At 39.6% G+C, this 144,179-nt stretch overlaps 1 pseudogene across 1 annotated transcript; it reads left to right on the top strand.

The window, feature by feature from the left end:
* Positions 1-24,399: 24,399 nt before the first annotated feature.
* On the top strand, positions 24,400-139,764 carry LOC149187645 (dynamin-related protein 3A-like; annotated as a pseudogene). Its single transcript, XR_016255781.1, has 20 exons — positions 24,400-24,939; positions 25,466-25,748; positions 25,904-25,932; positions 26,067-26,168; positions 26,463-26,531; positions 26,651-26,709; positions 26,846-26,959; positions 27,117-27,165; positions 35,742-35,851; positions 36,028-36,120; positions 51,397-51,489; positions 51,622-51,759; positions 51,893-52,012; positions 52,122-52,217; positions 52,344-52,374; positions 52,512-52,855; positions 52,975-53,121; positions 138,685-138,737; positions 138,832-138,931; positions 139,133-139,764. The product of XR_016255781.1 is annotated as a dynamin-related protein 3A-like (transcript).
* Positions 139,765-144,179: the final 4,415 nt, after the last annotated feature.

The following is a 144,179-nucleotide window of genomic DNA, read 5'->3' as shown; positions in this document are numbered from 1 at the left end:
TCTGCGAGAAGCAGCAATGGCTAAAACTAGTCGAATGGAGTCCATTTTTGCAACAGGTGCAAATGTCTCTGTGTAGTCTATGCCATGTACCTATGAGTATCCTTTTGCAACAAGTCGAGCTTTATACTTGATGATCTCACCATCTGAAAGAATCTTTGTTCGATATATCCATCGGCATCGAACAAGCTTTCTTCCTTTCAGAAGTGGAACCAAGTACCATGTGTTGTTTTCCATGAGAGTAGAGTACTCTTCATCCATGGCAACCTCCCAAAGAGGGTTTCCAGCAGCCTCAGAGTGTGACTGTGGATTTGAACCAAGTGTCATATAGTAATGTATGGGAATCAATGGTTCGGTGGAAGCCAGGGCTTAAGGAGCCCCAAAAAACTATGATCTAATCCTTCTCGCATCTGCAAGATCACTGACTAGTTCACCCGCATCTTGCAGGGTTTTCTCTGCCCAAGTTGGCAGTTGAGTTGGAGAAACCATGACATGCTCCTCATCCTTTGAATCAGACCCAAGAGGCTTCTTTGATGTCTACTCTGAAGTGCTCGAAGAATTTTCGGACTCCTCCTCATCAGTGGCAACAAGCGGTTCCTCGCAGGGTCTGCTGAAAAATCATGTAGTGATTCTTCTTCAAACTTCACACTTCGAGCTACAAGGAACTTTTTAGTGTGAGAGTCCAGCAATCTATATCCTTTGACACTGTCAGGATATCCAACAAAGATACATTCAACACTTTGAGGCTCCAAAGCCTTCCTCTTATCTGTCGGAATGTGAGCCCATGCTCGTGAACCAAAAATGCGAAAGTGCGACACTTTCGGTTTCTTACCGGTCCAACATTCAAATGGAGTGGTGCCTTTGAGTGCTTTGTGAGGAATGCGGTTTTGAATGTATGTTGCACAATTAATAGCTTCATCCCATAGCTTAGGAGCTAATGATTTGGACTGTAACATACAATTGGCCATCCCTTTTAATGATCGATTTTTCCTCTCCGCGACACCATTCTGCTGTAGTGTATATGGCACTGTGTGTCGTAGCTGTATACCTGCATCAATACAAATTTTTGCACATATTTTTTGACATACTCCCCCCATTATCAGTACGGAGCATCTTAATCTTGCACCAGACTCATTCTCAGCAAGTGCTTTAAATTCTATAAGGCATTCAAATACTTATGATTTTAATTTAAAAAAAATACCCAAGTAAAGCGAGAGAAATCATCTATGAAGGTGAGTACATATTGAGCCTTACTGATTGAAGGTTGTGGGAATGGGCCCATGATGTCACTGTGAATCAACCCAAGAGGTGAATAAGCTCTCTGTGCCTTCCCTTTGTCAAACTTTTGCTCTGAATGCTTGCCAAGAATGCATCCTTGACATACACCGCTTGTGAATTTAATAGCAGGCAATCCTTCTACCATGTTTTCCTTGCTGAGTTGATGCAAATACTTATAGTTTAGATGGCCAAATATTTCATGCCATAACCTTATGATATCATTATATTGTGACAAAAATACAGTGCTAATAGATTTAGGAACAAAGTGGGAGAAGAAATACAAACGAGAACCGTGATCTGCAATTCCATGTGCAAGCTGTGAGCCCGTGGAAATGTCGGTAATCATTGCGGAGTTCGGAGTGAACTCCACCTTCCTTCCAGAGATGGAATGAGTGATCTGATATATCAAGAGAAGATTTGCAGACAGTGAGGGAACATGAAGCACATTTGTGAAGCATCCCCCTTCAAGGTCTACAATTCCTTCTCAGCACCCTTTGCAGGTGTGGCATCTCCCAAGTAAATTGGGGATCTGGTGCTTTTTTCGATGGAGGAAAATTCATCTTTTGATGCAGCCATATGGTTCGATGCACCTGAATCAAGGATCCAAGATGATGGAGAGGATGTGACAGCCATTAAAGCATGACCATCTCATTCTCTCCCTCTCCCATCTCCCGTTTTGTTATCATCCTTCTTCTTTGCATTCTCGGGCACGGTGAGATTGTGCTGCTGCAATTGCTTAGCCATCTCATCGATTATTTTCCTCATGCAATTTTCTTTGGGATGAAAACCTTTGGAACAGTAGATGCAAAGTGTTATTTCCTTCCTCTTCTTACCCTTAGGCAAAGAAGAGCTCTCTGAAGATTGTACGGGTCTCTCCTTCTTTAATTCATTAAATTTACCCTTCCCTTTTTTCTTATCTCTTCCACTGCTCTTTGGAGCATCAGTAGCCGCAAGTGCTTGGTTCTTTGAATGCTTGATGGCACCCATTTGGACTAACTTAGCTTGCTCTTGAGTCAATGCTACAATGAAGTCATTCAATGGAGGCATTTTCCATTTTTCCTGAGTCAATTTAGATGCTTGAAAAGATGATACAAATACGGAATATTCAGGGCCTAATTTCGAGAGAATCGAAAGGATGAGTTGATCTTCCTCTTTCTTGACTCCACATGCATCAATTTCAATGAGGAGGGATTTAAACTTGGTGAATTATTCTTGCAGGTTGCTGAAATGAGTTGGACTGAGGGATATGAGTTCATTCTCCAATTGATGCACTCTCATTTCATCCTGCTTGCCGAATAGTCCTTCCAATGTGGTCCAGACCGCATCGAAAGTAGTGGCCTCGTTGCAAAAGTCGGTTCAGTCTCCATCCCTATTGTTATCCTGTAAAGCCCTTTGCTTCGGAGGAGTAGAGTGATCTTTGTCTTCCATTCGAAGTAATTGAAAGAATTTAGAACGAGTTTTGTGGGCTAAGAGAGATGATCCATTGTTGCTTGTTGCACCTCCTGATGATCTATACCTGCAAATAAAACTGTGTACAATCCACTAGGTTCGAACTAGCTTTGATACCATGTAGAATTCCTGCAGAAACTCCGATAGATCTAGAATTCTAGTTAAATTAAACACAAGTAATTTGTTGATATTCAAGAGAGGAGAGGAAGAATTTGATCCATAAAATCAATGTATTAAATTAATGAAAAATAGTAATACATGAGCAACCAAACCTCTAATCCCAAAGGGAGGTGGTTATATAGAAATTGCCGAATCTAGAAAACTAGGAAAAAACTAGTAAAAAACTAGAAAAGGCTAAGAAAAGCTAAAGCGAGGCCTAAAATAGCAACAATGACTCAATATAATCTATGCTGACTATCAGCCACGAGGAAAGCATGAGGAGGGGCACATTTCCCAAGGAAGGCAACTTTAAAACATGCTAAAATGGTCCGGGGGACCAAATCCCTCGATTTAAGGGGGAATCTTCATGTGGGGCGCCAATCCTCAAATAACTCAAGTGGATGAGGTGTGGTTAGGTCTGAACATGCACTTAGATGTCTAAATGGTTTAGGAAAGTGGTTGGACCAATATTTCCATAATATTAAGCCTTTAAAGGCAAAAAACAAGGGAAAGTTGGTCCACCGAGCTAGTTTACCAAAAACCAAGTGTAAACATGATTTTTAGTGCATGTGGCTAAGTGAAGGATACTTAGGCTAAAAAATAAATGTAGATGTTAGGATTATATTCCAACAGGCATCATAGTTACAAAAGTTGCAATGTCTATCAGTGTTTTTCCCTTTGTTTTTATTTGCCTTATCATTTTGTTGAGTTGATTTTTCATTTTAACACTGAAATGGCTTAGGACCATTTTTTTTAAGATGTTGCTTCTTAAGATTCTTTGAACTTGGTTGTTGTTGGGCTGCTAATGCTTTCTTAGAAGAGTTTCCAGTGTTAAGAAGACCAAGATGTAAGAGTTTTTCTTGTTTTCTTATTAAAGAATCACAAAAGACATCAAAAGAGGGGGACTTGTAGTCTTGTCCTTGAGAAATAAAGGCTTTTCTAGTAGAATGGAAGGCAAAAACAAACACAGAGTAGGTTGGTCCTAACTTACTAAGAATGGAATAGATGAGGCTACCATCTTCCTTCTTAACCTTAACACCTTCCAAGAGAAGTCTAAGGGTCTTTAACTTGGACAAAAAATCTTCAATGGAAATTTTTTTATTGGAGTCCAAAGTAAGCAACTCATTTTCGAGTTGATGGGATCTAATTTCATTTTTAATTCCAAAAACTTTATTGAGCTTTTTCATTGCTTGATCGGGGAATATCAATTTCTGTAATATGGAATCTAAAGTCTAGAGAAATAGACATCCCTATCAATCCACATGCTTGATCTTGTTTATTTTCACATTTGGATTGCTTGTCTTCATTTGAGGTTTAGACTCTCGGCTTGAGGCTATTCTATAAAGACCTTTACTTCTAAGTAAATCCACCATGTAGGATAGCCATTGGAAGTAGTTGGCGTTGTCAAGAATAACTAGGCATGAAATTTCCATTTTAAAAGAAACTAAAGCTGCATATGTTGAAACTAAGTATTCCAATGGAAAGATCTCAAAAAATTAGGTCGATTAAAAAAAACGGCCTCAGGATGAAGAAGTTAGTTTTTTGTAAAAAAGTTGTTGAAGTTGCCAACGAGCCACGTGAATGTTTGGAAGTTGATGATAATGTTATATTTAAAAGAAACTCCTCCTACACCACCCCCCCCCCCAAACCCCCTCTCCCTTGGTTCTTTCCAAACTTCATCTAATTAACTCACTTAAAATAAATAAATAATCTTTTATATGACCCACTTTTATAAATAAGTGAAAGTCACTTTTACAATGCTACTTTATGAACTATCCACTAAATTGTAACTTAAATAAAAGATAAAGTGACTTCAGAATTACAAATGACTACTTTTTATAATGGGTAAGAACATTTTTACATAAAGTAACTTTAAAACATAAGTTACATGTGCTTTTTGAAAAAGCAACTCAACAAAAAGAAAAACTTGAACCCAAGACCTTTATTCTCATAAAGTAACTTTAGATATTTAGGCCAAGTAAGCTAGTTTAAAAGGTTAGTAATTTTTAGAGAGGGGGATGGTTTTGTTGTTGTTGTTGTTGTTTTTGTTTTTGTTTTTTTTTTTTTTAAAACCCATTTTTTTCCTACAAAACAAAAAAAAAAAATCACAAAACCAAACGAACAAGTAAAAGTATCCAAGTCTTACGACTTAAAGTTAGATTTGGCCAGAAATTATATATTTTCCTCAATGCTTCTGATTTTTCGATATCGCACTAAGGCGTAACGGAAAAGATCATACGCATGAGAAAAATAATTTCTTTATGTTCTTGGTTTGCCCAGTTCACATAGAGTCGTGGAGAAACGAGCATACGCAGAAATGAAAGGTATAGATCTCGTAATAAAAAATTTATATAAGACTATAAACCGAAATAAATAGAGAGATAAATAACTATAACTACAAATAAAGATTATATACCTCTATATCTTAAAAATGACGTAGTTAGGGCTACCAAAACCTTTTCAAGTGAAACAGAAGGCGTTCCTCACTGGAACAGATGCTCCTAACACAATAGAGCGGTCCTCTCGGCCCGAAAGTAGTAAAAAATAGTAGATCTAGGAAACAACAGTTGGACGCAGTTGTACTGGCTTCGGATTTGGATCACCAATGGATGCGGCTCTCGAATAACTCTGATACCATGTAGGAGTTTACAGGGTAAGTTCCTTAAATATAACACCAAAGGACACTACTCACAAATAGATCATAGATTAGTACACCAGTATTCTTGACGTGGTTAAAACCCTTAAAGAGGGAAATAGTCCACGACCTGAGCCAGCGCGACCACTCCAGGCAATTTATTAATGTAAAAGCAAGAAAATTTACATAAGCTTCTCTCATGAATGGTCACCTAACAAATGACCCTCCATGCTCTTTAAATAGAGATCATGGACCAATCGGGTGTTAAGCCATGGATCAAGTGCTGGTAATACCGAGGAAAGAGTGAACTGTTAGATCACTTCATGTCTAAAACATATCGTGACAGTCAAATTGTAAGTTACAAAAAAATACATACTAAAGAATCACACTTTACCTAACTATACACTAGACCAAGTTATACTTAATTATTTCCCATGTGTCGGAATATCCTAACACTTCCACCCAAGATTTAGTTTTGAGAGTTGACGAAAAGAGTGAATTTGATATATGGAAGCGATCTAACCTTTTGACTATGGCATCCTTGTCGGCTTTGGAATTCCTCCAAGTGGGAGTGAGATTGACAGGTTCAATATCAATAGGGTTGGAGGAGCTAATGAGATGAGTGAAAAAAATATTCGAAGGGGTCCTTTCTTGCCCCAATGCCCCAAACTTCCCTAAGCGAGATTGTAAAATTCAAATCTCCCATTAGGATTAAAGTATGAACATAGAGGAAACCTGAATTGATCAATCTGTCCTAAAAGGGTCAACAATCTAAATGTGGTCCACAAACATTTAAAATTATAATCTTAAGATAAAGTTCACGAGTCTCCACATCAATGAGAATATATCGTGATGTTAATGTCGATGAATGAATGATGAAAAAAGGGTTTTATGCAATGACCATACCACCAAATTGACATTGTGAGTTAATAGTCGAGAAAGACCAACTGTGTAAGCATGGAGACATAACCGCTTTAGCTTTGGCTTCATTAGACATGGATTCCTAGATCATGATAACATTAGGATTATTTTGTGGATACACCTCTTGAGGGCGAGTCTTATGGGGGCACCCCCAAACACCCATAAATTTAGTGACATGACCTTCATATGGTGCCCCTAGTGGGGCCTTTCACTCTAAGAGCCCTATCAATGGTAACATATTTGCCTCTTTGAATTTCCTCACATGCCTTATTATGAGCTTTAGAAAGGTTGGATTTTTTGCCTATATATGCTTCAAGAGGTGAGTCCATGGATACACCTCCTCTAATAAGAGTTTCCTCAGAGTGACCAATACAAGAGTGGAGAGGGTAGGCCTTCCTCTTGGCTTGAAAAGATTTAGGGGAGGATCTAGTGGATCTAATGTTGAGATGAATCATATCTAAATTGTGAACTGGAGAAACTAACATTGAAGAGGACGACGTAGAATAGTTTACTGGGGGAGAAGGAATCTTCATCGAGGGAAAAATGATAGGAGTTAGATCTGAGGGGGTCCTGTTACATGCCATTTTGTCACATCAGCCCAATAGGCCTACAAACCGGATCAATCAACATCCTTTAACACTTTGCCATAATCCCTTCACAAATCCCTAAGCATCACTTCTCCAAAAAGTCTGAGTTTCTAGGACAAATAGCTCAAAAACACCTTTATGAGCCCCAAATCACCTTGCATTCTTAGCCACATGCATTCAGTGCATGTTACATACCTGATATCTAGTGTTGGTTAGCATATGTTTCTCCCTTCTGCAGTTGCGTTGATTCTAAAAATTTTGGAAAAATAAAAAATATCTCTGAAGCTTCCTCTTCCAGAAGCTTCCAAGGTAGTTTTAACTATTTACCATGGATAGAGATCTCAAATTCCTATATGGTCCCATCTTGGAGACCTATCTCTTATCCCTTGAGCTCATCCTCCCATCATATGTGGATCTCAAGCCTAGAATGGTAAATCCTAAATTACCACACTCATCTTATAAATTCACTGCCTCCCATAAGGTATGGCTTGGCTTTTGGAGGTTGGTAGTGCCCTCATGTTACTGCTTTGAACCTAAAGGATTCATCACATTCATGAATTAGGGTTGATGTTGACGTGTGTTGTTTGGTAGATAAATCCCTCTTGTTGACAAGAGTGAACTCCCTGGATCCTAAAGGAAACTAGAAACAAAAAAACAATTGAATAACTCTTTTCCTAAGCTTACTTCATTTGAATCGTAAATACAAGAGAAAGATAATAAGCCTCTCACCTATTTGTGAAATGCTTGATGGAGATCCCTCCTCTGTCCCAATGCAACTTCTCAATGCTCAAAAAGACTTGCAATCACAAACATAACAAATATTAAAGGCATATGAAACATAATAATTCAAACAAGCTTAATCTAATGATCGAGGAGATTAGAATTTGAAATCATCTTAATGAATATCAAAAGAAACATAAGTCATTCAAAATTTCAGTAAGACAATACAATGGAAAAAAGCATTCATTTGTATTAATTCAAGGATAAAGAAGAGCCTTACAACCTCTGCCTTGATGTCATGAGGTTCCTCCCAAATGACTCCAACCCTTTCCTTAGTTGATAAGGCTTCCAATCTAAATCCAACAGCATAAGTCTATGTTTTATGAACCTCTTAATCCCTCTAGAATGTAGTCAATTTCTAGGCCAAGAGGTAGAAGTTTTAGATCCAAAAGGGAAGGAAGAGATACTCCAATTTGGGGATTAGGGTTCCTTGATGATAGGGAATTAGCTCCATGATCTGAAGGGTATGGCTCGAATATATATGACCTAGAAGTTTCCGGTTGGGATATATTCACCCAACAATGCTTCTAGTTAACATTTTTAGTAAATAGGGTTTTTGATCCCTGGACCTAGTCAAAAGTAGCTGTTGTCTTTTTAGCCGTTGGAGGCTTTGCTCTGTCTATTTAACCCGCTAAGCTAGATCTGTTTCTTCAACTTGTCCTGACGATGAACCACAATGGTTGGTTCGAAACGCGTCGACAAATGATGTCTCATGTGATCTTCGCCGAAAAATCGTTTATAAACTTGATATGGATCACAGAAGCCTAAACTCTACTAAATGAACAACAGTTTCAGAAAGAGGTTCCTGAACAACTTCAGGTTCAGATGTAAATTTTTCAATGTAAACAACTAAATTACAATCTATGAACACAAATAGAGTCTACAAGGATGTCTTAGGAGGTGGATAGGCTACTAAGAAAGAGGATTCTTCCCTAGTGGAGTCACCAATTTGTTTTGGAGAATTTAGCACCTAAGGATAAACACTAATTCACTAGACAAGTAGCTATGCCTAGAACAATAGTTTTAAGTGTTTTAGACTTTCCCTATAAGCAATAGTTAGGAAGAGAGGATAGAAAGCCTACCTGTAGTTCCGCTTTCCTCTCATCTCCCTTGTATCAATTTCGTCGCTCCTTCCAATACTTAATCTGCTTGAAAAGTACCCTGTCAACACAACAGAGGATGAAAACTGATCAAAGCATACGATCCATTGAATATAAATGAAAGGAATCAGAAGAAACTCATACATATAAGAATTATGAAAGAACACATCATATGGAAAAAGGTTCAAACACTTTATTAGATAGAAGAATGAATTACAACCATCAGTGTCTGATTCAAAGTCATTCCTCCAGCTTGGATCCCATCCACATCACATCAAAAGCAAGACAAGCTTGTGGCATCACATCATTTTCTCCAAAGTCAAGTCTCGTGACAGCATTATCTCCTTACAATTCAACATAATCCAACCCCTGATCACTTAGATGAGTGGTTAATTTATAGGAAGATGAAGGAGGTTTTGTCATTAATGGTGACATTGAATGGCCTTCCATACTTAGAATTAGTTCCATGGAGGAAGGGATGAGAGGATAGGATGATCCTTAACTCATTCCTCATCCATTTTCGAGCTCATAGGAGTTGATAAGACAGGGAAACTTCTAGATGACTCCAAAAGATAAGAATATTCCCCAAACCCTATGTGAATTTCGCTCATTCTCGCCCAGCGTAGGTGAAAGGAAGCCTAAGTGCTCTGTAGAGCACCCTGGCAGTGGACTTAACTACTCTGTAGCGCACCTTCATAAGGGCTTACCTGCGCTGGTCCCTCTAGAGGCAATTTCTGGATGTCTTCAAGTCATGAAACTATCTGGGAAGGAGGCATTCAAAGGGTTGACTTGTTTAGGGCATGAAACAACTGAAATTAGGGTTTGATGAGCCCTAAAACATTTATCTGAATGTTGGGATTTGATGTGCCCAAATGGATCTGTAACAATGAGATCCTCCAATTGGGGGATTAGGGTTCCTTGATGAGAGGGAATTAGCTCCATGATCTGAGGGGTATGACTAGAATAGATATGACCTAGAAGCTTTCAGTTGGCATATATTCGCCCAAAAATTCTTGTGGAATTCACTTTTTTTTTGCTTTTATTTGAGTTGTGTGCGTGGTCTATAGTGGAAGATAGAGCATAGTTTTGCGCAGGTTTCAAGGAGAGAAACTGCAAATGCATGGAAACTGACTAGGAAAAGTGCGCAGGTCATACTAAACAAGTTATAAATCCATTTTACTCAAAATTCACATCTTCTTCAAGGGTTTTTAATTGTTTGGCCTCTAATGGAGTGTAATGGAAAATGTTTATGGATGACGAGAGATCGATCTTAACAATAAAGTGTCATGGTGTCAAAATGACGTGTAACTTGTGCTTTGTGGCAAAGAAGGACAAGTCAACTTGGGGAGACATCTACAAAGCCAACTTTTATTTATGGTTGTAACCTCTCTCTTATATTTGTCAATACAAAAAATATATTGTTTTCCTATATTTGTTGTGTTATCTTTGCACTACTTGGGGAGACATCTACAAAGTCAACTTTTATTTATGGTTGTAACCTCTCTCTTATATTTATCAATACAAAAAGTATATTGTTTTCCTATATTTGTTGTGTTATCTTTGCACTCATGTATTTCAATGCCATGTTGATTCAAGGAATAAAAATTTTAGATTATGGTACTTGGATTGTGGTTCCTTCACTTATTTTAATTGTGTGTGTAAGTTCTAATTATAACACTTGGAGCTAGAGTTGGAGCTTACAAGCAAGGAGGAAAGGAAGGCTTGCTACAAATTCTAAGTAGGCTTTTTCCCATTTTCTAATCTTTCTAAGGGAAACTCGAATCTTTTTGTCTTTTGTTGTTCTAGATCAGACGACTGGATCTAGGGAATTCGCCTTTGTCCGCAATAGTGAAAATTCTGTATAACAGGGCCCATGCAAGGGCGAGGGGATCGTTGAAATATCCAATTTATTTATAAAAAAAAAAAAAAAACAAAAACAAAAACAAAAAACAAAAAACAAAACAAAAAACAAAACAAAACAAAACAAAACAAAAAAAAAAAACTAAACAAAACAAACAAAACAAACAAACATTTTTATTCACCTCATTAATAGATGTATTAGTAATAGGAAATCTAGGGGAAATTGGGGGAAGCTTACCTAAGATTGTTGCTTGAGATGTGACTAGGGGTTCTTCAATAGTTGTTGTCCCATCGCCTTGTGGAGGAAGTGAGGCCTTATCTATCTATGAATTTTTTATCTACACTAGAGAAGACTAAGCATTAACCAAATGAGATTTTTTAATCTATTACTTCTTTTGTGGCTAAAGATTTCAAACATTAAATATACAAGTATCGACTAGGTGACCTATCTTATGGTAGGCATAACACCTGAAGGGAAGCCTCCAATAGTCAAAGATTCAATTCCACAAGTGACCTTGATAACATAATTCAATGTCCTCGAAAATCCCTTCCTTCAAATTGGCCTCCACTTGCACCCATGCTACTCTACGATCATGCTTCGAAAAACAATCATCCTTCATACTCACAAAACGTCCAATTTTGTTACCAATTTCTTCCAGGAATTGCGAATTCCAGAAAATGGAAGGTAAGTTAGGCAGCAAGGCCCAAACCTTTTAAGACTACATCAATTGGTGTGTTACGTCGAAATCCAAGTGCCATCGCTAGAGGGAGAGACCAAAAATGCCTTTGGGCCAGTCATTAGCTAATTTTTTCTCAACCTCCTCCACATAAGAAAGAATAGTGAAAAACCATCCCCAAACCATAATGTGGAATTAAGGAACGAATCATAGAAAGGGAACCCAATTTTCCTGTAACTAATGCTCAAGTGTAGGAGGGCGCACCACCTTGATTGCAAGGCGCCCCACTAATGCTTTCTCCTGGAGAATAGGAATGTCTAAGAGTTCTATGCATCACCAACAACCATTTTGGCCTTCTCTCTATGAGGGTTCAAGGTAGATTTCGAAAAATGTATGATACGAGGGTTAGTGTCTGCAGCCTTCGCTTCAAAGAAAGGCTTGAAAGGCAATACTTTAGGTGTGTCGACCAGAGGAATGAGAGAGTTACCACCTTTCAACTTGATTTCTTTCTACGAAGTAGAGACTACATGGAGATTTGATTGCAAGGTGAGATCAATGGTTCAAAGCAAATCGCATTAACTTCAAATTGGAATATAAAAATTGAGATGTGATGAGGGATATCCGAGCTATAATCCAATGGCTTCTCTTCCATATTGGAGACCCAAGGATCGTGAAAAAATTGGGGTGCTAATTACAAGCTTGTAAACCAAAACTTTTCCACCAACGAATAATAACGACTTCTTATCACAACAAAAAATTGGAATACACCTATCCTCCCAAAAACAGAAAATATGCTAAAGGAAATAGATGGCTACCTAAAAAATGATTGAAACAAGGTTTGACCACACCCCCCCCCCCCCCCCCTCCTTTGAACTATATTATTCTCCCCCTCAATGTGATATATATATATATATATACATTAAAATAATAAATCCATTACTTTTCTTTTCATATAATATGGATTTATATCATACTCTTTTATTTGTAAATTCAACAATTTCCATTAGATATCAAAAGGAGTTACAAAGATATCATGTCTGCCTTGGTCTGTTACTAGGGAAACCAAACTAGTGGTAGAAAAATAGAGCAATAGTCCAAAACTTAACACAAAAATGACACACGTTGTACTAGTATTTGCTGAGTTTTCTAGCTTAAGAAGTGCTAATGAGATAAACAAAACCATGCTTAACATAAACATCTAAGTGAAAACAATACAAACTAGTAAGAGAAGGTATATATCCCACAGATGGTAGGTCACATTGAGAAAATTTAAGGCAATGAAAATAGCTTAAGCGGAAGTGGACATGTCAATAGGCTCTCTTGGAGTCCCAAGTGAGGTTGGACCCTTGCGACGACTTAGAATGGTCTTCATCCAGGTGAGACGCAAAGCCATATGGTGATGCTCGAGTCCTAAGTCCTAATGCTCCAACTGCAATTCATCCACTTATATCAAAATCTCTCATTTTAACCATATGATATCTTTTTACCTACTGTTTCTTTTGTGGCTGAATATCTCAAACATTGAACACACAAGTATCGCCTAGGTGACCTACCTTATGGTAGGCATAACACCTGAAGGGAAGCCTCCAATAGTTGATGATATGATTCTACAAGTGACCTTGATAACATAATTCAATGTCCTCGAGAAGGCCTTCCTTCAAATTGACCTCCAACTGCACCCATGCTACTCTATAATCATGCTTCAAAAAACAATCATCCTTCACACTCATGAAAAGTCCAATTATGTTATCAATTTCTTCTAGGAGTTGTGGATTCCAGAAAATCAAAGGTAAGTTAGGCAACAATGCCCAAACCTTTTAAGACCGCATCAATTGGGGAGTTGCTTTAAAATTCAGGTGCCAACGCTAGAGGGAGAGACCAAAAAGGCCCTCAGACCAGTCATTAGCTAACATTTTCTCAACCTCCTCCACAAAAGAAACAATAGCACAAAACCATCCAAAACCATAATGTGGAATTGAGTAATGGATCCTAGAAACGACACCCAATTTCTTGTAACCAACGCTCAAGTGTGGGAGGATGCACCACCTTTCTTGCAAAATGCCCCGCTAATGCTTGCTCCTAGAGAGTAGGAATATTGAAGAGTTGTATGCATCACTGATAACCATTTTGGCCTTCTCTCTACGAAGTTTTAAGGTAGATTTCAAAGAATGCCTGATATGAGGGTTAGTGTTTGTAACCTCCACTTCAAAGACAAGCTTGGAAGGCACTACTCTAGATGCACTGAATATAGGAATGAGAAAGTTACCACCTTTCGAATTGATTTCTTTCCGGAGATGTAGAGACTACATGAAGACTTGATTGTGAGGTGAGATCAACAGTTCAAAACCAATCACATTAACTTCGATTTGGGATGGTGCATCGACTAGAGGAATGAGAGAGTTACCACCTTCTAACCTGATTTATTTCTGAGGATGTAGAGACTGCATGAAGACCCAATTGCAAGGTGAGATCAATGGTTCAAAACCAATTGCATTAACTTCGAATTGGGATATGAAAATTGAGTTGCGACAAGGGTTATCTGAGCCGTAATCCAACAAATTATCTTCCATCTTAGAGACCCAAGGATCGCAAAAAAAATGGGGTGGTAATGATGGAATCATAAACCAAAACTTTCCCACCAACGAACAATAATGACTTCTTATCTCAACATAAATTTGGAATACACTTGTCCTCCCAAAAACAAAAAATATATCAGAGAAAATAGATGCCTACCTAAAAATGACTAAAACAAGGTTTGACCTCCCCACCCCACCATCTAGCAAAAAAGTAAACCCCCCCACCCTTGAATTCTATTGTCCTCCTCATCATTGTAATACACGCACACACACACACACACATATACACATGAAAAAAATATAATCCATTACTTTCTTTTTCATATAATATGGATTTATATCATACTCTTTTATTTGTAAATTCAACAGTTTCCATTAGATATCAAAAGGCGTTACAAAGATATCATGTCTTGTCGCCCTTGTCTATCGCTAGGGAAAACAAACCAATGGCAAAAAAATAGAGTTGTAGTCCAAAACTCAACACAAAAATGACACTTGTCGTACCAATATTTTTTGAGTTTTCTAGCTTGAGAAGTGTTAATGATATAGACAAAACCATGCTTTATGTAAACATCCAAGTGCAGGCAATAAAAACTAATAAGAGAAGGTATATTATCAGATAGATGGGAGGTCACACTGAGAAAATTGAAGGCTATGAAAATGGCTTATGAGGACGTGGACATGTCAATAGGCTCTCTTGGAGTCCCAAGTGAGGTTGGACCCTTGCCCCCTGGACCCAAAACCGGGAGTACCAGCTTGATTTTTCATTATGTTCCTTTCAATGTTACAATGCATATTTATACATGCCAAAGCATCCAATACCATGGACCGAAAACCATCACGTCCAAAACCATGGATCAAAAACCATAGGTAGTTTCTCCCAACCTAATATAGCGTCCAAATTTTTTTCCCCAAGCGCTGCCCCAGACCCCGTAGAGGGGGGCTACCCGCTCCCCACTGTGTAATCGACACAACGAAGGGGGGACTCCGCCCCCCCTCTAACCCCCCGGTTCACTACGTAGGTTAGTCATGGAAAGAATATAACACAACCCAATAGTGGACACGTCAATAGGCTCTCTTGGAGTCCCAAGTGAGGTTGGACCCTTGCCCCAACTTATAATGGTATTTATCTAAGCAAGGCACATAGCCATATAGCGATGCTCAAGCCTTGAGCCTCGATGCTCCAACTGCAATTCATCTAACTATATGAAAATATCTCATTTTAACCATATGGGATTTTTTTAACCTGTTACTTCTTTTGTGGCTAAAGATTTCGAATATTGAACATGTAAGCATCGAATAGGTGACCTACCTTGTCGCAAGCATAACACCTAAAGGGAAGCCTCCAATATTCGATGATGTGATTCCACAAGTGACTTTGATAACATAATTCAACGTCGTTAAGAAGTCCTTCCTTCAAATTTACCTCCACTTGCACCCATGCTACGCTACGATTACACTTTGAAAAACAATCATCCTTCACATTCACAATACGTCCTATTCTATTACCAATTTCTTCCAGGAATTGTGAGTTCTGGAAAATCAAAGGTAAGCCAGTTAACAAGGCCCAAACCTTTTATGACTGCATCGATTTGTATGTTGCATCAAAAATTATGTGTCATCGTTGGAGGGAGAGACCAGAAAGGCCCTAAGACCAGTCATTAGCTAAAATTTTCTTAGCCACCTCCATTGAAAAAAGAACAACGCAAAGCCAAGGGAACCCAATTTTCCTATAACCAATGCTCAAGTGTAGGAGGGCACACCACCTTACTCATAAAACAACCCACCGATGCTCACTCTTGGAAAATAGGAATGTCCAAGAATTGTAAGCATCACCAAAAACCATTTTAGCCTTTTATCTATGAGGTTTCAAGGTAGATTTCGAAGAATGTTTGATATGAGGGTTAGTGTCTGTGAGATTTTCTTAAAAGATAGGCCTGGGAGGTGCAACTCTAGGTGCATCGACCAAAGGAAAGAGAGAGTTACCAACTTCTGACCTAATTTCCTTCTGATGATGCAGAAACTAGATGGAGCCCCGATTGCAAGGTGAGATCAATGGTTCAAAACCAATCGCATTAACTTCGAATTGGGATACAAAAATTGAGCTGTGACGAGGGCTATCTAGGTCATAATCCAACAACTCCTCTTCCATCTAGGAGACCCAAGGATCACAAATAATTTGGGGTGGTAATGCCAAGCTTGTAAACCGAAACTTTCCCACCAATTGACAATGATGACTTCTTATCACAACACAAAATTGGAGTACACTCGTCATCCCAAAAATAGAAAATATGTCAAAGAAAATAGGTGGCTACTTAAAAAATGACTGAAACAAGGTTTGACCCCCCCACCACCCTACAACAAAGTAAACCCCCACCATCTCGAACTCTATTGTCCTCCCCCTCAATGTAATACACACACACACATGAAAAGAATAAAAACCATTACTTTCCTTTTTCATATAATACATATTTATATCATACTATTGGTAATGACGAGCTCGTAAACCAAAACTTTCCCAAGAGCAAACAATAATGACTTCTTATCACAACACAAAATTGGAATACACCTGTCCTCCCAAAAACAAAAAAATATGTCAGAGAAAATAGATGGCTACCTAAAAATTAAACGAAACAAGGTTTGACCTCGCCTCACCGCCTTGTCTCGATGCTCCAACTGCAATTCATCCAACTATATCAAAATCTCTTGTTTTGCTTCATTACACTTCAAAACCACTTTGCTGAAGAAAAACTTGATACTTCAGTGGAGTTTTACAATGCAAAGGTATTGGTTCTGGAATCCATGGTTGCACCCCAGATTAGGGACCCATTCCGCCATAGAGGCTAGCACCTCAATATATGAAAATTCATCTCTGTTGGCATGGGCTTCAACTGTAACAGTTTCAATTTCATTTTGAATTTTAGCAGTGGTCTAAGAGTGATATTTTATGGTTGCATTTTGGGCTTGAAGGCAAGTTCTAGTGCTCACTTCTACCCCACTAGAGGAAACTCGATGACTTATAGCCCTTTGTCTCCTCATATTGTGAGGGAGAGAAATATTCATGGAGAAACAAAGGTAGTAAGAGGAGAGGAGCAGAGCACAACTATGGTAGCAGAGAGGAAGCCACATAAGGGAGCACTAGTGAGAGGGAATATATGGAAATTCAGTGAAGGTAGCAGTTTGCAAGGACCAAAGGATGTTGAAACAATCAATAACACTGCAGGGAGAGATGCATAAGGAGGGGATCAATAGCCAAGAGGAATTTCTAGGTTTAGAAGAGTGTTGGCAAAAAACTAGAGAATATACCATGCAATGAAAACAACTATGAACAAATAGTGCAAACACATTCAGACTCCAACAAGCAAAAAATAATACATAGGAAACACTTTAATATTATGAGTAAAATATTGCACTAGGAGGTAGGTGCGTAGAGTACCTACACATAGAAGTTGTAGAATGAAGCCGAGCTGGAGCATAGTCTCCACTCCCACTTATGTAGGCCACTTGCAGTATGAATTGCTCCCCAACATGGGAGTTCCAAAATTGGTGCAACCACCACCCTGCGCGAACACACTTTGCCTTCGAGTGGAGGATGATCAAAAGAGCTAGGGATAAACTCCACCAAGGAGCCCTAGTTAGGAGGGCTTGGTTTGACCCCCTACAAATGGAGGAAATAGTAATTTGTCTGTGGATATTGACGATGTGAATGGGAGGAGCATAGAGAGTAGAGGCCAGGCCAAGAATTATAATGGAGGAAATGGAATAAAAAAATCATGGACATATCCTAATTACCTTTGGGAAGGCTGCCGCCCACAGTAGTTGCGAGCAATCAATACGCCATCATAATGGAATTGATGTGAGGCATCATGAAGGTAAGTAATAGATTAAATGGAGGGTGAATGGCCACACCTCCCCCCTCGCATGGGTAGGTTGACGACGGTGGATCCAACCCCTCTCCCTTGGCTCATTGCATGTGTCAAAAATTTGGTTCGTATTTGCCTCCCCATTCGGTGGGGGTGTGGGGGGACTCCCTGGTCCTAGTAGCACTATGATGTTGATCCTTAGAGAGGAGGGGGAGACAATTTTGTAGCAGGGGGAAGGAATGGATAATGGACCAATGAAAAGAGAGGGATACATTTTCTTTCGAGCATCCTAAATTTGCTAAGAAGTCAGCTACCTTGTTCCCTGAGCGATGGATGTGAAGTGGGATGAGAACAGGGAAATGGGGAAGGAGAGAGGTATTAAGAGACAAGAAATTCTCAAGTCTCTAATTGGGGGACAACTTGTCCACCTTGGTTTCATTGAGGAGGTTTCTAAGAGCGAAAATTACTAAGTGAGAATCCCCTTTTGTGATCACTTTGTTGAATTCCAAATTCTTAGCAGTTAGGAGAACCTTCTCCAAAGCAAAGAGTTCAACAACATTGTTTGCGTTGAAGTCCATGAAGTCGTCTAGGACATAAAGAGGATTCCCTTCCTCATCTTTGAAGTGGCCCTTGTAACCAACAAAACTTGGATTCCCTTTGAAAGCCCCATCAAAATTGTATTGAGGAATCCATAAGTTGTGGGGGGCGGGGGGCAGGGGGGGGCAATGACAATAGGGGAAGGAAAGAGGGGAGATTTTGCTTAAGGTAAGGGATTCCTTAAGGGAAACATTCGATTCTTTAGGGATTAAGGGCCTCATAGGGTGGATTCTTAAATATTTTGGAGAGTTTAGTGCCATACCATGTCCTCATTCAAACTTTAACCACAAAAAACACGGTTGTTTCTTTCCTTCCAAATCGTTCAGAGCATAAAGCCATGAGTGAGGATCCATGCCTGATTAAGGACGATATTTTGGAAATTTGAGATTTTCCATGCTATTAAGGATTCCCGTGTGTTTGAATTGTGCCTATCAGATTGACCAAATATAATTGCCACACAAGTCCAATGTCTTATGCAAAAACACAAGCATTGAAGACGTGCTTTGCAATTTCCTGACTGTTTCTTCATAGATGATAGACTGATGGCCCCTCAAAGCCTCATTTTGTGATATGAGCCCAAGTAAGAAGTCTACGTCTAGCAAGAAGCTGCAAGAAGTGTGCGACTTTGGGCCAAAGGTTCATGGTCCATATATGTTGCCAAATTGTATCTTGATTGATCTGATTGAACTATGATATAAGGTGATATGTCTCTTTAATTGTAAAGGTACCAACGAGTTTGTATCTCCATCTCAACTTGTTTAAGCTGTTGATGAGGAGGATTTTCCTTTATTGTAGCTTTTGTTCAAGGAGGTACCATTCTCGAGTCATGAGAGGTATGTTCCAATCCTCAAAGAATTTCCAAACTCTTCATGTGTCACCCTCTGACTAAGGCTTCAAGTAGTGAGCAACTGAGGTGCAGCCCTCTGTCTTCATTATAATCTCTAGACGGGAGAGGTATGCTTTCCCTCCAAGCTTGGTCAGTTATTGCCATGAATCGCCCCAAAATTTAGTAGAATTCCCATCTTGAATTTCCCAAAAATTGTGTTGCTGGATCAAATATTTGTTGAGATCTATCATATTCTAGATTGTGGATGCCGAAATGTGGTGTTGACTTCTTAATTTTTGTCGAAGAAAATGTTTTGGTAAGTATTTCCCATTCCATATGATTTTCCACAAGTACGAGCCTCCTTGAATCCATTGCCACCTAATCTTAGTGCCCAAAACTTTGTAGAGGGTTTCAGGGTCATGAAGGCCCAAACCCCTTTAGCTTTGGGAGGCATACTTTTTCCCAAATGACCAAACCCCATTTACTTTCTCTAGTGCCTTTCGCCTCATGCCCCCACCATAAGGAGGAGCGGTAGAGGATCCTTATAGATTTCAATACTCCCTTTAGGGCCGCTAAAACTAAGATACAATATAAAAGAAAATTTGAAAAAATATATTTGAAAAATACAATTCTACTAGCAATGTTTAGAGATCGATATTTATATCATTTTTAAAGATCTATATTTATATCATACTTAAAATTTATAATTTGATATCTTAAAGTAAATATATAAAATTAATTTCAACATTATATCAATTTTATCAATGAAATATAACATTTCTACATCAACTTTAATCCATAACCTATTGGAATCCTCTAAAATTTTAATATCTTAATATTTTTTTCACAATATTGATAATTCTTAATATTTTATTTATATTAAAAAATAATTTCACGTTAATCAAATTATAAAAACATTAAACTATCCCTTATTGGAAACATCTAAAATTTTGATATTTTAATATTTATATAAAAACACATTTAGCATTAACCTTGAGATCAACTTACCCGGATGCGGGTGTAATAACTGCGTGTTAATCGCAATGCATGCGACAGAGGCAGCTGTCCACCCACTTGGACGGATCCGGCAGTTTACGGTAAGTGATATCAAGGCTCTGGTCATAGCATTTATGGTTCATTCGGCTCGAGATCTTCAGGCAAGGGATTTAATCATGGCGTGCTTTAATCACGGCTCATTCGATACGAGTTTTTCAGGCATTGGTAATCTGGTTTTCCTCTGTTTGTTATGCCTTCAGCACCCCTGCGCAGCTCAGGGTGTATGGAAGCCCCTCTGGCTTCTTAACCGGTCTCACTTTGCCTGTGTCTGGTATATTGATTTGGTCTTCTCCGCCTGTGTCTGGTTTATTGATTTGGTATTCTCCGCCTGTGTCTGGTTTATTGATTTGGTCTTCTCAGCCAGTGTCTGGTCCACTCATTGGGTTCATTCTGCCTGTGCCTGGTTTCTTAACCTGGTCTACTCCATCTGTGGCGAGTCTAGCAATTGGGTTTATCACGCAGGTGTCTGGTCCTTTAACTGGGTCCATTCAGCCTGTGTCTGGTCGCCTTACTCCCAGCTTCGGTCTCCCTGCTCACCCAAGCTGCCTGCGCACCCTGTAATGGCTCGTCGACGCGGCGTCCCCCGGCGTGGAAGTAATTCAGGCTCTCGTGGAGGTTCTCGGGGTCGTGGTGGCTCTGCCCCTCAACGCATCACTCCTTTAGCCTCTGCCTCTCCATCCTCTCCGCCCTCTGATCATTCTCGGCCCTCTCTGAATAGCTCCTTTCAAACTACCCGGTTCAAGTTCAGAAGTAGGCTCAATAAGCCTCTAATCTCAGCCACTATTACTGTTATCTTCTCGGAGGAGGAAGATGAGCTTACAAGCTCGGATGAAACCTCCAGGGCTCAGTCTCAGTCTCAGAATTCAAGTGACTTTCAGGGTGACATGGCTGGAGTTGTCCTCAATGACACTTCCGTGCAGCACGAGGAGGGCCTTCAGGAAGACCCTCAACCCCAGCCAGCTTCACCACAAGAGCAAATTCTTGCTTGTGAACCAGCGCGCCTCTCTGGAAGCGTTCTGAATCTTGTTCTTCCTCCAGAAGGCAGTATGATGGAAGCTGAAGACAATGTAATGGTGACCTGGATTGGCTCCCCCAACCAGGCAAACGTGGACGCGACAGGCTCTCCTCCGCAGGTTTAAAGACTTCTGGCTCTAGTGTCATGACAACAATCCCTCTTCTGATTTCTGGTACTCGTGTTAAGTTCCCATGGTTCATTATGTGCATGTCTCCGGCTTCTTTTGATATCAGCATGAAATACTACAGTCTTCAGGTCAAAAGTCTGGTTTTGAATCTTTTTGTAATAGCAGTTTTAAAGGATAGCATTTTTGTAAGTGATCAGCTACCTCTGAAGCTTCGATCACCTATAGAACAGTTTAGTTTTTGGTCTCTCAAGCTCACTACAATTCTCGCTTCTACAACTCTCATTTTTGTAAAAGGAATGCAGCTTGCTACCTGCAATAGTCTTTTTGGCGAAGGGCAGGCTACGGCCCCCTCAGAGGTTTAATCCTTGAAAGAAAAACTTCGGCGTAAATCACATGTAGACATACATTTGTCGACGCGTTTCGAACCAACTAGTGTGGTTCATCATCAGAACAAGTTGAAGAAACAGATCCAGCTTAGCATGTTAAATAGTCTGAGCAAAGTCTCCAACGGCTAAATTGACTAACAGCTAATTTTGACTTTAGGACCCAGGTCAAATTCTTATTTATTAATTTAATATTATTATAATTATAATTATTATTATTTTTCTTATGGAAATAAGTTAAATTAGGTAAAATGGTTGGTTTAAAAGGGAATATATTTATTTATTTAAATTAAAATGAATATATATCTATATATAATATTAGGTTATTAAGGTAAAAGTTAGGATTAATGGTTAGATTAAAAAGATAATTTATTTATTTATTTAATAATTATTATTAAAACTATATATATAAACTAATCATAGGTTGAGAAAGTAATTAAATAATTTATTTATTAATAATCAACACATATATAGATATATATAATTTAAAAAAATAATTTAATAATATATTTATTAAAAAAAATAAAAAAAAATAAAAATAAAAATAAAATAATAATAAATAAATAAATAAATAACTTAAGTTAAAATAAATAAAATAAAGTTAGTTTAAAAAGGTAATTTATTTAATTATTTATTGCTAATATTATATATGTTAAAATATTAGGATGCTTAAAAAATAAATAAATAAATAAATAATAATAATAATAATAAATAAAATAATAATAATAATAATAATAATAGTAAATAAATAAATAAAAAAAATAAAATTGGAGGGGCAGAAAAAACAACTAAGAAGAGAGTGCTGGAATCCAGCACCTACTGATTTTCCAACCATCATCTCTATTGAGATTGCTCGGCCTCTTCTCAATCTCAATAGCTTCCCTCAATTTACGATGGTGAAACTGAGCGACTTTGGCAACAACCTTGGCCTCCTCAACACACACCTGATGCTTGGTCTTTTCCACATGCTCTGCTAACGCTGAAGACCTGGATCTCCCATGTCTTAGGTCGGCTGCATGCTCGCAGATCCTTTGATGGATGGAGCGTCCTGTTTCCCCAATATAGGGGGTCCCACAAGAACAAGGGATCAAGTAGACACCCTTCATGTCCTTAGGGTTAACGGGATCTTTCACCGATCGGAGGGAATTGCGAATGGTGTTGAGGGGCCTAAAGGTTGAGGGAATATCATACCTTTTAAGGATCCGAGCAATCTTGTCCGTGGTTCCTTGAACATAGGGAAGATGGACACCTGGACGATGCTCTTTTGGCTCCTTCTTAATTAATGCGTTTTTTGAGGCTCTCTGGAAAGCCTTCTGACCCATGTGTCTGCTATATCCATTCTCCACAAAGACATTAAGGAGATGGGATCTCTCCTTATCAAAGCTCTCACAATCGGAGATCCTAAGGGCACGAGTAGCGAGAGTGTTAAGAACACCCATCTTTTGAGCAGGGAAATGATGGGAATCGACATGAAGATACTGCTCAGTATGCGTTTTCTTACGGAACAAAGAATGGGAGAGAAAGCCATCCTTATTCCGAGATAAAAGAATATCCAGGAAAGGGAGGCAACCATTGACCTCTTTTTCCATGGTGAACTTGATGGCCGAGGATTGGCTGTTGAGGTGATTAAAGAAACGATCCAGCTCCTCAGGGCCATGGGGCCAGATGACATTAGTGTCATCCACATACCTTTTCCAAAGCTTAGGAAGAAGATGAGCCGAGGATAAAGCTTTGGCTTCGAAATCTTCCATAAAAAGATTTGCCACAATAGGGGAAAGAGGGGAACCCATGGCAACACCACAAGTCTGCTCAAAGAATTCACCTTCGAAACAGAAGAACGTGGAAGTGAGACAGATCTCCACCAAAGAGGTTTAATCCTCTTTGTAAATATTTTTTCTTTTTATCTTTTTAATAGAATAGTCTTTATCTTGAAAAAAAAACCCTTGAGATCAACTTCATAAATGAAAGTCATCAACTTTAAACCACAACTTATTTGAAACATCCAAATTAAAATTATCTTAATGAGTTTTAAAAAAAAAAATATATAAAATTATGTAGAAAACCTTTGTGAAACATCCCAATTAAAATTATCTTAATTAATTTTAAAAAATAAATATCCCAATTAAAATTATCTTAATTAATTTTAAAAAATAAATATATAGGATTATGTAGATAAATATGATTGTGTAATGAAAATGAGTGGATAACAGTGATGTGTCAATTGACATTCGCGGATAGCAGTCAGAGATGGCTGTCCTCACTGTTGGTTTGACAAACTGAGTTTGATAGATTTTTCCACCTTTTAAAAAAAAAAAAACAAAAAAAACATGAAAATGAGTGGATGCACAATTTTCCATAATTCCAGGAGACCAACCATGAACATATAGAAAATATAAAAATCTCAAATAAATAGAGAATAAAAAATATAAATAAAATGATTTAAAATAATAAATCGAAAATTATAAAAATCTAAGATAAATAGAGAATATAAAAATTTAAAATAGTAAATTCGAAAATGGTATCAAACGAGTAACTACCGAGAAAAAATTTCCAGAGAACAGAATCCAGAAAACACCAATGAAATATTGATCGAGGGCTGCTTGTTATATCCTCATAAATCACGGCCTCTTCGATCTCCCGCATCGGCAAAACCCCGATTGAGAATCTTCTTATCTACGCGGCGAGATTCGAACTCGAGACGCATTATGGCCGAGGATAGCAACGCAAGCCCTGGTTTCGGTCAGTCGTTAATCCCTGTGATAAACAAGCTGCAGGACATATTTGCGCAATTGGGCAGCGGTTCCACGATCGATCTCCCGCAGGTCGCTGTGGTCGGAAGTCAAAGTAGCGGGAAGTCCAGCGTCCTCGAAGCTCTGGTTGGCCGGGATTTTCTTCCCCGGGGATCGAATATCTGCACTCGCCGGCCTCTTGTTCTACAGCTTGTTCAAGTCCCTCAGCCGGCCGAGGAGTGGGAATATGTCGAGTGGGGAGAGTTCTTGCATCTTCCCGGTCGGACATTCACCGACTTTTCGGCCATTGAGGGTGAAATTCAGGTAATTTTTCGTTTTAAACGATGTGAAATGGCAGATTAAGTTCCAAAAAGCGGTGGTAAACATTGTGACAGGGACAAGGGTGTTTTGGTCTTCAACTATGACAATTTCTTCCATATCTTTTTATTTGAAATGATCTGTGGAAGTCTTCAAATTGGATCACAGGATGTAAAATGCTCAAAAGCCTTCCCTTCTTTTGTGAAATGGCCTATAAAGGACATTCGTATCTTGAAAATTGATAAACGTACTCTAATGTTTTCAGAGCCAGTGGTCTCATAATTTAATTCGAAGCAGTTAGATGAAAAATTAACTGTGGGTATAGTGTAATTTAATTCTAAACTCTTGGTGGCCTGTTTCTTTCCAAAATGTTACAATTGATTCTTCAAATTGATTTTATGATGTAAGATAACCAATTCCTTTTGATCTTGTGGTTACATGTATCGTTCAATAGATGTTAATAAAGATACATGCCCTTCGACTCCTCACATTATGAACATTTGTAAGATCTTCTGGTGCTAAAGTAGTGCAGGCTGAAACAGAGAGGGAAGTTGGAGCCAACATGGGCATCTCGGATAAGCCTATTCGATTGAAAATATTTTCTCCATATGTCCTGAACATTACTCTGGTGGACTTGCCTGGTATAACAAAGGTTCCAGTTGGTGATCAACCGGCAGACATTGAGGCTCGCATTAGAACAATGGTTATGTCATACATTACGAATCCTTCTTGTATTATCCTGGCAGTCTCTCCGGCTAACTCCGATTTGGCCAATTCAGACGCCCTTCAAATTGCCAGAATAGCTGACATTGATGGTAAGCGTAATTCCAAAAGTTCGGAAAATACAGGTAATAATACGATTTTGTTTTGTAATTTCACTCTGAATGCTTTGCATTTTAGTAAAATATGTCTTATTATGTTTTTGGTTCGTTGGGATGCCTTCATACGGCGATTGGAACTCTTGCAACAGGATCTCGTACAATAGGTGTGATTACAAAGGTAATGTTCACGAGAAACACATTTTATAAGAAAATTCCATAATATTTGATGAGAAATTTCACAATGGCTTGAGTTTCTTAGTCAGACAATTGGAAAACTAATGGATAAATGTTGGGATACTATCAATATTGCAGCTGGATATTATGGACAGAGGAACTGATGCTTCTAATTTACTTCTTGGAAATGTGATCCCACTTCGGCTTGGCTACATTGGGGTTGTTAATCGAAGTCAAGAGGTAATAATGTGTTCGATTCATCTGCATGCTTGCAACATTGCATGTCTTAGTCTAGATCCCATATTAAATATTCTCATATCTAGTAGCTATAACATCTGAATATCATGAATTCATGGCTAGGAATTGCCGTGTTAAATTGTACTCAAGCCCAATCTATGGTCATGTTTTGTGCCAAATATTAAGCTATTGTTTATTCATGTTTCTAGTTTATTTTTGAGTTGAGTTTCAAAGCAACCATATGATAGTTCTCAGAACTGTGGGATATTGACATATGAATGGTCTTTTTGAAAATAGGACATTATTGCAAACAAAAGCATAAGAGATGCACTTGCGTCAGAGGAGAAATATTTTCACAGTTGTCAGGTAAGTTTCATGCCATCTCCATAACAGATACACGCATCATTGCTAGCTGTTGACCCTTAAATGCATTCATTTATGTTCTGTTTGTGCTAAGAGCTTCTGCATTTTTCTTTTTGTGTTAGGTATACCACAGTCTATCTGAACACTGTGGTATCCCCAATTAGCAAAGAAATTGAATCAGGTAATCAATGCCTCGGTGCTAAATTTGAGAATACATTACATTCAATTTATTATAGTTTGGTCTTGTGAAAGACCTTTATGGGATTCTGATTGGATCATCCTTGATAGACCTTTGTGAGAATTGGTTTTGTATTCAGGTTTTAGAAAAGCACATCAGACAGTTGCTACCATATCTGAAAGCCCAAATATATGCTCAAATGACCAGTGTCAAAAAGGAGCTTTCTTCGTATGGAGAGATTACAGAAACTGAAGTATGTGCCTCATGTATTCATCCCTGTTTATATCAGGAATGTATGGAGCTCATGCTATTAGACACTGGTTGCCTATATCTCTTATTTGGTGTTGACAATTGACAAGAAATTGTTTTTGCTATTGTATACTGACAACTTTCTACTGCTTGGTTCACAGACTCGGCGGGGAGCTTTGTTACTCAACATACTAAAAAAATTCTCAGATGGTATACTCTGCTATTCCATCTGACTGTAGGAGTAAGTTTAGTTTGTTTTATGAAGTTGTTTTCAGATTGTTTATGAAGTTTTGTCCATATTTTCTCCTCCGGCAATTATTGTTGTGAGCTAATTTCTACTTCAAGTTGAGATGATATATAAATTCTTGTTTGAATCATTAACTCTTTCTGTTAAGGAGCCTTGTTGAAAAGGTACTCGAGCAAGTATTAGTCTTATTTATAAAAGGTGTTTTCACACAGAAGTGACTCGTCAAATTTTTGGTTGCTTGTTTTTACTTGTGAAAGATTTTTTTATCCTTGCATTTGTGTTTTCGGAACTTGAATAAATGATCAGCTCACAAATATACCTATTAATTTATATGGATAGCCCAAGAGGAAGGTACTACGTGTACTAAAATTCAAAATATTAACCCATGATGCCTATGATGGTGGAGAACCATGAGCAAAAACCTCAGGGCTTATTTGTTTGTAATGCGATCCCTCACATTTATTTTAGTACACCTTTAATATTTATATATGTAAAGTTATGCAGGTGGTTGAATCCATTTTATAGAAGGCATTTTCACTTGGAAATAACTGCCCAGACCAAATTTTTGGTGGTTTCTGTTTACTCACGTGAAAGAAATTTTTACTCTTGTTTTTGTGTTTTTGGAACTTGAATGAAAGGCCAACTAATAAACATATTCATTATTTACATAGGTAGATAAGGCTACTTGGTGTATGAAAATTCAAAATACTAACCCATGACTCTTATGATGGTGGAACTTAACCATGGGGGAATACCTTGGGGCTTGTTTGTTTGTTATACGGTCCATCCCATTTGTTAACTGCACTTTTGATATTTTTACGTGCAAGTGTAAGAAGGTGGCTGATCCCTTTTTCCAAAACGAGTCAGTCTTTGGATGTAGGCATTTCACTTTTCAGCGTTGTTTTTCCAGTTCTTTCTTTACGTTAGTCCAAGCTACTGAGACAAGATTGGGTAAAGGTTATGCCACCTTGCAGTATTACAGAGATGATGCTTCCAGCTTTAGTTCTAGGATATTCTGATAAAGATTCAGCTTCCCCATACCTTGGTAACTTCATCATTACTCTATGGCTGTGAAATTTGGCAATTTAGGGAAAATATTGGAAAACTTAAAAAAATAAAATTCATTGGAGAATATCAGAAAATATCTACAGAATTTCGGAAGATTTCAATAAATATTGGAAAATATTGGCAAAATATTGTTTTAGAATATATTGTGATATGTTAAGGTAATATTATTAATTTATTACTGCCTTGATAATCTGGCAATATATCATGATATTGCTGATTTACGTGTGGAGCTTGGTAATGATGCCAAGTATGCAATGAAGGTGGTTGGAACTAGTGTTATCAAGACCAGACCGAACCGGTTTGAACCGACTGATCTGACCAGTGACTTGAACCGTTTTTGGCCGGTTTGGTACTACCCACCGAACCAACCGTTTTCATCACTTTTACTTAAAATTTTAAAATTACCATGAAATGACTCGGGATGTTTGATAGTAGTTTTAACCTCATTGGATTTCATATGGAGAAAGTAGAATTTTAGATCTCACTCAAAATCCAACAGACTTAACAGTTTTTCAGAATTTTAGGATTTGGGCGATTGCAATGTTTCCATTGGATTTTGTTATGTATGAAGGTATCGAACTGGCATTTAATCAAGAGCACCAATTCCTCTATGTACCTTGATGTTAGTGGCATTGATTGTTGAACTCCTCTATCATGATCCTACTAAAAATGTACCTATCACTCAAACAAAATCTTGAATTGACATGCTAAGCATTTTTATATTATTTTAATACTTAGAGGGTGATATTGATGATGAAGATCCTGATATAGGCAAATATTTTGATGATATGTAGGTATTTGTTGTAGCATGATTTCTTTTGGATGCTAGAGACCATCTAGGTCTTGTTTTTTTGATGTATTTTTGGTTCAAAGATGGATTGCACTTGGCGTTATTTTGGTTATGTGCACCATTACATGCTCTATAAATGAGAACTTTTGCAACTTTGCTTATTTGTGTATAAATGGTTTGGATTCCTATGGATGCATGTGAATGTATGTGGTTTTCTTTAAAATTTGAATATTTTATGTGTTTTTGTTTGACCAATTTTTTTACTGGTTTCGGTTTAGTTTTGATTGGTTCCTGATCTAGGGGGGTCTACCGGTTCGGTTTTGATAACATTGGTTGGAACCATTAAGTTCCAACTAGAGTCAGGAGGGATGTTCGAAGCCAAGGATGTACTATTTGAAGAACTTGGTCTTAGTATTAGTCATGGAGGATAGAGGATATGTAGTCATGTTTAGGAATAGATAGATGCTCATTCATGTAGAGGAATCTAGCCTAGACATAGTAGTGGCCATCGGGGTTAGAGAGAGAAACTTATACAGGTTGATTGCCAAACCTTCTCAGACAATAAGGGATGGTCAGGGGCATGTGGAGGCTCTTAGGAGCACATTCATGTGTGTTAGGATTGGAGGGACAACCAGTGCTAGGTGGCTCTTTAGGAAGTACCTTCCATTCTAAGAGGGAGTGTTGATGTTTGTAGCTCAGGTAGGTGCTTCTGCATAGGTCTAAGTGTTTAGGCACGTGGAAGTCACCTAATGGACCCTTAACCTTAGTAGTTGTTTTACTGATTAAAGTAGTTGAATTCTATAAGCTAAAGTGAGTTAATCTAATGAAATGCAAAGGTTATTTGTATTAGTGAATTGGATGAATCTCAATCGATCTCAAGTGATGTTGAAAACTAATCTTAATTGTCAATCACTTTGGAGATTAGGGTTGTAGATTCGATCATAACACATTTAGTGAGCACAATACATTGAGAGAAGAACATTAGAGTGATTAAGTGGAGAAAGACTTCCATTCAAGTGCGCCAATTTTGAGAAAGAGTGCAAGGAGCATCAAGTGAGATAGATCCAGATCGGTTGAGGAAGATCGAAGGGCAAATCTAGGCCTTGATCAGTTGGATATTTCCAGGTTTACTATTTTATTTGTAATTTCTTCACTAGGCCATTATCCCTGTGAGAGAGCATGTGTAGGTTTTGAAGATTTAATGAAGAATTGATTTGATTGGGTAGAAACTTTTGTGTGTAATGTGTGATTGAGATTGGTTGTTTATTTGCTTCCACTATATAACTTTGTTAAGATTCCAATCGTGCTTTTATTTAGTAGATCTATGATATATTTGCTAGGAAATAAATTGCCAGGTTACTGGGTTCATAAACTTAACATAGATAGCTTTTGGATGCAGTTGATCTTGAGGGGGCCATTCACCCAGATTCAACAAAGTGACTTGATGTTGAATCAAATTAGACACAATGATAAAATTACGCTAAAAATGCACTTGGAAAGTCCTCTAATACCACTTGTGATGTACCACATAGAAATATTTAGAGTCGAAGTTACAAGTATTACTTAGATTTTTTGCAAAAAGAAATAGAATAGTAAAGACAATGGACAATATGAACCAAAATATTATACTTTTATTGATATAGAAGCAATACAATTGCCTCTTTAAGTGGGTATCCTCTAAAAGAGTAGAGATTAGATTACAAATAATTTCTCAGGAACCTTTTACAATGCTTCGACATCTTTATATAGTACTTTCTATCTCCTAAGAACATTCTAGAGAAGGAAATTTCTAGTAGGCAGAACCTTCTAGTAAGCCTTCTTATATAATTATGTTCACACTACAACACGGACCATATACTAGTGATGCATAGTAATCTATCTACTTAAAGGGTTTAGTGAGCTTAGGAGCCTAAAATTGTGATGGGAAGCAATTAAAACATATGGAAGCTCCATAGGTGAGGACAAATCAACAACATGTGGAAGATCAAAATATAATGAATCGCAAGCATAATCGACTTTACTATTCCTCACTATGTGGAAAATAAGACAATTCATTAATGATGAGAAGATCATAGGATTCCCCTAGTTGGAGAGATATCTCCCATAAGTCATAATGTGGCGTATGCCATCAGTTGGGCATCTTTGAAGCCTCAAGTCCTCCAAATCCAACACACTTGACAAAGCTTGCCCTTGGTTAAATCATGACTTAATGTTTGCTTTGTCCTAGTTGAAGTATTCACTTCACCCAAAAGAATTCTCTCCACTAAATAGGAGCAGAGGTGTAGTAAGATATTTTTATTTACCCAAGTCACATGACACTAAGACACATGGACACAAGGATTCAAGTACTTGAAACGTGACATATAGTGCTTAGCATAGGAATAATGGACATGTAAAGTGTGTGTGTGGGAGAGAGAGAGGAGAGAGAGAGGAGAGAGAGAGAGAGACTAAAAGTACACAAATGAAATATTAAGATGCAATTTTTTTGAATAGTTAAAAAATAATATTATATTTATGATCAAAGTACACAAGTGAAATATTAAGATAACTTTTTGAATGTTAGAAAATAAAACTACCTTAATGATCATCAAAACCACACAAGTGTTAAGAATACATTATAGATGATTGAGTCATATCGTCAATATACATATAGATTTAGAAGTAATCATAAACTATATATTTCTCATTTAATGTTGTCAAAATGTATTACATATATAAGATGACAGATGGGAACGCCAATGGCAAATATAAAATAGTGAAGTAAAAGATTCTTATGGCTCGTGTACTAAATGAGAGTTTCATAATCAAGCTTATCATCACAATGATTGCCATTGTACTCTCCTCCCTCATCTATATCTAGTCCAAGATTTGGAATTGTTGGTAATGATGTGGAAGGTGACCCCTAAGGAGGATCACCTTTATCAAAAGTGACTGACATTAGGATAGACAGACACCCTTCACAATTGAGCCATAATTTTGATGGTGTGATTTTGGAAGAATGCCATTGTTCATAAATGACAAACAAAAAAAATTAATGACAGAATGTAGCTGCACCAAAGTCACAAAAGGATGTGCTCTCATTGGTGCATGTTGCTTCGATTTTCTAAATGAAAAATGGATGAAATGGGTCATTGTTATTAGAACCAGACCGATCATCGAAATGGTTGACCCCAAAACTGGGAACTCGGTCAAAACTAGAAAAAAATCGGGAAAAAACCAATCGAACAACAAATACATAAATATATAGATTTTAAAAAAACATATATATTAATGTGTATCCATATGCATGTGAACGTAGAGTTTCTCATATATATAGCAAGGGCACATATAACCAAAATAGCATAGAGTGCAATCCATCTTTGAACCAAAAATATATCAACAAGGAGACTCTAGATGGCCTCTAGAGTCCAAAAAAATCACGCTACAACAAATACCTACATATCATTAAAATCATTGCCTATATTGGAATCCTTGTCATCAGTATCACCCTCTAAGCATTAAAATAAGATAGCAAAAGCTTAACATGTCAAATCTAGATTTTGTTTGAGTGATGGGTACATTTTTACTACAGTCATGACAAAGGAATTCAACAATCGATGCCACCAACATTCAGGCACATATAGGGCTCTGTGCTCTAGATCAAATGCTAGTTCCAATCCCCTCATACATGATAGAATCCAATGGAAATGTTGCAATCCCCCCAATCCTAAAATCCTAAAAATTGTTAAGTCTGTTGCATTTTGAGTGGGATCTAAATTGTACATTTTGTTGATTTTCTAGTTCAATCAAGACGAGCAATTTTTCAAACTGATATCTACTTCCAATGATGCAATATTAGTTCTTTAGAGCATTTCAATCATCAAATGGTTATACACGAAAAATTCCAACCATTCACTTCTACAATAGAGCAATAGAGATCATAGTAAACAATGAGACAAGGGACACCAAAATTTAGGCCAATGGCCAGGGCAATACCCACGAGGGGAAAACCCAACAATATTTCCTTATGAGAGAGAGTTCAATTCATCAATTGTACATCAGTCAAAAAAACATATCATATGGACAAAATTTTGCCCTCTGCTTCAATCATAGAGGCACAACACTTTGCTTTACAATAGAGATAAGGAGCCACAAAGATACTCACATACCATAGAGAATAGTGCCACAGAGAAGCTCGCATACCATAGAAGAACAGTGCCATAGAAAGGTCGCATAACATAGATGAATAGTGCCACAAAGAAGCTCACATACCATAGAGAATAGTGCCATAGAGAAGCTCTCATACCATAGAAGAACAGTGCCACAGAAAGGTCGTATAACATAGATGAATAGTGCCACAAAGAAGCTCGCATACCATAGAAGAACAGTGCCACAGAAAGGTCGCATAACATAGATGAATAGTGCCACAAAAAGCTCACATAACATAGATGAACAATGCCACAGAAAGCTTGCATAACATAGATGAACAATGCCACATAAAGCTCGCATAACATAGATGAAATAGATGCCTCAGACAGCACATGGTTCCACAAAAATATCTTGCCTCAGGTCCGCATGGTTCCACAAAAGCATATTGCCTTAGGTCCACATGGTTTTGCAGAGCTATATTGAGTGATTAGAGGTTGAGTTTTGGAGGTGAGCGAAAGGCTCTATTTATAGTTAGTCGTCCATGCAAAAAAAGACATGTCTCTTGGGTAGGCTGACTTGAGCACTTGTTGAGTTATTAAATTCAAATATAATTTTTCTTTTTCTTTTTGATGAAAATACCGATCATGGATACCAAAATTTCCAACACATTCTCCATATGAAATCCGATGAGGTTGGAACCACTCTCAAACATTCTAAACAATTAGTAGTAATATTAAAAACTTAAATGAAAAGATGAAAATGAAAGACAAATGAGAATGTTTAAGAATTTAACATTACCATTATTTGCATAGCATTAGTAGGGCCCTAGGGTTGGATATTAGGCTGCCCCACTCATAAATTATTATCATTATCATTATTTTTAAAATTTTTGTTCTGATTTTCCTTAGTCACATTGTATGGAATCAATTAGTTCTGTATTGTACCGGTTGGTTCGGTTAAAAAAGGCTGGTTCGGTATCAAACTGATGCAAGGCAAGTCCACCACTCTATCATGAGCCTACATGAACTCCATATATCCTCCAAAGCAATGTACTCAACTAGGTCAACTACTCCTTGCATGGACATTGTTGAAGTCCTAGCTGTCCTCGAGCCATCCCCAATCCTTTGAATAGGAGACCGAGCTACTACATGCCAACTAGTGTGTGAAGCCCTCCTCCATGATGTATAATGCTCCAGATATCTTGTAGGATCCTCTTCAAACAAGTGGTGCCTCCATGAGGCCTCTATGAAGGGCATCCATCAAATTGCCAATCGATCTTTGACACCCAAGGGATGAACACTGAGCCTGTAGTCAATCGAGGTCAGACATCCATTGAGTAGGATATATCAACTATGCATTTTCTTCATAAAGCACTCCCAGACATGGTGCAAATACTTTCAAATCGCCCTAAAATCTAACATGGGCAATTTAGTCGTGCCATTTTCGGGAAGTGAAAGTTTGAGGAACATTTTGTTTTAGATGGTCCATCTACAAGGAGATCAAGGGAAATGCCACAACCTTTTCCACAATTCAGGGAGATCCCTATCCACCTTCATTTGATGTCTTGACAAGGGGAGTCTGGCTTTTTACATGTGGTAGGCATTGACTATAAGACAATATACTGGATACATTTGTTTTGGATGTCACCTTCTTATATTGATTGCCTCCTTTTTGATTATGAAAGAAGTCCTCTGATGGGAAGCACAACAATCACCATGCTACTGAGACAATGTATGACATCTCACTCCAGAATTGGTCAGGTTCTTCTCATAGCAGCTAGACATAGTTTTTCTTCGCATGGATTTGATCAACTGCCCAGCCTAGGATAGAGCCACAACACAGGCTTCTTTTTGTCAGCCTTGAGTGCTAGGAGAAATCTAGTCAGGGTACCTGGATGCCTCCTAAGATTGTCTAGCCAGGTCCTCTCAACCTTGGGTACTTCCCAAACAATCATTAAACATTGCATTGGATCCTTCTCATTGCTTGATTCCATGGTACAAACTTCTCCTTGCCTTGTACCTCTTCATCCTATCTCATGCATTCTCTCCTCTTTTGTTTTCTTTGATTTAATATTTAGTCCATGTTTTCTTGTTTGATCTTCTTGTATTTTGCTTTATACTTTGTGGGTAGCTTGGGGCACCCCTATAGATTGATATCATTGATTGCATTTTCTAGTTCCATTTACCTGTCATTTGGTCTACATTAATAAAGTTATCGTATTGAAGCACATGTTTAATTAATTGTATTTGCAATTTGTTAAGGCACTTTGAAAATATTTCCTATTTGTTTAGCTGAACAACCGTGGGTTTACGATTATATTGATATCGTTGATTGCATTTTCTAGTTCCATTTATCTATCATTTGGTCTGCATTAATAAAGTTAGCTTATTGAAGCATTTGTTTAATTAATTATATTTGCATTTTGTTAAGGCACTTTTGCAAATATTCCCTATTTGTTTAGCTGAACAACAGTGGGTTTACTCTTAAAATTCTGAGGATGATACAGAGCACATTGTTTACACATTTTTACTTAACTTTCTTTGCATTTGGTAGCATTTAAATCTGGAATTGAGGGGAAAAATGAAGAGATCTTAACATCTGAGTTGGCTGGAGGAGCACGTATCCACTACATTTTTCAGTCTCTTTTTGTGAAGAGATTAGATGTATGTCATCTACCTCGGACATGATTTATTTTTCAAGTTTCATAGACTTGTTTTTGTCAACTGTGGGCATTGATCTATGTTATGTTTTTTATGATTCTGTCGTAGTTTTTGTTTCCACAAGGCTTGATTAACAAATTAACAGAATAACATTTAACATATTTGTCACATTGTGACAGGATGTGGACCCCTGTGATGATCTGACTGATAAAGATATTCAAACATCTATTCAAAATGCTATTGGATTAAGAAGCGCACTCTTTGTACCTGAGGTGAGAAGCAACCTTTAGTTAGGATTTGGTAGTGTTTCTGTTTCAAAGTTCCAAGAATATACTGATTTGGAAAAATGAAACTTTGCTATGGAGATGAAGATACTAATTTAGAAAAATGAAACTTTGATATGGAGATTAAGTTTACTTTTTGCTGATTTTACGTCACTTGCATGCTTGTGGATAAGCATGTGGCTTTTTGGTTATGAAAGAAGTCATACCATTTTTTGAACAAGATGGGGTGTGGGCTACATGTTGGTGGTGATTAACAGAACTTGTTGGACTGGTAATATCAATGCATATTGTTCTGTGTCTTCATTGACATTTTTGTAACTCTGTTGTTTATCTGGCGAGGACAATGGACTTGCATTGTGTAAAATGTTTTGCACAAGCTTTAATGCTGACTTCAAGGGCAGTCTTGTGTCAGACGATATTGACTGGAACCTACATATTCAGCTCCATTTGTATAACCTGTTCTTCAGTCACAGCATATGTTGAGGAACAACCATTATCAAATGCACATATTGGAAGGGCTATATCCATTTTGCTGTTGCATCTTAAGCTCTAGATGTCTCTCATTAAATTGCTGCGAGCTCTTTAAATACTCTTTCACAGAGCTACAATAGTTGGGGTGTATAAGTTGGTGGTTAGGATAAGGTTAACCTTATTAATAAAACTTTGGTGGACCATCTATGCATAGGTCCTTGTTCAATGCTTATCCATATATATTCTAAGTTACCTGGTTCATGCTATTGTTCTCTTTGTTGAACTTATGTGGAATATTATCATATTTTCTTGTACCTGTGAGTTTTGTTATAACTTTAATATATTGAAACAGAAAATGAATTTTGTTACAACTAAATACATTGAAACAGAAACAGATACAAATACTTTTTATAACTTTGAATTTGATCCAAAAATAAGTCAACATAAATGTAAAGACTGAAAATGTGATAGAACATCATATATTGTTCAAAAACAATGTGTTTGTGTGCACATCCTTTTGTTTTTGTTTTTGTGTAGGTTAATTATTATCATTATTATTTAAAGAAAAACCAAAGCTCAATGTTTTTGTTTTGTTTTGTTTTAAATTTTATAAAAAAATTTTCATGGCCAATTTGCTTTGCAGTTAACTTTGTTTGTCCTTGAGATTTATCGACTTTCAATTTTTTTTCCCAAACAAATCACTGAACGTGGTTACTAAGTCCATGGCTATGCCTATTTTCGTGAATGAAGTAGCCTTTCTATGTATCACCACACTATTTAGAGTTCATAAAATGATAAGCCTTTCTTTTGCTTTGCTTCCTTCCTTGAGTTGTTTCGTTAATGTATGCTAGATGTATTAAAAATGTACATATACTGTAAGTATATCATCGTTGTTATTTTGGATTAAAGTTTTGAATAATTGCTCTCTTTGTATGATGGATTTTGAATATACTTTTCAAATGAGACTTTGTGATATATCCTTCCAACTGAGTGCTACCACTGTCATCCATAAAACATAAATTTCCTTGCAAACAAATTATAGCATGTGGCAAACAAAAAGGCATTTTTAGGCCTTAAGAAATATATAGAGCTAAGCATAATTATGATATCCTAGAATTATAGCACTACATAAGTGTAACCCTTGTGTTGGCATTGGGAATATTTTATGGGTTTGTAGATTTGGCTGTTCAAAGTCCACTATTTGCACTTGGTCTTGGAGATTGCCTTCTCGTAGGCCAAAAACATTGGTTTCTCTCAGAGGCTTCTTTGCAGTTTTAGTGCATTGACATCTCTAAAGTCTTTCCCCTCTTTCAAACACCCTTTGGATGCCCCTAGCTGTCTTCTCCCTTCAAAGGATATATCAGTAAGGTGATCGAAGAAGACATATATTGACAGTTTATTTAGATTACTTTGATCTCACTCAAGCCTCTTGGCTCTGAGATGGCCTTCCACCATGAGCATTTTTTACCACTGTTGTGTGGCCTTGTTGTTTGTCCTAACCATATTGTGTGCCATTGATCACAATGCCTCAAGATTCTCCTTGATCAATTAAGGGTCTGCTCTCATCCATTGCATGTTGAGTTTGATTACCATGAACCTCCAATGGAAATGGTATATCAAGTTTGTCAATTATGAGAGTTAGAGATAAATGGGCACTTTCTTTTTAGATATCCACATATCATGAGATGATGGGGGGATTTCATTGTTTATATCGAGATTTGTGGCGGGTTGGGGGCGGGTCCTGGCATTGGAAACATTTTATGGGTTTGTAGATTTGGTTGTTCAGAGTCCACTATTTGCACTTGGTCTTGGAGATTGCCTTCTCCTAGGCCAAAAATATTGCTTTCTCTCATAGGCTTCTTTACATTTTTAGTGCATTGGCATCTCTATCAAGTCTCTCCCCTCTTTCAAATACCCTTTGGATGGCCCTAGCCGTCTTCTCCCTTTAAAAGAATATATCAGTAAGGTGATCGAAGAAGACATATATTGACAATTTATTTAGATTACTTTGATCCCACTCAAGCCTCAACAACCACACCATTCAAAGCAAGCTCTAACCCTTGAGCTATGAGAAGTAATACAAAGAAAAAAGTTAAGAAGTAAAAGGCGCGCAAGAGGCGTGGAAAAACAAAGGCCGAGTTGTTAATTCATGCATCCACGAATGCTTCCTCCTCACATCTATACACTTAGGATGTAGATACCCCCATCACTAGGTCCCTTTGACCATGGCACTTGGCCATGAAGTCTTATCCCCTTTGTTACCAACAATATTATTCACTAACACATATCAATTGAAGGGTGGACTGGGGAAATGTTACTTCCCCTTAGGGGCTAGAAACACCTAATAGGGTTGTCCTTTAGCCACACCTACCTAGGGAGAAAACACCATTGTGAGTTCGAATACCTGATTTTGGAAGAGGATCCTCATTTGAAGTATGAAATAGCCCATGACATTCAAGCTTGGTTCACTTAGATGCAATAATGATCTTTGTCCCTAATGAATGGTCACCTTAAGTAAAATTTGTGTTGTGATTGTCAGGTGGTTCAACAGCCCATGGGTTGGGCACCTTCTCCATATGCATCCAAGCCATTAGAGAAGTATATTGGCACAAACATGTGAAGCGTTGAGACTCTTGGGCCTCCTAGCAGGAACAATAGATGACACATCTTCCAGGGCACCTCCTGCACCCAGGATGTTGGATCACTTTGTGAAAATTCCTTGAAATGCAGCAACTGGAATTAATTCTTCTAATTGGTTAACAATTATCAATTTTCTGATTAATACCGAATTAATCACATTGCAATTTCTTCACCAAATAAAATAACGTCGTAGAAATAAAATTGCTAGAAATTGAGAAATGCTAGCACACACATAAAATTATTGACACCAATATTTTTGGACAAAAGTCCTAGGAAAAACTCAATGATTATTATGTAGAAGCAAAATTTGAGTACAATCTTTGGAAGCCCAACTGGCTATCCAAATAGCAAAATCTAACATAAAATATTTGAAGAGAAGGTTCTCTCCCTCCATAAGCAAACCTTGACCTCTGAAAACTGGCCGTCCAACCTCTATGCAGGCCCTCGTGGCTTCTGATTGATTCACGTGACTACGCTGGGGAAACCTGTGCGATCCATGCGGTTGTACTGGGAAAACCCGCGCAACTGTATTTGTGACCCATTAGGAAATTTCGTGCGACCCCTGCGACTGATCTGGATTAGTTGCGCCGTGGAATACTTTAGTCACTTGCTTCTGCCTCTTCTGGATCTAGAAATCCTCCTCCAGATCATTGTCTCTGCCCCTCTGAAACTTTGCTACTTGATCTCTGACTTGATTAGTCCTGCTGAATCACCTGCATTGGAGAATCAATTTGTCTAGATCATTGAGTATCTGCAACTAGTGTCACACTCTCAAGTGCTTCTCACCTTCAAGTGTTCTCCAAAAGTGTATTCTCCATCTACCCATCAACTTCTTCTTATAATCTCCAGTTGAGACTTCAATGATGATGATTAAAGCTTAATCAATGGTTGAGATTATCTTCCAAGTCGATCTATGTGAGTTTCTAGATAATTCACACCCTTCTCAATTAATTTCTATTAATTTACCGCTTTTCCTAAGTTAGACTTGGGAAAAATTAAATGATGGCTAATTGTTAAAATTGGCAACAAGGGCTAAATTGCATGTGGGTCACCTTATTTATGGCAACTGATATTTTTCCTGGATTCCTCTCATCGAGAGGTGTAGTATTAATCTAATGATCATCCGATTCTGACATGTATTCATGGAGATATGAATTTATTTGTATTTCTTGACAATTTGTCAGGGTCGACCAATAAGCATAATAGTGTTTTACACCCCCAGTTTATCCTCAACGTAGCATATAAGAAGAGGAGACCTTGAGGCATTAGCACACTCATCTTACCATCTCATTCCTCTCTCTCCTAGTCTCTTAGGTATGTGTAGGAAGGAGGAAGACACTCTCGAGTGGGAGAATGGATGGATGCAAGCCAGTTTTGGGACAGCGTTGACTTAGGGCTGACTGTGGAGCAACATGGGTATTCTATGCATGCGTTTGACCAACGGAGAGGAAGTTGACTGCGTTCTTGGGTTGGACAACCTCTCCTAGGCTAGCCGCATTGCTGGACAACCTAGCGTTGACCTGTTGGAGCACATGTTTGGGACAACGTTGACAGGTTAGGGCTGGCTGCAGTATTGCTGTAGCATTGACTGCTGTTTTGACCATGTTTTGAGGACTGTTTTGGGCTGCTATCTATTGCTGTTGGAGGTCGAGTTCTCCTAGGTTTTCTTGAGGACATTTGAGAGTTGATTGATCAACCTTGTCATTGCTAGTTAGGATTTCATTACTGCTGTTGTAAATCACGGATTTGTGATATTGTATTATGTCTCTCTCTCTGCTGAATTATTGAAGAATATAAAAGAATTGATCAAAGGGTTTCCCCGCATTGGGGTTTGCCCCTCGCTGGTGCCACATCTTGTGTCTCTTGTCTTGGCTTGTCTTTTGTTGTTTTTATTTATGTTCTATCTGCATTTTACTATCATGTTGATGTGATTGCAATACTGGAAATTGATATTGGGCTAATAAGAAGATTTGAATTAAATTGCTCTTAAGCATTGAATATACCATAATTTAACATCGTATTAGAGGTGAGGTGAAGACAAAGCCCAAGCAAGAGCAAGAGCAATCACTGAAGACAGTGGGAAAAAGTCAAAAGTCTTCATGGGTTCCTCATCACACTTCCCCGCCGAAGACAAGCTCCGTGAGAAGTCTGACTATCACGGATGGAAGATGTCTCTTGATATGACATTGGAAGAGCAGGAAGTGTTGGACCATGTGAGGGGTAGAATTACAGAGCCTCCATCAAATGCACCGGCTGCTACAAGGAACAAATATACTAGGGGTGAAGTCAAAGCAAAGAAGATCATTCGAGATTCAATTGACAAGCGTTTGGTGGCCTATATTTATGAGCTGAACACCTCCAAGGAGATCTACAATAGATTGGTAAGCTTGTTTAAAGTTGGTGATGCAAATCAAGTTTTGTTCCTCAAAAAATACGCTGAAGGATATTAAGAAGGGCAAGGACGAGGATATTCAATCCTACTTCTTAAGGATCACTAAGATCAAGAATGATCTCCTATCGATTGGATAAGTCATTTCTGACAGGGAACTAACTATCACTACCCTTAGAGGGCTCCCATCCGAATGGTATGTATTTAGAACCACTCTTCTCAACAATGTGTTGGAATTTCGAAGTCTAACTGTTAGAAATCCTTCCTGTACTTTTTGATTTATTTCGTCCTACTTGTTTTGTTAATTAACAAGTTATTTACCATGTAAATACTGAAAATAAATACAAGTACTGTCTCAACCCATATAGATCATCAACTGAAGGAAAAACAAGAACACAAGTGACACCGTTATTTTTGGACTAATGTCCCCGGAAAATACCAATGCAGGAAAACCGATGTAGCTATTTGAGGGTTTTATTATTAAGCAGTGTCAGAATACAATCTGGGTGCCAAAAATGGCTCACCCAGCGGAGAATGCCCTCGGGAGTAGTACCTCTTAGTCGGAGACAGATATCAGCCCCAATCTGCCCCACGAAATTTCCTAGCGTCAACCTCTAGGGTTTGCGTCAGCCACTCTGGCCCAGCGTCTGCCTAGCGTCAGCCTCTCTAGGCTCTATGTCAGCCTCTGGAGCCTCCGTGTCTCCCATGCTGGCCCTTCTCAGGCTCTGTGCAGCTCCTGGCTGCCTCTGCGTGGCCTTTGACTGCTTCTATGTGGCCTTTAGCTGGCTCTACGTCAACCCTCTCCCGACTTCTGCGTTGATGCTCCCGATACTATCTCTGCCTCTTTGCTACTGCATTCACTGCCCCTCAGCTGCAACTCTTATCACTCCTTCGATTTCCTCAGCAAGCCCTGCCTCAAAAAATCAAATTCTTGATCAACTCGGTGTGTTCTCCAAGTGACCCTCAAGCCTTCTCTTATACTTTTCTCGTTGACAATTCAACGACCGAGATTAAGTCCCTAATCAATGGCTAAGATTAGATTTGGCTTGATCCATGACTTTTGGACCATTCTAACTCAGTTTTATATTAATTCACATTAATATTTTATTTTCCCTAAGTTTAGACTTAGGGACTTCATTAAAAATATTAATTATTTTAATATCTCCCAAACTGGTTAGATTCTGCCCAAACCATTTATGGGTATTGGAGATCTTATGTGCTTTAGCCTCTCCACCAATTTTCGTGGCTTGAGCACATCCGATGCTACCCCCAATTAACACAATGATCGAATCTCAGAATTTGAAGAATTAATGGCAAGATGCATTCAAGAAGAGACAAGGATGGTGGAGCAAGAAATACCTTCAAGAAAAGGCAACCCCACTGCTTTCTCCTCTCATGCCAAAAGGAGAAATAATTCTGGGTCCAACGGTCATTTCAAAGGGAAGCCCACATCAAAGGTTGGAAAGAAAGGAAGATGTTTTGTTTGCAATAAATTTGGCCACTATGCGAGGGAGTGCCCAAATCAAATGGACTCATCACACGATGATGATGAAAATCACTTCAGGGGAATCTCCAACCACAATCAAAGGAATGGCAGGTTCAATGGCAAAGGAAAGAGGAATGCGAGAAACCAAGGAAGTGGTCAACCCTCCAAGAAAGCAAGGAACTCCAGATATGAATCAAATGTTGTTAACAGTAAGCAAGATGAGTATTATCTGATATTGACCCTCTCCACTACCTCTCCTCTGGATTCGTTGGGCAATTGGCTTATTGATAGTGGTGCTTCAAGGCACTTCACTGGTTACAAGGAAGCTCTCTCTAATTTGATAGAGAAGGAGACAAACTTGGAGATTATTCTTGGAGACAATTCCACCTATCCCGTAAAGTGTGTAGGGAATGTTACTCTTCAATTAAATTAGGGTAACATGATCCATTCGCAAGAAGTCTTATATGCACCTGATCTCAAGAAGAACCTGGTGTCCATTTTGGCAATGGAAGACAGGCTACAAGGTGGCGTTCATCGATGGCAAGGTAAGTGTGTGGAAAAAGAATTTTAAAGATGCTTTCACTCTTGGGTTTTGAGTTGACTTTTTATATCAAGTTGGAGGAAATTCGTTGGGAGTCATGTCTTGTGACACATCTCTTCAGTCTGAACTATGGCACTAGAGATTTGCCCACCTTCATTATAAGGCTCTACTCGATGTGAGACAAATGGTGACAAGGATGCCCGAGTTCAAAATAGCGCATGAAGGTGTATGTCTGGGATGTCCCGAAGGAAAACTCAAAAGGGGACCATTCCCCTCAAGCCATAGCAAGACCTACGACATTTTGTAGTTGGTTCACTCCGACATATCTGGTATGATGCCCATGAACTTTTTGGGAGGATATCTATATTATCTCACTTTTACAGATGATTATTCTTGCAAGACTTGGATATACTTCTTGAAAAAGAAGGATGAAGTGTTCTCCTGGTTCCGTCACTTCAAAGCCTTGATTGAGAATCAAACCGAGAAGAGGATCAAAATCTTAAGGATTGATAATGGGACTGACTATGAATCTAATGGGTTCCACGAGTTTTGCAAAGAAGCTGTGATTAAGAGGGAGACCACAACACAATACACCCCTGAGCAGAATGGTGTGGCGGAAAGGAATAATTGTACGATTGTGGAAGTTTGTTCATGCCATGCTCCATGATCAAAGGCTTCCGAAGTTTCTATGGGCCGAAGCTGCAAACACCGCTGTATATGTTCAAAACTGATGCCCTCATCAAGCATTGGATTCCAAGACTCTCGAAGAAATGTTCACTGGTAAGAAACTTGATGTCTCTCATGTGCCAAAAGAGAAAATAAGCAAATTGTGTGCATCTAGAAAGAAGGGAATCTTCGTGGGCTATAGTGAAAATTCTAAGGGCTATAGAATCTATGTGGCTGGTCAAAGGTAAGTAGAGATAAGTCATGATGTCACCTTTGACGAAGCTATGGCTCTTAGCAATGTTGACAATCTTCCTATTCTAAGGAAAGATAAAGACGCTGACACCAAGAAGCTAGATGAGAAGGAAGATGAGACGATGCCCGATGTGGAAGAACGTATGGATCCTATGGATCCCCCTCCGCAAGAGTCTTCCTCTTCTAGGAAGAGGCCCTCATGGCTTAGAGGGACACTTGATGATGTCGAGGGACATATTGCACTTAGAGGGACTTTCTGTGAAAGTGAGAAGCCGACCAGGTATTAGGGATACTTGACCATTATGAGCACCATCATTCAAAATGAGTCTTCATCGTTTGAAGAAGTTGTGAAGCATCAAGTATGGAAGGATGCTATGAATGAAGAATACGAGTCCATCATGAAGAATGATGTCTTGGATGTGGTCCCCAGACCCCAAGGCAAAACAATTGTCACCTCGAAGTGGCTTTACAAAATCAAGCATGGAGCTGATGGGAGTGCTGAAAAGTGCAAGGCTTGCTTTGTTGCTCGAGGCTTCTCTCAAAAGGAAGGTGTGGATTATGATGAGATATTTGCACCTGTTGCCCGATACACTACCATCTGCTTGATCATAGCCCTTGCCGCTTCGCAAGGATGGAACCTACATCAGATGAATGTCAAGACCGCGTTTTTGCATGGTTCGATTAAAGAAGAAGTCTAAGTGGAACAACCCGAGGGGTTTGAGATTCATAATCGAGAATCTCATGTATGCAGGTTGAAGAAAGCCCTCTATGGGCTGAAGCAAGCACCTCGAGCTTGGTATGAGAGGATCGATAGTTATTTGATGAAGCCGATCCGAACCTTTACTTTAAGGTTGAAGATGATAATCCTCTCATACTGGTGCTGTATGTTGACGACCTCTTTCTAACAGTTGTGGACCCTCTCATTCACAAATGTAAGAGGGAGTTGGCTTCCGAATTTGAGATGAAGGACCTAGGATTGATGCACAATTTCCTAGGGTTGGAGGTCTAGCAAAAGCCAAGAGAAATTTTCCTATCTCAAGGAAAATACATGGTGAAGATATTGGAGAGATTTGGTATGGTAGACTGCAAGCTTGTGACTACCCTGATGGAGCTTAACTTCAAGAAGTTAAGCGGTAGTGCTACCAGACCTGTTTTGGGAAATGCTTTTGATTATCGTCATCTCATAGGAGCATTGATGTTCTTGGTGAACTCCAGTCCGGATATATGTTTTGCAGTCAACACGTTGAGCCAATATATGGTTGAGCCTCATCACTCACATTGGATTGGTGCCAAGAATCTATTGGGATATCTTCAGGGCACAATCACTCATTGGTTGAGAACACTGTCGAAGATGTGGGGCTACATGGATATTCCAATGGTGATTGGGTAGGCAGTGTGGTGGACCGAAAGAGCACTTCCGGGTGCTGTTTCTCTTTGGAATCTGCCTCGATATCTTGGATGAGCAGGAAGCAGAAGTCGGTGGCTTTGAGCACCGTTGAGGTAGAGTACATTGCTGCGAGTATGACCTCTTGTGAGGCTGTCTGGTTGAGGAAGCTCTTCAGTGAGCTATTTGGACATACACTGGATACTATCGTGATCCTTTGCGACAACCAGAGTGGGATTTGTTTATCAGAGAATCCCGTATTTCATGATCGCTCCAAGCACATCGATATTAGGTACCACTTTATCCGGGATATGGTACAACGAGGAGCAATAAGGCTCCACCATATTGGGACTGATGAGTAGGTCGCCGACATTCTGACGAAGCCCTTGGGAAAGGTCAAATTCCCAACTTTTCGAGAACGACTAGGAGTCGTTGAGAGACCCCTCTTATGAGGGTCTTGTGTGATGCATACATTGAGCTCTGGGAGCTCCACGGGGCTTGGGGTACTTCTTGGAGCGACAAGGACCATAAGGTGACTCACCCTCCCCTAATGGTGCGCTATGTATAGGGTGAATGATTCAGCCTTCCCCTATGATACCCCGTGGCGACATGTAGGCATGAAGAATGGTTCATCCTTCTCTTACTGAGACATCCTACCCATGCAGTCTGGGACGCATGGGAAGTACCTCTCCTCTGGCCAATGAGTAGGGAAATGGGGATAGGGACCATAGTAGTACTGATGGACGCATTGTGTATCTACCATACTCCCTATGCTAGGATTACATTGATTTGGGATCAATTTGGAACTAACTTCGGGTCAGTAAGAGTGATGTAGCTCACTCTCTTTTTGGAACTGACTTCGGGTCAGTAAGAGTGGTATGAGACACTCTCTTTATTTGGAACTGATTTCGGATTAGCAAGAGTGGTATGGCACACTCTCTTCATTGGGACTGACTTCGGGTCAATAAGAGTGCTATTGGACACTCTTTTTTATCTGGGACTGACTTTGGGTCAGTAGAGGATGTTATGATGCATTCTCGATCATTTCTTCTTCTTCATAGTTCAACAGAGCAGATCAAAGCTGAGCAGTGCATTTGATGGCAAAGATAGTACCGACAGGCAGATGGAGTTCTCCCTAGTTGAGAGGTAGCGTTAAAATTGGCAACTAGGGCCAAACTCCATGTGGGTCACCTTATTTATCCCAGCTAATATTTTTCTTGGATTCCTCTCATTGAGAGGTGTAGGATTGATCAAACGAGCATTCGATTCCGACATGTATTCATGGAGATGCGAATTTATTTGTATTTCTTGACAATTTGTCAAGGTCGGCCAGCAAGCATAATAGTGTTTTACAGCCTTAGTTTATCCTCAACGTAGCATATAAGAAGAGGAGACCTTGAGGCATTAGCACTCATCTCACCATCTCATACCTCTCTCTCCTAGTCTCTTGGGTATGTGTAGGAGGAGGAAGACACTCTCGAGTGGGAGAAAGGAAGGACACAGGCCAGTTTTGGGACAACGTTGACCTAGGGTTGATTGTGGAGCAACAGGGGTATTCTATGCATGCGTTTGACCAGTGAAGAGGAAGTTGACTTCGTTCTTGAGTTGGCCAGCCTCTCTTAGGCTAGGCGCATTGCTGGACAACCTAGAGTTGACTTGTTGGAGCACATGTTTGGGACAATGTTGACTCGTTAGCGCTGGCTACAGTGTTGCTGTAGCATTGACTGCTGTTTTGACCATGTTTTGAGGACTGCTTTGGGCTGCTATCTATTGCTGTTGGAGACCGGGTTCTCCTAGGTTGTCTTGAGGACATTTGGGAGCTAATTGATCAGCCTTGTCATTGCTGGTTAGGATGTCATTACTGTTGTAATCACAAATTTGTGATATTGTACTATCTCTCTCTCCGCTGAATTATTGAAGAATATAGAAGAATTGATCAAAGGGTTTCCCCGCATTGGGGTTTGTCCCTAGCTTGTGCCACATCTTGTGTCTCTTGTTTTGGCTTATCTTCTGTTGTTTTCATTTATGTTATATTTGCGTTTTACTATCATGTTGATGTGATTGCAATACCGAAAATTGATATTGGGCTAATAAGAAGATTTGAAGTAAATTGCTCTTAAGCATTGAACATAATAATTTAACACTAATTAATTCAATTGAGCCATTTCTAGGTTGAATTTCCGGAAATGATTTTTGGGTTTTGGAGAACTCATGTGTTATAGCCTCCCCACAAAGTTTCGAGACTAGAACACCTTCGATGCTACAAAAAATAACACACTTTGCATCGAATTTGATGATTTTTCAGGATGACACTCTTGGACCCAGCATGCCCCCAGGCTGGCCTTGACACCAATTGATGGATGTCAGCTGATTCAAGGCCCAGATGAGGATGGTCTCACCTTCAGAGACTAGGGAGGGCTAGTTGCACCTAAGAAGCCCTCAACGCTAGAGCAAAGAAGGCCACTTTGAGTAGTTGGAGACCCATGGAGACCACTTTGTGGTGCCCCAACTGGATCTTGGGACCACATAGGAGCCATTGAGGTGAATTTGAGGGCCAACCCTCAAATCTTGATTTTTACATGCTTCTACATCATCTTGGACACCTCATATCACTTGGACATGGCATTTGGCTCATTCTTAGCATGACGTCAGCCCTAGAGAGCTAGCGACTCACACGTGTGGGCTAATTAGGGCATTTATTGTTAAAGCTAGTGGGTTGGCTTGTAACCCAAGGTTGTGTTGTGATCAAACTTGTTTTCTAGGGGATTTTAGGCTAATTAGCTCTTGTCCTCATATAAATAGAGGAGAGGATCATTCATTTCTATTCATCATCACTTCTGACATGATTTGGCCTCCTTGAGAATTTCAGCCCTTTTGTATGTTGGAGATATATGATTCTATGGGAAATTTTGTCTATTGGATCTATTTTCTTGGCATTGGAGAAGTTATCTTGGATCAATAGTAGATTATACATGCATTTTATCTTGTAAGTGAACCTTGTTCTTGATAAATTTTGATCTTATGTCTAATGTATGGAATGCATTGATTATCTAGGGTTTTTCTGTTGCACCATTTATTGTTGAAGATCAATTGTATAGAATCTAGTTATCATCATTGTATGCATTACTCATGAATGAAATGTGAATGATAATTGCCTTGGTAAATCTTTGTAAGAGCTCTCCCAAGTGACATTGATCCCTTACAAAGACAATAGTTAGGGTTTTGTACTAGGGCAGCAAAATATCCTTGCTCTTTTGCAAGGTTTAACCAATCTATCACGCACATAGACTCCATCATCCCAAGGACAGGGCATTGGCCTTATCAATTTGGTGATCAAGCATCATTTCATCCATAAATCTGTTTTTCGCTCTCTTTCCTAATTCAGCCCTCTTAAGAATAAGTGACCAAGCTAAGGCTTGGTGCAAATTATCCTAGAAGGTGAATTTGAGGTTGTGGAAGGATTCAACATCAAGGGTAGGATAGGTTGCCTCAAAATTAACCTCCCTTGGTGGCCATTCTTTTCATTTCAAACCCTAATTCTCTTGCCCTAGGTAAACCCTAGTTTTGCTAAGCTTCAACTTGAGAACCTTTTGAAGGTTTCATATGCTATTGGCTTGCTAATACTCATTGTTTGGAAACCTTTTCTTGGCTTCTTGATCCTAGGATATCCCCTTAGGCTTACTATACCTAGAGCCCTAGGTAAATTGTGCCTTTCCCTGGTCTCACTAGAGGATGTGAATTGTCTCTCTTAGCTTGATTGAGCCTTGTCCCTAAGTAGAGTCATCCTCTATAAGCCATTTTTGTCACCTTGTACCTTAAACCTTGAATATCTCTCATGGGTGACCTACATAACGGGAAGCCTCCCATTGGTGAAAATCCATGAAGAGCACGCGGTAGTGGCTTTGGTGAGCCACACCTCATTGTTGTCACTTGGTCTAGTGCTTGCGTTGTAGGGTACCCCTCTACAAGACCTAGATTTTGAGGCAACAAATACCATCTGAAATTTGCACATACAAGTTACAACAATATTCAGAGTTGCAGAGGGGAGATGTAATTGCTAATTATTGAATATGTGAGAAGTTTTATAAAAGTAGTGTTGTTAGAGAGACAGATATAACTAAAAAGTAAATGTGAATTAATTTATTAAGTCACTTTATTTGACCGCTAACTCAAAAGTACTAGACTTTATATAATAAAGTAGACCATTTATGATCATCAGACTAATTACACTATCAGGTGAGCCCAGCTAACTTCACCCATACAAGGATCTGAGGATGGAGTGTCTTCAGAGGGGTTGAAGCCCATTTCCCGAGTTTCATAGAAAGATTTTCCTTCAAATCATCCAAGGGTTTCATGGAAAGATCAGGAATTAGCCTCTTGCTGATACTCTGGTAGCAATAACATTTTGTAACCTCTGGTTTTGCTTGTCCCCATTTTGTTTGAACTTTGGTCATACAGATAAGTTTTCTCCCCTGTTCTTCTTGAGAAGGCAGCTAGCTGTTCTATTGAACTGGACAGGGAGTTTACCACTCGTGTCCTCGTATGCATTAGAAATCTCCATTTATTTGAGTTGCAGAGCCTTTCTGCAAATCCTATCACAGCTGGAAATAATGTGCCACAGAGAATGTAAGGAAAACATAAGAGAAAAACATGAAACAGACGCAGGGAGAATCTGGCATGGCTCTGTAGGGTAGTAGTATCCTCCATCCCGGCTTAGTTTCAATCAGTGGCAGTGCTGCGAACACTTTTGATTCTGATCGCTTGCCCTCCCTAACTCTGTATTCAGTAGTCCAGATGAAGCTCCGTATTTTGTCTTGCAGCTGACACGTTGAAAGTTGAATGGCTTCTGCCAATCATCTTTTTCTTCTATCGTTTAATGTTTAAAGCGACTAGTGATTATTTATTGATATTTTTTCTTTGCCCTTACAGTTGTGGAATAAAATTTCCCTTTGTTTTTCTCCTTTGCTGTTCTGTTTTTAGGATTGTCCTCCTTGTGTGTTCACTGCTTCAACTTAATCCAAATTATTAGATAAAGCTTCAATATGGTATTAAAGAATGTTCTGATGTTCTTCTTTTTTAAATAAATTCAACACTTGATATTTGGTTTTAACATATGTTCAAATTTTTTACATAATCAGTTCTCTACGATTTGGTATCTGGAAATTTTGTAATGTATACATTTAACTCCAATATCGGCTTGACACTTGGCCCTTCCGAGGAATATTACAGAATGAATAATCCACACTACTTTCTTAATACACTCTAAAGATGTGGATGGGGCTTAATGATGTTAGCCAAGATGTGACAGCCTTGTCTCTTTTTTTAATCAAGTGTTCTGTCTCGATGATCTTAATGCTGAATAAAAAGTTTTAATGGAATATGACATTGCTCCACTCCAACTGACTATTTGATTATATGAGAGGTAACTTTGACAGGTACCCTTTCAAGTTCTGCTGAGGAGACAGATTGCTCGGCTTTTAGATCCAAGCCTCCAGTGTGTGCATTTTATTTATGAAGATCTGGTAAAGGTATGCTTGCTATCTATTTGTCTGATTTGTTCAAATATGCTTTGCTCATAGATATTTAGTAGCATTTAAAATCTACTATGCTGTATAATAGGTAGAGATTCTCTAATTGATTATATGCTACACTTGCTACAGCTAGCGCATAGATGTGAGACAAGTGATCTGCTGCGATTTCCAGTGCTACAAATGTGCCTTGAAGAAGTTGTAGGCTCTTTATTACGTGAATGCTTGGTGCCAACTGAGACAATGGTTCGGTACCTTATTGAAATGGAGGTATTAATGGGATACAAACATTTCTTAACATTGCATTGTTGAAAGATTATCATTTTATTTTAATCTTTTTTGTGCTCAACTTGATATTTCATATTTTGACAACAAAAACTTGTATTTGAGTTGTGATCTATAGATGGACTACATCAATACTTCACATCCTTCATTTATTGGTGGCAGCAAAGCAATGGCCATTGTTGCACAACAACAGCAGAAAAGATCCTTAGTGGGTTCAGTGCCTACTACTAAAACCAAGGTTTACTGTTGAATAAGCCCCTATCAAGCATAGGCTGGTTAGTCATTGATGTTTAGGGTATTTGTGTTATTTTGTGTTTTGCTGCTTAGTTGTGTATCTCTTGAATCAGGAAGCTGATTGTGATCGAGTGCCAGCAATAGATAAATTCCAAAAGTCACGGCATATACTTGCAAGGGCTGGTGCACCTGGGTTTGTCGCAAACAATGTATGTATGGAAATTGCATAGAACTGAAAGGCAGGGCTGCAGTGATATTTCTTGAACTCCCCAGTTCTTCCTGATTTTATATTCCATAATTTATTTTTCGGCATTTTTGGTTGACTATAAATGCAGGTTATACGTCAAGATAAATCAGGAGCCAATGGTATGTAGTATATCACTTGACAATCTGTTTAGGTGTCTCAATACCCTTCTATATTATTTGCAATACCTTTCTATTTCTTTTGGTTGGTTTAAAGATTATATCATGAGAATGCTTTTCTAATGTGAGAATCTAAACAGGGAATACATATTATGGAAATTGTGGTATATCATCCATTTTTGGAATTGCGGATTCAATTGCATCTGGCAATCATGGGGAGTTGATTCCCTCTGCTGAATGTGGAGAGTTGATTCCACCTTCTGAGTGTGGAGAGTCGATTCCATCTTCTGATCACGAGGAGTCGATTTCATCTGCCGATCATGAAGAGGCAATTCCATCTGTTGATCATTGGGAGTCAACTCCATCTGTTAATGGTGGGGAGTCATTTGCATTTGGCAATGGTAGTTTTGTAACCAATGAAAATAGTGGCCATGCACATAATGTGGGGCACCTTCATGATTCTTCAATGATCCAGTTGAAAGAGGTAGCTGGCTTCTGGACATGTAAATATATACTTTATAGTAGAGGATTTTGGCTATTTGAGTAGAAAAGCATTTTTTCATTTGTGTTTATTGCTTAGCTAATTTGTTTGTTCTGTTTCAGCCTCCTGCTGTATTGAGTTCTACTGAAGCACAATCTGAACTGGTGGGCATTGGAATAGGCGTTACAAAAATGCTTTTGAGGTCATATTATGATATTGTTAGAAAAAATATACAGGACAAAGTGCCTAAAGCGATCATGCACTTCCTGGTAAGTGAATTTTTTTGATAGCCAATGCTTTGCCTTCGTTTGATTATGATGGACATGTCTATTTGGTTGTTTATCAGCAAATGGTCCTGGCATAATTGACACAGTTGCTCTAACAGCCATATATCCAGGATTGCCTCTTACAGTTGGTACCATAGGACAATGTGCTACTCATCTTTTACATCCTTCTCTTGGACTGCCTCTTCATTCTTCAGAGTTGGCCATCTAGGGTTTTAGATCAGTGTGCTATATTACTTAATGATTTTTGTCTTATATAAGAGACACTTTAGTGCTCCCACTTTGTACTGACATCATTGTATGTAACGTAGTCCCATTGTCCTACTTTTGTGGGTATCAGAGACATTAATACAATTATCTTATCTTATCTTACCATAAAGCAGGTCGCACTTGTTGGCAAGGATTCATCTGCTTTTTATATAGTAATTTTTGCTGGAATCCCTTTTTAATTCATTCTAGTATGGCATTTTCCTAGATATGTCTGTAGTATATTAGTCCTAAGATATGTGAAAAAAATGGGGAACAGATTAGTTCAAATCTCTGGGGATTGGGTTGAGGGAGAGGATTAGATAGGTAGAGAGATATTTTATTAATATCTTGTAGTAGACAAAAGCGGCCTATGGTGCTGAGTGGTACAATATGTCCAACCAGCTATGAAGGGGCAGGTTGCAAGGGGGCCTGTGCCCTTTTATATTCTAATCTAGTGAGCAAAGTTAAGATAAGATAAGGTAATTGTATTGATATTCAGCAAATGACCGCAAAAGTAGGTCAATGCCAAATGGTCATAAAAAAGTGCAACCAGTGCAACACAAGAGACCTAAAGCGGAAAAACAAACAAAAATGAAAATATTTGAAATCATGGTAGAAAAGCTAGGTTTAGAAGCAAATCCTGTGGAGCCCATACAACAGAAAAGCTACATAGGACAACATCCTTCACAAGACAAAAACCACATCATTGAATTTGTTGTGGGGGATGTAGTTTTTTCTAAATATTGAGGTGAATGATCAATGCAGAGGGTTGACTGTAAGGTTACTCTCTCACCCTGTTACATGTCCAAGATGAGGTTGAAGTCGAAGATAAGTAGGACCTGCAACAACAATGTGTGTCATAGAATTGAAGGTCAAGGCAGGTAGGAAGAAGGTAGTGATGCAATACCTCAAGCGGTGCAATCAGGTTGGAGCATGTAAATCAGGGGGTTGGAGCCTCATTCAATTGGAGCTGAAAACTTGATGTAAATCTTTGAAGACAAATACTAAGAAGTACTCGGTGGTTTTTGTCCCGAAGGAGTTTCCACCTGTTGTCTGTTGTCTTTATGTTTGAACTTTGCACATTGTTGAATGGTGTTGTTTACTGTTGATTTATGTTACATCTGATGATAATGTTAATTAATGCTCTGTAAAGTTAAAAATGTACTAATTGATAAGAAATATTGATTCACCCCACTCTCAGTATTTCTAAAAATTGGTAGTAGAGCAAGTTCCTTCAGTAGCAACTAGCAACTTAACCATCGGAAGACAGATCTCAGGTGAATCAAGATGGGAAAATCAAGGAAGCAAGCCGCCAAGCGTTCAAAGAAGCCAAAGGAATTTCCTGGTATTGAAATTATTTCAGAACCTATTACAGCTGACGAAGAGAAACATGTTGGTCCAATTCCTCTGATCAATGAATCAAGTTTTGTATTTTGGAAAAGATAAAATGGAAATCTATTTGCAAGCTATTGGATATGATGTATGGGAATTTGCTGTTTCTAGAAGTACCTCTACTAATGAATCAAGAAAATGCAATCCCAAAGCCATGAGTATCATCTTAAGTGCCTTGCTACAGATTCTATGAAATCTAATGTAGGACGATGCTCATTTGCCAAACATCTTTGGGAGAAAGTTCAAAATCTTCATGTAGGTCAAGACAAAGATGATGATTATCATGCTTCAAGTCAAGCTCCTTTGGGTCAATAAAGCAAACCCTACAAGGTTTGTAAAAAGACAACAGACAACCATTCTAAAGCCCACTCTCCTCCATTTATGGATTGTAAGTACTCCTTTATTGCTCCATAAATTAAGAGGGAGCACTTAATAAAGGAAACCCTACAAGGTTTGTAAAAAGACCAACTCAAGGTATGTCTAAGACCATAAGAAATTTTTCATTAAAGGATACAATCATTTTGAAATTTATTACTAACTTTCTTATGTTTAGGTTTTTGAATCATAAGGATTCTTATTAGGGAGATTAATCATTAGATTGAATCTACCCTTATCATACTATATCTTGTTTAATTATTTTTGGTGAAACACTAACCTTTAGGGTTCACTCTAAATCCCTAGCCTTTTGATGCTTAGGGTATGTTGACTTTGAAACCCTTAGTCTACTTAGGGTTTGTATATAAAATCTAGAAATGAAATTCTACTCTTAATGTTTATCGTTTGTTAATATTATCAAACCCTAGTCTTTTAGGGTTTGTTATTAATGTTCAATATATATAATGAAACCCTAGATTCTTAGGGTTTGGTGAATTATGGTTTATGAACAAAAACCCTTGTAATAGTTAAATGTAATGTCCTAGGAATTAAACCCTAGGTGTATAAGCTTCCTCATAATTGAAACCCTTGTCTGGTCAAATTGTTGAAGTTTAATGTATGTATCTAGGGGTTACGATAAAAACCCTAGTAAAAGATTGATATAAGAATGAATACCTAGATATTAAATCCTAGTATTGTTGAAATCTAGGGTTTGTGACAAAACCCTAGTAATATTTGACATAAAATTCTAGGGCATAATATTTAAAATATAAAATGCTATGATTAATTTGCTACCTTGTTTCAGTTGCTGATTGTTAGAGAATCTAGGGCAAAGTAGTGTTGTGATGATTCTCTGTGACTTGATAACAATTTGTGAAGTCTTTTTACTTTTCTTGTTAGCTTATACTTCTTCTTCTTCTTATTAGTGCATATGTGTGTGCTTCATCAAACTGCTACCAAAACAAAATAACAAGAACACAAAATTTGGCTCTCTGCCAGGGACAAACCCTCTCCACTCTTGAGAGGAAAACCCTTTGTAAGATTTCTCTTATTGAAGCTTCTTATTTGAACAATTGCCAAACCCTAGACCCTTGACTAGGATATCCTCCAAGCATAAGTCAAATCCTTCCTCCTTTTGCACTGTCACTTCCGGCACATCTTCCAGCACTTTGTCTTCTAGCACTTCGTTCTTCCTTCTATAGTAAGTAGATATTCTAGGAGAGATATTTCTACTTAGTGAGATCCTTCACCTAAGGATACTTACTCCTTCTCTAGATCATCTGAGTTCCCTTTTGATGCATGGTAGTAGGCTGAGTGTGACAACACTGCAGCCCTAGTCTTCGCACGTGGGAGGGTCCTAGCTGTAGGTATATGGCTTCTTCTAACTTTGCTTGAGGTCCTTCTCTCTACGCTTGGATAGGAGGCTTAGTAAGCCTAGTTTGAAACCCAAACAATGATACATGTGAGAATGTTATATTACTGCTGTTGTGACTACAGAGATGGCTCTGTTCCTCGCACGTGTGACTGGTTTTCACCTTAGAAACAATCCCTTTGACTGCGGCTTTAACTTCTTTTCCTTCGCTGCACTAGAGGCTCCTCAAACCTGTCTTTTCTTCACCCTTACTCGGCTACCCTTCTTCGCTGATTTAAGAGCTTGATGTACGTTTTCTTTTGGAGTGGACAACATCTATAAATAGAGGACCGTCCCTCCAATTAAGCTGACTTGACTGTCATTTAGGCCGACTTGCAGTTTGCTTTATAATTCACTTTTTATTCATTGTTTGCTGCTTGTAGACTTCGTTGGTGCTAGGAGAGGATTTGACCATGCTTTGGAGGTGTTCCCATGACTTTGTATGATGACTTACATGATGTAACATGCCCTCAAAGGGTCTCATTATAATTACATTTTGACTTTGACTCTCTAGAAGCACTTTAAAATGTGCTTGTCCTATTTTCAATGAGAAAGAAACTCATTGATAAATAATATCAAAATAAATTCTCTTTTCTTGAATAAGTACAAATATCAAAATTACATATATGAAGACTGAACCTAGTTACATTTTCTCCAACAATCCCTCTTAACTAGGGAGGTATTCATACAATATTACAAGGTGTTTGGCAATTTTCAATCTTGAAGAATTCACATAAGAGAAACTGGATTAGCAATCCATCCGTTATAGCATCATATTCATCAGCATTGTCATAGTGCAAGGCCTTGACTAACAATTCCATTTACGAGACCATGAGCCACAATGCTGGCGAGACCAATGATTTATAGACACCTTCATCATTGTCTCTCAAGGTACATACCCACCCGGGTGTTCACCGAGTATGACCTTCTAGGACTATTTTTATCTTGGGTTCCCAGCCCTCAAAGAATATCGGTCCTCTTGCCTACTCTTGTCTTGGATGCCCTACACATTCTCAAAGAGTACTGCATGCGAGATGATTACCTAATCCTCCCATTCTTTCTTCCCAAGTGAAGACAAGAATGTTGTGTCTATCTTGTGTCTACATTTCCATTCATGGCCTTCATCTAGACTTACAGCTGTTAGTCCTGGTCTAGTGCATGACCCATGAAATGGAAAACACAATTGTCACTCCTTTGTAATCAGGGGTGATCCAAAAACTCCCTCTTGATCAGGGACCTGTTAGAGCTCCCTCTTAATTGGAGACTCTTTCCTTCATCAACAACTTCTTCTTCGTGGGTCCTTCAACTGCTTGATCTCCTTCCTTTCTTGATGTCATGAAGTCTTCGATCGAACTTCTTCTAGGTAGGGCACCATCCATCGATCACTTTCCTTCTTGGTTTGTCATGTCATTGCTTCGTGGAAAGTGACTATCAGATTTTTCTTGTCATCTTGGCTACTCCTTTGTCATCTTGTCCATGCTTCAGAATACTCTCCTCATGGATGCTTCATAGTACTTGCTAGGTTACATGCTTTGACCTAGTAGCCCATCATGACTTCATCCTGATATTGCTTCAACATTGCCTCTTTTGTTGGATGGCTTCTTCATCACGACATCTCTGTAGAGTAGAATCAATTATCTGCACCTTTTGTATCTCCAAGGCCTTCATAGGTGTCAAGGGTCCTTTCTTCCTTTATTAGAGTTGTCCTTCCTTCTTTCGGGAGATATCTTCAAGGCATTTTGTTATATAGTGATTCCCGGTGATCATGGTGTTCTTCACATGCTTGATCTCTTTCTCTATTTGCTTCTTCTTGGGTAGATAGGTCAACCATCTAATGCTTCTACTGAGAGCATTCCTTCATTGCTTGCTTTCTGGACTTGTCAACATTTCTTCTTGCTTCTTAGTCAGCAATATTACGCTCCTTATGTGAGCATATTCTTTTGTTGATCTTCATTGCATCGTGGTACATGCCTTCGAGCATGTTTTGGTGAAAGAGATTCTTTCATGCTTGATCATGTTATAGAACTATACCCACGACTCAATAACATACAAATGAAAACATGACTTAAACTTTGATGCATACATACCTCATCTTGATTCTCCTTTGATCATCCTTTGGTGTGGCCCTCCTTGCTTCATCTTAGCTTGCCTACATATCATCCTATGAATGGGATTCCCAATGAGACATCTGCCTTGGTTCATGAACCTTCTTTTGAATATTCCATCATAGGATCTTAAAGATCCTAGCCTTGCAAATGTTTCCTTTCTTTTGATGATGTAGGTCTTCTAAGATTCTTATCATGATCAATTTTTCTTTCATCATGAATGAGGTCCTATACTAGGTATGCTTCTTCTATATGAATATCTTGAGCTATATCTACCATGCTCCTATATTCTAGAAGATTTTTCTATTTATGCATTTTTGTTCTCATCATAAATGCTACATCTACATGAGTGTCTAAAACTCTATGTACATCATGTTGCTAGATTCTAGAGGGTGATTCTAGCCATGCAATTTAGTTTATTCCTACATGCTCCTATTCTACTCAAAACTTTGAAAGAAGTCTAGAAGTAAAGAGTTTGACCTAGTCATAGTAGAGATCCGTAGGATCTTCCTTCTTTTGCTTCTTTCCTTCTTCTTTCACCTCTTGAGTTATGTGAGCTTCTTCCCTCTTCCTTTTGTTGTTGTCGTCCTTCTTAAGCTTAGGGCAATTCCTTTTGTTGATCTCTCATTTCAGAGATTTTCATGAAATAGGGAGCTATTCCTTCCTTTGTTATCTTCATCTTGTATAAGTCATTCCTTAAAGATATTACTTCTCCGGTGGTGGATATCGAGAATAACTCTACTAGCTTATCATAAATTTCTTTTGATGTCTCAAACTTGGAGACATAGGGAATGAGGGAGTCTTTGATTGATTCTATCATAACCTTTTGAGCTCTTGTCTCATCCTTATTGTACTTGGCTAAGGCTTGAGTCTGCTCCTTAGCAGGGATAGTGATATTCCCTTTGACATGCTCTAGGAGTTCATTCTCCTCGAGTAGTAGATCAATCCTCTTCTTCCATGCAAGAAAGTTATTGTTACCTACCAATTTATTTCTTTCCTTGCAAAATGACATTTATGTATATTCAGAAGGGGACATGTACTTGATAGATTTTGAGATGTAATGGAATTGCTTCCTTCTTGTAGGCTTGGTGGTTTGTCTTTCCTGGATCTTGATGCTTTTCAAGTTGCCTTCTTCAAGTGGACTTGCTTGATTACTTGTAGCTTGATGTAGGTCTTGCTTCAATTTGCTCTTCTTTGTAGGTGCCTTTATGTAAGGCTCTTCTTCTAGGTTTGTAGACCTCCTTGGTGAATGATGGATTGTAGAGCCTTCTTGTCCTTAAGTGATTGAGACCTCTAGGCTTGATGCTTCAACTTTGTAAATGTTTCTCCTTTATGAGTGTTCTTGAGTTGCCCTTTCCTTGATGTGTCACCTTAGCTCTGATACCATGTTAGAGAATCTAGGGCAAAGTAGTGTTGTGATGATTCATAGGTTTCAAGGGTTCTTTCTTCCTTTATCAGAGTTGTCCTTCCTTCTTTCGGGAGATATCTTCAAGGCATTTTGCCAGATAGTGATTCCCAGTGATCATGGTGTTCTTCACATGCTTGATCTCTTTCTCTATTTGCTTCTTCTTAGATAGATAGGTCAACCATCTAATGCTTCTAGTGAGAGCATTCCTTCATTGCTTGCTTTCCGGACTTGTTAGCATTTCTTCTTGCTTCTTAGTCAACAATATTATGCTCCTTATGTGAGCATATTCTTTTGTTGACCTTCATTGCGTTGTGGTACATGCCCTCGAGCATGTTTTGCCCTCAATAATATACAAATGAAAACATGACTTAAACTTTGATGCATACATACCTCATCTTGATTCTCCTTTGATCATCCTTTGGTGTGGCCCTCCTTGCTTCATCTTAGCTTGCCATCATATCATCCTTTTCTTGAAACCCATGAATGGGATTCCCAATGAGACATCCGCTTTGGTTCATGAACCTTCTTTTGAAGATTCCATCATAGGATCTTAAAGATCCTAGCCTTGCAAATGTTTCCTTTCTTTTGTTGATGTAGGCCTTCTATGATTCTTATCATGATCAATTTTTCTTTCATCATGAATGAGGTCCTATACTAGGTATGCTTCTTCTATATGAATATCTTGAGCTATATCTGCCATGCTCCTATATTCTAGAAGATTTTTCTATTTATGCGTTTTTTGTTCTCATCATAAATGCTACGTCTACATGAGTGTCTAAGACTCTATGTACATCATGCTGCTAGATTCTAGAGGGTGATTCTAGCCATGCAATTTAATTTATTCCGACATGCTCCTATTCTACTCAAAACTTTGAAAGAAGTCTAGAAGTAAAGAATTTGACCTAGTCATAGTAGAGATTCGTAGGATCTTCCTTCTTTTGCTTCTTTCCTTCTACTTTCACCTCTTGAGTTATGTGAGCTTCTTCCCTCTTCCTTTTGTTGTTGTTGTCCTTTTTAAGCTTAGGGCAATTCCTTTTGTAGTGTCCATATTCTTGGCATCCAAAACATTGGATCTTGGACATGTCTTTGTTGTTTGTTCTTCGTGGACCAAACTTGCCAAATTTACCCTCTCTTCTGGCCATGGTAGCAAATGCTTGCTCCTTTGATCCCACATCTTCTTCTGGTTTCCTCTGTTCTGCATAGAGACCACATTTCACTGAGAGTGGTTGCTTCCTTCTTGGCATAAATGCTAGATGTGAAGTTTCCCCACTCCTCAAGTAGAGCGTTGAGTACAACAATTGTCATCTCTCTGTCAGACATGACTCCCCAAGCTCTTGGAGTTGATCTCTCATTTCAGAGATTTTCATGAAATAGGGAGCTATTCCTTTCTCTGTTATCTTCATCTTGTATAATTCATTCCTTAAAGATATTACTTCTCTGGTGGTGGATACCAAGAATAGCTCTACTAGCTTATCATAAATTTCTTTTGATGTCTCAAACTTGGAGACATAGGGAATGAGAGAGTCTTTGATTGATTCTATCAGAATCTTTTGAGCTCTTGTCTCATCCTTATTGTACTTGGCTAAGGCTTGAGTCTGCTCCTTAGCAGGGATAGTGATATTCCCTTTGATATGCTCTAGGAGTTCATTCTCCTTGAGTAGTAGATCAATCCTCTTCTTCCATGCAAGAAAGTTATTAGTACCTACCAATTTATTGCTTTCCTTGCAAAATGACATTTATGTATATTCAGAAGGGGACATGTACTTACTTGATAGATTTTGAGATGTAATGGAATTGCTTCCTTCTTGTAGGCTTGGTGGCTTGTCTTTCCTGGATCTTGATGCTTTTCAAGTTGCCTTCTTCAAGTGGACTTGCTTGATGACTTGTAGCTTGATGTAGGTCCTGCTTCAATCTGCTCTTCTTTGTAGGTGCCTTTATATAAGGCTCTTCTTCTAGGTTTGTAGACCTCCTTGGTGAATGATGGATTGTAGACCCTTCTTGTCCTTGAAGTGATTGAGACTTCTAGGTTTGATGCTTCAACTTTGTAAATGTTTCTTCTTGATGAGTGTTCTTGAGTTGCCCTTTCCTTGATGTGTCACCTTAGCTTTGATACCATGTTAGAGAATCTAGGGCAAAGTAGTGTTGTGATGATTCTTAGTGACTTGATAACAATTTGTGAAGTCTTTTTACTTTTCTTATTAGCTTATACTTCTTCTTATTAATGCATATGTGTGTGTTTCATCAAACTACCAACAAAACAAAATAACAAGAACACATAATTTGGCTTTTTGCCAGGGACAAACCCTCTCCACTCTTGAGAGGAAAACCCTTTGTAAGATTTCTCTTATCGAAGCTTCTTATTTGAACAATTGCCAAACCCTAGACCCTTGACTAGGATATCCTCCAAGCATAAGTCAAATCCTTCCTCCTTCTGCACTGTCACTTCCAACACATCTTCAAGCACTTCTTCCGACACTTTGTCTTCCAGCACTTCGTTCTTCCTTCTATAGTAAGTAGATCTTCTAGCAGAGATATTTCTACTTAGTGAGATCCTTCACCTAAGGATACTTAGTGAGTTCCCTTTTGATGTATGGTATTAGGCTGAGTGTGACAACACTGCAACCCTAGTCTTCACACGTGGGAGGGTCCTAGCTGTAGGTGTATGGCTTCTTCTAACTCTGCTTGAGGTCCTTCTCTCTACCCTCGGATAGGAGGCTGAGTAAGCGTAGTTTGAAACCCAAACAACGATACATGTGAGATTGTTATATTATTGCTGTTGTGACCACAGAGATGGCTCTGTTCCTCACATTTGTGACTGGTTTTCACCTTAGAAACAATCCCTTTGACTGCGGCTTTAACTTCTTTTCCGTCGCTGCACTAGAGCCTCCTTAAACCTGTCTTTTCTTCACCCTTACTCGGCTACCCTTCTTCGCTGATTCCAGAGCTTGATGTGCGTTTTCTTTTGGAGTGGACAACCTCTATAAATAGAGTACTGTCCCTCCAATTAAGCCGACTTGACTGTCATTTAGGCCGACTTGCAGTTTGCTTTATAATTCGCTTTTTATTCATTGTTTGCTGCTTGTAGATTTCATTGGTGCTAGGAGAGGATTTGACCATGCTTTGGAGGTGTTCCCATGACCTTGTATGATGACTTACATGATGTAACATGCTCTCAAAGGGTCTCATTGTAATTACATTTTGACTTTGACTCTCTAGAAGCACTTCAAAATGTGCTTGTCCTATTTTCAATGAGCAAGAAACTCATTGATAAATAATATCAAAATAAATTCTCTTTTCTTGAATAAGTACAAATATCAAAATTACATATATGAAGAGCGAACCTAGTTACATTTTCTCCAACACTGATATCGAGACTTTAAGTCTTAGTGATGGAACCTAGGGCTTACGACAAAAACCCTAGCAAGTTGTTGAAGACCAAAAGCGGTAACCATTGTTAACTATGAGTCTATCTAGGTCTAGATATTTTTCATAATTTTGACTTCATGCTCTTGTACATATATATTTGTGTTTGGTTGTACTTCTTGTTGAAGATATGCATGTACATAGTCTTCAAGATGATGAAAATGCTTACCTTGTATTTGATGATAATTTGATGATGATGTTGAGCATGATGGAAAGAGGGAGCTGTGAGAACCTTGATGACATCAAAGTCTACATCAAAGTTCGATAGATGACCTTGTTGCCTTATGAAGGAATAACAAAGTTTTGGAAGGTCTAAAATTCTATGATAAATTGTTGATGCAAAAGGAAGAGCTTGTGTGAAAAATTAGATAGTTGATGGACTTGTCCCCTAGTTATCTTCCTAATTGAGGGGAGCCTGAAGAGAAGTGAATGACTTGATGAAAAGGCCATAAGGATGTTTGAGATCAGAGAATAGTTGAAGCACGACTAATGATTATTCATGATTTATAAAGTTGTGAACAAGACATGGATGAAGTGTCGAGGCTGAGTTGGGTGCTGGTGAAGAAGTTAAAGATGAAAGCTTCCTAGATGTGTTTGAATAATATGACAATGACTTAAGCAACATCAAGTATATTTGAAGATCCTAGAGGTTTGTATTAACTTGTATATATTTGAAAGTTTGTTGCTAATTGGGATTGTGATTGTACATGGCCTCTCCATAAGAAGATTGAACGTTTGAAGCATGCTTGGGTTGATAGATATATCTGGTTTAGTTGATAGGGAGAGATGAAGCATCTTGGGGCGACAATATGCTTGGGGGGACATCTGGCCGACTTGCAATGATGTCTAGACCCCGAAGTAGGGAGGTTGGCATTGGTCTTGGAGCTCTGACCTTGGATACACACCTAGATCCTTTGGTCGGTGTCAGAGCTTAAAAGTCGGATGGTACCCTAGAATGGATAAAGCTTAAGTACACCTTAGTCCCACCCAAGTAGAAAACCCTGGTCAGGTATCTAGTCTGTAGCACTACGTGTGTTGTGACTCTATATAGATCATATCATTTTGGGATCTTCCATGTACCTATGTATATATGTAATTATGGATACCTCCTTAGTTAAGAGGGAGTGTTGAAGAATGTAACTAGTGTCAGTCTCCATAATTGTAATTGAGTCATGATGTAATGAATTTAGAAAAAGAAAATTATTATAAAAATAATTTATTTTTATGAGCATGTGTTTCATGCTTCTAGGTCAAGCCTCCATTGTAGTCTTTTAGGTTTGTCAAAAGTCAAAGTCATAGACCTTTCTTGGGATTTGCATGTCAAGAAACAAAATTACTTTTTATTGTAATAAAGTCATTATTTCCTCCACCATCAAGTCGACCTTCCCTCAGATCAAGTTGGCTTAAAAAAGGATAGGTTCGAACCACTATATATACCAGTAACCAAACCTTTGACCCATATTGAAGATGAAGAAGCATGTATTCGTCTTGCAATAAAAGCTGCAAAAGAAAGAAGTACGAAGTCTAAGGAAATAAGACAAAAGGACAAGCGAAGTCTAAAGAGATATGACAAAAGGACAAGCGAAGGACCATGACTAAGTTACAGGGGCTGAATGTTCAGAATATATCTCAGAAATTGCAGGGTCGAAGTTGGAAAGCTAAGCTTCAGGATTGCATAGAAGACATGAAAAATTGACTACAGTTTGCTTTGGGATGTTGACTTGATGTAGTGGAGGAGGTCGTTGTCTTGGTCTTGGTTGTCTCACTTTGATTTGAATCTACTAAGGAAGAGTTTGACTGGGTTTTCCCCTTGTTAGGGGTTTTGGCCCTGACTGTGTGCCTATCTCTCGTGTCCTACTTTGTGATATTCTTGTTTGGCATTTGTCTTGATGATGGAAAGAACTCTAATATAATAAAGAAGAACTAAATAATATCACAAGAACTTGTCAATGTAAGAGAAATCAAGCTAAAATAAAACCTAATCATTCTGCCCTAGTTTTCTCAACAATATCAACATATACATACATACATACAGACACACACACACACACACATATATCTATGTATGTGTGTGTGTTTTGGGGCCTATGTCCCTATGTTTACATGTTTTAATGGTAGAGATGCCTATGTGATTAAGGTTGGAGAGCCTATGATACGACTCCACAAGAGGGAAAGACAAGGGGTGGAACCATAACCTGGTTCCTAAGCCATTAAAATAATAAAACATCCCTAAAGTCACTTTATGGAATATAACCCAAAGTCAATAGGCATGACATAATCCTAAGTTATAATGACATGTTATATGCTATGTCCAAAAAGTGAATGGAAGGATAGTCTATTTGAGATTCCAAGTGGTGGGGGTGAGCTCGTCACGTGACTCATGGTCAAATGACCACATGTATATATAAGTAATTTTTTCCATGGTAGTGGGGGATTATTCCATCATTCTTTCCTTGATTCGACCATCACGCTCCTTGGTTCATGGCTAGATAGGTTGAGACTAATTGAGCTTTGAACTAGGATAACCATTGAACCCTGTGACTTGTGTAAATTATAGGAAATTTTTTTGGTGGGATTTTGTGGTCAATTCTCCTTGCTCGTCTTGGGTAAGGCTGGAGCTGAGAGGGGGAATTGGTTGGATAAGAATCAAGATTGCCTAATGTGAGGCCTGAGGGGTGCCTGGATGATCCTAAGGGGAGTCAGAACCCCCATAGCTATAGTTCTTTGGGACTTCTTGACTAGCTTGTGCTAGAAGCCTTGGAAGGGTAGTGGGATAACCTAAAGGACTGCAGGTGTTGGGTAGCGGAAGCCCTTTAACTGGTATGGGGTGTGAAGCTCGCAATTTTGGGTAAGAGCAGGGTAAAGACTCTGCGAGATGCGCGGAGCGTGAGTTGTAATAAGTCAGAGTCAAAAGGGTAGTCTGCCCAAAATTAATGTAAAGAAATGCAAGATTGAGTCGGCCCGCCCATGGATCGTGGGCCATAGAAAGGTATAAATGGAGTGAGGCTCTATGGGTAGAGTAGCTAAGTTTTGGTTATGATCTTGATGTAATGGGTTTTTGAGGGAAGCAAGTGGTAAGCGTCTGCAAGTCCGAGTCAGGGATCTGGTAGGAGATAGAGGCTCTGCAGCTGTGTGCGCAGAGGCCTGGAAGAGTCTGCAGCTGTGTGCGCAGAGGCCTGGAAGAGTCTGCAGCTGTGTGCGCAGACCCCTGCAGTTGAGTGCGCAGGGCAGATCTGGATGTAAGAGTGATAAGTGGAATTAAAGATAAGTTGCTTCTGAATTCTGTGTTGAATCTGAATTATCGTGAATCTGGCATTTTGTATGATTAATAAAATTGTTTGATTAATGTGCACTGCTTATGGAATGCTTGTAAATCTGGGTTTAAATCTTAATGTGCGAACTGAATAAAAGTGATAAAGGTTTGCTTAAAGACCACTGTAAAATAGATCCGTGTTGCAGTACTTCCTCTTATAAATTAGATCCATAGATTGCGCGGTAATAGACAGTAAAAGGCATTCTGGATTTGCGCGAGTACAGCGTGGCGCAAAGCCTCCAAACCACATCTAGACATCCCAAGGGTGCGGAAACCTGGTTCCGACACCCTCCCTTGCTATCTCGGGTGAGACCTCAGTTTGCGCTTCGCGGGCTGTTGCCGAAAAGGCCGGTAGCTGCGGGATTTGCTTGGCTAAATAATTCTTCCGAACCTGGGTTAGGCCCATATAAGCCAACAAATGGTTCCGTTGCCGGGACCAGGATCTGCCTAAGGCGTGTCTGATGTGGGAGCACTGGAATCCTACAAAGAAAGAGATTGACTAGTTGTGGGATCTGAAACTCCACGAGTTCGCAGTTTAGGAAAACAGAAACCTGCGAGTATCAGAGGAAGATTGGCTGGACCGGTACATCTTCATAGATATCGATGAGATCTTCTTTGCGACATTCTCGGTAGAGCTATATGAGTGGATTGCAAGGCTAGCTGACAGCGTGGGAAGGTGCAGATTGGACCAGCCTATTGCGTGGACCCCGGAACTAGTGCGCAGGCTAGAAGCCACCAAGGATAAGATCGCGCGCGCAGTAGATCATTGGCTGGATCGGGTAATAGGGGGTTTATCACTAAGTTTGCAATAGATACCACCGTGAGCTATAGCGAGGCGGAAAGGTGATTTCTTCAAGGACCGCGAGGTAGGTATATCAAATCACTGAATATGTGGATTAAGATGCTGTTATGTGAAAAACAGATTATGCGCATTGATTAATGTCTGGAGTAACGCGGAGCGGAAGAGGTTACCATGGAACGAGAGGAATAGAGAATAGTCTGTTAGCTTCCATTTCCCAGGAAAGCGAGGAAGAGCTCGCGAGGTTCTCACTAGGAAGTGCGGTCTGGTTGATCAGAGAGCGCTTCCCCCTGATACCACCTCCGTCCACGCCACCACCCGCGTCACCTACATCTAATCCATCCACTCCAACACCAACCCCACCCCCAACTCCACCATCCTCAAAGATCGGGATGGCAAGTTTAGTTAAGCTGCCGATATTTAAAGGTGTGGGGAATGAGGAACCAGGACGATTCTAGTTTGTGAAAATCTGTATGTGCTTAGGGTATTACAGATGATAATATCAAGAAGACTACCCTCGTTAGTGCGTTTCAGGACCGCGCATTGACTTGATACATGAAGTATTCAAGAGATCATCCAACTGAAGGCATTAACGCAATCCAGGAGGCATTAAGTAAGGAATTTGGGCACCCAAAGTCAGGGGCCCAGTCGGTTATTGGTTTCAAAGAGATAGTAATGATGCTCGGAGAAACTCCATGGGATTTGGATCAGATGTTGAAAAGCGCTATCCGCAAGGCCAACATGACACTAACAGATGAGCAGCACTGCGCGTGGTTTGTGGCGTCATTGACACCACACCTGAGGACGACCCTGTCACAACAAAAGATCTCAACCCAAGCCGAGGCACTAAAGACAACAATGAGGATACATGAGACCCCAATACCGGACCCAGGGTTGGGAGTTCAGCAAATCCACGTGCAACTTCAAAACTTGAGTTTAGAACTGCAGAGCTTGAAGCAAGAAAGGGTATCTTGACCAGAGGTATGTACGGAGGTGGGATGTGTTAAATGCAAAAGCCAAGCGCATGATAAGGACCATTGCCTTGTCTTCGCAAACTATCTGGCGGGGGAGGCCCGATGCTGTTAAAAGTAGAGGTACAAGCAGGACCAAGTGCCGCGCTTGCGCTCTGGTGCGCGATTTGTCAGGTGGGTGGGAAACACGCAACAGATAACTGCTACCTATTACAAAAGTATACCCAGATCCCGCAACAACTGTATTGTGACTTCTGTCAATTGGTGGGACACGATGAGCGAACGTGTCGAAGCTATGACTTAATGATAGAAAGAACCCCAGCTTACCGAATGCAGACTGAAGCGCGGGGAGGATTTCAAGGACGCGACCGAGGAAGAGGAATGGGGCCCGGGCGGGGCCACAGACCATTAATCTGTTATAATTGTGGCGGACCGGGACACTACGCTCGCGATTGCACTAACCCAACCAGAACTTCGTGCCCCTACTGTGAACAATTTGATCATGAAATGGTAGACTGTCCTACCTTAATTGCCCAACTACGCGAAAAGGGAGCACTCCAACCTCCACCAACCCAGAATATCTAGATGATGTGAGCAGAGCCTCGCGAAGAGGATCCTCGTATAAATATGGTACTAAGAAGTGGCGCAACTATAGGAGGTCATTTGCAAGAGGAACGTAAGCGATACGATACACCTACAAAGGCACACGACTTTGAGCCGGAACAGGGGAGGACGTTCTCGAGGGGAGCTCAGCGGGCGGCGCGGAAGCTTCTACCTCGGGTAGAAGGGATCAAATGGAGTCAGGGTTGGACCCCTCCATGGTTACGACCTTTCTAGAAACCTGCATGAAACTACTACGTGATAGTAAGGCCGTTCAAGGACTACACGAACTAATCACCAGGTGCACCGGATCCAGCGAACCACATGTAGTCCGAAAAATAGGGAGACATGCTCTGCGTACCGGACGAGAAATGAGACTGACAGTGCAAATCGGTGAATATGAAATGGATCAGGTCATCTTGGACTTAGGCTCGGATGCGAACGTATTACCTAAACAGACATGGGAGCGCATGGGCAAGCCTGCATTGCAATGGTCCCCGATTCAGTTATGAATGGCTAACCAGCAAAAGATCTTACCAATGGGTCGACTGCAAGGAGTGACTGTGGATATCGACGGTGTAAGTACGCAGACCAATTTTGAAGTTATAGAGATTGTTGATGACAGTAATCCTTACCGGCATTGCTTGGGATTGATTGGGCGACGACATGAAAGGGATTATTAACTTAAAAAAACAGAAAATAACATTCGAAAAGAAGTCATTGTGAGTGGTAATTTCGTTGGACCTCGCCGAGGGTGAACGCTATACCGAACCTGTGCGCGACGAGGGAAACAACAACGAACTAGATTGCATCTATCAGATAACAACACAAAAACTAGATCCATTGCATTCCGCAGGAGATCAAGGAGTTGCGTGGGAGCGCGACAACACCTATACAGTGGATTCTGATGAGGAGATTGAACGATGGCAGAACCAGTTGCAAAAAGCTACGACATTGAATTGTAATTTGATGACTCGGTCATTGCGACGCATAACCACTGAGGAACGACAAGGGCCGGAAGAAAACGCCGCAATAGAAGAAAGGCAGCTCGGCACGGTATGCGAGCAGTATAATTGATCAGAAGGAGGGCTATGTGCACCTAAAAGAGGACCGCAGAAGTTGAAGCAGAGGAGGCACTTCCGGGTGGGGACTGAAGGATGTGCGCAGCCGCCTAGTTGGTATAGAGTGGGCATACGCCAACCACCAAGAGTACGGGTACTTATCAAGCGACCATCCACCCACTCGGGTCTATGCAGATCGGAGGATCACACAGCCGGACAAGAGAACCTCGTGGCGACCAAGCTACCTAGCACAGATATAGCCCACCTTTCTAGGGACGACACCCGTGGAAGAATTCAGCAGCTCCGGGAAGCCATTTGGCACAGTAAAATGCAAATTGAAAAGTTAGCAGCATCAGAGGCTAGACTCCATGCACAGAGTGTCAAGTTGGATGAATCAATTATTAAGCTACAGTTAGAAGTCCCTTATACAGGGGAGCTAATGGAAAAAATAGACTTGGCCGACTCTCCTACCCAACTACCAGCGGTAGCGCCGCTAGCCTGGTTGCGCCCGCACCCCGAAGGACACCGATGCACACACTGTGATTCATTAATGGAATCAGAGGAACGTAATGGGTGCTCGCAGCTCGGGCTAGCTGAGAAATGGGAGACCTGTACGAGAGATTTGCCCACCAGACTATTCGTCCGTAGCACAGTCCCAGCGCCCCGGGCAGTTGGAAGAGGGCGTGGGACTATAAAACAAGCTGCTGTGACGCTGCGTAATAGAACCACAACATACGCACAAGAACCGCACTTGCGTCCTTGGGGATTCGCTGCGGCGAAAGAAAGGTGGAAAGCGACCGTTACTGGCACTATTCATGAGATGATGGCCCATTTAAGACACAGTGGAGTGGGCGGCGGGCAATTAAGACGGAGGAATAACCACCAAAGTCACATTTATGAGCTGCCGTATGAACAACCAACCGCATTCAAATTCGAAATCTTATATAAGCAGAGTAGGGGTCACACTTCCATGTTTTACCGTCCTGCAAGAAAGCCGCCGTGGATCCGACATAAGTGCAGCATGAGTGACAAGCAATTCGAAGAGAGTCCGTGGTTCAAGGCCTTGCCGAAGCACTACCAGGAAGCAATCCTCAAAGCACACAACCCTACCACCAATAACCCGCAGCAAGCTTCGCCACAAGCAGCCGAGATCCCTAAATCACCCCGGACGCCGAAGACCAGGAAGGACCCTCAAGGTCCCGAACCAGTAAGACGATTGCCGCGACACCTACCTTTTGGCAAATTTTCCATGGAGGAAAAAGGTAAAACTGTCACCATTGAGAGTGATGAGGAGGAGGAAGGTTCTCCTACGTATGTAGAAGAAGTAAACCCGGAAGAGGATCCCATCCAGCCCGTGTGACGACCCAAGTATGTGCCTCCAAGTAAGGGAAAGGCGAAAGTACCTGCAAATCTGGACGAAGTCGACACGGTACTCATTACCGCGACTCTTCCAAAACCAGTCCCGGTGGAAAGCTTAGTGGTTGGCCGTGTTGCGACAATGAAGTTCGAAGATTGGGACCTCGCAGACGTCGTAAAATTCCCCCACCTGGCGACAGATGCACTAATGGAACAGAAGGTACAAGGGACGGTGACTATGCTACAACCACAGGAGTGGTTGCGAAAGGTGGATCAAGCCGGGTTGCTCTGTCTATTGTCGATTCCTCACTTTCTACGGCCCCCGATCACCATATTGGTTATCAAGCAGTTGCTCTGTTTAGTACATGAGGAAATATTATGGGTCGGCAAACCCGTTTGTATCACCGCGGAACTTATTCATCGGGTCCCACACCTTGCCTGCGACAGAAGAGACCCTCGGGAAAGTACTGATAGAAGTAACGATGTCGTAATGATAGAACGACTGAAGAAGAAGTATCAGCTCGACAAGGGATAGCGCAGGTACATCATTGACAGTATCTCGGACAAGGCGGTTTGCGTTGCTACTCAGTTGTTGGCTGGGAAAGTAATGAGGAAGTGCCGTGGCACTGAGGTTCCCGTCGTAGTTATTGCACTCGCTGAAGAATGCGTAGTCGACATACGGTTCAATTGGGCACAGTTATTGTGTGAAGAGCTTCTGACAAATTGCCGCGAAGTACAGGAGGAGGGCAAGCCTTTCCATTATGCATGGTTGCTCTTATCCATCACGCTGGTCGTCACTGAGTTACCCGAGGATAGCTAGTTTCCGGTCTTGGACGCGGAATGGCCAGAAGTTGCGCAATATGCTTATTTCTGGGCAACAAGAGACGCAGGACGAATTCGCAATATCAAGGTCTTTTGGGTACTGATGGATACGATGGTGCGTCAATGGATTAATGAGTTACCTCGCCTGTTCGACAGGATCTACGAGAGCATGAAGCATATTGCCGAGTTTAAAGCGGACATGCATCGTATCTATATTCGGGCGCGCAAGGACCTCCCTCCATTTCATTACCATCGATGATGTTATAGATGGAGTTGTGGACACCTGGCCATCAGCATGGCGTAGACCAGGGGCAGTAGAACGCAACAAGGCCGCTATCCGACGAAGAAAGGAGGAGGCTAAGCGTGCCGCACAGCTGAAGTGGAATGAACAGCTTGCTGCGGAAGTTTAGATAGCTTGCGACACGGTGCGGGCGGCAGCCGGGTAGCCGCCAACCGGAGGAGCTATGTCGGCACCCGTCAAGACTAGCCAGAAGCCACCGGCCAAAACAACCCCGGAAGTGCCACCAGCAACTGGCACGACTTCGCCTTTGAAACGACCAGTGCAACAGGAAAGGTCCAAGCCACGGAAGAAGGCAAAGGCATCTAAAACGGACAACGGAGTGACCACGCTAAACGAAGGAGACTTAACAGACATCGAGAACACCATTCGAGATGCCACTCGAGAAGCAGTCGATGAGGCCATGTCGAAGCAACAGATTGTGTTGGGGGAACTTCGCACACAGCTACACGAGTTGGGATCAAGAATCGCGTGGGAAGGCACCAACGCTACTCCAGGGGTTTCCAGTATGGCAGCCACGGAACCGTTGTTAAAAGCCCAAATGGCTCATTCCATCCTGATTCTAGCAAGTGCGTTGCTTACCACCCAAACGGAGGATCGAGCTGTGCTAGAACGACTTACAGGACTGGGACTAAACGTGGCTGCTCTACCACATGAAAGTTTGCAACAACTACATGATAGCGCCACAATTGAACTCCGTGCCAGGGCCGGCCGCGCCGACCAAGTACTCCAAGAGCAGAAGATTAATATCGAACAGCTGCGGCTCCAATGCGACGAAGCAGTCACACAAAAGCAACAAATGGAGAAGGTAGTAGCGGAAGCCTGTTCGAGTGCCCAGGAGTTACAAATTGCGGAGGACTTGCCCATTGAGACACAGATCTGTACACTGGCTACGGAGTTCCGAAAGACAAAGGAGGAGGCCACGCAGATCCAGTTAGAACTCAACGTGTAGATTGCGGACTTAAGACTGCAGGTTCCACAATCGGCGCCACCAACGATCCTAGAGCAACGCAGGAACATTATTACTATGGGGCGCGCGATGCTCACACGGTCAATGGAGGAATGTACCGAGCTGTTGACTCAGTCGATTGTTACGATCACCGCCCTTCAGGAGGATCCAACACTTCATCGATTAGAATCCGAGGCCCGGGAACTCCAGCAAGCTTGCGATCAGCTCTGAGGGACCGTGCAGACTGTTGTTATCACGCAATGCTTGGCTAAGATGCGGGAGGTGTAGGACATGAAAATCCAAGCCGATGCCGCTAGACAAAAGGAAGCAGTAGTTAAAGCCCGTCTTCAGCCGTGGCTGGATGAGGCATTTGCGGTTTCAACCACTATAGAGCACAAGGTAGTCCACATGCGGGCTGAGTATGCCGCTATGGAGACAACAGAGACAGGGACCGAGGTGTCGGCAACACATGTGGAACGGATGCAACGCATGATGGAAGAATTTGCTGCTAGCATAAGCGACACACAAAAGCTGCTGACCGATCTCCGCGCAAAGATAGATGCACCAGCTGAGTGACTCGGGACGAGTCACGATGATTGTGTTGGGGGACTGTTGGGTAGCGGAAGCCCCGTGCAATGGGTATGGGGTGCGAAGCCCGCAATTTTGGGTAAGAGCAGGGTAAAGACTCCGCGAGATGCGTGGAGCGCGAGTTGTAATAAGTCAGAGTCAAAAGGCTAGTCCGCCCAAAATTAATGTAAAGAAATGTAAGATTGAGTCGGCCCGCCCATGGATTGCGGGCCATAGAAAGGTATAAATAGAGCGAGGCTCTATGGGTAGAGTAGCTAAGTTTTGGTTATGATCTTGATGTAATGGGTTTTTGAGGGAAGCAAGCGGTAAGCGTCTATAAGTCCGAGTAAGGGATCTGGTAGGAGATAGAGGCTTGCAGCTGTGTGCGCAGAGGCTTGGAAGAGTCTGCAGCTATGTGCGCGGACCCTTGCAGCTGAGTGCGCAGGGCAGATCTGGATGCAAGAGTGATAAGTGGAATTAAAGGTAAGTTGCTTCTGAATTCTGTGTTGAATCTGAATTATCGTGATTCTGACATTTTTAATGATAAATAAAACTGTTTGATTAATGTGCACTGCTTATGGAATGCTTGTAAATCTGGGTTTAAATCTTAATCTGTGAACTAAATAAAAGTGATAAAGGTTTGCTTAAAGACCACTGTAAAATAGATCTGGGTTGCAGTACTTCCTCTTATAAATTAGATCCATAGACTACGCGGTAATAGACAGTAAAAGGCATTCTAGATTTGCGCGAGTACAGCGCGGCGCAAAGCTGCAGAATGGAGCGCGAAGCCTCCAAACCACATCTAGACATCCCAAGGGTGCGGAAACCTGGTTCCAACACCCTCCACTGCTACCTTGGGTGAGACCTCAGTTTGCGCTTCGCGGGCTGTTGCCGAAAGTGCTGGTAGCTGCGGGATTTTCTTGGCTAAATAATTCTTCCGAACCTCGGTCAGGCCCATATAAGCCAATAGCCGGAGGCGGAGAAAGGGGTGCACTACCTTGGGTTGTGTAGGCTGGGGGATGCGGGACTATAGTTAAGGAGTTTGCTAGATTTGGAACCTGGCCTAGTACTTGTTTAATACTGACTATGTGACCATTGCTGGCTCTGGGTCCGTTTGTTCCCCATTGGAGTCATAGCCCTAGCTCACAGGTGACTCACTCTTGAGAGATTATGACCACTATGGTCCATGCCTAGGAGGAATGTTTGAGGTCCGCATCCATGTAGTAGATATTTATAGAGGATAAGTGTTCTAATTATGTGTTTGAATGTTTACTGTTGTGTATATTATTGTGTGTTCATGCTATGTATATCTTTTGTGTGTTTACGCGTATTTGTATTTGTTGTGTTGCATATGTTAATTAATGCATAATATGGTAGTATGCATGAGACATTCATGACATACTTGAATTATGGTACACGGGAAATGTAATGGAGGAACTATGTCTGGTAATGTGACTAGAGAATGTACAGAGAAGTTGAAGGATGTTGACTGATATTAAAGCCTGGTGAGAATGATTAATAATCAATGAAATCATTATACAATCATTGAATAGTTGACAGATAGTTAGACCATTTACGTAGTTGTTTAGCAGCTGAACAACAATGCATTCATTTATACAGTCGACTGAAAGCTGACAAACTATGGATTCGTGGCTAGGGTCGATAGATAGTCAATGATAGGTTGAATTTGTTGACTCATGAGTGAAGTCTACTTGTGGATGAATGTGATATTAGAAACAAGTTAAGTCAGAAAGGATAGAAAAATGGACATCAAAAAAGTTATCCAAAGTGTCTTGCACTCTCGATAGTGGACAAAGGGTGTCGTGTACGTTACAATACTACTGCAATTAAGATTTCATGTTATTGAAATTGGTGTCAACTATGTATGCCAACCATACCAAGGCTTCAACAATTTTAATCAAAACTGTAGCTAAATTAATCACATAGAGCCATCGCCCAAAACTATGAAATGGATATTCTATCCTGCAAAGAGTAATTATCAAATTAAGTGATGAAACTGTTGTGTGTGCCTAATTGGACGTCATGGGTGTCTATCTTGATCTTGCAAATACTACCAGTCATCAACTATGTACGCCAACCATACCAAGGCTTCAACAATTTTAATCAAAACGGTAGCTAAATTAATCACATAGAGTCATCACCCAAAACTATGAAATGGATATCCTATCCTGCAAAGAGTAATCTTCGAATTAAGTGATGAAACTGTTGTGTGTGCCTAATTGGAGGGCATGGTTGTCTATCTTGATCTTGCAGATACTACCAGTCATTGATTCCATGGTCAACGACATGCAACAAGGAAATTGACTTCTTAAAGAAGAAGATATTCACCACACAAGAATTGTTGCATCTCATAGCCACAATCACTCATAAAGATATACTTGTAGCTGCTGTCATTGTGGGTGCAAAATCATGTGAAAAAGTCATGTTCTGTTTTCTAGAAATTTTTAGTGCTGTTGTCATTGCATTAATGACTTTCGAACAAGAAGTTACATGGATCTCATACTATTCAGACACAACAAAAACCCATTTGAAAAATACCATAAAAGTCATGTTTTAATTATAAGGTCATGCTTGCTCAATTGCTGATTTATGAAAGGATAATAAATTATATGGTAATATATTAAAGTTATATAGAAGGATATTAAAAGAAAAAAGAGAGATTGACAAGGAGATCAACACATATTCTCTCCATACATTCAAAAAGAGTCTTACTAATAAGCGGGGAGAAATTTGATTCGAATATTATACAAACTTGGATTATTAGTTAGTGAGCAAGGATGTATCAGTCATTGAGAAAAGGGAGATATTAATCAAAAGCATTTAAGAATTATAATATAATAAGTATATTTTGGAAAAATAAAGAGTTATTGCAAATCAAATAAAAGGTTTATACCTCCTTGAGTGGTTAGAACATCTTTGAATATATATATATATATATATTTGATTCAAATATTATACATACTTGGATTATTAGTTAGTGAGCATGGATGTATCGGTCATTGAGAAAGGAGATATTAATCAAAAGCATTTAAGAATTATAATATAATAAGTATATTTTGGAAAAAATAAAGAGTTATTGCAAATCAAATAAAAGTTTTATACCTTCTTGAGTGGTTAGAACATCTTTGAATATATCTCACTTTAATAAAGAAAAAGGGTAATATAGTGACAACGATTCTTTCTATTAGCATTCCAACTATTTTTTAAAGAACGGGTATATATATATATATTTTTTTCCGAAGAAAAAGCGAACTTTTTATTAAGAGAATAAAAAGTTACATTGCATATGCCGAGCATTTCTGATAGAGCTGCTTGCCAAACCAAGCAATCAAAAAACTATAAACTCCTTTCTGCCCATTTGAACGCAGAAAACTGAGCAAGTTTTAACTGAAGAAAACAGCTGAGGCCAAACAGCCATGTCCAAAAACCATGCCTCGACTGAGAGAGGCAGATCATAAGCAATAAACAGCATACTAAACAGGCCTTTGGGTCTCCTCAACAGAGAGGAAAACAACCCACAAAAAAATATATAATAATATGTATCAGAGTTTTAGAGAAAGAGATGACTGAGAGAGAAAGTCTAAACAGGTATATATGAGTTAAAAACAGAAACACAAAAACAGTAACTGAAGAGTTATATATATGGCGGCACATCTGATGAAATGGACTGTCCTTGACAGTCTTCAACTATTTTCCACCCTCCCAAAGCTTGCTGCAGACCTTCCTTAGAAAGCTTGTCCGCGGCATCGTTGCTGTCCCCATTATTCCTTCGGATGGTTGAGACGGCCTTCCAGGTTGATGTTCCTTTGCTGAGATTTCCTCCAGGGCTGGTTCCTTGTCCGCTGAGGTGACCTGGTTTTCCTTATGGGCATAGACCGGCGACTGCACTTCCATTTGAATCTCTGTCTCCATATCAGCAGCATTCAGATCAGATGGGAGATTCTGGGCCAATGTCTCCTTGTCGGCATTATTCAGTTCAGATGTGGGATTCTGACCTTGGAAATGATGAATAGGACTATATACATTCTCCCACTGAACCGGCGCCTTTTGAAATCTCCGCCTTCTCCTTCCAAGAGGGCATTCCTTCGCGAGATGCCCGTACTCGTGACACCTATGACACCTGAAGGGCAGGTATTCGTAGTCCAGTATCTGCTCGAAAACCATATCCTTGTATTGCAGATTTATCTTTTTTGCTAGACCTTTACCAGGATTCAAACTGACAAGAATGCGAGCCATGGCTTGGTTTCGAGTTTGTTTAAAGGTCATGTCAGCTTCCAAAAAGGTTCCCAGTCTATCCCCGATAGCCTTAAACACTGCTTCCGTCCATAAGAAATGGGGCAAGCCAGGAGCCCTGACCCATACAGGATACACATCTGTTTTCTCACGGCCTGCATCAAACATCGGTGTCCATTTCTTCAAAAGGATTGGAATGTTCCCAATCACCCAATTCCTTGCAATTACCCAATCTGCCGCTTCTTTGCTTTCGAATCTGAACAAGAACCAACCTTTTGCCAGGGTAGAGGCTACAAAGGCCCTCTCTTCTCCTACCATCCAGTTCTTTTCTCCCCATTCTTGCAAGAAACTAGAAGAAAATTTCTTCCCTCTCGCCCTGCCCACCACTGTGCAGTCGGCCACCTCCAGGGATTCTTCTATGCTCACCTCCATCCCCAAGACCAAATTCCCTTCCAGCTCCTGCTCGCCGATGGGTCTTTGTTTCTTCCTCTTCTCACCTCTTTTCCTCCCTCCAATATCCTCCTCCCGCTCCTCTCTGTTTACATCGACTCTTTCTGAATCCGGGTTTGAAGGAGTAAACCCTAACTCTGGTCTGCGAGGAAAAGGGAATTCCTCAGTCTCCCGAAAAGAAAAATCAGTTGGGGTATGGTTTACCTGAAAACCCGGACCCTCCGCTTGAGTTTCCGCTTGTGGATCTGGGGAAGCTGCTATCTCTTTGCCCGGCCTGCCTCCATCGCCTTTTGAGACGCCCTGTTCCTTCCCGATGGAAGCCCTAGTTATGGCGGATGCCCTTCCGGCCTTTTTCTCACCCGGCCGCTCTGCACTTGAAATGAAGTTTACAATATCTTCCAAGCCCCCGGAAAGGACTGGCTCTTCAATGGGCAAACTTCCTTTGCTGCCATGGCTCGAGGGACGGAAGCTTGCATGCAGGGTTCCTTCTCCTGGGGTTGCTGAAAGCTGTGCGCCGAAGAAATCTGGGTGAGTAAACTCATTCTCTTCATAACCTTGGGTCAGTTGTATGAAGGATTGTTGGATTCTGAGCGTTTCTGGCGAAAGTGCTCCAGATCTGCAAGAACTGATGTCTCCAAAGTACCTTTCTATGTTTTTAACTGACGGGTCTTTGCCCCAAACTGACAATATATCTTCCATGACCGGGTCCAGATCCACGAGCTCGGTGGATTTTACCATGGTTACAAACACGGATAACAGGGTAGAAAACAAAAACAGGTTTACCACCAGCGCTGAGGTCAATGAGTATTTTACTCTTTTTTCCAGCTGTCGCCCAAAACAAAAAAAGCTTACCTCCAGATGCCCGTTCCTCCTTCACTGGTTGCTCAGCACCCCTGTTCAACTTACTCCCTTCCTCCGGTCTACGCGCCCTATGGTAACCCTAGCTTGATCAGTCGGGTCCAGGTTCCATGCAGACCCGCGTTCGAAACCTCCGCCTTCCCATCATTGCTTCGGGTCCTCCAAGAACGGGTATATATTGCCATTGAAACTTTTTGGAATACAAGCCAAAACTTGGTACATATTGAACCCATGATTCTTTTTTAGTCTTCAAAAAACTCCATTGATGTCTGTTACGTATTACACCCGCTCTAGATTCATCTATTCTAAACAAATTCTCCTTATACAATTTCCAAAAAACACCTAAGATTGCTACAGACTTGCAAAACATGTAAAACTACTTTAGACTTTGGGCCTTGCTACATGTTCCTATTTGCAAAATTCACCCGGGGTTTGTTGTCATCCTTCTTAGGCTGAGGTGGTGAGGCTTGACCCATGCTGGTGCTCATGCTGGCATTGTCACGATTGTGCACTTCTAAATTATTTTACCTCTGGATCATGTCTTCTGGAGCATTGACACATTCCTCAGCCATTGGGCCCTTTGTTGCCAAAGCCATCTTGTCCATTCAAAATGTCAACCTGTTGACCGCTAGTTGGATCTGTCCACTTTGGTTTCTAGAAGTCCCAGTTTTTGGGTTGTTAACTCATTATGCACACATCTCTGCAAGAATCATTCTTGTCAGTCGAATTGACAAATTTTCCATGTGGCTCAGTGCATCTTCCCGCTGCTATCCTTACCAGTGTTATCATTGCTAGCCATGGTGATCGCCTTGCACAATTCCTTCCATTTGCTCTGAGAGTATATGCCACAAGTCACTGATATTGGCCTTCTAGGGTTATTGTTCGGCTCTATATATATTTTAAAGCCCACTCTCCTTCGTTTATGGATTGTAAGTACTGCTTTATTGCTGCAATGGTCCCCATATAGTGATCGTACATTGAATTCCATTGCCATCATGTGCAGGGCATTTTCTATTACAGACTGAGATGACAGAAAAGGGCACATGCTGTTGCCAGCTTCTTGGATAGAGCAAACATTAACTCGCTCGCCTTACATTCCTCCTTGAAATTGTATTCAGGCCTCCACTTATCCAATCTCTAGCATTGCATGGCGATCAAATCCTAGTATGGTGATGTTGTTGCGCCCTTTAATGGTCAACACTCGCCTCTGCTGCACGAGGTGGTTCAGTATTGATGTCACTGGGATAGTAATTGCACTGTACATTTGAATTGGTTGCTTCTACACCCAATTTCTATACTTTCCTACGCTTAACAACTTGGTGCCATGAAATTTGAATTTTCCTTTCATGGAATTGGTTTGTTTATATATTCCCCATTGTCCACTTTCAATACTCCTTGTTCTAAGAGAACTCCTTGATTGGCTAAGGAATCCGTCACTGTATTGAGATTTCACTTTATATGAAATAGCTCAATCTTGATGTTGATAACTTTTGAAACACTGTGTTGTGCTCATTGATGTGCCAAACACATCAACAAACACAACACGAGTGTTGAATTTTCTAAGTCTATCCGTTAGAAAATTAATCTGTATTCTGTTGTTTTATTTATTCTACTTGTAAATTCTTAACAAGTTATTTAAAACATTTAAATACCGAAATAAACACAATACAATCACGACATCTACAGATCATCAACTGAAAGAAAACAAGCACACAAGTGACACCGTTATTTTTGGACAAATGTCCCCGGAAAAACCCAATGTGGGAAAATCGATGCAGCTATTTAGAGGGTTATCTTATTATGCAGTCTTTTTGAGTTACAACAGGGTGCCTAACGAACTCACTCGACAGAGAAAAATACACGACGAAAATACCTCTATATTCGGAAACAGGTATTCAGAAAACCTGTCCCACGAAACCCTCTCCAACACAACTGAAGCTCAGCGCTAGCCCTTCTGGCCTTTGCGTCAGCCCTCTGAGGCACTGCGCAGCCTCTGGGATCCTTTGTGTCACTCCAGCAGCCTCTGCGTGGAAGACGCAGTCCCTCTAGCCTCTGCGCTGTCTTTGCTGGGCCTTGCATAGCCTGGACTGGCTGCTGCTGCTCGCTCTCTCTCTGATTCTGCGCTGGTCTCTCAGTACTGTCTCTGCCTCTCTGCCTCGTACTCACTGCCCCTCGCTACTGATCACTGATTCAACTTTTCTTAGCAACCCCGCTCTAGCAAAATGAATGACTGATCACTCTGGTGTATTCTCCAACTGACCCTCAAGCCTTCTCTTATACTTTTCTCGTTGATCCTTCAATGGTCGAGATTAAATCTCTAATCAACGACTAAGATTAGATTGGCTTGATCCATGACTTTTGGAACTTTCTAACCCAATTTTATATTAATACCCGTTAATATTGTATTTTTCCTAAGTTTAGACTTAGGAACTCCATTAAAATTATTAATTATTTTAATATCTCCCAAATCGGGCACAATCTGTCCAAACTATTTTTGGGTCTTGGAGATCTCATGTGCTTTAGCCTCTCCACCAATTTTCATGGCTAGAGCACATCTAATGCTACCTCATGTCAACACTCCCTCTTAGCGAGCACTGTGCTCTAGTAATACTCCACATTGAGCATCACACTGATTATCTGGCACTGGTCCCTGTGCTGATGCTAGGCCCTCCCGTCCAACATCCTCTGCACTGCTGCATCCTGTACTGCTGCCCATGGCCCTGCCACTGCCACTGCTGCATCTGTACGACATCTCCCTATGCATCTGTGCTGCTGCTGGTCCATACTCTTGGCATTGCATCTGCACTGCATCCCCCTCTCATCATGCTACATCGTGCTATTGCATACTACCACTGCACTGCAACTCAGTTACTAAGAAGTAAATAACCGATCCACCCAAGTTCTAACATCCCTGTCAGGCTAGAAACACTCCCAATGCTGATGCTCCCTCTGCCGCTAACAAGTTCTCCCTCTACTGACCTTTGCGCTATTGCAACAACTCCATGCATCTCGCACTGTTGCACACCTCTCTGTGCCATCCTGCATTGGTGCAACACTCCTGTGCCTCTCGCATTGTTGCAGCCTGCTAGCCTCGTGCTGCCCGGGGACTCCTGCACTGTAGCACTCTCCGCCGCTTCATCCGCATCTGTGTCTACCGACATTCGCCAGTCTTGCTACTCCTCTACGGGGCTATTGTAGCAAGGTATAATCCAAGAGGTTGGGTACCTCAAGGATCCTGCCCCTCATCGCTTGTAGTCCTCGTGACTACAACTCGATGTCTCCCCACTTCTTCTCAAGTGGCACATGAGCATTCATGGCACAATCGTCATCCTCCTCGACTTCTTTTTCCGCCCTCGCTGCCGCTGCCGCTGCCTTTGAGTTAGAAGCCTCTCCCTTACTCTTCTTCCTCGGACACTGGTTCGTATAGTGACCCAGTTCCTTACAATGGAAGCACTTGACTTTGGAGAGGTCTTTCTTCTTCCTCTTCTCTTGCTTTCCCGCAGATGCCAGAGCCGCATCCTCTTCCTCTTCCTTCTTGATCTTGACCCCTTTGCTGCTACTCCCCGCCTTGGTCAGCCGTTTGATCTCTTCTTGATGAAGAGCTGCCCGCAATTCTTCCCAATCCGGAAGACTTGTCCTGCCTAGTATGCTTTGGACAAATGTTTCCCAATCCTCGGAGACTGCGTTAAGTGCGGTCCTTACCATCAACTCCTGATCCAGCGTGGCCCCTATGGAAGTCAGTTGGTCACGGATCTCCTTCAACTGACCGAAGAAGACATCTATTTTGCTCTCCTTTCTGCATCTGGTATGACCTTAGCTGATTCTATAGGAGCATCTTCCTCTGCATAGAAGTATGCTGGTATAATGTCTTCAAAGTGTCCCACATTTCCTTTGCCGTTTCCTTCTCGGCAATATGTGGGACCACACGATCCTTGATGCCATCAAGGATGATACACTTTGCCTTAGCCATTGCCTCCTCGTACCTTTCATTAGCTACTGGGTCAACTGGGATAACCATCACTCTCAAGGCGAAGCCCTTGATGCGATGCCTGTCTAGAATGGACAAGATCTTGGCCTTCCAGACCACAAAGTTGGATGCTCCGTCCAGCCTGTCCTGACCTCTCAGCCCATTCACGGCGATCTCGCTACTCTTCTGTCAACTCCTTCGAGTTTCTCTACTTCTGCCTGGAAGTTCTCGGTTCGACTCCGGCTGAGTCTCTTTACTTCTAGCCTGGAAGTTCTCGGTTCGACTCCTGCTGAGTCTCTCTACTTCCTGTTTGGAAGTTCTCATTTGGACTCCCTCTGAGTCCCGATTTCCCTCCTGGAAATCCTTTTGCCAATTGTTAAGTTGCTCCTCTCCGATCGTCTCTGCAACAACAACACTGATCCGAATTCCTTGGCTAGAAATCTGCCTCGGCAACAACTCCCTCTACCTTGGTCTTGCCCTGTTAGGTATTGTTCTAACCATAGTACCCCACCAGCTTCGCTCCCGCAAACTGCTCAGAGCTTCCTTTGCCCCAACCACTGAAGGATTGAGCCTCTTGGCTCTGCGCAAACCCGACACTGGCAAAGCAACTTCCTCAGCCAACTGCGTCAACCCTCCTGGCCTCTGTGTGGCTCTGCGTGAGCCTATCTTTGCCCTCCTTAGCCTCTGCACTGGCCTCTCTCTGGCCCAGATTGTTGACGCAGTCCTTCTTCGTCAACTCTTCCTCTGTTGCTTCTGCAAGGATCAACTACTCTCACTCGGGACCACTGATTCTGCTGCAAATGCTTTACTCAGCTAATGCCTTCAGTTCTCCTGTGATTTGCAATCATGCTCTGATACCATGTTGAATTTTCTAAGTCTATTCATTAGAAAGTTAGTCTGTATTCTGCTGGTTTATTTCTTCTACTTGTAAATTTTGAACAAGTTATTTAAAACATTTAAATACTGAAATAAACACAATACAGTCACAACGTTTACAGATCATCAACTGAAAGAAAACAAGCACACAAATGACACCGTTATTTTTTGACAAATGTCCCTGGAAAAACCCAATGTGGGAAAACCGGTGCAGCGATTCAGAGGGTTATCTTGTTATGCAGTCTTTCTGAGTACAACAAGGTGCCTAACCGGCTCACTTGACAAAGAAAAATACACGTCAACAATATCTCTATATTAAGAAACAAGTATTCAGAAAACCTGTCCCACGAAACCCTCTCCAACATAACTAAAGCTCAACGCTGGCCCTTCTGGCCTCTGCGTCAGCCTCCTGCTGACTTGCGTCAGCCCCAGGACCCTCTACGTCAGCCCTCTGAGGCACTGCGCAGCCTCTGGGACCCTCTGCGTCACTCCAGCAGCCTCTGCGTGGATGATGCAGTCCCTCTGGCCTCTGCATTGTCTCTGCTGGGCTCTGCGTGCCTGGACTGGCTGTTGCTCTCGCTCTCTCTGCTTCTGCGCTGGTCTCTCAGTACTGTCTCTGCCTCTCTGCCTCGTACTCACTGCCCCTCGCTGCTGATCACTGATTCAACTTTGCTTAGCAACCCCGCTCTAGCAAAATGAATGACTGATCACTCTGGTGTATTCTCCAATTGACCCTCAAGCCTCCTCTTATACTTTTCTCATTGGTCCTTCAACGATCAAGATTAAATCTCTAATCAACGACTAAGATTAGATTTGGCTTGATCCATGATTTTGGAACCTTCTAACCCAGTTTTATATTAATACCCATTAATATTGTATTTTTCCTAAGTTTAGACTTAATAACTCCATTAAAAATATTAATTATTTTAATATCTCCCAAACCGGGTACAATTTGTCCAAACCATTTCTGGGTCTTGGAGATCTCAGGTGCTTTAGCCTCTCCACCAGTTTTCATGGCTAGAGCACATTTGATGCTACCCCAAATCAACAACAAGGTTTTCCAAAAGTTATCAACATCAAGTTATGGACTGTGAAAATATCCATGCCAAAATAGCTCAATCTTCTCGAATTTTGTCAAAAGAAGCTTAATTTTGTGCAAGATTGGGGTCAAACTTTGTGCTGCACTTCCTTCTACTTTGCTCACCTGATTTATTACAATCATTGAGTTGTCGAAGACCATCAAATGACTTATTCCTTTGGTGAATTCCAAGCCCAATCCTTGCCATAATGCTAAATATTCATCCTAGTTGTTGGTTGAATCCCCTATGCCCTAGGTGAATTTAGTCTCCCTTTCTTCATCGAGGTGAAAGATAACCCCTCCCGTTCCTGCCGCCCCTTTTCCAACTAACTATTAATAAGAATGTGACGAGGATTCTTTCCATTAACATTCCAACTAATTTTACCTTTTTAACAAAATTTCCTTTTTTTGCAAAGGAGTGCAAATGCTTGAGGTCCTTAAAAAAATCAAAAGTAGCATTTGCCCATATTGCTACAAAGTTTTTATCAAAGTGACATACAAGTGCAGTAACAAATCAAAAAATTGGAGGTCAAATTAGCAAAACAATTAGACAAATATAATTGTTCCAATTATATATTTGTTGATGAATTATTAGAAAAGGATACAGAGTTATTAAAAAAACATGAGGATTTTTTTGGCCAAAAGAGTGTTGGAAATATTACCAATACTGAGAGGGGGGTTGAATCAATATTGGACACTTTTAACAATTGTTTAAAACTTCAAATACAACATGCAAATAATGCTTATCATCAGCGCATTAATTTATGCACGAAACTTATCCTAAATAGTTTCAATGTTTACAAGTACCAACTTGAAGGACACAACAACCCCCTAGTTTACTAGATCCTACTGGAAGGACGCACATGTTTAATTGAATCACTTAAGTGAGATCAAAATAAATATGTTTTTCAAGATACAATAAATTGCAAGAATGGAAAATTTCCAAGCAAACGTTGATATAAGAGATATTGAAATGTGAGCAACAAGAGAAAAATTATAACTTGCAAGAAATGAAAGCTTGCCCTTAAAATGAAATGCTCAAATAAAATATAATAACATCAAATAACCATGAGCAAAAGCTTAGATGACAAGTGCAATAGGATTGCAATTAAGATAGAAAAAACCCACAAATCAAATTAATGCTGAATGAGATAATGCCAAGTTAGACTATGTGAGGTGCAAGTTATCTTGTTTAATTTTAAATGCCTAATCTATGGTGAGAAATTTCCTTTTCAAATTCTTACAACAAGGTAAAGATTGGGGTGAGTTGCAAGGAAGATGGATTGATGAGGCACTACTTTGTGGTTAATGATACCCTTCCCAAGATCCTTATGATCCACGTGCCTTCGTTCCTACAAGGGGACAAAGCCGCCAAGAGAACTGCAAGGTCATATGTTTTACCCTTACTTCGTACACAAGTGAAAGAAAGATATAGATAAATTTGTCCCAAAATATCTATTCAACCAAGCTTATGCTTGGAGGTAGTTTTTAGAAATGCAAGCTTAATTTAGTATGCAAAGTGAGATGCCTAAGTGTGAGTGAAATGCTTCCAATGAGATATGTTGATGACAATGTGCTTCCAATAGAGATACAACAATGATATAAACTTTGCGTAATAAAACACGTACCGACAACTCAATGTAAATAATGAAATGAAGATTAGCTCAATGCTTTAAAATGCCAACTCACAAGGCTTGAAATGTAAATGATGTATTATGACAATTATCTAAGTGAGAATTGCATGAGATCATAAACTAATGAATTGCTTGTAAATGGAGTGAGCTAATGAAACAAGTTCACAATTAGATTGCTCAAGCTAAGTTGCAAATAAATGGACTTGCAAAGAATTGCTCCAAAGATGTGCTCAAAGTGAGATTCAAAATTTGCAAATAAACCAAGTTGAGCATGGAACTTCAAAACAAGTAAATAAAATTGCAACTAGATGACTTGAGATAAAAATTAACAATTAGCATGAAACCATGAAAATATTAGCTTGCAAAATGAAATGAAGAGAGCACTAACACATCTAAACTAAACTAAAAAAGGAGAAATAAAAAGCTAATAAAACCACACAAGAAGAAAGGCCTTCTCCTAAAAAGAAGGAAATGGATGCCAAGGGGATGGCTCCCCAAGCTCCAAAAAAATTGTTACTTTTATTATTGTTATGTTACAAGATAAGAGACCCTTTTATAGTGAGGAAGTGCTCGAATTTCAAGGAGGTTTTACAAAAGATTATGTCAAATGATACATGAATGAACTCCTCAATACAAGACTAAAATTTTCAATGGGTTCATGCTCAAAGGACCAGCCTCTTTTATGATCAGATATGCCCAACAAAGAGAGATAATAGGACTGTTTCCACTGCTGTTATGACAGAGGTAGAAGCTGCTTATGTTCACTCTTTCAACAGGAGCCTTTATTGCAAGAAAATAAGAGGAGCCTCCTCCAAAATTCCACGGCCTAGCAGAGGTGAAGGAACAACCCTATTAAGCTCATGATCAGCAAAGAAATAAGGCTTCAAGATGTCATGGTGGTGAGGTTTCTCCTCCTCAAATCAATGATTGACAGCCTGCAAACAAGATGGGAAAGCTTCCATCTCTTGAGTCCTTTAAAGTCACTGTCAATGGTAGATAAAATGACCCTTTAAAAGGCTGCTAAACCTCTGCAAAACAGACCTAAAATTTAGTAGAAAGGGATGAGACAAATTTGCAAAAAAGTTTACAAGTCTACAAAAAACTAAATCAAAGATTGGAGTATAACTCTTCTCCTAGCCTTATCAACAATATGCTCTATGCTAGAAAATATAATATATGCCAGAAAAACATTTAAAAGAAATGATTTAAATGGAATAGACTTAACCACAAGCCCAAGCCAAAGAGACCCTGTAAACATAAATCGAATGATAAAACTTTGGGATGTCACAATGTGGGTTCTTCCATGTTCTTGCTCAAGAGTGGGTTGATTCCTCCAAGAATGTCCCCTCACCCCTGAGACTTGATCCAAAGCATTTTTTACAAAACTTCAAATAGAATCCTTAGATCCACATGGGTTAGAAAAATGTAATGAGAAGGGAATTCTAGAGATTTATATGAAAATCTACTAAAACATTCATTATCTAGAATAAATCTCTAAAACCAAATGCTAATGCAAGATAGTTCTACACCAACAAATCTTTAGCAAGCATATGGAAATAATAAACACAACATTACCAATAGAAAATGAAGCTCATGATCAAGAATTATACCACATCCATAGAAGAATAACACCTCATAGTTGAACCCCAAAGTCTTTTATTGCATCAAAGTGTAAGTGTACAAAGCACAATAATCTTCCCAATCACAAGAGCTCGTTTTATCATCGGAGAATAGGAGCCAATGGGTCTTTTAAATAGAAATGTGGGAGCAAATCCCAATGAGAGAGTCTCAATCCAAGTGGCACAATAGATGATCCCAATGCATCCATCAAGATCTCCTCCATGCAAATCAAACTTCAAAGATGCTCCATGTTATCCATGATTCAGGAACTCGTGGAAGTAGAAGGGATCATGTGGATAGTTGAATTTGAGTGGTGGAGACCACTCTCCACTTCAACTCAAGTGAACTCCATCAAATTTCCGCCAAACTCTCAACTCAACTTTGGAACTTGAGCTCACCTCCTCAATTTATGTGATTTTGTTGGAGAAACTTGTGGTCCCTTTCTAGAAATTCGATTTGCGCATGTGCTCCTCAATTCTTGGCTTAGGTGGAGTCCACATCATTTTAGAATTTGGTGAATTTCCACCACCTTTTTGAGCATCTTTGACTTGGAGAGAATCTTTATTTTCTCTCATTTATTTAATTTTTGGCTATTTAATTTTCTCTCATTTATTTATTATTTTGTATTATATATTTTTCTAGGTATATATGCTATTTAAGTCAAATATTTTCCACTACCACCATTGTTTCAAAAACCAGAGTCAATGACCAACTCGATCCCCACCTATACTGGTTTTTAAATAAGAACCGGAAAAATTGCACTGGTCAGATCTTAGTGAACTGATCTTTAAAAAAATACATGAAATACTTATTTTTTAATGAAAAAACATTTTTTAGATTTAAATCCATGATTCCAAACCAATAGAAGGGAAATATGCAAAGTTTGCTCATCTATATACCATTTAATGGTGAATATATCAAAATGGCACCACGTGCAATACATATCAACAACATACATAATCAATGAGGCTCTAAATGGCCTCCAAGAGTCCAAAAACAATGTTACAAGCTTTGGCATCACTAGCCTACGACAAGTCTACATATCAATGCCCATCATGATCAAACTCATTACCACTACTAGACATGGGATCATCAATAGGAGCTACATAAACATAATTTGGTTCAGAGTCTAAGGATTCCTTAGACTCCTTCGCAACTTCAGTGGTAGTAGTAGTAGTAGTAGCAACAACAAAGCTAAACTTAATGGAAGCATGAGTTGGTTGAGTTGCACGACTAGTGCCTTCCACTGGTTGTTTGCCTTTGCTTGATTCAACTACTGGTTCTGATTCCATTGGTACAATTAGATCAATATTGGGATCAACCCCCCTAACTCTATGCATCAATATCAAAATCAACATCAAACTTGGTTGAGTCTCCTCCACCCATTCTCATGTTGGATCAATATCATCCAACACAATGGGATCTAGGTCAAGTCTTCTATTCATCATTTGGTTATACCTTAGTCAAAGATTGTGTTGCCTTAGCCTCCTCTTCAAGATTCCAACTCTACTAAACAACTCCATAGTAGCTCCAAAGCATCTCCAAGATGACAAACATAACAAAAACTCTGTATTGTTACTCTACTCCAACAAATACTCAACACTCTTCAAGTTCACAAAAAATCCAAATGAGTTTTATGAGGCAAATGAGAGGGGAGGAATGCTTTTAAAGGCTTGGAGGTTGGAGGCGCTGTTTTTGGATGGAAACAATGCCTAGTTTCCCTCAAAACCACTTATAGGTTCTCAAAACAATTGTGCGTGGGGCCTGCACCCACACAAGTGTGCGTTGGCAATGACCTGACATGACGAAATCGACTGGATGAGACTAGTTCATGTCGGTTTGGTACTTTGGTACCAAATTGGGGTCTACCTAGGCCTAAATGGAGGTCAACGTCGAGGTTGACCTTCAAGCCAAATGAACTGTTCAGTTTGACTAGGTGGTGGTTTGACTCAGCCGAGTTTTAAAACACTTACTACAACTAGACACCCCTTCCCTTGCATTCCCCAATCAATCTTTTTAAAGGCTCTTTTACTGCAATGTCTTATTTTTTGTAACCTATGACTTTGATGCAATCGATGCTCTTAGATGATTTCAAGTTCTTTGATTGGTTTGCCTAAGCAACTCTATTATTGGAAGTATGCTTGAATGCTAAAGATGCTTTGTTGAATGATTAACTGAGGGTATTACCATGATCTTGGTGTCTTCTCAACAATGAATTTGACTCACCATTTGTTTGTATCAATGATTATTTTGATCTAGATGGATGGGTCATTATGGTGTTCTTTCTGTTTGTGTTGTGTTGTTTTGTTGAGCTATTTGATTGATTATTGAATGAGATGTACAAGAATGTCGCAAAGACTCAAATGTATCCACTCAATATTATGGTGTTCTTGCCCTTTGGGTTGTATTGTTTTATGGAGCTATTCAATTGTTGATTAAATGAGATGTACAAGAGTGTTGCAAAGACTCAAATGTTTCCACTCGATATTACTTTATGTGCATGGGCGTTGCTATTTATACTTGCTCTCAAAACACTATGCTAAACAATGAGTGTATCTTGTCTCAAAAGCACTCTTACTAAAGTTTAAACAATCACTGAATGCACTTGTTTGATAGTGCATGTTTGGTTTGGTCATGAATGCTTATGACTTATGGGTTGTTTGATCTTGCCTTGAGCTTAGTTGGATGACGAGTCTAGTGTTGATGATATCTAAATTCTTTGGCTTATGTATGCATTGATTGGTGTAATGCTTTCAAAGATCCCGAGGCTCGTGAAGGCCTTGTCAAAGTGGTTGTGTTTGAATTATGCTTGGTGATGTTGCTTGGGCTTGTCTATGAGAGATCTTGGGTCATTTAATTTGTTGGCTTGGCAACTGTGTATGAAGTAGAAGGAGAGCCCTTGCTTAAGAATCAATGTATCATCCATTCTTAAGAGTCATAGCATAGCAATCAAAGCACATTTGTGTTTGCATGGTAATCAAAGGGTTTTTTTGTAGCTATGTTACACAAGTGGTAATTAATTCTGCTAATGCTAAGTGCTTCATTGGAGTAGGATGATTATCATTTATGCAATGCTAGAAGTTAAGGCAAGACAACTAATTGATTGTATTGACTAATTAGCATGTTTTCCATTGTTGGCAACAATTGTTGCTTGTTAGTAGGTGCTTATCATTTTGGTTTGAATGGTTCTTCTAACTCTCTTGTTAAAAAAACTAGTTATGGCATATTTGTTATTTTGTGGCAAACAATTTTATGAACCAACATGTTGGCCACCTCAACTTGGAGTAATTTCGCCTCCTAAACACAACAATTAGATGTTCTTGTGCAATGTTTTTTGGATAAATGTATAGACGAGTGATGAGTTTTACTTGGAAATTTGTCCTCCTAAGGTGAATTGTTGTGTCTAGATCATGGATATGTTCCTTAGCATAGCGATCTACCTCCAATTCCCATGCATTGTGATTTTACGAGATATGTGAGCTCAAGATTTGGTGAGTTGTCTAGTAATTTACTCCAATGGTGCATTTTGCTTCCCATAAGTGAAATCATTGTGTTACCCAAGTGTGTTCCTCCTTTAATTCAACTAATTCACGTTTCACTTAAACTAGTTTCTCATTATAGTAACAAGTCAAAAGATGCTCTTATTCAAAGTAGTGGAATGAGTGTGATTAAGTAAGTTTGGTTGACATCTAAGTTGCAGAAAATTGCTGAAAGTCCCTAGCAAGCACTCAACTCATGGATATATAATAGAATCAACATGCTTTTTTAACATGCAACATTTGTGATGTATGTATATATTATTATTATATGTATATTTATGTTCGTTGCATTTTCTCATTCTTATTAATTCTCATGAGTTCATGAACTTTGATCATGATGAAAATGTAGCACCACAAATGGAGATGTGCCGCTTCTTTAAAGAGCCACTCAAAATACAAGATTGTCTTCATATGGAAATATATTAATCATTATTTTTGGAGCCTAACACTCATGTGGGGTTTTTTTCGTAAGTGTATAGAAGAGAAAGAGTATTTGGAGGCCAATAAGAGGAAAGGAGATACAATGGCAAGCCCAATTAGTGCATTTAGGATCTTCAAGAACCACTAAAGCAATTTTTGGAAACGAGATCAAGTTTTACACCATCTCAAAATTCAGGCAAAATTGATATGGGAGACTATTTCAATTGTTGTACAAATTGGTATTATTAAGGTGAGCAACGAACATGAGGTATTGCCAATTTTGGCCATTACCGTTGAAGAAACTAAGTAGTGAAGTCTTGAAGAACCACAATACTAGGAGGGGAAAATAGTTGCATTTGCAGAATAATTGAACATTGTGGCAACAAAGGAAGAAGGCAATATTGGAAAAGAACAAGATGTTAATATTCTAAGGGCTTGATTGTTCTTTGGCTTTGATAATTGCATTTACAAGCATATTCCTCATTTCCATATTGCATTCCTCCCATAACATCATAACATCATTAGCAATTATGTAGAAAGAACAATATCATCCACAATGCAACATAACAACAAAGATCAAAAAAGAAAAGCATGCACAATAGAGACACTAAGTTTTAGGTCAGAGACCAGGGCAAAACCCCATCCAAATTCTTCTTCTATTAGATTTTCAGCAATTGTTCAACTGAGATACAAAGTACATCCATAATGAGATACATTAGTCATATTTGGCCTCCTAGGGCCAATCCGGGTAAGTTCACAACTTCGATTGTGAACCAACTTCCGATAACCAAATGAGTTAAAGAAAGTTTCTGTCATATCACATCTAGACACTGTCATACATGCTAGGTCATCAAGGAACAAGGTCATAAATCATTGTAGTGGCACTGGCATGAATATTTGCTGCCATCATGAATCACTGTCAACATGTACCCATAACAATATTAGGAGTCTTCACTGTTAGGGAACAGTGTCGTTTCTGTCATAGAAGCACTGTCATTACTGTCATATCAACACTGTCATTACTGTCAGATCAATACTGTCATTACTGTCAGATCAATACTGTCATTACTGTCATATATATACAGATTTATTAATACTTTTTTCATTTCAAGATTACTGTGACCATCATATATTAGAATGACTGCCATTATACTTCTCACTGTTTCCATTAAAGATAAATACATTTGAATCACTGTAATATAACTGTTGAACTGTAATGTCATATTCAAACTACTGTACATAAAACAAGCCATATAGACAATCCATTGTGATGAATAGAGTGATACCAGGATAAGTGCGAACCATGCATACAAGATAGAGAGCCATCATATAGAGCGAGAGTCACAATCAAGCAATGCCATTATAGATTCTGCACAATATAGCTATGTCAATGTCATATATATATATATATATATATATAACACGTACCACAAAGTATAGGGGCCACTACTAAAAGAATTCGAACTGCAAGCAATAGGATGAGAGCCACTGTCATAGAATGATCCACAATGAGCCATAATATAGATATGAAGTCACTAAAACAATTCCATTGAGTATCGATGCCAACGAGACTGTGTGCCATTCATCAAGCCACTGTAACCATGTTATGTGAGCTACAACTTGAGCTACGGAGATAAGCATTGCCAATGCCCACAACCATATGCGCTGGGCTATAGAGAATGCTCATAGTGAATGTGAGAGCCACAATGAATGTCTTATGCGAGAGCCACAGTGACTGCTCACGAATCATAGAGATAAACATTGCGAGTGCCCACAATCATATGCGCTGGGCCAGAGAGAATGCTCACAGTGAATGCGAGAGCCATAATGAATGTCCATGAGCCATAGAGATAAACATTGAGAGTGCCCACAGTGAATGCAAGAGCCATAAATAATACCTATACATAATGCAAGAGACATAAAGAAAGACGAGCCATAAATAATACCCCTAGATAATGCGAGAGACATAAAGAAAGACGAGCCATATATCTGAGCTACTTAAAATTTGTATGAGCTGCGTCAGAGCCATTTGATGCTTTCCACAGAAGTGCGAGTTCATATCATGCCCAAAACGGAGGAAGATTAATGCCCTTTTAGAGTTGATTTAACGTATGAAAAATCATGTCTATAGGTGAGTCGACTTGAGCATATTAGTAGCTGACATGAATCTTGGAGGGAAGCTCAAATTTGAATTTCAAAATCTGTTTATCAAAACTATTTGAATATATTTCCCTTTTAATAATAGCTTACCCAAGGGTTCTGACTTCACATTATAATAATGTTCTTCCTGTGCCAAATTTTGAATTCTCTTTGGGTATGATGGGCTTCCCTTTGGGGCAGAAGGGTTTCCCAAGGGAAATTCATCCTGAAACTGCCCAATTTTCAACACAAGAAAGCAATATGGTCCAATGCTCTTAGGGTTAAGTGCCCTCCTCCAAGTGCTTAGCACCCTCCTTCTAGTTAGGTATCTTTCCTAATAAAGCGACTAACTACCCCATTATGTGCATGTGATGGGCTAGTCATGATGCCAATCAAGATAACAACCTCCAAGGTAAGTGTTTTATGTTAGCACTGTAGTTGTTGGAGAAATGATCAATTTGTTAATGTGATTGATAAATTAGTTTTATCTCTAATGTTACCCACCAAAATGGGTAACCCCATGGGAGAAAACTTTTCTCCTACATTTGATAGCCAACCAGCGAGCAACCCCTGACATTCACTTCTTGATGATGATATGCCATATGCCTCCGCCATCTGCATCAACCATGCACCTCTCACCATCCAACATTCCTCTCAAATGAAGGTGGGATGGTACTCAATGGGTACTTTGATCATTTTGTAATTGAGTGCTTATACTTGATGTTTTGGGCATTTTGTACCAATAAAGGGGTGATCTAGAAAATTGACTGATCTTGACTGTAAATCTATTCTCTCACCTTACTAGGGGTGTTGATCCTAATCCCTAGTCTAGTGGAACGTCCATTAAGGCCTTAGGGTTATAGGAGGGGCACTACTTGGAAAAGCTGGATTGAAGTACCGTGTTCATTCCCCGTTTTACCGTACTTAACACTTTCCATATCATATTATGAGCCCTTTATACCATATTCATTCTTCAGGTCTAACTTGTCATTGGTTCATTGGGATTTGGCACCCTCTTATCCACGTCTTGGGTAGGGCTAAGAAATATTGCCTTGGAGATTGGTGCAACTAAAAGAATGGAAGAGCATAATATGGCCACAATGAAAGAAAAAGAAAACCAAAATGCAAAAGATGGTTGGGACATAAGTTAGCGAGGTGGGAAAAAATTCTAGCATGAGCTCTACCGTCCTCATTAGCCATCACTCGATTCCTGAGCACTTGATTCTCTATCTCATCAAAGGGAACCCTTGCATGTCCCAACCTTGATAAGCGATAAACCACCTCATTTTAAGAGGTAAGTTGAATGCTATATCATAAAGAGCAAGCTTTGATCCTTGAGATATGCACCATAGTACAAAGCATTGTCAAAAAGAGGTAAAAGGTGCATAAGCGGGGTGGGAAAAGCAGGTTGTGTAGGGTAACTCATGCATCCACAATTGCTCCCTCCATTACATCTATACATTTAGGATGTGGACTCCCATTCGTTGGTCCTCTAACCATGCACTCGACCATAAAGTCTTTGCCTTCCATTGCCAGACATTTACAACAACATCTATTGACTGAAGGGTTAACCTTGGAAATGCCACCTCCCTTTGGGGGCTGGAAGCACCTAATTGGGTTGACTACTAGCCATCCCTACCAAGGTAGGGAACACCTTTAAAAGGCTTGGTCTAGTTAGATATTGGAAGGTGATCTCAGTTTGAAGTTATAGTATGCCCTTAACATACCAGTTTGGTCCACTTGGATGGTTTTATGATCTTAGTCTCTAATGAATGGTTGCTTTCACTAGAGTTTAAGTTGGTATTTCCAGGTGGCCTACAATAGAACATGCCCTGAGCCCACCAACTTCGTAGGTACCTAGGCCCTACAGAGGGATTGATGGCTTAGTAGATGTAGTGTTGTCCACTTGTAGCAGAGCGTTGGGTAGTATGATGACTTGAGCAACTAATACACATCCTAGATTACCTCCAAGACCCATGACATTGATCTTCTTTAATATAGCATAGAAGATTCTTGATGATTGCACCATTTTACCTGGCATGCCCCTAGGCTAGCCTTGACACTACTTGATGGGCAAGCCATGATTCAAAGCCTATATGAGGATGGCATTTCAGAAGATGACTAAGTAGGGCTTATTGCACCTAATGGAGCCCTAACACTAGTGAGAAGCACTACATTGACCATTGGAGACCCATGGAGATTAAGTGGGTGACCCCAACTTGATTTAGGACCTTTGGAGCTGCTTTGTGGTTTGATGTAACGTTCGCTTCTCAAATGATGGATGATCATGATGCTTATAGACACTTTCAACCTTCCTTTCACCATGATTTAGCATTTGGAGCCCAAAACGAGTGTGATGTCATCATATTAGAGGCTTATGACAGACATGTGGGTCTATTTTGGCATCATTTCATGTTTGAGCTGATGGGTTGGCTTGTATCCCAATGGTTACTTGTGTGTTGAAAATTGGCAGCTCTGGGATGAATTTCCTTATCTAAAATCTCATTTCTGACAATTTTGGAGTGACTTTTTAAAAATAGAAAGTCATGTCTAGCATCTTAAGTATGACTTTTCGAAAATAGTAAATCACCTTGCATCAATTGGTAATCAATGATAGTTGATGGAAAATCACTTAACTTATCATTAATCAATCCTAATAGTTCAATTTTGACCTAATTCTTATTATTATTATTATTATCCTTTATGATACTATGTTATATTATTATTAAAAATAAATTCAAGATTCTCAATCATGGCTCTCAATCATGGCAAGTTGGATGGGCCTTTGCAACCTTGTTAATTAGATTGGCAAAAGGATGCACATGAATATATCCTCTTTTTTTTCAAAATTTGTATAATTTATTTATTTTTTGGTCGATTGGTTTTTGGTCGGGTTTTTTTTGTTTGCACAACATTAATATGAAGGAAAGAACTATCCTAGGGCCAAGCCCAACTATGTTATAAAGGCCTCATTGGTGGTGGTAGAGGGGTTCCCCAAGGTTTGACAAATATAGATGCTAAAGTGGAAATGCTCTCTATCTATCTCTTGGTGCCTCAATTAGTTAGCTTCATGGAGGAGGTGATCATGCTAGTAGTGTCCAATGGTGAGGGTGGTCTGAGGATGGACATTTGAAGCCTCAAAGCCCCCTAATGTACAGAGCCAAGATAAAATCATAAAGTTCAGGGTTCATGTCTCAAATCTGATGAGAAGGAGGTTAGGCACCAAAAAGGGATGACAGCGAAAAAATTCAAGGAGAGTCCAATTGTGGCATTTACATGGAAAAGGAAAATTATGAAAGTGTACAACAAGAAGAGCGAGGATAGAAAATAAGTAAATAGAAACTTTGAACTTTTGAAATTGTGAGATAGAGAATATTATTAGTTAATTTGAACAAACACTGCATGGGGAAAGGAAAACAAAAATTGACATTTGAAGGTTCATAGTGACAATGATGGATGAGAAGAATGTGATGATCTATGTAAGGGGAAGAAATATTGAACCAATGATATGAAATCCCATGACTAGTGCAACTGGCTGAGGAAATTGGGATATCAACATCAATGAGCATGTGTAGGGATGTTGGGTGGCTGGCTGTCCAAGATAGGAGAAATTTTTTCTCCTATGGGGTTACCCATTTTGGTAGGTAACAATCCCCAAATAGAATCAACAAAGAGATTGATGCAAGGACAAGTTGCAAATGTTCCAAAGGAAATCAAAGGCAATGACTAGATGCCTTCCTCAAAATAACTTTGTCTATTGAAGACAACATTATCAATTGTGATAGGATGGAACTTGTAGAGACATCAGTGGATGGAAGCAACAAGGGAGGTGGTACAAAGACAACCTAAACATGTAAAGTATGGCATGATTGGACAACCTATAAAGGCATAACACATATTTTTAGGACATAAAATGTTATGATAAGAAGTGATGCCATTAATGGAAAGAGCTATGAGGGCATGGGATGACTTAATAAGACTGTTGGAATTTTCTTAGGCCCTAGATCTGGTCTATGGCTGACTAGGCACACAAACACACTAGGAACCCTCGACTTACAAGCACTTTGCACAACGAAAATATACAACAGTGAAATCAATAAAGTACACATATTTATATAGCCCAAATCTTGACCTTTATTAGTCCATTAATAAGAATCAATAGGGCTCTTGGACCACAGATCATGGCCCTTCAGATATCTGATCTGAAGGGCTTGAGATCTATTCCATTAGATCTACAATCTACCCAACAAAATATAGAGACAAGTCTTGAATTTTTGGAGGCAGTCCTTCATTCTCAGTCCTTTTATTCCTTTTGTCTACTGCTCTTTTGGCTATCCTTTGCCTCCAAGATCACATAGAGATCTGCTTCTTCAAATCACATATTTGACTTTCTTCTTACAGATCTGACCTTGCAGCACTCTGATCTAACTTCTTCTTGCAAATGTGACCTTCCATCACTCGGATCTGACTTTCTTCTCGCTATTGTAGCTCCTCTAAGGCAGATTTGCGGCTAGGTCCTTTAGCCTCCCTCTCTCCACTAGTGAAAGTCCTCCACTTGTGTGTCTAGGCCTCTTCTTTGGCCTCTTATTTATTGTTTTGTGTGGGTGATGTTGGCGGTTTTCCTTGTCCATCAAGAAACCCCTATTTTTCCACTCAATAACAAATTAGATTAAACAATTAATTAACTTGGGTCTTGTTACCACTCCAACTAGTAGGGGTCTTAGGAGTGGATCCTATAGAGCAACTACTAGGTCAAGTGGCAACAATGGAGCAATAGCCCACTATCACCTCAACTTAAGCTCCCTGCTCTTTATGGACTTTCACTGATGGGAGGAGCCCTGGTATAGGAGGGATCACAAAGATGGATGGATCAATGATGGGATAAGGAGTGATTCCTAAAGCCTATTCTCAAGAGAGGCTCCGACAAATGGCTTGCTTTAGAAGCAAGGTGATTGGCTCTCTAGTAAGGGCTAAGAGGATACTTAAGCCTAGGTTTGGGGAATATCCCTTGTCAAGAAGCTTCCTAGGTCTAAGAATCCTTGTGATGTAATGCCTTCTATGCAATCCTTGTGGAATTTGAGTTATAAAGTTGTGGGACCACAGAGAACCCAAGTGGACCCAAGCTAGGTCAAGGGTATGGAGTTGATCAACCAAGGACATGGTTGACCTAGTTAGGGGAGAGAATACGGATCAAAGGGCAAATTTTCTTTTGAAATACAAATGCAATGACCCAAGTGAGGACACTAACCCAAATCGATCTAGGGAAGGATATGGTCTTGTGGCTAGGGCTTGCCATATCTCGAGATTCCATCGTCGGATTTGCTTCAATCTTGGAGGACCTCTTGAGCAAACTCCAACGCAGTAGTGGACCAAGATTCAAGGGCTTTAGATGGCTATAAGGAATCGTGTTTGATGCCCTAGGTGACCCTCTAGGGTTAGGCCTAGAATTGGGAAAAGTGAGAAAAAGGAAGGTAAGGTTGACCACCAATGGGATGCGAGGATTAGTGCCTTGCTTCTTGGGATTAATGGAGTCAAGATGCACATAAATCGAGAATTTTCGTGAGCTAAGGAGGCCTAATTGACCTTTGCTGGCCTTTCCAAGTGCAACCACTAGGTTATTAGGGATTTATACTTCAAATTTGCAAAGGAGATGAAATTTTGAGGTCTTTCAACCTAAGAGGTGCCTCTAGGAACATTCACCAAAACCCTCAAAGAGCAATGCATGCATTAAATCACTTATTTAAGTTCTTCAAAAGAATTTAACATTACTTTAACCCATACAAGAATATGATAACAAAACAATCATTAGATAAGTAAGATAGCAAGAATAACATCAAAATTTCACTTACATGAGAGAGAGAGTATATCCATTCATCAACTTTGCATTAGAAAGAAGTTGCAAAGACAATAGCGAAAATCCAAACATCATAGTGCATTAAGAAAACTCCAAAATATTCATCCCAACAAGTGCAAAAATCTCTCAAGAAATACTAATCCAATCTAAGTGATGATGGGAGGAATGCATGAGCCTCTCATCTATTTATACAATCCAATAGGGGATTCAAATGGCCTAATTTGTTTAATTTAGCCCCAAATAATAAAATAATGTACAATAATGATACAAATTGGTGACAAGCCCACCAAGATAGCTCTAAAATAGAAAGATAAGCCTCTCAAGAGGGCTAAATAGTAAACATGAGGAGTCGTTGGGCCATTGAGAAGGCCTAATGGAGTCCAAAGTGTGCCACGATGAGATAATATACTCCAAACATAGTGAATGAGGGGTTGGCCCCTTGATATCCAAGCAAGTCCCTGTGGTGTCCCCAAGTGGGTGTGTGGTTACAATGACATCCTCATGGGTCTCCAAGTGGACCGATAATGCTTGTAAACCATCTATAAGGGCTAGGATAATGACATAAGCCCTCCCTTTGTCTCCCACGGTTAGACACATCCTCATTTGGACCCTGGAACCTCTGCCAAGTGTGTGGTACAAGTGTGAAGCTGACTGGGCATGGTGATCCAGGTGCGTCATCCTCATCCAAAAAGGTGGAACATGAGCAATCACTGAATGGTGATTGCGATCCATGAAGTGCTCTTTGCACGCTCACCCTGCAAGTGCCAATGTGGCCCTCTAGAGGGCTTGGACCCTATATAGGGAGACCAAACCCAAAATGGAGACCCACCTGCAATCTTGCATAAGATCCAATGCGTCCCCTTACCCTTTAATACACCAAATCATTAGAATAATATAGTAAAAGAGCTTACAAATCACGGAATCCAATGGACACTTTATGGTGGCATGCCCCTCCATAGTGGGCTTTGGCATGTACAGGTGTCTCCAAGCTTAATAAACGGTTTAACCAAGGAACCTATTAGGTGGCTTGAACCTTTAAAGGGTAGCTATAATAGGGGAAGCTCATACTTGGCTATATGAGTGTAGGAGGGAGAAATTGTGGTACATGAGTTACCCCGACCTTTGTTTTTTCACCCTTCATATGCCTTTTGCCTTTGATAGATTTTTCTTCATAACTGCTTGGGGCTCCAAGGGATGAGAGCATGATGTGTAGGATACAACAGTAGATACCCCTTTTAAGGTGGGGTAGTTCATTGCCCACCACGGGTTGGGACAATCATGGTTTCCTTAATGTGGAGGGGGTTGATCTAGGGCCCATAAGAACTAGGGTGATGGCCATAGGTAAGGGGTTGAGTTCATGTGTGGCTTTGCCCACGTGCTAAACTTTTATGTCCCGACCATATTTTGCATTTTGTGGTACATTTCTTGTTGAAAGTGATTAAATTATGCTTTTTCTTTTCTTTTTAGCTGCATCAACCTTCGGGGCATTGTTCCAAGCCCAACCCAAAATGTGGACAAGGTGAGGGGGAGGCTAACCTTTTGTGGACCCAGTGGACAAATGTGGACCTAGATGGGAAAGGTGATAAATGGGGTTGAAATGAGCAGAGGGGAGTGATGTATTTGGTGTCGGTAATCAGGACTGATGCAGGAGCATTCAACCGAAGAGAAAATCATTGTATTTTAGTAGACATAGGGGTCCATGTGTTTTAGAGAAGTTAGTGTACTAAGTGTTGAATTAATGTAATATTTAGGCTTTTGAGTGGGTAGAATAGGAATTAATTAGATGTGTGAGGTTGTTTGTAAAAGCTCTCGAATAAAGGAGAACATGAGTGGTTAATAATGATGAGAGTGTTTGAAGTCAATTATAACTTTCTAGGTAGTTTCATGATTCGAGGAACTAGAGGATTTAGGAGTCAGTTCAGTAGATTTAGGAGTGGAACTAGAATTAGTTCAAAAGAGCCTTTCTGGTATAAATGTAAGCCTACGGGCAGAATGCTAAAGGGGGAGGCCATTGATATTGAAGATTAGGCCTGTGAGAGACAGAGAATCTCGAATGTAATCATTTGTTTATACTTATATATACAGAGGTTTATTCGTAACTGTGTTAGTGTGTGGAATGAGTATTTAATGAATGAATTACATGTAAGTTGTGAATTCGTAGGTTTTGTAACAAAAGGTTGCAGGCAAAGTTCTGTAGATACGTAGAGGAGAGAATGATTCAGAGGAATCATCATGGGTCTTAGAATCCAATTGAAGAAACAGAGTGAAGCTCTGGAGAGAAGTAGCGAAGTGAGAATTCGCAGAGGAGTTAAGCTCAGAGAAGTTGAGTAGTGGAAGCGGAAGAATGAAACCCTTTGAAGAAACCTGAACCAAAGAGGAAACACTGAAGAAACAACGAAAACCATAAAGGAAAGGACGAAGGAAGAAGCGAGTTGTCGAAGCATAAGTACTGTTGGATCTGATAGATCAATAGCGCAGGCGACAAGGAACAAGAATCATCATTCTCATAGATCGACGGTCATCGAACGCTGAAGGAGCGCGGAGGATAATCGACGAAGAGCAGTTTGCAAATGCAGGAAAGTGGATTTCGGGCGGAAGAAAGACCGTAAGTGGTATTCTTTCGTTTGGCTCCGATTGCATTCATAACGCGACACGTAGTAGAGTAGTGGAGAAGGGAAACCGCTTTATCGAGCGGTTAAACCCCATGCTTGTTATCTACCCGAAATTGGGGTGAACCGTCGGATCTATTAAGGATAGATCAACAACGGAGGTTATAATGCAAGTTGTGTTGATTGGAGAATACATCAGCCATTGATCTTATGGCAACAGATTAACGACAGAGATTAATTCGCATTGCAAATGTTAATGGAGTTGTATTGGCGGAGAAGTAATGCGATGAGCAATGGAGTGGACCCGATAAAGTATTGAGGTGCGGCTTTTAATAATTTGAGTTTCGGAGGTTAATCACATATCGGAGGAGATGGGGAACACATGTTAATGTGACCGTGGAGGATGCCAATTGCGATGGCGATATAGGATGCATCGGGAAAAGTGCAAACCCGAACTAAAAGGGAAAAAGGTATGAATCGTATGTTTTATGCTTATTTCCCTTATAAAGGGTTTATAATGAGTCAACTGTCGATAGAAGGTTTGTGGTTGAGTCCGATATAACAAAGAGAAGTGGGGTTTGGTTTATATACGGCTTAAAGGTTAATAAAAGGCTAATGAAGGGTTAGACGGGGTGGAATGGGTCCCGATATTAAAGTGAATGAAGTGTAAAGGATTAAAGTTCCGATAGGTGGATATTGCCTAAGGGTTACCTATATTAGGCATTAGTATATCATTTCGCATAGGAATTGATTAAAGGGGCCTTAACCATATTCTAAATGAAGATTTGACTCGTTTGAGAGTTAAATACCTGGGGCAAATGTGTTTATGCATGGTACATGCATACTGTGGGTGTAAGTGGGGGAAACTTTGGCGTCATTTGGTATCAGAGCAAAATTGTAATCAGAGCGAGAAAAGAATGAATGGTAGAGACTACAGCAGAAGATTGTAGGAGGGAACTTTTGAAGTTCTGGGAGATTGTAGCAGTTCCAACAAAGGCTTGGAGTATACAGGAACAGAGGATTCCTTGAAGAAAAGTGATAGCAAGATTGCTTAGTACAAGTTCTGAAGGAAAGAGGACTTGGAGACCAAACAGAGGACAATCCATTCAAAGTGCAGAAGAATGGGAGAATAAGGTCATACATAGATCTTGGAGGTAAGATAGTGTGTTTTGTTTCAAATTGAAATTGAAGATTGTGGTTGCAGATGAAGCATCTCAGTAAAGGACAGCAAGAGAAGCTGTGAGAGGAGAACCAGATGTGTTCTTGAAGGCAGAGTAAGGAAAACACTCTGAAGGAGAAGTGGCAGTGAACCTGAAGAATCCAACAAGAGGTTGGACAAAGAGAGGATAGCTGAAGTGTTCTCAAGAGAGAGTGAGAGATTGCAGCTTAGAAGGAGCAAAGGGGTTGCTTAGGAGGAGGTTCCAGACAGAGGACCCATGCTTACCAAAAGACTGAGAGAGGAGAGCTTAGTGAGGTAATATTGCAGCGAGGAGGACTAGCTATTGCAAAGGCTTGTTGCAGATAAGTGAGGAGCTCATGAAGGAAGAGGAGAAGAAGATGACTACTGATAGTCATAGTAGAGGTTCAGAGAGAAACCACAACATAAGAAAATTGAAGAAAGAGGATGCCAAGGCAAAGGGAAAGAGGACGAGTCAAGAGGAAATTGACAAAGAGATTGCAGAGTTAAAAGAACAACTCAATGCATTAAGGAGAATACTTGAGGAAAGCCAGAGACTAGGTTGGGTCTTGAGGAAGAAGCCAGTGGAGTGGCATGAGATGCAGAGAAGGCTACAACAAAAGCAAGTAAAGTGGTTGAGGGAAAAACTCAAGGAAATTGAGTTGGAAATGGAAGAGTCCATTTGTGAACCAGAACAGGGAGAAATTCTGGGAGAAAGTGAAGACTACACTGAAGCTAAAGAATGGAGATCAAGTGAAGATCTCATGGACTATTGGGATAGTTCAAAACAACATGAGGAGATGCTGACTGAAGATGAAGACTTGAAGACTGAAACTTCAAGTGAGGCCAAAGGGTCACATGGTTTTAAATCTGACAATTTGTGTATGTTTGCAGGTGAAACATGTAAAGAAGGACAATTTGCTGATATTGTCATAAAGGAGGAAGAAGACAAGCAGAATCTAAATTCTGTTTTAGAAGAAGATGAGATAGATAGGTCTCATATACAGTTGGGGAAAGATATCAAGCAACCAAGTGAAGGGCTTGAGGAGATTGAAGAGGAGACCATCGAAGAATTTTTGAATCATCAAGTGGGACCATAGGGCCTTATGTTTTTGAGACTGATAGTTTGTCTGTGGATGCAGAACAAATGAAGGAAAATATTAATGCAGATGGTGAGACAAGGATAACTCTTGGAGAAGGTAAATAACAAGGGATTAAAGACAAACTTGAAGAAGAGACTATGTTAGCAGAAAACATAGTAAAGGATCATTAGTTCACTATGATGATAGGCACAGTGGAAATAACCATGGAAATTGTTGAGACAGTCAGTAAGAAAGAAGGACATCTACTGAAAGATGTTAAGAAGGAAGAAACCCATGCAAAGGATTTAACCTTGGGAGAAGGAACACTAACAAAGGAGTGCTTTACAAAGGATGAGCAATCTTTTGAAACTGTCAGAAGTATGGAAGAGTATTTTTCAGAAGATTAAAGCTCTAAAGTAAAGGAGGATGGAGAATGTCTCTTAAATGAGAGAAGCAATGATTTATTGCGGTGGAAAGAACTTAATAATGCATTAATATTTGAAACTGTGACAACACAGGAAGAATTTCTTGTGAAAGAAGGAGATGAAATTCAGCCTGAAGAGCTGACATGTGAAGCAACAGTTGAGACGGTTGAACCTTGTGTTTTTCAAATTGATAATTTGTTTATAAATGCAGGAATTATAAGCGATGATGAAGTACTTATGAAGTATCACAGAGAAATTGCATTGCTGGAATATTCGCTGGAAAATTCAGAGTATGACAGTGTGATTGCAGAAGAAGAAGTTCACTACAGTGAACAAGGACGGAAAAACATCATTAGAGCAGATGGTGTGGAGGAGAGACTAGTTGACAGTCTCATGAATTCTTTTGAAAATTCAAAACAACATACTGATGTGCTGATAGAGGAGAAAGAAACAGAGCAGAAAACTGAATTGTTGCCAAAGGAAAATAAGGCACTGAAGCCTTATGTTTTTGATTTTAACAAATGTTTTGTGAATGCAGGTTTAGTTGCAGATTTTGGAGGAAATTTGGCACAGATGAGTAGCCAAATAAAAATGAAAAAAAAGATTATGTGGAAGAAATTAATCCATGGAACAGAGATGTTCAATTGCTGGAGAGAATGCTGGAAAGTCATGATTCAATGCAGATAGAAATAATCATGAAAGAGGGTAAGGATGAAAGGGAGGCAGCAAGAATAACAGAACAAGTAAGAATGAGAGGAAGAGTAAGAGTAAGTGATAGCATTCAACAAATTCAAGGAGAAGAACAACAGATTGAAGAGTTGATGGACAACAACAACAACCTGAAGCAGAGAGAAAGAAATAGTAGTAAGTGGCAAAGTATGGACCAGACCAAGAATATGCTGGACACAAAGATTGAAGAAATGTGGCAGTTAATGATGAAGCAGTCCATATGGAGGAAAATGATAGCAGCAGGAAGGATGATCAATCAGAACTTGAACCTGATTGACAAGGAGAGGAAGATGAAACAAAATACAGCAGACATACAACAACAACAAAGGTGCAAGGCATTTGGCCAGTTACAAAACAAAGTATGGGATCCAGGAAGACAAAGATCAGAACCACATGATCAGGAGATCATGAATATTTTCTACTTTGGGAGTCTGATGCAGGAGCATTCAACCCAAGAGAAAATCATTGTATTTAGTAGACATAGGGGGTCATGTGTTTTAGAGAAGTTAGTGTACTAAGTGTTGAATTAATGTAATATTTAGGCTTTTGAGTGGGTAGAATAGGAATTAATTAGATGTGTGAGGTTGTTTGTAAATGCTCTCGAATAAAGGAGAACATGAGTGGTTAATAATGATGAGAGTGTTTGAAGTCAATTATAACTCTCTAGGTAGTTTCATGATTTGAGGAACTAGAGAGAGTTCTTAGGAATTAAATGAAGTTAGAAGTGGACATAGAGGATTTAGGAGTCAGTTCAGTAGATTTAGGATTGGAACCAGAATTAGTTCAAAAGAGCCTTTCTGGTATAAATGTAAGCCTACGGGCATAGTGAAAGAGGGAGGCCACTGATACTGAAGATTAGGCCTGTGAGAGACAAAGAGTCTCGAATGTAATCATTTGTTTATACTTATATATACAAAGGTTTATTCCTAACTGTGTTAGTGTGTGGAATGAGTATTTAATGAATGAATTACATGTAAGTTGTGAATTCGTAGGTTCTGTAACAGAAGGTTGCAGGTAGAGTTCTGTAGATACGCAGAGGAGAGAATGATTCAAAGGAATCATCACGGGTCTTAGAATCCAATTGAAGAAACAGAGTGAAGCTCTGGAGAGAAGTAGCAAAGTGAGAATTTGCAGAGGAGTTAAGCTCAGAGAAGTTGAGTAGTGGAAGCAGAAGAATGAAACCCTTTGAAGAAACCTGAACCACAGAGGAAACACTGAAGAAACAATGAAAACCATAAAGGAAAGGACGAAGGAAGAAGCGAGTCGTCGAAGCATAAGTACCGTTGGATCTTATAGATCAACAACGCAGGCGACAAGGAATGAGAACCATCGATCTCATAGATTGACGGTCATCGAATGCTGAAGGAGCGCGGAGGATAATCGACGAAGAGCAGTTTGCAAAGGCAGGAAAGTGGATTTCGGGCAGAAGAAAGACCGTAAGTGGTATTCTTCCGTTTGGCTCCGATTCCATTCATAACGCGACACGTAGCAGAGTAGTGGAGAGGGGAAACCGCTTTATCGGGCAGTTAAACCCCATGCTTGTTATCTACCCGAAATCGGGGTGAACCATCGGATCTGTTAAGGATAGATCAACGACGGAGGTTATAACTCAAGTTGTGTTGATCGGAGAAGACATCAGCCGTTGATTTGATGGCGACAGATTAACGATAGAGATTAATTCGCATCGCAAATGTTAATGGAGTTGTATCGGCGGAGAAGTAATGCGATGAGCGATGGAGTGGACCCAATAAAGTATTGAGGTGCGTCTTTTAATAATTTGAGTTCCAGAGGTTAATTTCATAGTGGAGGAGATGGGGAACACATGCTAATGTGACCCACGGAGGATGCCGATTGCGATGGCGATATAGGGTGCATCGGGAAAAGTGCAAACACGAACTAAAAGGGAAAAAGGTATGAATCGTATGTTTTATGCTTATTTCCCTTATAAAGGGTTTATAATGAGTCAAGCGCCGATAGAAGGTTTGTGGTTAAGTCTGATATAACAAAGGGAAGTGGGGTTTGGTTTATATACGACTTAAAGGTTAATAAAAGGTTAATGAAGGGTTAAACAGGGTGGAATGGGTCCCGATATTAAAGTGAATGAAGTGTATAAGGATTAAAGTTCCGATATGTGGATATTGCCGAAGGGTTAGCTATATTGGGGGCATTAGTATATCATTCCGCTTAGGAATTGATTAAAGGGGCCTTAACCATATTCTAAATGAAGATTTGACTCCTTTGAGAGTTAAATACCTAGGACAAATGTGTTTATGCATGGTACATGCATACTGTGGGTGTAAGTGGGGGAAACCTTGGCATCAAGGACCACACAACCAAAAACGAGATTTTCCATGTAGTGCCAACCCTAGAGCTGATAGCCAGTAAAGGAGATCCCACAGGACAAGGATACATGACTAACCACCAAATCACGTAGAGAAGATAATAGTACAAACCTAGCCTACTCTTTCCGCCGAATCCTCCCACCAATCCATGCCCAAAAGTGTCCATGATAAGTAAGCAAAATTACTCAACTATACTAATTACAAGCCATACATTTGCGGTCGAGAGGGCCACCTTGAAACATACGATCATAACAGATGGGCGAGGGACCACATCACTGGCTTAGGTGGCGGAGATAGTGGCACATTGAGCTATTTGGTGGTTGCAAGGGGCTACCGGCTGAGGACCATATAGGAGAAAATTTTCTCCTATGGATACTACCCACAGGTGGTGGGTAACAGGTCTCAAGCCCACAACTTTGGGTCAAAACCCCAACCCACTTGGGTACTTTTCCCAACCAACTCACTTTTGGTGGGTTTTCACCACTTGAAAATATCTTCTGAGCTACCCAATTTCAAACAAAAACATCCACTCAAGATATTATAATAAGGACAACCTATTTAGGTGAAGGATAATCTCACCTAAGGCAACTGAATAAGACATCCACTCAAGATATTATAGTAACAAGAGCCTGCTTAGGTGAAGAATGATCTTGAAAAGCATACAATAGACAAGCAATTCTAGAAACTATAAGGGATATGTTCTGCTTAAGAAATGGACAACTTAATTTGATGTTCAAACAAAAAGATGAGATGCTAGAAAGAGAAGGATGGCTTGAGCATTGTGTACCATAATGTCCTTCCAAAAATTGGAGAACAAGACTTTGGACAAATGTGAAAGGTAAGCCATTGATAAGTGTTCTTGGTGTGTCTGCTACTGGTGCAGTGTTCTTTTCATCTCATGACTACTCAAATAAGTTTAAGACCGACATCAACATTGTAGGACCATTAATTCAAACAATTGAAAGTATTAGGCCACACAATGTCATCTGAGCCATCACTGGTAATGCTTCTAATTGTAACACAACAAGAGCAATTATTGAGGATAAATACCCCAACATATTTTGGTCTGGGTGTTTGGTTCACACAATGAACCTTTTGATGCATGATATTATTAAGATAAAGGAACCTCAATACAAATGGATTGGTTCATTGTACAAGAAAGGCAAAGAAAATGATAAGATTCATTACCAATCATAGCAATACCCATGGAATTTTCCATAGTCACTCAATGTTGGAGCTATTGAAGATAGCAAAGACTAGATTTGCTAGCTATTACCTCACCTTCAGGTGCCTTTTAAAGGTAAGAGAGGCATTGACTAGCATGGTATCAAGTGAATCATGGCAAATATTAAATGATAGGGCTGCAACGACATCTGATAGGGAATATTTTCAAGAAGTGGAGGACACCGTTCTTGATGGTCAATTTTGGATAGGTGTAAGGAATGTTTTGTAGTTCACCAAACCCATTTATATCATGATTCGTTTTGCATATACAGATGCGCAAGTGATTGGGAGGTGTATGAGCATATGGATAGCATGATGGGGAAAATAAAAGATATTGTGAGCCGAAAGATCCCATCTTATATGATCATCTTCACAAACATATGATCATCTGCGACGTTTCAGAAGCTAAAAAGGAAACCCATTTGAGAAGAAATCTCGCTGTTCCTCACGTTCGAATTTCAGATCTTGTCTCGTTGTATTTTCGGAGATATGATCCGAGGAAGTTAGGGTTTTTGCAAGCTCCAGAATTTCCTCTAAAACAAGTCATCGTGTAATTTTCGCTATAACGTTTTTACTGCGAAGTTTCATAAGCTAAAGAAAAAACCCATTTGAGAAGCAATCGATCTGAACCTCGGGTCCGATTTTCAGATTTTGTCCTGCTATATTTTCGGATATATGATCTGAGGAAGTTAGGGTTTTTGCAGACTCTCGAATTACATCCTAAACATGTGACCTTGGGAAAATCGTCATAACTTTCTCTCTGAGCATTAGATTGAAATTTAGTAAGAAGTTACAAAAAGAGGACGAACTATATTTTGTTTGGGTATAATTTTTAGAACCTAAGGTTGAAACAGTGACACGTGGCACATCGTACAAGTTCACTCTACTGAACTAGTTTATAATTAGGTCATCGCGGGAGATTGGAAATAAATCTTTCTTCGGGAATCCAATTGCAATTAGACTTGCGGTGTTAGAAAGAGGACTCATAGGGCTATTATAGGCCGAAATTTCAGAACTTAAAGATCCGAAATTACAGAGTTATAGTTGTTTCAATATCGAGCTCCTAAAATCAAGAAAAAGTGAGATGAGGAAGTTTGATGGCAAGGATCCAGTAAATTGGATACTATAGATGGAGAAATATTTTGATCTACTTGGTGTACCACTATCACAAAAGGTACGTATTGCATATAATTATTTAGAACCAAATCAATTTTTATGGTATAAAGGGCTTTGTTCTCATAAACCACTTGTTACTTGGTCAATTTTCACGGAGGAAATGATAACACAGTATGAGGATACAATGAGAAACACCTTCTTTAGCCAATTGATGAATCTCAAACAAAAGGGTTCAATGTCAAAGCACATTGAGGACTTTAAAAAATTGAATATAATGGTAAATGATATTCCGAAGAAGCAAAGGATTGATGTCTTCATAGGGACTTTAAAGGATAACATTCAACATGAGGTTCATCTTTGGGAACTTGATTCATTGGAGAAGGCATTAAGGTTGGCAAGAAAAATTGAAAGCGAAATTATGGAAATGAGGAAGCCCACCACTCACAACTATAAATATGGAAGTGTTTTTGCTCCTAGCCTTCCACAACCTACAAGGTTTACACCACAACAATTTGAAGAAAAAAGAGAAAGATGGCTTTGTTACATTTGTGATAGCAAATACACTAAAGGCTAAGTTGCACGAAACGGGGAAACGGAAACGAGTTTCCGAAACGGGAAGCGAAACGAAACGCGACCTCCCCAAATTTTGGAAACGGGGAAACACGAATATATATAATAATATATATATATATATATATATATATATATATATATATATATATATATATATATATTAAAAATATTTAAAAATTATTATTATATATATGTGCAATCATAAAGCATGAATGATACATTTACATTATATTATTATAATTTATTACATTTAAACCACTGTTTTACAAGCCGGCCGATTCGAAACCGACTCGGCCGAGTCGAACCGAGTCATTAGCCTGAGGAGTGACCCGGCCACCTAACCGGTTCGGTTGACCGAGTCACACATGACTCGGTCAACCCGACTGGGTCCGTTATGACTCGGCCGAGTCACACTTGGGACGGCTGGGCAGCGTAAAAAGTTAAAAAAAATTCGTTTTTTTGGTAATTTTTCAAATGTTTAATGCAATTTATGGATTCCAAAGGGTAATAGTAATTTGTTAAATGCTTTTGGGGTCCATTTCCCCCTCCCAAACCCTATTTAAGACACCCAAATGCTCTCATTCACTCACAGCAGTCTTATGCATTTGAGTGAGAGTCTTCTTTGAGAATTAGTGAGCAGTTATTGAGCTTGTTTTGGAGCAGCAATGAGGAGTCTTGGAGGAGCATCGTAGCTGGAGTGAGGAGCTTCTTGGGTAGCCATTTGGAGCAGCATTGAGGAGCTGATTCTTGGAGCAAGCTTGAGGAGGCAGTTTGTGCCTGGAGGTATTTTTTTCCACCTCTATAAATCTGTTTTTGCTTAGTAAATTTTAGGTGCATATCAAGAAAGCTTAGAGAGTGTTTTTGTCAAATAAATGAAAATTGAATCGATTTTTTTTTTTTCATTTTCAGATTGTTTTCCTAGTCAAAAAATGGCACCTAGAGCAAAAGATCCTGCTTGGGCATATGTTGAAATGGTTGATAGTCAGATGCATTGCAAATTTTGCCATAGGAAAATTAAGGAAGGTCCTGGGGGCATTAATAGGCTGAAACAACACTTGGCATGGATTAGAGGCCAAATTACCCCATGTATCTCATCAGAAATTGGGGAGATTAGAAATAATTTATTGGCCAGCTTTGAGAAATTTAAAGAAGATAAGGCTAGGCAAAAAGAGATACAGGCTAAAATTGGGAGGAAGAGGGAGATACAAAAAATGATGGCTACCAACCCCCACTATGATTTTGAAGGTTCTTCCTCTATCCCTCAAACTGAGGCATCCAACCCTTTCTGTTATGTTCCTCCCTCTTTTGGTTCTGTTCAAGATAAGGGAAAGGGTAGAATGAAGGGTGATGTGACTATCAAAAGTTATTTCACTCCCTCCTCTCCATCAGATGCACATGGTCCTGAAGTTAGTAAAGGTCAAATTCAGCCCACTTTAGATGACCATTGGAAGAAAGAATTGAGGGAGACTGCTTGTGACTACATAGCTAGATGGTGGTATGATGCTGATATCCCCTTTAATGCTGCTCGTTCACCATATTATGAGCCTATGTTTGATGCCATACATGCTGCTGGAAAAGGCTTCAAAGGCCCTACTATGCAAGAGCTAAGGGGGTTTCGTTTGCAGAAAGAAATTCAATCCATTAATGAGTATTTGCAAGAGTTCAGGGACTCATGGGCAAGAACAGGGTGTACCATCATGTCAGATGGATGGACTGATCAAAGAAACCGTACCATCATAAACTTTCTTGTCTTCTGCCCACAGGGAACCATGTTTTTAAAATCAGTTGATGCATCTGATAAGGTAAAAGATGGCCACTTGTTGTTTCAGCTATTGGATCAGGTTGTTGAGGAGGTGGGGGTGGCTAATGTTGTTCAAATCATCACAGATAATGCCTCTAACTATGTTCTTGCTGGTAAACTGTTAGAGGAGAAACACAAGACCATCTTTTGGACCCCATGCGCTGCACATTGCAGAGACCTCATGCTTGAGGATATTGGAAAATTAGATTGGGTCAGAAACACCGTAGATCATGCCAAAAGCATAACAAAATTTATCTACAATCATACACTGGTTTTGAGTCTCATGAGGAAACACACTGGAGGCAAGGATATTATTAGGCCTGCCATCACTAGATTTGCTACACATTTTTTGACATTGCAATCTATGCTTTCCCAACATAGAAACTTGCAAAAGATGTTTTCCAGTGATGAATGGAATCAAAGCAATTGGTCTAACAAACCAAAAGGCAAAGAATTGAAAAGGAAAGTCCATGAAGAAACTTTTTGGAGAAAGGCAGCAGAGATTGTGAAGCTTGCTGAGCCACTAGTTAAGGTGTTGCGGTTGGTGGATGGGGAAAGGTTGGCTATGGGCTTCATTTATGAGGCTATGGATCAAGCAAAGGAGCAAATAAAGACAGCATACAAGGATAGAGTGGCAAAGTATGGGCCCATTTGGGCAATCATTGATGAAAGATGGAACAGTCAACTCCATCGCCCTATACATGCAGCTGGGTACTTTTTGAACCCACGGTATCATTATAAAGCTAAGGAGTCAGGAGCTTTGAGGGGGGAGGTCAGAGATGCACTGGTTGATTGCATTGAACGCATGATCCCATCGGAGTCTGATCAGCTGGAGATACATCAACAGGTCACATCCTTCAGCAATGCAACAGGTACCTTTGGGAAGAACCTAGCAAAGATTGCAAGAGAAGCAGATGAGCCAGGTAAACAAAAATTTCAATTTTCAATTTCTTAATGGTTTTACTTTTTTTATTAAAGTTTGTTAAATCATTTATAATTTGAAAGTTAGACATAATTTGTAATTTTGTTGAGCTTCAGCCTTCATCTAACTCATAATTCATTACACTCCTATGTTTTTTGCAGCACAATGGTGGGAGGCCTTTGGTGGCCAGTGCCCTGAATTGCAAAGGTTTGCAATTCGTATTTTGAGTCAAACTTGCAGTGCATCTGGGTGTGAGCGCAATTGGTCTGTCTTTGAGAGGATTCACACAAAGAAGAGAAACCGTTTGGATCAAAAACAGTTGAATGATCTAGTTTTTGTCCAATACAACCTTCGGCTCAGACGAAACCAATTGCTGAACAAAAGACCTGATTCAGATCCCATTGTGTTGGAAGACATTGATCCAACATCAGATTGGGTAGTGGAGAGTCGTCCACCAGTGTTTGATCCTGATGAGGATCTTGATGAACTTGAACATGTTGTTCAACTTCAGCCTGTTCAGTTGAATGCAGATCCCAATCCACCAGCCTCAGTCTCACAGCCAGCAAGTACTCCAGTTGTAGGTGCTTCCTCTGCTCAGCCACGACAGAAGCGCAGCCGCATATCTACTCTATCTCAGCTTGCATCTGCTGCACAGCCTGCTAGTGGTACTGGTACCACTTCTACAGTTGCAGTTGGAGACGATGATGATGATGAGGAGGAGCCATGGGGCCCCTTGTCTGACTCTGATGATGATGATCCAGAGATTGGTCGAGATGATCTTGGCTCCTCTGGCAGTAGCTACTAGCCAGTAGTACTAGTATTGCAGTCTGGTCACCATCACAGTTTACTTTTGTTGTAGAGGCCATTTCTAGCCTCCTTGGTTATTTGTATTTTGTTTTGAGTCTTTGATCATGTATGACAGTTGACTATGTATTGCCATTGGGTACCATTTTGATATAGTGGATTGGTTCATGAGCATACTTTGATCATATGTTGTCTTCCATCTATATTATAATGCTGTGTGTTTGGAAACATGAATGAAAATCTTTAAAATTATGTTTAAAATATTTAAAATTATGTTTTTTAATAAAAAAAGTAAATATTTAATGTATTTTTTACAACGATCGAGTCATTGAAATCGAGCCGGCCGAGTCATTACCGTTTCAGAGTCGGAGTCGGAGTCGATCCTCGGCCGAGTCGGAGTCGGAGTCGGAGTCTTAAAACATTAATTTAAACATTAAGATTAAATTTACATCACATTTACTCATGTGTCATGAATGATCACATAATGAAAATAAAAATATAGGAAAATCCAAAATCAGCCTTTATTTATATTAGTATACGAGGCTGCAAGTACAATAAAGACTATAAGGCTGCAAGAACTATAGAAGTCACAAAAGACTAATCCTCATCATAACAATCCTCATCAAAAATAGAAGCAGCACAATGCTCAACAGTGGATGGTAGTGCTGAAGAAGATGATGCACCAATTCCACTATCAGATTCGGCCTCAATATTCAGGGCAGCAAGAGAGAGATCCAAATCAGGATTTTCTGCATCCACATCCCATTCTTTAGAAGGACCACTGTTGTATTCTGGACCCCTACGAGATGCAAGGCTAAGGTTGGAGTGCACATAAACAAGATCCTCTGCTTTCTGTGAGCCCAACCTATTGCGCTTCACAGAATGAATAAAACCATAAGTGCTCCATTTCCTTTCTGCTGATGAAGAGCTTGCCACTTGTGAAAGAATACGAATGGCAAGGTTTTGCAAATTTACACCATTTGCTCCATGACAAATCCACTACCTAACTGGATTCATGGTGCTTCTCTCCTCCAAAGCTGATATATCTGCATAATCATCTATTCCTGCAGCAAAACTGGCAAATTCCTCCTTTACCTCCCTATGTAGATGAGAAGGAAACATTCTCATAAGGGCTTTTTTCACCCCAGTAGCCACCTCTCTATCCTTATGGGGTGCCTTCCTCTTCCCATTGCTTTTAGCAATAAGCTCCTCATCATAAAATTTGGGGTTCAAAGCATGTGCTAAAGTGTGCAATGGTGTATTGAAATTGTTCCACCTATCAACAATGATTTTCTTGATCAACCAGCAAAATGATCATCAACAAACAAAGTTGTGGAGACTCCTGCGAAATGATTTCCATAGTTTTCTCAACCATGGAATCCATGCCATCATATACCTCTCCCAAGAAAGGTTGGTCAGTGTCAGCACTCCGGAGAAGCTCAAATGCAGGGGTTGTGAACTTTAGCAAGAAATCTACCATGCTCCACCAATCCTCATCAAGGCACAATCTACGCACCATAGATCCCCGCTCTGAATCTGCTTGTCTCCACTCAATCCAAAGTTGACTCACCACCATAGAAACTAATGCATGCTTAACCTCAACAAGGCGGCGCAACATCACGAAGTTTGAGGCATATCTTGTCTCAGCAACTTTTAACAACTCCAATTTGGAGTACTCTCGAAATATGGCCTGAGACTGGTGGTGGTTGGTGATGAATTTGATAATCTCCCTTGCTTCCCCTGTGAGTTCCTTTATCCAGGAAACTTTGTTGTCGATCTCCTCTAAGATCAGATTCAGATTATGGACAATGCATGGTGTCCAAAAGATGTGGTCATACCTCCCCTCAATAATTAAACCTGCAGCTTTGCAAACCGGTGCATTATCCGTGATAACTTGCACCACCTTGTTAGGCCCTATTTGTTCAATAGCTTTTATAATAACATGAGCAATGTATTGTGCATCTTTCACCTCTCCTGAGCAGTCTTTTGCCTTGATAAACATTGCTCCTTTGGGGGAAGTGGCAATGATATTTATCAATGGTCTGCGCCTCATATCTGTCCAACCATCTGAGACTATGGTAACCCCAGAGCTACTCCAGGAAGAACGAATTGGAGCTAAAATGTCCTCCACAAGGTCCTCCTCATTTTTGAGAAGCTGGGTTCTGACTTTCGTACCCTTGAGGAGCTTTGTTAACTGCCCTTATCATATCTTTCCAGTAAGGAGAGCGAACAACATTGAATGGGATACCACATGCATAAATGCACCTAGCCACTCTGGAATCATTTTCTTCTCTTGCTTGCACATTCACCAATCTAGCAATTCTGCTATCCTGAACTGAAGGGGATGCCCCTGGGCCTCTGGTATTTTTGGGTGCTGGTTGTTCATGTTGTTGAGTGTGACCAACTCTCCTATTTCTTGCTTCAACTACAATCCTTGGCTCAATGTTAGATGGAGCTTGAGTAAGCTCATCATGCCTTTTCTTATTACCATCCGCCTCATGTTGCTCTCTTTGATATGCCCTCCTTGCCAACGGATCTGATGTTTTTGTGCAACCTGAAATCCCCTGTCCTCCTCCATGCAATAGATGCGCCTTCACTCTTGGGTAGGAGCCCTTGTACGTATTATTGCAAAGATTGCATCGCCATTCCCATGAGCCACCACCTCCACATCTTTGAAGCTTCGTCACATGCCTCCAAAGAGGATAATATTCAGCCCTTGGGTTGGCCTTAAGGATTGAACTTGCAGCTGCACTTTGGCTGGAAGCTATTGCTGCAAAAATAAATTAAAAAAACAAATCTGTAAATAATAAAAACGTTTTTCATATTTTTGGCTGTATAAACCCTAGAAAAATTAAAGAAATAGTAAGAAAAAAATTAAGAAATGAATGTGGCTTACCCAAATTAATTTTCTGTGGCTAAATCTACCCTAAAATGCCAGAAAAGAGGAGAAATATGGCTGTAGCTGAGCCAAATTTGCTGCAAAAATAAATTTAAAAAACAAATCTATCAATAAAAAACGTTTTTCATATTTTTGGCTGCCTAAACCCTAGAAAAATTGAAGAAATAGTAAGAAAAAACTAAAAAAATGAATGTGGCTTACCCAAATTAATTATCTGTGGCTGAGACTACCCCGAAATGCCAGAAAAGAGAAGAGAAATATGGTTTTAGCTGAGCCAAATCTGCTGCTACTGAAATCTCCTGCTGAAATCTCTTTCTCTTGCTGCTGAAATCTCTTTCTCCTGCTGCTGAAATCTACTTTGCTCACTGCTCAAAACACCCTAGCTGAAACAACTGCCAGTCTCCAAGAGAAACGACTTGCTGAATAGTGTGATGAGAGAATGAGACAAACTGCTCTTTTATAACTTTAGAATAGGTTTCTAGAACATCCCGGAAACCTAAAAAAAATTTAAAAACAAATTAAAAGAAAAAAATTTAAAAAACAACACATAAATTTGGGGAAACGTGGCTTGTACGGCCTGGAAACGCATTTTCGGCTGTACTGCCACGTTTCCATTTCGGGAAACGTGGCAGTACGGCCGGAAACGCGTTTCCAGGCCGTACGGTATGCGTTTCCGGGTTTCGTTTCGTTTCCCGGGAGGAAACGACCCCTAGGGCCACGTTTCCTGCAACTTAGACTAAAGGTCATAAGTGTGCTGAGAAGAAATTATTTTACATAGATTGTGAAGAGGAGGAAGAAAATGATCAAGAAACATCAAAAGAAGAGGATATACACCAGGAACCAACCCTAGAGAAAGAAGAAATGAATCTGAACATATCTTGTAAAGCATTGGCAAGAATTACCACTCCTCAAACTCTCAAGATAGAAGGACATATCAAGAAGAAAAAGGTTCAAGAAGTGAAATATCACATCGAGAAAGAAGAAATGAATCTGACCATATCTTGTAATGCATTGGCTGGGATCACCACTCCTCAAACTATCAAGATAGAAGGACATATCAAGAAGAAAAAGGTAATAGTGTTGATTGATTCAGGCTTACCCATAATTTTATTCATTGTAAGATAGCCAAGGAATTGAATTGCTTCCTATACCCAACACCAAAGTGTCAAGTGATGGTTTCAAGTGGAGGAACCATAAATTGCTCTGGAAAGTGCCATAATATCAAGCTATCCATGGGAGAATATGTATTGAATAGCCCAATGCTTTCCATTCCAATGAGTGGTGTTGATGTTGTACTAGCAGTCCAATGGCTATAATCTTTGGGTACAATAGCTTTTAATTTTCAAGAACTTTTCATGAAATTTTGTGCGGAAGGAAAGGAAGTTGAATTAAGGGGTATTGCAGGGAAACCGAGAAAGATAATCAGCTCTAACGATATGACAAAGCTTCTAAAGAAGGAACAACGAGGCATAATTGCACAATTATGTTCGCTGGAGGTTCCTACATCGAAATCATCTATTTCTGCAGATCTCCAAAAAGTCTTGGACAATCATTCCAAGGTATTTGAGACTCCCAAAGGCCTCCCACCTATTCATGACCATGATCATGCTATCCATTTGATTCCAGGAAGTGTTCCTCCAAACACCAGGGCGTACAGATATCCTTATGCCCAAAAGAGTGAAATTGAACGTATGGTTGTAGAAATGCTAGAGGCTGGTATAATTCATCCTAGTCAAAGTTCTTTCTCTGCTCCAGTTGTATTGGTGCACAAGAAGGATGGATCATGGTGCATGTGTCCGGATTATAGCGAGCTCAACAAGTTCACTATTAAAGATAAATTTCCCATTCCTGTCATTTATGAATTATTGGATGAATTGCATGGATCAATTTACTTCACCAAGTTGGATCTTCGTTCAGGATATCATCAAATCAGAATGAAGTATGAAGGCATTTCGAAAACAACATTTAGAACTCATGAGGGTCGTTATGAATTTTTGGTCATGCCGTTTGGCCTTACCAATGCACTTTATACATTTCAAGGTTTGATGAATTCCATTTTCAAACCCTTCCTTAGAAAATTTGTGTTAGTATTTTTTGATGATATACTAATTTACAGCGAGTCTTGGAAGGATCATGTTCAACATGTTGACAGGGTGCTCAAACTATAGGAGGAGAAACAATTATATGCAAAAAGCTCCAAATGTTTCTTTGGAGTACAAGAGGTGGAATATCTGGGTCATATTGTATCTCATGAAGGTGTTAAGGTAGACCCTAGCAAAATTAAAGCCATTAAGGAATGGCAAATCTGCACATCGATAAAGCATCTGCGAGGATTTCTCGAGTTGACATGGTATTATCGCAAGTTTGTTAAGAATTATGGGAGAATAAAAACACCTCTAACAACATTATTGAAGAAAGATGCATTTTCATGGACTCTAGAAGCAATAAAGACCTTCGAACATCTTAAAGAAGCAATGTGCCAAACACCAGTCATAGCTACGCCGGACTTCACAAAAACCTTTATTGTGGAATGTGATGCTTCAGGAAATGGAATTGGTGCTGTTTTAATGCAAGATGAAAGACCCATTGTTTTCGAAAGTCGTCCAATCAAAGGAAAGTATTTACACAAAGCTATTTATGAGAAGGAAATGTTGGCAATACTACATGCACTTAAGAAATGGCGACCCTACCTAATGGGAAGACACTTCAAGGTAAAAACGGATCATGATAGTCTTAAATACTTTTTAGAACAAATATTATCCTCTAAAGAGCAACAAAAATGGGTCACAAAGATGTTGGGTTATGACTTTGAAATCATCTACAAAAAAGGGAAGCAAAATGTTGTTGCAGATGCACTCTCAAGAAAGGATGAGGATGTGGAAGCATTGTTTTGTGTTATTTCTATTATCCAACCAGATTGGATAAATGAAGTAAGGGATGAATGGAAGAATGATGAAGAAGTGTGGCCACTCATTCAAAAGTTGCAGAAGATCCCAATTCAAATAATATTGCCAGAATTTGACGAGGAAGGAAAAATCATATTGGAACCTGAAGCAGTCACAGAAACAAGAAATCGACAGCTACGAAATTGATCAATTTCAGAGTATCTCATCAAGTGGAAGAACTTATCCGTTGAAGATTCCACATGGGAGGATGATAATTTTATATAGAATCATCCAGAACTACTCAAGCATTGAGGAGAACACTTTTTGAAGGAGAGGGGCATGTTAGGTCCCTATAATACTAGTGTAACCCCTTATTGTTATTAGTACAAGCCCACTTTTGTTATTGTTGTGCCCTTACATTATTATTGTTATGTCGACTCTGATTATATTATGACCCCTTAGACTCCTATATATAGAAAGGAGGTCTTGTCATTTGCACCATCCAAGAATTGTTCATTTGTGTAATGTAAAGGAGGTTGCCCCCTCGAAGAGGCTTATTTCTAAGGCGTTTATCTATCTTTTCTATCTTTTTGTGAGCTGGTTTCATAACATATTTTTTGTAAACAATATATGACAATTTAAGTTTGAAGTTGGCAATTATAACTTATTTGTAATGAATTACGAATATGATGCTTCATGAAAGTTGAATGCTTCATTTCATGTTTAATATTCTTTGTTATAGTTTGGTAATGGTTACAAGTAAAAATTTAGTGATGACAAATGTTATATATTGAATTTTGAAACTTTGAAACTTTAATATTGATGAATCATGAGAATCGATATGTTGTGACTTGTAACTTATGGAACTATGGTTGATGAAGATTACAACTACTAGATGATTGATATTATATGGTTTAATCCATGTTTTTATGCTTGAGGTACATGAGAAGGAGACTCATGTTTGTAGACTGAAGAAAGCTTTGTACGGACTCAAGCAAGCACCTTGGGCATGGTACTCTCGAATTGATGGATATCTGATGAGTCTTGGATTGACCAAGAGTGATGCTGATCCAAACTTATACTATAAGGTTGTTGGAGGTGATCTCGAGATTTTGCTACTATATGTTGATGATTTATTTTTCACAGGAGTGAAGAACCTCATTGTTTAGTGTAAGAGGGAGTTGATTTTTGAATTTGAGATGACAAATCTTGGTTTGATGCATTACTACTTGAAATAGAAGTATGGAAAAAGCTGGGTGAGATCTTCCTTGGTCAAGGGAAGTACGTTGTTAAGATCCTTCAAAGATTTGGGATGATGGATTGCAAGTCCATGGACACTCCCATGGTGACTAGTTGGAAGAAAACACGAGACTCTGATTCAAACTTGGTAGATCCTTTATGTATCTTCAGCTGATTGGATCATTGAACTATCTGGTTAACACCAGACCTGATATTTGCTATACAATGAACACCTTGAGTCAGTTCTTGGTGGAGCCCAAGCATTTTCATTGGATTGAGTCTAAACATATATTGAGATATCTGCATATCACTATCAATTATGGATTGAGATATGTCTTGGATGGTGATGTACAATTGCATGGATTTACAAAATCCAATTGGGTTGGAAGTACCGAGGACAAGAAAAGCATATCACGATGTTGTTTCAGTTTAGGCTTCACTATGATATCCTGGATTAGTAGGAAGCAAACCTCTGTTGCAGTCAACACGGCTAAAGTTGAGTATATTGCTACGTGTTTGGCGAGTTGTGAAGCGGTACGACTTCAGAAGCTACTCGCAAGATTGTTTGATCAAGTGATGGAACCGATTGTATCTATTGTGGCAATCAAAGTTGTGTGAAGCTTTTTGAAAATTCAATGTTCCATGACAGGTCAAAGCACATCAAGATCAAGTATCACTACATCCAAAGCATTACTCTGAAGGGAGCAGTGAGGCTCCAATACATCACTATTGATGAGCAAGTTGTTGATATTTTCACAAATCTTTTGCCTCAGATGAAGATCATTTACTTCAAGGATAGGCTGGGTGGTTGAGAATTCCTCCTTCAGTGAGAGGGAATATTGACCTTGTAGCATTAAGGCACAGAGAATCTCCCTTGGTCATGAGTTTTGACAGGGAGCCATGGAGTTTGACTAGGGAGATTAGCCTAGTTAGCATCAAGGTCTGGATTGCTCCCCCAATTAGGGGTTATTTGACCATATTACCATGGGTTTTGGGTAGTGGGTTGAGCTTGTGCCTTATAGCATCGGGCAGGTATTTTTACCATTCAATAACATGTGACGACATGTGGGAATGGTAAATGGGCCTCGAGTTTCACCATGGGTCAGGTGGGTTGCTGACAAGACTCCAAGTGACGACTTGGTAGATTGGTGACCCAAGGACTAGTGGGTAGCTATTCCTCTATTGACATTGATGCGCGGATGCTTTCAATCTTTTCTTGGAATGGAGAAAATTTATTTAACAAATGTACATTTGTGGAAATCAAGGACAAGACATCCCTAGCTAAGAGGGACTGTTGAAATTTTTTTAGTTGTGGTTGGTATTTAATCCAACAAAAGTCGAAGGAAAACAGATTATTATTTTATTATTCATGTAGGCTCCAAAACTGTCAGGTTGGCCCCACTAGTTGAAGGGGTTTGACCCTTGGTCAAAACCCACTTGATGTGACAATATATATATTGACATATTGATCTCCTTCACTTGGCATCAATTCAGATCGCACACAAGAAAAATTAGTCATCTGTTTATGTGTGTGAAGGTGCAGAATAAGACTAAGGTTGACCACCAAAATCTGAAGTGAAGTTTGACTTGTTGACTAGTGTTGACTTTGGCATTTTCTGGGTTGCTTTTGTTAGGATATTCCGACACATAGGATATAGTTAAGTTCAACTTGGTCTAGTATAGAGTTACGTAAAGTGTGTTTCTTTACCGTTGTACATTTTGTAACTTACAATCCGACGGTCACGATATGTAGTGATCCGACGGTTCACTCTCACCTCGGTATTACCGACACTTGATCCGTGGCTTGACACCCGATTGGTCCATGAGTTCTATTTAAAGCGCATGGAGGGTCATTGTTCGGGTAATCCGTGCATGAGAGAAGCTTATGTAAATTTTCATTCTTTGATTAATAAATTGCCTGTAGTACCCACGTTGGGACAGGCCGTGGACTGTTTCCCTCTTTGAGGGTTTTAACCACGTCAAAAATACTGGTGTATTGATCTGTGATCTGGTTGTGAGCGGTGTCCTTTTGGTATTCTTTCTGAGGAACTTACCCTGTAAATTCCTACATGGTATCAGAGCTATTTGAGGGCCGCGTCCGTTGGTGATCCAAATCTGAAGCCGGTAGAACTGCATGCGGCTGTCGTTTCTTAGATCTGCTGTTTCTGACTGCTTTCGGGCCGAGAGGACTGCTCTGTTGCGTTCGGAGCATCTGTTCCAGTGAGGAACCCCTTTCGTTTCACGCGAAAAGGTTTCCGGTAGCCCTAGCTGCGTCATTTTTTCAGATCGGGAGGTATACAATGTTTTTTGCAGTTTGCTGTTATTTTCTCTCTGCTTATTTCGGTTTCGGTTTATTTAGCCTTTTTTTTTACCGGATCTATACCTTTCATTTCTGCGTATGCTCTTTGCCCTGCGACTCTGTGCGATCTGGGCAAATCAGAAACAGAAAGGAAGGATTTTTCTCATGCGTATGCTCTTTTCCCTGCACCTTAGTGTGATCTCGGAAAATCAGAAACATTGAGAAAAATATTTAGTTTTTCGGCTAAAGCTAACTTTGAGATTTTTTTTTAAAATTTCTAGTTTTTTGGCTAAAATTAACTTCGAGCCGCAAGGTTCGTTTTTCTTTGCATATTCGTGTTGGGTTTTGTGTTTTGTGTTTTGTAGGGAAAAAGAGCTTTCTCAAGGCAAGCACGCAAACCAAGGCCTCCCCCCCCCCCTCTCTCTCTCTCTCTCAAATTTTTTGTATAGATCAATTGGTTCAAAGCTATTTTAAGAGAGTAGAGGTCTTGGGTTCAAGTCTCCATTTTGTGGGGGCGGATTTTTTCATTCCCGCACATTCGCGCACTTTGCCGGCAACGTCAACAATTTTTTCTTCAAAAAGCCATAACTTCTTCATCCGGAAGCCTTTTTCAGAGCCGTTTTTTTTAAAACCGCCTATTTTTTCGAGATCTATCCATTGGAACACTTACTTTTAGCATCTTCAGCTTCAGTTTTAAAAAAAAAATGGAAAGTCCATGCCAAGTCATTCTTGACAGCACTAACTACTCCCAATGGGTAGCCTACATGGAAGATTTACTTAGAAGTAAAGGTCTCTTCAGAATAGCCACAGACCAAGAGAAGAAACCAAAAGATGAAGACAAGGCTGCAAAATGGGAAAATAGACAAGATCAAGCACGTGGTTTGATAGGGATGTCTATTTCTCCTGATCTTAGATTCCACATTGCAGAACTTGAGACTCCTCATGAAGCATTAGAAAAACTCGCTAAAGTTTTTGGGATTAAAAATGAAATTAGAGCCCATCAACTTGAAAATGAGTTACTTACTTTAGATCCTAATAATTTTTCTTGCATTGAAGATTTCTTGTCCAAATTCAAGACCCTTAGATATCTCTTGGAAGGTGTTAAAGTTAAGAAAGAAGATGGTAACCTTATTTATTCCATCCTTACTAAGTTGGGACCAGCCTACTCTGTATTTGTTTCCACTTTCCATTCTACAAGGGAAGCTTTCATTTGTCAAGGAAAAGACTACAAGGCCCCTTCCTTTGACTCCTTTTGTGATTCCTTAATAAGAGAACAAGAAAAACTCTTACACCTGGGTCTTCTTAATCTTGGAAACTCTTCCACGAAAGCGTTAGCCGCCCAGCAGCAACCAAATTCAAAGAATCCTAAGAAGTCATATCCTCAAAAGAATGGTCCTAAACCAACTCAGCCTCAAAATGAAAGATCATTTCAGCAAAATGATAAGACCAATAAAAACAAATGGAAGAAGACTGATAGACATTGTAACTTTTGTAATCGAGATGGCCACTTAGAATCTAAATGCTTTAAGAAGATGGAAGCCTTGGAAGCCGCAATGAAGAAACATAACATCCATGTGGAGCCTACTTCAACTTCAACTTCCGGAATGGCACTTTCTGCATGTCGTTGTCAATCATCTCAGTTTGGTTATGTATTAAATGTATCTTCTTCTTCTTCTCATTCTCATGAGTGGCTCATTGATTCTGGAGCCTCTTATCACATGGCCAAAAACCAAGCCATGTTTTCTTCTTTAAATGATTGTAACACCAAAAATATATATGTTGGTGATGATAGATCTCTTAATGTTGTAGGCACTGGAACTGTTCATCTAGACAATGGTCAGTTTAATGATGTATTATGTGTTCCAACCTTATCCTGCAACCTTCTATCTGTCTATCAGATAACTCATTCAAGTGAAGGTAAAATTGTTGAATTTTCACCTCATGATGTTGTAATCAAGGATCTAAAAGATCCTAAACAGATTCTAGCTACTGGTCTTGCTGATGATTCCACAAGGTTGTATAAGTTTCACAACTTTGGGTCATCAAATCTTCCCTCAGTATTTGTTGCTCATAATGATGAAGTGAGCAAACTTTGGCATGAGCGATTTGGTCACTTAAACTATCGCTCCCTTCAGCATCTATGTAAAGAAAATATGGTGACAGGTCTTCCTATGGTATCTTGCAGAGATGGTGTTTGTTCTGGATGTGTACTCGGAAAACATCATCGGGACAATTTTGACAAACGTGCCTCTTGGCACGCCTCAGCCCCTTTACAGCTTGTGCACAGTGATTTATGTGGTCCTCTTCCTGTTGCTTCATTCTCTGGCTGCAAGTACTTCTTAACTTTCATTGATGATTTCTCCAGAGGCACTTGGGTATACTTCTTAAAACTCAAAAGCGAAGTATTTAACACATTTTTGGCCTTCAAAGCCTTTGTTGAAAAACAATCTAGACATCAAATTCTTAAGCTAAGAACTGATAATGGTGGAGAATATGTTAAAAACACATTCATCAACTTTTGCACCGAAAATGGAATTCAAATGCAACATACTGTTCCATACACTCCACAACAAAATGGTGTAGCTGAAAGGAAAAATCGCACCTTAAAGGAAATGGCTAATTGTATGCTGCAATCTAAAGGACTCAGTGTTAGTTTTTGGGCCGAAGCAATTAATTGTGCAAATTATATAATCAATCGCACTCCTACTAAGGTTCTAGAGAATATCACTCCAGAAGAAGCTTGGAGTTCCATTAAACCAGATGTAAGTCACTTTCGTGTGTTTGGAAGTGAAGCATGGGCCCATATTCCAGATGAAAAGCATAAAGCTTTAGAACCTAAGAGTGAAAAATGTACTTTTGTTGGATATTCTGAAGATGTAAAAGGTTATAGACTTATTCCATTTAAGTCCAAAAATGTTATCATTAGAAGAGATGTAAAATTTGATGAAAATAAATCGGCCTGCGAGCCTAGTCCGGCGGATGTGCCACCTCTTCCTATCTCTTCTACTTTTGAAAACATTTCTTCTTCAGATGAAGAAAGCGAGGATGATAATCCTCCCCCACCTTCTCAGGATCCTCAACTTCCAAGATGGGTCCGTGCTACTCGAGATGCAGCAGGTGATCTTGCCGGTGATCCTACAGATCAGCGACGTACACGTTCTCAGTTTGAAAGAGCCTCTTCTTTACTGGCTCAAGCTCCAGTAAATCATGATCCTGACACTTTTGCAGAAGCTTCAGGCCGTCCACATTGGGAAGCAGCTATGAATGAAGAATATCATTCATTGATGACAAATGATACATGGGATCTTGTTCCTCTACCAAAGGGACGCAAACTTGTTAGATGTAAATGGGTTTACAGAACCAAGTATGGACCAGATGGGAAAGTTGATAAACATAAAGCTCGTCTTGTTGCTAAGGGTTTTTCACAGGTTGAAGGAATTGACTACACTGAAACCTTCTCCCCTGTTGCCAAAATGAACTCTATCCGCCTTGTTCTTTCCCTTGCTGCCTCTTTAAAATGGGAAGTCCATCAGATGGATGTTAAATCTGCCTTCTTGCATGGGGACTTGCAGGAAGAAATCTATATGGAACAACCCATTGGCTTCATACAAATAGACTCCAGCCTTGTCTGTCGACTTAAGAAATCCCTTTATGGTCTCAAGCAAGCTCCTCGGGCTTGGTATGCCAAAATGGATAGCTTTCTTTTAGAATCTGGCTTTTCTAGGTGTCATTCTGACAATACTGTCTACACCAAGAAAGTGGGCAACTCTCTTATCATCCTTGTTCTTTATGTTGATGATCTTATCCTTACTGGTAGTGATCCCAACCTTATAAACCATGTGAAGTCTAGCCTCAAAAGAAATTTGAAATGACAGACTTAGGACACTTACACTATTTCTCGGTCTTCAAGTCTTGCAATCCAAGGAGGGTATTTCCCTTTCCCAGTCCAAGTATGCTTGTGATATTCTTCGTCATTTTCACATGGAAGACTGTAAGCCAGCGCCTTCTCCCTTTCAGTCTGGAGTCAAACTTTCAGTCTCTTGTACTTCTCCTGAAGTTGATGCTACCTTATACCGTCAACTTGTAGGAAAACTCTTGTATTTAACCCACTCGTCCTGATCTTTCCTTTGCTGTTGGCCTTGTTGCTCGTTTTATGCAAAACCCCCGTGAAAGTCATTGGAAAGCAGCCAAAAGAATACTTCGTTATGTTCGAGGTACAGTACAATTTGGGATTCATTACAGTGCCAAAGCAGCTCCTCTATTAGTTGGTTTCACTGATTCCGATTGGGCTGGTGACCCTAATGATCGGAAGTCTACTGCCGGTTATGTCTTCACTCTTGGTTCAGGACCTATTACATGGGCTTGTAAGAAACAGGCTGCCATTTCTCTTTCGTCAGCAGAAGCAGAGTATCGTGGTGCCGTGGAAGCTAGTAAGGAAGCCTTGTGGCTTCGTCAGATCCTATCAGAGTTTGGCTTTGAGCAGCAACATCCAACCACACTTTGGTGTGATAATCAAAGTGCCATTCAGCTATGCAAAGATCCAGTCCAGCATCAGCGCAACAAACACATTGAACTACACATGCACTTCATCAGAAAGCTCATTCATGACCATGTTCTTGAAGTGCAATATTGTTCAACAGATGATCAGGTTGCAGACATCTTCACAAAGGCTCTCACAGAGGCGAAGTTCACTAAACTTCGATATATGCTTGGAGTTCAGGAAGTTGTCACTAAGGGGGGATAGGCTCTAGTGCCTCCTTCCTTCTCCTATTGTGTCATATTTGTAAATCCTTCAATCCTATCCCAAGTTGTTCTTAAGGGGGGATGTTAGGATATTCCGACACATAGGATATAGTTAAGTTCAACTTGGTCTAGTATAGAGTTAGGTAAAGTGTGTTTCTTTACCGTTGTACATTTTGTAACTTACAATCCGACGGTCACGATATGTAGTGATCCGACGGTTCACTCTCACCTCGGTATTACCGACACTTGATCCGTGGCTTGACACCCGATTGGTCCATGAGTTCTATTTAAAGCGCATGGAGGGTCATTGTTCGGGTAATCCGTGCATGAGAGAAGCTTATGTAAATTTTCATTCTTTGATTAATAAATTGCCTGTAGTACCCACGTTGGGACAGGCCGTGGACTGTTTCCCTCTTTGAGGGTTTTAACCACGTCAAAAATACTGGTGTATTGATCTGTGATCTGGTTGTGAGCGGTGTCCTTTTGGTATTCTTTCTGAGGAACTTACCCTGTAAATTCCTACAGCTTTGACTTTGAAACTTTGGTTATTGGGCCGAATCTTTGGGCATCTTTGATTGGAATGTTGATTGAATCTCTGGGTAGAATTCTAGATGTTGACCCAACCTATTTGACCAATGTTCACCACAGGTCAACTGACGTAGTTTGACTGAATTTTTTTGAGGGAGTTGCAGGACTGAAATTCAACCTGTTTGACCACAACTGACCAAGAGTTGCAGGACTGAAATTCAACCTGTTTGACCACAACTGACCAGATTGGAGTGGCTGAACAAAAGTCTCTTTTTTTCTCTTCTTTGACCAGGTTTGACTTGGAAACTGGTGTGGTCAATTTGACTATATTTTGACTGGAAAATTCAGATGTACATTTGATTGAATTGGACAATTTCTCCTAAGAAAAGATTGTTGGGTTTTGCACTAGGTTGAGTTTTCCCAGGATAATTTTTTGAATTTCTTGTGCATCTTTATTTTTACTGTAATCACTACTGCACTATTTTATTTATGGTTGAAATTTTTTAATGCGTAATTGTTTAATGATCTACTGCACTATTTTATTTATGGTTGAAATTTTTTAATGCGTAATTGTTTAATGATCTAGAATTGTGCTAAAGAGATAAATTGTATCATTGGACGTAATTATTTGGTAGAAAATTGTGCTTGGCTTAACTGCACCTTAAAATTTAACACTCCAGCTCCAAGAGATACTGCAAGGCAACAAACTCCACCTTATTGTTTGATCTGTAGCCAAGTGCATATCTATGACACAATATCGGATTGGCTGAAATAAAGGACTACACCTACTCCACAATGTGGATGATGTCCCTGACTGACTGCATTAAGAAAACCCCAGGGAAGCCATAATTGATCTATGACAATCAGATTCCTTTGTTTGGGAGGATTTCGGTCCGATTTGAATTCACCTTTGTTGTGCACACATCTTGGGGCATAGGCTTGTCTTGAAGTACACAAAGGTTCCTTTCCCTCCATATACTAGTGCATAGTAGAGAGGGGAAGCCAATGAAGCCACGAATTGATTTACCAGTCCACCAGGCGTGGAAGGCATCGCATAGGGAGGAACCAAGCCAACGAGCTTTAGGCTTGTATGAATTCCACAATATATCGCGAAACTTAATAAAGTAATTGCATTTCATAAAAAGATGAGCATGAGTTTCTTCCTGCTCTTTACACAGTGGGCAGTGGTCGGGACTAATCCAACCTTGCTTCACAAGAATGCCCAAATTTAGAAGCTTGCTGCTAAGTGCCAGCCAAGCCGTGACTTTAGCTTTCATGGGAGCGCTCACTCGCCATATATACTTCCGCCACCACCTGTATTGTTCACTGAATGACTCTTTGAACTAGATTGTGGATTTTTAGATTAGCATAGACTGTTAGGGGAGTTTTCAAATACACATGGTTCTCAACCATGAACTTTACAAATTCTTCCCATTCATCGCCCATCAAACCCATAAATGTGGTAGACAACCACCCATCCCTGCCATGGATTTGTGGATCCTGGACCTTAACGTTGGCTAAGTATGTAATGTTTTTGTCAGCCAAGGGCTTCCACTAGAGGGGCGAACGATGCATAGTTGTTGCTCCAAATCAATGTTGCATGAAGCAGGGACATTTTTTGGGAAGCGGAGTGTCAGAAGCGCCATGTTCCAAAAATCAAGGAAGTGAAGCATCTCGAAAGTGTCTATTATATATATTTTATATTTTTGCATTTATAATAAAAAAAACATCCAAAATACCAAATTAGTTGTAGAAGATATGAAAACATGCATATTTGTACATAAATCGAGATATATATGGCATCCATATTCCACTGAACATCAATGATTAATTATTCGAGCATCAACCATCTAAACTCTAGCAATTACAAACATACATCAGATTTTTAAGCATATCATAGATAATAGACGATAGAAAGTACCAAAATTTTAAGCATATAATAGAAGGTAGACATTTAGAAGATAAAATCATAAAACATTCAAATAACTTATCTAGCAAGTGACCAACTGTCAACATGAGTCATGTCCAAAATTCAAATAATGTTAACAAAATAGGCCACCTGGCCACCACCAAGTACACACTGAACTAGGAAGAGTAAGACAGAAAAGTTCAGATTCACAACAAGTTTAACACTCTAGAATCTAATCTATGTCAAAAGTAGTAAATTGTGAATATATTTACTAATCTCTCCTCCTTCCACCACAACCACTACGTGAGCCTCCACACAGTCGCAATGAAGGAGATGGTGGTTGTGGAAGTTGTGGAACTGATGAAGATGGAGCCCCTGCTGTTGGTGTTGTAGAATGGAACTTGAGAACCATGGGACCGAATGGGGGTGGCATCTCAACTTGATCATCATCGTCTTGGATAAGAGCATCCTCTAATTCTCATTCACAACACTCCATCCTCCAAGTTGACCTCCTTTGGATTTTTGTCCCAAAGCTTAAGGTCTTTATTATTCTTTGCATCCTCATAGTAATTGGACAACAATTGCAAGTTGTAGTGAACATAAACCAAGCTCTTCGCCTGGTGTAGTCTTTGGAACATTCCTTTTAACACTCTGGATGAAAGAATAAGAGATCCATTGTCTCTCTATAGTAATTAACTTTCAGATCCCATGACGAATGTATTTATCACGTGTCCATTACATTACACAGCCACATCTTGGATTTAACTTTAGTATCAAAATGTAGCATTGCAAGACATATTACGACACCGAATCAAAGAATTAACTGAAATACTTGTCGTCATTGCTACATTGCCTCAGTTTTTGTCGATGTATTTCAGGCATAAGAACACCATCTGTTAAGAAAATGGCAGGATCATAGCCTGATCAATATAATACATGGACATTCTGAAAACCAATAGAGATTGGCATGAAACTAACAAAGGTCTTGAAACACCAGAAAAATCTGAGGCAGCAGGCTTGCTACCCATGATTTATGAGGCAGAGCAACAGACATGTTATGCAAGGGCTGGCTTGTACCAAGGCAGACTGAATTGCACCAAGTAAAGTCTGTCCACACTAAAATGATATAGTTATAGAGCACTAAGCAGGTCATTTCTTTGCCCTACTCTGCCTTTAGGGTAATTAAATTAACTGTTAAATTTAGGATAGCATGTTCTTGCTTAAGATAGATACTTCAAATTCAATATTAGCCCATTTGTTAGTCCATTTCACTTTCATTAGCACTGAATCATTATCACATTGATAGCAACTTAAGAAAGAACATATGATCGAATCAGAAGACAAGCCAAGACAAGAGAACGCAATAATTGGCACAAGCCAGGGAGAAACCGCATGATGGGGAAAACCCTTGATCAAATCTTCTTATTATCAATATCAAATGTTCAGCAGAGAAAGAGAGTACAATCAATGTCAATGTTGACTTGCCAATATGATGACTAGAATCACTGACCATATGCCAAATGTGCAGCCCAGATAAGTTTGCAATTCTGTCTTCAAATGATAGCAGACAAGTTCTGCCCTAACCAGAGGACAATAGAATTCAAAGCTGCAACTCAATAGGTTCCAAAATGAGCTTGGTCCTGGTTCACTTTAAGCGGTTTCCTTTGCTGATTATGAAGAGGCCAAGACAGTCCCAAATTGAGCAGTGAAGCCTGGTCAAAGGGTTGACGAGTTCTGTGGTCGAATATCTGCAGTTAGGGCTTGAGATTAGCCCAGATCTTGAGAAACTTGCTGCATTCCTTCCTTCAGGCAAACCTGATCTAAGGTTCTGTGCTACAAACAACCTCCATCAAGATTTCATGTCTACTTGTACTTGGGGTTTGAATCTGCGGCCTGTTCTGCTCCTTAGAACAGCCTTTTGGCTCCTCTGTCCAAGGCACACAAATTCTGTGGCCCTCCTGAAATGATTACAGGAAGATGCATCCTTCAACAGAGGAGAAAGCTCACTGAAATTCCCTACCCTGACCTGCGGCTGCCATACTGCTTCAAGATCGAACCTATGGGAGGAAGAACACACCAAAAATGAACCCAATACTAGTCCTCCTACCTCCTTCAAGCTGCGGCTACCTCAGAGATATGTTAGAGCCCTTGAGTTGTGACAAATGAGGTTGAAAGGCACCTCTTTATATACAATTCGGAGGAGATGAAGAGATGTGTCTTTTGAGCTGATTGAGCCGACATATGGAGGAGGCCGACCTTGATAAATTATATGAGAGACGTAAATTCAAAAATTCATTTTTCCTTATCCAAATTTGACGATCTTTAGATCGATTTTGGTCCTCTCGAAAAGAGGAATCCAATGCTGTAATAATATATCCCATAAGCTAAGTAACCAGATTCGTTATATAGGGTCCACGAATCCGAATCCGTCGTGTCGGACACGATTCGCCCGAAAATCGTGTCCAAAAAACATGACACGTCGAATCCGATTATGACACGTCAAATCCCCAAGCGTGTCACGAAATTCACCAGCGTGTCACGATTTTTGACATTGTGTCTTGTTTTCCAGGACTCGTTTGGCGGAAAAGTAACCTGTGCGGGTTAGAAAAGGCCGCATTTGTTCATTATAGCTATGGTGTTTATCATTTGGCAAGCATTGTTTGAGCTGTTGGCAAGTGGAGAAGGGTTTGGAGCAAGGAGTTAAGGGAGTAGAGCGTTCGGCAAGGAGATTCAAGCACCAGGTAAGTGCATTTCAGCGCCATTTTTTTGCATTTCTTATTCTATTACAGCAGTTTGTATATGATTTTTTGTTTACAAATTTGTGCATGTTTTGTTCATTTCTTTTACAGTATTCGTGGCTCAATCAAAGGCAGCAGTTAGGGGGCAAAGGAAGGGCAAGAATGTCATGGGTGGAGATGCCCCTTCTCCCCCAATATCGTCAGAGTCTGCTGCAAGTAATGTTGAGGGAAGAAGAGGACCTAAAGACAATGATAAATATCCATTGTGGAAATATGTCACAAGAGAGGATGGGACAAACACCAAGGGAAAGGGAGGAGGCAATGTGCAATGGAAATGCAACTTTTGTCACATTTCTTTCAAAAGCACATATTACCGTGTGAAAGCACATTTGTTGGCTTTACCGGGTTGTGGGATTGGAGCTTGTAAAGCTGTTTCTTTACAAAAGAGAAAAGAATTGGAAAAGGAGTCCACTGTTGGTATGGAACATGTGGCTTCAAAATCAAGAAAACCCAAGAATGAAGACCCCCTTCCATTTTTGAGGAAAGCCACCACCAAATTTCCATTTGAGAGTTCTACTTCTACTGGGGGACAAGCAGCGAAAAGAAGAGCACTTGGTCCAATGGACAAGATTTTCCAAAAAGAGAGACGGGAAGAGCTTGATCTCACCATTGCCTTCTTCTTCTATCAAAACTTCATATCATTTAATGTTGCACGCTCACCTCTATTTATTGAGATGTGTCGAGCTCTAACTCAAGGGGCTCCAGCAGGGTATGTGCCTCCTGGGTCAGAGAAGCTGAGAACCACATTGTTGACGAAGGCAAAAAAAGGGGTGCAAAAGATGCTTGAGCCTATTGTAGCATCATGGCCAACATCTGGGGTTAGCATTGTTTCTGATGGATGGACAAATCCAGCACGACACCCAATCATCAACTTCATGGTGTCTTCCTTGAGTGGTCCAGTTTTCATGAAAGCAGTGGATACACTTGGCGAATACAAGGATGCACAATTTATTGGTGAGTTATTTATTAAAGTTATTGAAGATGTAGGTGTTGATTCTTGTGTGCAAATCATTACAGATAATGCACCTGTTTGCAAGGCTGCTGGCATGATTGTGGAAGCTAAATATCCACAAGTGTTTTGGACACCTTGCATTGTCCATTCATTGAACTTAGCACTGAAATCCATTGCTTCTGATGTGCTTTGGATTGGAAGCATTATTGAGGATGCAAGACATATCTGTAACTTTGTGCAAAATCATACAAATGCCCTCACTATCTACAAGGAGTACACCAATCTATCATTGTTGAATATTGCTGATACACGGTTTGCCTCTTCATTCATGATGTTGAAGAGGTTGAGGGAGGTCAAGACCGCTCTTGGGGCCATGGTTATTTCTGAGGTTTGGTCTTTTTGGAGAAAGTAAGATCAAGTAGCCTCTAAAAGAGTGAAGGACACAGCGCTAGATGATGCTTGGTGGGAGAGGGTAGATCTAATTATTTGGATCATGGACCTTATCATTTCTTTGCTTCGATTTGCAGATACAGACAAACCCATCCTAGGAGAGGTTTATGAGGGATGGGATTCCATGATTGAGTCTGTGAGGAGCATTATTTTACAGAGTGAGTGCCCTGAGTATGAGACATCACCAGAGGCCTTCTGTGATACTATACATAATATTCTTGTCAGCATATGGGACAAGAATTGTACACCTTTACATTGTTTGGCTCACTCATTGAACCCCAAATATTACAGCCATGAGTGGTTGAATGGTGGACCTTCCCACAGATTCCCTCCTCACATGGATGGTGAAATCTCACAGGGGAGGAAAGAGGCATTCAGGTGGAATTTTCAGGATAGTGCATTGCTTGTTGAGGTGGAGGATGCCTTTGCAGAGTTTTCCACTGGCAATGGTCGATTTAGAGGTTATGATGTGATTAGAGACAGGGGGGCTAAGAAGCCCTATTCTTGTTGGGCAAATCATGGGGCAACAAGCCCTCCTCTTCAGCAGTTAGCCATGAGGCTCCTCTCTCAGGTGACTTCATCCTCTTGTTGCGAGAGGAATTTGAGCACATATGGGAATTTGTATAGTGTGAAGAAGAGCAGGCTTGAGCAATCCAGGGCAGAGACAATGGTGTATGTGCACACCAACCTTCGTCTTATTTACAAGCAGAGGGAAGAGTGGTTGAGGGGAAAGACAAAGATGTGGGATGTCTTTCTTGATGATATGGGTCTGGACACCAGTGTTGAGTTGGCATTGGCCAACATGGATCTCAATGATCCAGTGCTAGAGCCTGTTAGATTTGATGACTTAGAGGGGTCATCCTCCACACCAGCAGATGCAGAGGAGGAGGATGCAGAGGAGAGCAGTGGGGACCATGATGATGAGGACATTGATGCTGATTCTGTTGCTGATGATGAGGATTGATGCTTTGAGGCTTGTATACCTGTAGTTGTTTTATATTTTCTATTTGTATTTGCCATTGGCATTGCACCAACACTACCTATGTGACACATTTTGATTTGATGACTTAATGAGAAAACTACAGTTGTTAGTGTGTTTATCTTACTATTTTGTAGTTGTAAGTTGTCTTTCAGTTATGAATTATGAATCATGATTTATGTGACCAGTACCACTGACATGTATTTGAATTTTGTATGTACTATGCATGCTATAGATGAAGATCTATGTTTGAAATCAATAAATTTGTATCATTAATTAAAATTTGTGTAAGAAATATCTAATTTTTAATATATATATATTTTTTAATAAAATAATATATAACGAATCCTATGTGTCCTGTTCCGGGGGGTCAACGTGTCCGAATCCGCCACCAGGAATCCCGAATCCCCGTGTCAAGTGACTTAGCCCATAAGAGATGACCAAAGTGGAATTTGGCCCTAGTTGCCAATTTTAACATTAACACAATTCAAATAGTAACATGTACCGAAGCAACATTTCCTCCATTGATTGCAACGATGCAAATAGATGGGCTTACATTGGTGGCGAGTCTCATCCTAATGAATAGATTCAATCTGCTTTGCACTGGCAAATGGGTGGGTTGTTGGTGATGACTCCTATCCCTAACTTCTAATTGCATGGTTTATTTCACTGAAGTCACAAGGCACAACTTGAAAGCCTCGAGGTCTTTGGATTTTAGCTGTCATCCATGCATATGGGATTGAAGTGTGACACTTAAGAATCTTTGCAGTTTTATGTATTTCCAACATATTTAGATTTAAAAGTAGGTATCTATTGTTGTCACTATTCCTGCACTTTTTAGTGTGACAAAAAGTATTCATAGGTCTAATACAAGATGTGAATGTTTCCTAAAGTTACCTCTGTGTGTATTAAAATCTGGGTGTAAACTATGTCTGACGTTTTGTCTATTTCTCTTTGGTCTGGGTTTTTTTATGTTTTTTTCTGTTGAGATGGATGCTTTTCGTGATTTATTTTGAAAATAGTAAGGTTTTTTCCATTGTGATTTGCATAAAATTATTGATCTGGAGTCTGCAACCTTCACCCTTTCTAGTCACGGGGCTATGTGCAACTGTCTTGTAAGGGTAGTTCAGCCAGAGACCAAAAGAAGCTTCAAACAAAACCTTGAATAAAGAGTATATAATCTATTTATGACCTTTTTGTTTCTCATAACGAGTGGTGATACCTCTGGCTGAAAATCATAGGAAATATTCTCATTGTTTCATGTCATATTGTCAGGTGAATCGTGCGAAGCGTGAATTGTACAATGTTTTCATCAAAAATCTGTACAGGTAATTATTAATCCAGTTTTTGGTAGACATACATGCCATTTTGGTAATCATTGGTGATAGCATATTTTATCGGTTGCAATATCCCTTTCTGTAGGGAGGACTTATTTGCCGAGATGCTAGAGGAACGAGAGGATATAGCATCAAGAAGGAAACAGTGCAATGAACTCCTTCTAGCTCTGCAGCAAGCTGTCAGAGTAAGTTTTTTACTTTCTGGAGTCTCTAGTCTGTTTGGAATTTTTCTAAACATGTAAATTCCTAGTACATTTAAATGCTTTATATGAATGACTTTCTTGGCATTACATTGCTATAAAAGACTGTTTCAAGGTTGTATTAATAACTGTAAATGACTGAATATTTGAAGTTGGAAATTAGTCTCATGTCGTTTGTTTGTTCAGACACTCGAGGAGTTACCCCTAGACCTTGACTCACTATCAAAATAATCAAAACCGCGCAGAGTTACCTGATCAGTGATATCCATGGTTTTCTTCCATCGATTTATTCGACTGATGGCAATTATAACTGACTTGGGTTGTGGTTGCATATTGCTTCACATTTGGGTTTTGCCAAGAAATACGTTATGCTGTGAATTACCCTCTAGAAGATGAATCTTCCCCATTGAGTTCTGCAGTATGGCACAATGAAGCAGGGAAGATTCCAAATGGAACAGGATACCTTGCTGCCATTAAATGAATAATGTGAAGCACAGTCGTGATCCCTTTTCCTTCACAGCATAGTGAGCTGCTCCGGCATTCAGTTTGAGTTGCGTGTAACCCTATAAGTGTCATTGTGAGCTGCTTTGGCATTCATTTCGAGATGCGTGAAACCCCATAATTCTCAAAGGTTGACTGGAGGTTGAGCTCTGTATCTTTATAATGTTTCACCAGATACATGGTTTCTAGATCCAAGGAATTATTTTAAATGCGTATCGAAATTGTAATTTAAATGATATGAAGTTGCAAGTGTAGTTGTTCATATTCATTATTTTTTTGGGAACATCCCAGCAGTATAAAATTCTGTATTCACTAAATATATGAGACTACATTGTAACCACACATTGAAAGAGAATCCAGAATCTTCAATAGGTTAAATTTCTGATTATGCCAGATCCTTCCACTGCAGAGGGGTACTAACTTCAAATTGCTTTGTTCTTTGGAGTTTATTTTGAATTTGAGATGATTGGTTTTTCAAATATACGTTTGTCTTGTTGCATTATGAAAGAAAAATTATTCATTTTGCTAGCTGTTGTGATTTAACGTGGTATCTTGGGGTGAAAAATGTCGTGAATTGTCACGTCCTTTAAGAGATAATGGGGAGTAATAAATGTTTGGTGTTAATTGGTCACAATTAAATGCTGGCTGCCACACGTAAGACCTAATAAATGTTTGTTATTAAAGGTGACAATTAAATGTCGGTGACCATAGATAAGATTAACCTGCAATGCTATTATATGCTGGTTATTGGGAGTCTGGTAGTCTTACACCAAGCACATGTATAAAAGATGCAGTAAGGTCTTCATATTGATAAAAGGATATATTTTTTTTTAATTTCCTAATAAATGTTTGTTATTAAAGGTGACAATTAAATGTCGGTGACCATAGATAAGATTAACCTGCAATGCTATTATATGTTGGTTATTGGGAGTCTGGTAGTCTTACACCAAGCACATGTATAAAAAATGCAGTAAGGTCTCCATATATATATATATATATCTATATATATATATATTTTAATTTTTTGGTGTTTATTGCCGTGCCCTCTCAAAAACATATAATATAATTGTTTTCCCATGTGTATTGGGAGTCTGGTAGTCTTACACCAAGCGCATGTATAAAAGATGCAGTGAGGTCTTCATATTCATAAAAGACTATTAATTTTTTAATTTTTTGGTGTTTATTCCCGTGCCCTCTCAAAAGCATATAATATAATTGTTTTCCCATGGGTAGATGCCATGTATATATTTTTAAAAGAAATTCATGTTTTCATGAGGACATTGGATTCTTAATCTAAGAGGTTTTGTTTTTAAATTATTAATAAAATAAAAATTTAATGATAACAATATTTTAGGTAAAATCTATTATTATGCAAATATGATTTATCTATCATCATTGTTATTTTATTTTTTTCACATTAAATGAATGATATATGCATCTAAATTTTTAAATTTATAACTTATAAGAGATAATGAAAATATGATTTCTCTATCATTATTGTTATTTTCTTTTTTTTTCACATTAAATGAAATGATATATGCATCTAAATTTTTAAATTTATAACTTATAAGAGATAATGAAAATATGATTTCTCTATCATCATTGTTATTTTCTTTTTTTTTTCACATTAAATGAATGATATATGCATATACATTTTTAAATTTATAACTTATAAGAGAATGAAAAGTGGCGATAATTTTTTGTAAATTATACTTAATAAATAGTAAATAGTAGAAATTGAAGAGTGAAAAAGTAAATTAAAATTACAGCTTGAGTGGGTCTAATGGTTAAGAACATGTGTTTCAAGAGGGTAGAGTATGTATGCCTTCGTAGACATAGCAGTCACAGTCAAATCTCACAGTCAAATCGCTGAGGTGGGTCTCTTGTCCCACAAATAAGGGGGTCTCATACACCAATTTGGTGTTTGGAAAAAAATAAGGGAGAATTAGAGGCAAGGGGTGTGTGGGGGTTTGCTCCTAGGTGTCTTTAAAAACATATCCCACAACTTGAAGAAAATTTTCAGAGTTCCCTTTGTGCAAGTTTGCAAAAAATGTGGTGTGACAAAATGTTTTTCCAAGATCCCCACCATCTTGGGACACATTGGGTTAAGAGGGTGAACACCTATGTACCTATGTAACATTGTACACTATTAGAGGTCATAATTAGCTGTTGTTGACCTAAAATAAAACTAACATCTAGTGTGTAAGTTGGTTAGTTAGCACATAGTTTGTAATTTGCATCTCTTTGCTATATTTGCACGTGTATACTCTTTGGGGTGAAATCAAGGGTTTAATATTCACATCTAACAATGAAACATTTTTGGTAATTTTATATTATATTTCTAGGTTTGGTTGTTTATTTATATACAACTCTTATTTATATTTTCACATATGTAATCATCCATTCATTCTTATACAATTTATTTTGCTTAAGGGTATTTGAAAAAATTGTGGTATCTTGTTATTGGTTTGATCTATTTTGCGTTTGGATTCTCTCTCTCTGAGCTACATTTGTTAATGCCCTAGTGTTAATCTTTTTTTTCATTGTAGATGTTGGGTTGGTTTTGGTTCCATTCGATTCTCTAGCTAACTTTGATGGATCTCAACATGATTTCAGATTAACCTTACTCAATTCAAGCACCATTTGTAAGGCTAATGCAATTTTCTAGAGTTTCTTAAGCCTTAAAACCCCTTTAACAATGAACACTCCTATTTTGTTACATATATGCTTTTTCCCAAAGTAGTTTTTTCTTAGGGTTGAAAACCATTTTTTCACAACAAGCACTCCTATTTCGTTGTAGATTTGTTGTTTTGGAAACTACTGGGTCTATCAAGATGATATTTTGAAGACTCTACAAAGACTTTTTCTTTGGCGTTTTTTGAACTCAACGAGGCTCAAAATGGCTCATTTCCTTGATTGGATGAAAATAATTTTTTAAAATAATAAATCTATAGTGACAATTCACAAAGCCTTAATCCAACCAAATAAAACACTTTAGATTTATAACGCTAATCAAGAGGTGATTCATACCAATAGGAGAAGGCGGGAGGGGGGGAGTAATATGGTGTTCGTAGGTTAAAGAATCATTCATAAAATGATGTTACAAATGATGCACATAACGAATGAGGTGGGGTTGGGGTGCTTTCACCCATAAGGGATTTATGGGTCCCAATAATGTGTACCTCGAACTTGGTCATGTAAAGTAATATAAAATAATATGGGTTGGGTCATCTTTAAAGCAAGGCCTGGTGATGCAATTAGTGAGAGTGTATAGACATGAATGACCATAAGTGAACATTACCATCATTCCAACATCTCCCATTAATCCTAACATGGAAGTATGAAAAAGGATGATAAAGTATAGGATTGGGCATACCCAACTCAATAGAGATACAATCATCGCCGAAATATAAAACATAATGAGCATGAGATGAACCAAATCAAATACATGCATTGGATGGGTATATGAAGATCCAAACATCATCATACACTACCATATTTGCGGTTGAAATTCAACATTTGGACCCACAATGAAAATATTGATTTTAATTTTAAAAAAAATTGAAATTTCTTTATTTTCCTCCTTGTTTTGTCATTTTCCCTTAATAAAACATTGCCTTTTCTGCATTACAATCACGTCATTGCTTCTTCAATGTTAGGGTCATCTGTCACTTGACATGTCTTGGTGTACAATTAAATTTGTTCATTAGAATGACCACATGTTCAACAATCAATGAGAATAATTAAAAAGAAAAATACCTTGAGATAAGAATCAATGAGTAATTTATATGAAGCAACCATTTTTTTTCTAATTAAGAGTTCAGATTAGCAAATTAGGAGTAATAAATGTTATGTATCAAATCTTTGAAATAGAGAGCCATAAGACACATCCACAACAAATATCCCTACTACTTAGAGAGGATCTTCCTGGACAAAATTTAAAGAAAACAAACCCCTAACCAACAACTTTCATGTCTAATGCATGCCCAAGTTTGTTCTTGTTAATTTTTTGAAACTGAATTATGAAAATTAAGCATCATCAACAACCTTATTAGATTTCAATGGAAAGCACTTTGACATGTGAAGAGTTAAAATGAAATTGTATTTAAATGATAAAATATAGTGTAGGGGATCATAAATTTAAGGACTACTTTTAATAGAACCTACCTTCTTTTTTCTAAGAAAAACCTCGTGGGATTCTTCCTCTCTTTCCCAAAATATTTGGATGGGGGGTGGTTCAACCACTAGCCATAATAGTGGATAATAACTCGAGGGAATCTAATGTATTTGAACTGATCACAATAGATGTTGGTAATCCAAGGGAATTGACTGGTTCTAAACCTATGATCTTCCCATGGGCAATACAATTTGGGTGGATGGTTTTGCTAGCTAAGCTAAACCCTTGGGGATACTAGATCCTACATAAAGACCAATTTATAGAGCTACTTTTTCTTTATCTCTAAGTGCTAACATGATATGAGCTTCTACGATGGTTTACCTTACAAATAAAATAGATCCTTTTAAATTTTGGCGTATATTTTTATTCAATTAGTTATTCCTTTCAAGGTGTTTTATCCCTTTTTATGTTCTCTCTAATTGCATGATATGAGTTTACAGGGAATAAAGTGCCTTAAAAACCTTATATATTAGTTTGGGCATCATAAATTTAGTATATAAAAGGACAAAATTATGGAATTGTGTCTTCTTGCTATGAAATTATATCCATGGGTAG

The sequence above is a fragment of the Pinus tabuliformis genome, chromosome 3_1, assembly GCF_031772625.1.
Source record: "Pinus tabuliformis cultivar Carrire ecotype Pingquan chromosome 3_1, CPIR1, whole genome shotgun sequence".
NCBI classification, from domain to species: Eukaryota; Viridiplantae; Streptophyta; class Pinopsida; order Pinales; family Pinaceae; genus Pinus; species Pinus tabuliformis.
The sequence above is the reverse complement of the archived record's forward strand: the minus strand, read 5'-3'. Positions and strand labels throughout refer to the sequence as shown.